Source organism: Mus musculus, chromosome 17 (genome assembly GCF_000001635.26).
Source record: "Mus musculus strain C57BL/6J chromosome 17, GRCm38.p6 C57BL/6J".
NCBI classification, from domain to species: Eukaryota; Metazoa; Chordata; class Mammalia; order Rodentia; family Muridae; genus Mus; species Mus musculus.
Window position 1 is genome coordinate 43,014,470 of NC_000083.6, and position 121,276 is coordinate 43,135,745.

Genomic DNA, 121,276 nt, shown 5'->3' on the forward strand with positions numbered 1-121,276 from the left:
TAGCTGTCTTCAGACACACCAGAAGAGGGCGTCAGATCTCATTATGGATGGTTGTGAGCCACCATGTGGTTGCTGGGATTTGAACTTAGGACCTTCGGATGAGCAGTCAGTGCTCTTACCTGCTGAGTGCTGAGTCATCTCACCAGCATTTTATATTCTAACTAGATTCAATAGACACTTTTGTTTTGTTTTGTTTTGTTTGTTTTTTGTTTGTGATGAAGAATACTAAGGGGTTTTTACTTAGTTAGCAGTAAGCAAGATGAACTGAATATATTGTATCAAGAGGCATCGAGATTGCATGGCTGTAACTCAGGTGGTGATGAAGGAGGATAACCATCCCCTGGAGGCTAACCTGAGCTACACAGCAAGACCCAACCCAAAAGCAGCCAGCCAACCAAACCAAACTCAAACCCAAAGGCCCGTGAAAAATTGAATTCTGATGATTAGTGCCCCATAAGGACCTTATGGAACATGAAAACAATAGGAAGAACAAAGAGAACGAGCAGGTCAGAACCACACTTACCCAAATTAAAGTCTCCCAGCTTGGAAGATCAAATCATACATTACCTCAAGTAACTCATATTTGTCTGCAAGGTGTCAGCTGACCCCTTTTCTTTAATATCTCACTTCCCACCCCCACCCCCTTTTAAACAGAAAGACCTTTGATTGTGGTGGCCAATAATTTGAAGTTTTGAAGAATTAATTGGCCCTATTATACATGAAGACATAGTAATCCCCCTTCACTTTTGGAAGCCTCGGAGAGAGTTTGAGAATTTCAAGTTGAAATATCACCCCCTTTCACAAAATTCTGTATTTAAGGATAGTATTTTTCAGAATTTAAAAAAATTTTTTACTGGAAACTTAATATTACAGCATTCCCCTTCAGGGTTTATGGTCAAGCTTTTTTAAATATATGTTTTATTTCTTTAACTGGCAGATGTTTGAAAGATGAGAGTAGGATTAATCCTCATATTAATTTTTAAATACATCTCATTCTTCCAAAGAATGCCGAGAAAAAGAACCAACTCTCCATGTAGTAACTGGCAAGGAAGGAAATAGGGCTCCTACCATGGCAACTCCCTGTCAGGGATGCTTAGTGTTGTTTCTGTCCAGGTTCCTCACTGCTGAGAACAAATAGCCAACAATACTGAGAGACGGGGAGGTTTCTTCTGGCTAACAGTTTCAGGGATACAGTTATTGCAGGAGAGGAGAGGAGAGGAGAGGAGAGGAGAGGAGAGGAGAGGAGAGGAGAGGAGAGGAGAGGAGAGGAGAGGAGAGGAGAGGAGGCAGCTGGTTAAACCGGGTCTGCAGTCAGGAAGCAGGGGAGCCACACATAAATGCCGAGACTACACTTGCTTTTTCCTTTTGCTCCACTGTGAGAACACAGCAGACCTCAAAACACAGCAGTTTGGGAACCAACACACACGTCTCTTTGTGTCTGGCAATTGATGTAAGCTCCATGGTTTTTGCTTTTTTTCTAGCTCCTTTAATTGATTGATTGATTGATTGATTGATTGATTGATTTCTGAGACTGGATTTTGCTCTGTAAGCCAGGCTTGTGTAGAACTCCAATTTTGGCTGGCCTGGAATTGGAGAAGTTCATATTCTCATTATACAGAGTGCTTAATGGCACCGTTATGCTCAGGTCATTCATTCATTCATTCATTCATTCATGCATGCATGCATGCATGCATGCATGAGATAGGAGTTTTCTGTGTAGCTCAGAATTTCCCTCCAACTTCAAATTCTCCTTCCTCAGCTTTCCTGGCAATGAAAATACAGGCCTGCGCCATTATGCGCAAGTTATATTGGCTGTTGTTAATATTTATGTTAGGAAAAGAAAATAGTCTCTGTTTTACATACAATCTACTTGGAATCATTTTTTTTTTTTAAAGTTAAGTCGGGGTGAGGGGTGTGTGCAGGTTAACAAGCAAACGCAATTCCTCCAGCTAACGCCAAGGGGCACCCTCTCCTTCCCCTCGGTTTCTGGAGCGCCTTGAGTTCTTTCCATCTGCACAAAGAGCCCGGCCTCCTCCCGGGTGACATCACAAAGGGTCGTTCTCCGCCCCTTCGGCGCCACCACGTGTGTCCCCGAGCTGAGTGGCCATCCGACTCAGTCCCTCGCCGGCCGGTCTAGGCAGCGGAGGAGGCGAGTGCTTGATAGTGGCTGGAAGCTTCGCTATGGGAAGTCGCTCTTTAGCACTGTCGCGGCTAGCCCTGCTCTCTGGTTCTCCGCAGCCGCTGTCGTTGGAGAGCACCGGGAGGCGCGGGTTGCGAGCGCGCCTGCTTCTCACCGCCCGGGCGCCAGCGCCCCTGGGCAGGTGCTGAGCGCCTTTCGGAGCCTCCCCTGCTGCCTCCCTCTTCCGCCTGGGTGCCTGGCTGCTGCAGTGCACATGGGCTGCTGGAGGTAGATGGGCTCACCGCCCGTGAGGCGGCGGTGGATGCGGCGCTGGGCAGAAACAGCCACCAATTCCAGCTGCCGTGGGGCCGAGCGCCCCGGGCGCCGCTGCGAGCCCCGAGCTCGGCCATGGGGACCCGGGCAAGCAGCATCACCGCCCTCGCCTCTTGCAGCCGCACCGCCGGCCAAGTCGGAGCCACGATGGTCGCCGGCTCTCTTCTCCTGGTGAGCGATAGGAGGGGACCCTAGGGTGGCGGCTACGTTCGAGCCTGTGTCCGGGAGCCGGGCGGGTCCTCGGGCCCGTAGTGCCGGAGGCGCGCGGTGGGACCAGACGGGTTGGAAGGGTTGGTTACAAGGCAATAGCCAGACCGAGGAGGACTCCTACTAGATCGTGTGTGTGTGTGTGTGTGTGTGTGTGTGTGTGTGTGTGTGTGTGGTGAGCTAAGGCTAGTGAGTGTTAAAGAATTATTTTTCTTGCAATCTGGCTGCTTGAAGGAGGCGCGAGAGGTGTCCGCCTCGAGGTCCTGCGCATTTTTGGGTTTTTGCCCCCGACTCGGCCTATCTCGCACCCCAACACCCAGCCTCACCCCAATATCATTCGCTGCCAGACCCTCGGCGCGGTGCGAGGCCCGAGTAGTCCTGTCAGTAGCCAGCTGCCGGTTGTGGCCGCTCCTTTGTCGCTACTGCAATGTCATGTCCGGATGCTACCGCAGTGGAGACAGCCGGATCGGTGCGCTCCGGACGCGAGCAACCGCTGCATGCTTCCGCGCGCGAAGCTTTCCGGAGTAGGGCGCAGGCCACCCCTTGCTTCAGCTTCCTTGCTTCTCTCCTCCCTCTTAGTTCAGATGGGTCCTGATTTCTGCAAGCCAAAAGAAGAAGAAGAAGAAGGAGCCCGGGTGGGTGGTGGGGGTGGGGTGGGAGGGGGAGGAGGAGAAGAAGGACCCAGAGACCCAGGCGCCTCTAAAGCACAGGCTTGGAGCCAACCGGCGCTGTGGCTCTCAGTCGAGGGGGAGGGGAAAGAGCTACATAAAGGACGATTAATTTTCCCCATCCTTTTCTTATTTCTCCCTTTCTGTGTTTAGACATGTCACCAAGCAAGATGATGCAGGCTCTCTCAGCACCCAAATCTGGGGCGTGCCCGGATTGCAATCCTCCATCACTTTATCTGATCAAAACCTGACATCATCCCTTATCCAAAACTTACCCCCAGCTGGCCCTTTATTTCCAATATTGGGGCCAAGTGGGGAATTAGGTGGAAGAAAATTTGAATTCAAACCCTTGAGATGCTATAAACCAATCATGTCTTTCATCCCTGCAGGGAGGATGAAGGTTGTTAGCTAAAAACTAAACAAAAACAAAAAAGAGCTTGTTTTCATGGTTGGGCTGTGTAAGGGAAGGCAGGCCTCTTGTCTCCTTCCTCTAAAGGGCTTACTGCCTGGCCAGCCAAGATCTACTGCTTCCATCCCAAGGCATGACAGTTGCTATGGCCTGGGAATTCATTCTACAGACATTCTGGTTCTCTCTGTCTCTCTCTGTCTCTCTCTCTGGCTGACTCTCTTTCTGTGTGTGTGTGTGTGTGTGTGTGTGTGTGTGTGTGTGTGTGTGTGTGTGTGTGTGTGTGTTTAGGGAGAGAGAGAGAGAGAGAGAGAGAGAGAGAGAGAGAGAGAGAGAGAGAGAGGGCTAAAGAAAGTTTGTTGTTCTTAGCATTTATGAGGTAAATCTCAGTGTCCCTTGAGAGACGCTTTTCTGTCTTTTTATAACAATGGCAAAGTCCAAGCCCTTTAAACAAGTGTGGATAGTAAATAATCAGAGAGTCTTTGGGACCGTGGACTTGAATTGACAGTCTTAGATTGAACGAGTTCAAGGAAGCACTGATCCTAATGACCTGAGTTAGGTCCCTTGCTGAGTTCCCTCCAAAGGTCTTAGACCTGCTTCCGTGATGAGCATATACTGCCGTGTGTCCCTGCTCCACACAGATACAATCCTTATACAATACTTATAGATCAGTCCACTCAAATCCAATCTAAAGTTAGTGCTCAATGTATAGTCGTAATCTGGAATTATTTTTTAACTTTTAGCCTGATATATAGGTCCTTGAAGGTCTCAGCATAGTAAAACCATATGCTTTAAGTAACCAAGAAAGGGCCTAGTTCTTTTTATTAAATGATCAAACTCAATGTACCCACAGATTGCACCCAGATTTGCAACTGATGACCTACAGTATAAGTTTGACAGTTTGATGAAGTTTATGAAAGGTATTTTAGAGACAATCTCAAGGTGACGATGCTACAGGGTTCCTTGATTTCCTGGTAACTATGGCAAAAGGGCTTTCTTTAAATTGATGGAGTAGGAGGAGGGTGAGCTGACCATCCTGGAGTGTGGGAATACTCCAGGAAACATCAGGAGCTATGCAATGACCTTCTCCATCCCCACTTTGGACGGTCCAGTCATCAGGACGGGCCCTGTTTCTGTATACAACAGTGATCTGGTGACTCTGTTCTCAGGAGAATTGGTCCCATTGGTAATCTTGGCCACATTAACAGCAGACACCAGGTAGGACAGCTCAAGTAAACATGGTGTGAGGTACCTAGAAGAATAATGGGGGATACAGGAAGGTTAATGCTATGTATATACAGGGTGGTTAGATAAAGAAATAATGATGGCTTCCAATTGCCCTTCTCTCATTTTTTTTTCATAGCAGTCTTTGTTGTTTTTTGTGGCTCTTTTTTTTTTCTATCAGCATGAAGAGCTTACTATAGGCTCTGATATGTATGCCTATCATATGAACTTGTCAAAAGAGCAGCGAGCTAATTTATACAGAATATGCCACTATCCCTGTCAAACGGGTGTCACCTCCATTCTACGGATGAGAAAATAGTCTCCAAGAATCTTACTGGTCTGTTGTAGTATGTGGTGACTCTGGGCTGGAACTCCTTGGCTCCTACTCTCTCTCACCCACGTACCACACTGCCCGTTTCACAACTTCAAGTTGTTTGGTGAGTGTAAGGACAGAGAAGGACTGCTGGCAGGTAGCTGAGACGGTGGCTTGATTAATTGGGGAATATAAGTGAGACGTTCACAAGGACCTTTGGAGTGAGTCAGTCTAGTTGCTGGCATTTCTATTGCTGATGTGTTGATGTGACCGTGTCATGTTTGGAAGTTACTCACAAACTGAAATGCAGCATACACGTTCCAGGCCAAAGTTCTGTAAATGAGACATTTAGATCTGTAGTGGTTTAGGGATTGTCCTAGAAGGACTTGCTTACTGCAATGCTGGATGCAGTCAGAGGTGCCTCTTGCCTTTAGGGAGCTTGGTTTGACTATACAGATAGACTGATTGCAAGGGATGGTCAAGGGAGGAAAGCAACTTCCTTGGTAAAGACTTTGGATTTGGAGCTTTGGAAACTGCTGTTATCCACGGACTGAGAATTCCTGCACTGAAGGCACAGGGAAGAAGGCATAGCAGAAGAAGGAGTGGAAAGATTCTAAAAGCCAGAGGAACAGAAGTTGCTGTGAGATCGTGTCACCTGGAAATGTCCGGGAAGCTTCACTCATGAAGTTTCAACAGCATGGCTGCGTAAGCGGGATCTGATCAGAGAACACCAGTGGACAGGCTAACACAGAAGGGGGAACTTCATAGGGCCTCAGCCCTAGACAAAAAATTAGAAATATGGGCTACTAAGGAATATATATGTGTGTGTACAATACGTGCATATATATACAAACATATGCACACACACATATATGTATGTGAATGTAACACATGTGCATATGTATTATGCACATGTGCACATATGTAATAGCAATTGAAAATAACGCCATGAATTTGAGTCGTGCAAGGCTGGTACATGAGAGGTTGGCTGTCGAGAGGAAAGGGAAGGAAGAAAAGATTTCCACACAAGAGGTTGTCCAGCTGTCTGGCCATCCCTTTTCTAGGCAGCTGGCATCTCACCATTTCTGGTCACCAAAAGAAAAAATACCTTATTTATTTATTTATTTATTTTTCTTTTGCCGGTGGGAAATGGTCAGACACATCATCAGACACATCATCAGACACATCATCTTGCTTAGAGGGTCCCAAGTGTTACTGTTGGCCACTGCTCCTGAGTTCTACCTTCTGACTTCCAACTATCACAGAAAATGGCTATCTGCCTGGGCAGGAGTGTACATGTGAGGTCATCTGGGGTGGGGTGGGGCACTCAAGTCCTAGCCTTGGTGACAAATCCAATTAGAATATGAAATCAGAGCTGGCGGGCATACAGAGGGCTCTCTCCCTTTGATATACTTTAACACAGCATCCTAGACTGTGGAAGCTGGGAGGGAAGCTAAGCTGTTACTGATCTAACACCCCACACAGCTTGGCTGAGGGAAAGAACAGCCTCCACTGCGGAAGTGACTATTTTTCATTTTACCAAATCTACATGGTGCAGAGGCGGGATCCTAAGCAGTGGAAGCCCAGTGATGAAGTGGGATTAGAACCTTGCGTGGCATGAAGCTCATTTCTGTGGCTTATAAAACAAGTGGCCGGTGTCAATGGATCAATGGGTGAGCATGCTAGACCCCGAGAGAGACACAGATGTGATGTTCACATCTTCAAAATATGTAGTCTGTCAGAGGAGGAAAACACTTCTATTTTGGAAAACTTTCCAATCTTGGAATGATATATGCTAGTTGATTTATGGGAAATTGTTAATGAGGAGGAACAAGTAATCCAGATCTTCTACTGGATTGAACAACTCCTGATTTTTAACCCATAAGTTATCCCCACAAAGTTTAGAGTAGGGTCAAGCTTTCTCATTTGGACTTACTGTATATCTCTGGCTATCAGATTTAGTCACAGACAGACAGACAGATAGACAGATAGACAGAGTCTCCAGGACAACTAAGCAATTAAGATGAATCTACAAGAAAAACCTCTGTAGTTACACGGGCACAGGTCCACTGACTACTTATACATCTGGACAATGTCTACCAATTAGATAAAGCAACCATAGTTTGCCTTCCCCAGTGGTCAGGGGTGGGTTTGGCTTCAGAGCTGGGTCTAGTGAGTAGCTGGTGTCTTCTCTTTGGAATTTGGGGACATCACATCTTGACTTTTGCACTTGACTCCATCTTGAGGAGAGGCAAAGCTTCTTGGGAGGCTTGGTAGAAAAGCTGCAAATTGGCTCTGTGCTAACTCAGCCAGCAGGCAAACTATAATTGGCTTACATAAAGTTCACGATTATTATTATTATTTTTTTTTCTTTTGGTGACGGGAAACGGTGAGATGCATCATCAGACTATTCAAGGGCCAGGACGAATTGAGCGACTTTTCCTTGCGTAAACAGCTCTGCCTATTTTCCAGAAAGCACTAATACTCTGTTGGCTTGCTTCCCCCCTGCACAGGCCTGGCAAATTGCGGTAATGCCAGGTCACCACCAGCAACTTCTTGGCAATCTCAGGTGCTTCTCTTCTGTGACTAGAAGGGCCCAGATTAACTGGTGGGTATCCGGTGGTCATTTGGAGTTGAGTCCATTTGGAGCACGAGATGCAGATATATTGGATGGACAGAATGACAACTGAAGCCATTAGTAGGAGCAGCTTGGCCCACTGAGTGTCAGCAGGAGGCTGGACTTGGTTGTTTCTGCATTAGAGGCCACTGAGTTGTGTTCTTTAGGAATAGAGGCGAGAGATGGTGGATAAACACTGGCTTTCTCCAGTGTTTATATTTGTCAAATACCTAAAAATCAACAGGATCTTAAATTGGCTTGAAGGCTGCCACCTGGTTGGACAGTGATTATTAACCTGGAGGGAGACTGGCAGATGATCAGAAATATGGGTGGGGCCTCTGCTTATGGAGAGAGGTTTTGATGACCGTGCTGTTGACAGAAGGCAGATGCGCAATCAACATTCATGAAGAGTGCTGAAGTCGGGGTCGTGTGTGTCCTGGTTGGAGGCAACATGTCTATAGTGTTAGGAAAGTTGTGCTCAGGGGGCTCTCAGGAAGGTGTGGGATGCAGCAGGACCTCGGTAAGCTGGCAGGATGCTGCCCCATGTCCTTTGATCTTCTCTTCAGAATGGTTGCAGACTATGCATGACTCGTCGCAGGTCTAAGACAAATAAAAAGAATTGGAGAGAAGCACATAGCCAAATCAGAACACGGCTAGTAGAGCTATGAGACAGGCCTATATCGTGTTCCATTCGCTCTCTGCAACCAGGATCACTGTAGTGGCTCTGTTGCTTGGCACCATTTGCAAAATCTGCTTGGAGGGAAGAGGAACACAGGCTTAATAGAGTTAGACAAGAACATGGAGCTTGTCCATGTGCCCTGGCCTCAAGAGAGCAGCTGTGAAATCAGCAGAGCTCCTGTGTTAGTGGCCTTTGGAGGAGGACTAAGCAAATGGCTGCTAACCCTTTATATTGGGATGTTATTTAATTTATATATTATAAAAATATTATGTAATATATTCATTCATATACTATAGAAATGGTTCTTATTACTGCATTGAATATCTTCTGTAAAGCACTACAGTGTACATTTTACAAGTCCCAGACATGACAGCTTTAGTCCCATTTTACAGAATCCAGAATAAGGTTTGATAGAGTTTTTGCTCAGATATCTGCCCATTATTACGTTCTGGAGAGAGGGATGAAATCTAGCTCAGCATAGTTTCAAACACTTAGCTCTCTCTGCCAAGAGAGAATGGAACAAGTGAACAGAATGGTTCACTTCAACTTCCCATACATACGTTTGTTTATTCTAAAGGGAATGGTTTTACCCAAGAGGTGAACATGCCCGTTTTATTCTCTGAGTTTCACAGTGGTACCTGAATGGTTTGCCAAAACTACTGGTACTTGTGAGCATGGTGTGTGGGAGCTGAAAGGGGAGGGCGTGGAGACATTGGGCGAACACTTTCCTATGGTGTGACTCTGACGAGCCATGGTGCCACGGTTGAGATGGAAAGACACCCCAGCAAATTGAAACTTTATAAATAGGGAACGGGCGTGTTGGCTCTCCTGCAGCCCTGGGTCACTTTGAAAAATATTTGCTTAATGAGTAACAGCGAGGTGTGGGCTCCACTCTGCTGTGTAGTTAGTTTCTGCTCCTTTAGTCTGAGCACCTGAGGACCTGCTAGGGTCTTTGCTGCTAGCCTGACTCTTTGTATAGGATAATAGCTGTACCAGCAATGACTAGCATCTGTCCACATTTCATTCCGGTTCTCATTCCATGGTTTGAGTGGTTCGTGCTAGGAATGTAGTGGATAGGTTGCCACAGTTACTGGAGCACCCTCATAAACAAGCCGTTAGAGAAAAAAGGAGAGAGCTTCATACATGCATAGGATACGTTTTGATCAAATCCACAGCCCTTCACTCTCTCTCTCCCCTTTCAACTTCTCCCAACAGCCCCCTCTCCCCATCACCTTTCCCTCCCAATTTCACGTGCTCTTTCTCTAAATCCACTAAGTCCGTGCACCTGTAGGTACGTGAGTGTAGGACTATCTACTGCCGCATGGATAGCCTGTCAGGAGCCCCATCCCCAAAGAAAATGGAGTCTTCCTCCCCGAACAGCCATCAATTCCTAACGGCTTCTCAGCTAGGGGTAAGAATTTATGACTCCATCTCCTGCCCACGCAGGCTTTTGACTGGCTTGGTTTTATACAGGTCTTGTGCATGCAGTCCCAACCATGCACACTTCATGTGTGCAGGGCCCTGGCATTTCTAGCAAATACTGTTTCACTCTAATCAAATGATCCTTTTGGATCTTACAAGTTTTCTCCTCTTCTTTGAGATCCCTGAGCCTTGTGGGGGAGGGGCTGAGATGCATCGGTCTCATTTTGCACCTAACACTCCAAGGTATTCTAGGTATTCTATTCTCTGTCCGTTGACCAGGCGTAGGTCTCTCTCTCTCTCTTTTTTTTTTTTTTTGATTCCCATCTTCTACACTGTTGGAAGGGGAGGGAGCTATGCTGATTAAATGAGCTTTGAGATCTGTTGAAATCCCAATTTGTAGCCTTAGCAGACAAAAGCTGGAAGGAAATGATGTATTAGTGCCAGAAAAGAGATTGGAGTTCTGGTCTCCCAAAAACCTTTATGACAAGACCACTGTCTGATTTCACTGCAGACATGGCTAGCTAGCTCTGCTCAGCAAGGACTCAGAGAGGCAGCGGGGTACGAACGAGACAAGGAAACTTGCAGGCAAAGATGACAGGTTTTCAGAACAGTCCAACTTGTATGTTTGTGCTTATTTTGGCCCCACTTTTCTTTCCATAATTATTTCCCTTTCTCCTACAGGGGTATATTTGTGTTTTTCATCAACTTACTAAAGCGTAAAGACTATCTACTAAGGAACAGGCATGGCTAGGGTGTGGGTCTATAGAAGTGACTACAGGTTATCTGTAGTCTCCCCTTGGAGTTCGCAGAAAACGTGATGTTTCATGGTAATCATCATAAAGCAGAAGGGAGTGGATTTCAGTGGAAGGGACCGGTATGTAGAATAGCCCCAGTGTAGGACAGAGTCTGTGTCTTCATCTCTGACCACTATGACTGGGAAGAGGCAGTGGGACTGTGTGTCGTGGGACCCTTGAAACTATGAAGATTCGTTCAGTGCAGGAGAAGCAGGGTAATAACATGGCTTGAAACATTCTTTTTTTTTAAACCTTATGTATCTCCAGATCTCACATCTCCAGAAAGTTCCTGGCAGTCTTGAGACACTAATATGGGTTCTGGGAACCAAATGCAGGCCTCTGGAAGAACAGCAAGTGCTTAACCACTGAGCATCACTCCCACCTGCCAACATTGAAAAAAGAAGTTTTAATTAATCCTTAGAGAATTCCATTTAGTGTATTTTGATTCCATTGCTCCTGAAGCTCCTCCCAGATCCTCCCCACCGCTTAACTTACCCAAGTTTCTCTCCCTCTCGCGCCTCCTTGCATTGAGTATAGTTTGTGTTGGCTAACTGCTTTTGGGTATCAGGCCACAATCAATAAGGAAAAAACAAAACAAAACAAACAAACAAACCTGTTTCTCATACTGAGGATGGAACCTAGGGTTTTCACATATTGAGCAAGTGCTCTACCACTGAGCTGTACTCAGCTCTCAGATCGCTCCAGAAGCCTGCTGGAGGATGGAAGCTGGAGGTCAGCTGCTTTCACAGGGTGGAGATCACAGTGCCGGGGATAGTGGCGGTGAAGATGAATTTTCTAGAATTTACTGGTGGTAAGATGGGAGGGGGTCAGGTGGTCTCAAAGGAGGCGGACTCCTAGGTGCCTAAATTGAAGTCTGTGATTGGAAGGATGGGCTGGGGGCGTGGCGGGTAGAATTAGAACCCTAAGCTTCTGCTGTGTAGTGAGTTAAGTTTGAAGTGTCGGCGATGAACATTGGCTTGGGCCTTGATTTTGCCATTTTGAAATAGCTGACTCTCTGCAGGTCCGAAGCGCACTGAGCCATCGCGACTGTCGCCAGGCATTTGGGCTGCCGTCCTTCCTCCGCAGCATCCAGCAGCACAGACATCTGTGTGTAGAGCAATGCTCTGTTCCCCCTTAAGGTTGCTTCCTCTGATTGCATTCCCCAAAGTGGCATTGCCAGGTCAGAGGAAACGAATGAGTGGTTTTTATGGCGTTCGCTGCAGATTGCCAGATTGTTTTTTAGGAAGACAATCAATTCAGCCACCAGCCACCTATAAATGTGCTTTCTAGTCCATGAATCTGCCGCGACGGGACTTTCTCATTTCAAATTACGTATCTTCTTTTTAATTCAGCGATGTAAGGACCTTTGGTGGTCTCTGTGACAGTTTAGTCATTTCTAGGGGCATAATAAACTTACTTGCATGATGCTTGACTTTTAATGACTCATGGTCCTTCTAGCGAGTAGAAGTTATGCTAATCTTATTTTTATCAATTCTACTTATCATTCTGGTTATAGGTTCTTACTAGCTGTAATGGCATTGCTTTATATTCTATTGACTTTTTACGATCATGTTTACGTATTTGCTTTGTTTGTGTGCACGTGGGCATCTCTGTGTCACAGTGCATGGAGGTCAGAGACAATTTATGGAGTCTGTGGGTCCTGGGGATAGAATTCTCTACCTGTCAGGCTTAGTGTTAAGCCCCATTGCCCACTGATCCATTGCACCAATACTGCACCACTACTGTACTCTACTATAATATCATGAAAAAAATAGGATTGTGTTATTAAACCTTTTCCTTTCTGGGTCTGAGAATATTCTTTTTGTTTTGTTTTTTGGATTTTTTTTTTTTTTTTTTTTTTTTTTTTTTTGCCCATTTTGTTAGGAATTCATCCTTTGACAGGTAGTTATAAAGAATCCTAATTGCTTTGAATTTTATAATGTTATTGGTTGACTTGTTGATATTTCTGGATATTGGTGTCGTATATGTGGTGGGAATCCCCTTGGTGTGTTCTGAAGGCTATATGTGCGTGTGTGTGTGTGTGTGTGTGTGTGTGTGTGTGTGTGTGTAATGGATTCTGTGGGTAAACACACAGGGGAGTGCTGGGCCCAGCTGATTCACCATTTCAGGCTGTTCTTCCGTGGAGTCACCTGGGACAGGTGATAGCTGATATATTAATTGTACCCGTTCAGGAGAAGATATACGGAGTATTTTCTGAACTCTAGACTAGGGCATCAGAGACTTTTTCTGTAAAGTGCTGGGCAGTACGGTTATCTTATGATATCTGTGGTAACTACTTAATTCCACCTTTGTGCAAGACATGTGCAGACAATGTCTCGAAGAGTGAGTCTGGCTGTGTTTCAATAACACTTTATTTGTGGATAATGAAATTTGAGTTTCACACAGTTTTCACTGGTGCTATATTGCTACTCATTCATTCCTCCTCATTTCCCAGCTGTCAGACTATAAAACTGTTGTAGGCCTGCCTATAGGCTATACAAAAATAGACGGCGATAGAGTCCAGCCTGCTTTTAGACCAGGGCATTAATATTGTGTGAGAGCAAATTGGGGCAACTCACTTTGGAAAACCCTTACTTAATCGTGTTCTGGGCATCTAAAGTGAGATTATTAATTGTAAATCCTTTCTATTTTATTATTATTTTTTGTTATAAGCCAAGGTTTATTTCATTTTAATTAATTAACTTACTTTGAGGTAGTGTCTCTGGTTGACTAGGCTGACCCAAGGCTAACCTTGAATTGCCTCCGTTTTAAGTGCTGGGATTATGGTGTGTGCTGGTCTCGGAACTCACCAGGCAGGCGCTCAAATAGCTGAGCCAGCCACATCCCCAGAATCCCAAGTGTTTGCTTGTTTGTTTTTAATATAGTGTGAAAAGTAGCCTTGCTTTCTCTTGTCTTTATCTTGACGTCTGCTTTAAAACAAAACTTCTACAGTGTGCTCTGTGTTCGGGGAAGTGAGTTTCAGGATTATAATTTTTTATTTTTTAACAGTATTATTATTATTATTGGTATTTTTGAGACAGAGTTGCTCTGTGTAGCCCTGGCTGTCCTGGAACTCACTTTGTAGACCAGGCTGGCCCTAAACTCAGAAATCCGCCTGCCTCTGCCTCCCAAGTGCTGGGATTAAAGGCGTGCGCCACCACGCCTGCATAATCTTTTATTAAATTAAATAAAAGAAATAACCAATTTTTGGTGTTTGAGGAAGAATATCCCTATGGAAATCAGCTTGAATAGGAAATCAGTGTCTAGCACAAGCTGGCCTTGGATTTTGTGATGTTCCCGTCTTTCCATCCTAAATTCTGTGGTCATAAGTATGGACCACCATGTAAATAGGCAAGTACCACTAGTACATAGGCATGCATCCAGATGGCAGTTCTTTTCTTATTTGCTTGTTCTGAGCCAGTTTGGGTGTGGATCCCTGCCTCACTTTGAATACACTATGTATATCCATCTGGCCTTGAACTCACTAAGTACACCAAGCTGGCTTTGAACTCACTGCATACCTCAAGCTGGCCCTGAACTTGGGATATTCCTCATGCCTTTGTTCCCAAAGTGCTGGGACTACAGTGGATGCCACTGTGATGGAGTTGGGTTACACCTTTAAACAAAAAAGTCTAGAGTTTGGAGGCTGGAAATGTAACCTGCCTAGCACACAGACAACCTTGGACTTAATTGTAGCATGACAAAACAAAACAAAACAAAACAAACAACAACAAAAACAAAACAAACAGCAACAACAAAAACAAAACAAAACAAACAGCAACAAAACAAAACAAAAAAGGAAACATTTCTCAAATTTATACTTAAAATAGAATTGAAATGTTTTAAAACATTGTCTATTCACAGGTAATAAACTTAAAGTCTAGTAAAATAATAAATTGGTGGGGTGATAATTTCCCAAACTGGTATTCCATCCAGCAATTACCATGTCAGACATGTTCTCCATACTCCTTCTGTGTAGCTAATTATCAAAACAACTTAGAATGGCCGTTGTTATTGCTGTGTCCATTTTACAAGCGAGGAGGTAGAGGCTTGGACGTTGGCTCCTTCCCAGGTTAGAAAGATAGAAAAAAAAAATGTAATTTTCTTCAGCTTAGGAACCAGATTCACCAGCTGACACTCACAGGGTGTCTTCAATTCACACCCGACCCTATTTGCTTCAAGATAGCTACCGGTTGGAAGGCTAGATTCCACAAGACGGACTCTAACGGACGTCAGGTATCAAGAGTAAAAGTCAGGTTATAACCTGTGCTTTCTGTTGTCTGACTGTAAGTCAGAGTTCCTATGGCTCTCAGGGGGTTCAGTTAACTTGTAAGCATGGCCTCACATATCTCAGGGAAACACTTTCTGAATATGGCTCTCTTCTACAGAAAGGAGACCCATGATAAAGCATGCAGAGGAAGGCATGCTTAGGGCAGCCATATAAGGAGCACCGTGGAGCTGTGGAGCTACTGTGTCTGTCTGCCTTGGACACCGTGAGCTCTCTGAACCTTGTCCTTTCAGAGTTTTATGGAGATGCTATTTCATAGGCACAATTTACTACGTCATTAGACACTGGTGACTAAACTTAACCTTCAACCCCTCTCCTCATCCCAGAGATTGAGGTAGAACTGAAAGTAGCAAGCTGAATATAAAAACCTTGTGTGTTCTGACCACTGGTCTCCATCTTGGTGGCACCCTCTCAGAGCCTCCGTCCCCTGTCATTTTATCACCACCCAGAAGACCCTAATCACGCTGGCTGTGAGCTTCCCTACTTTGTAGGATCCATGGGAAGAGACCACATCTATATTCCTTATTATCACAGGATCGCGGCCAGCAGATACCTGGGCGAGCAGGGCGTATGTGGTACATTCTAGGCTTAAATGGTTTTTCCTTATACTTTGAAGCCTCAGTTGCTGCACTGGCCTGGGTTGTATGCTCTTCCAGACATGCCCAGTCAGCATGAAGTTGCATCCTTCCATCATCTACTGTTTTCTATGACATACTATTTCACTTATTACTCACTGGGCATCCTATTGGCATCTCTCAGTAAGCAGAGAATAAAGAAATTACTACTGTGTTGGAGGGAGACGGGGCTGTGGTCCAGTGACTGATTGCTGTATGCACTTTCTCTTCTGCATTGCGGGTTCCAGAGAAAACAGCTCCTAGGTGAAATCTTCCCTGTTTTTTTCCTCTCCAGTGTCCCCTGAGCTTGCCTCCTTCTGTTCCTACAGTCAGCACATTCTGGCTCTGGCATTCTCTATAGTCACCAGCTTGAAAAACAGTCCCTGCTTCCTTTGCTTTGGCAATAGGAGACGGCTCTCCCTCCTTCCCATTCCTCTCATCCCTCCCATCCTCCTCTTCCTTCATCTCTCCCTCTCTTCCATCCTTCCTTTCTTCCTTCCTCTTTCCTTCTTTTCAGAGAAGGCAGTAGAAATGAAAGAGCCAACCAAGTTTATATAACATAACTGGAAATACCCTGTCTGTGATTTGTGGAACCTTTGTCCTTGAAACGTTTGTTTGTATGTATCCCACCTGCCCCACAACTTCAGATCTGGGGAATTATAGCCATCCAGTGTTTATATTACAAATTAAAAATGATGGCCCAGCTATCTGGTCAACAATTCTGAGGGCTGAGCAGCTCTGTCTTTGTCATCAGGTATCATATTTCATAGTCATCCTCATAGGCAAACCTGATTACCTTACAATCTCTACAGTAACTACACACACACACACACACACACACACACACACACACACACACATATATGTATATACACACACACATACATGTGTGTGTGTGTGTGTGTGTGTATGGAAAAATTCTATATCAAAGTCCAGAGCAATTTTCCTGCTTCTTACTAAGGAAAAGCAGGTCCACCTCTGTCTTAAGTTTGCTCGTTTTATAATGAAATGTTACTAGAACTTGAGAGGAAATGAAAGTAATGTCTGCCTGGTGCAGGGACGATGGCTCAGTGGGTAAGATGCTGGCTTACAAATGTGAAGAGATTTGAGTTTGAATCCTTAGCACTCATGTAAAAAGGCTGGATGTGGTCTTGTGAGCACCTGTAACCCCAGCATTATGGAGGCTGGAGACAAGGAGGCTTGCTGGAGCTTGCTGGCTGCCAGTCTTGTTAAAATGGCAAGCTCCAGGTTTGATGAGAGAGCCCTGTCTCAAGTCAACGAAGTGGAGAGCGATGGAGTAGGACACTCTACATCCTCCTCCGGCTTCCCCGTGGGCATGTGCACCTGTACACACACATGCATATACCACACACACACACACACACACACACACACACACACACACACACACACACGCTAACGTCAATGGCACAGATCTGTTGTAACCTTTAAGCTACCAAGGGATCTCTTGTTTATCTGAAGGATGAGGTAATGGAAGTGGAATTGCTGAACAATAAGTAGATGTCTACATTCTGACATGGATTCACACATCCGGGTGCTTCTTGTCTTCAGTCAGGCCCACCTGTGCTGTAAACTGCAAGTGACACATCATAGGTGTGCTATAGGCCACCAGGATGCACAGTGAGACTCTGGAAGCCTTCACAGTCAGTCACCTGCACCAAGTGCTGCTCTCCACTTGATCTCTGCTTCTCTCGTTTAAGCTTCTAATCATTCAATAAACACTTGTAGTGTTTTTGGTTGTTGTTGTTTTTAACCAAATACAGTTTGAGACAGCATGCTGATACTTGATGCATCTATCCACTGTTGTAGTTGACATTCCTTTTTTTTTTTGATTAGATGTTTTCTTTATTTAGATTTCAAATGCTATCCCTAAAGTTCCCTATACCCTCCCTCCGCCCTGTAGGTGACATTCTTAGATACATGGAATTTTCATAATAATCGCAGTTTAAACACAGAGAGAATCTAACCTTCTTATATTGCTTATAATCTTAAGCACAAAGTGTAATCTTCTCTTTTTTTCTTTCTTTTAAATGAGAGAAGAATATTTGAACTCTTTAGTATATTAGCTTTTTATTTTGAGTATCACGAAGAAGCTAATTCTTAGAAGCCAATTATAGTTCTGTTAAGAGAGAGTAATGGGGGGCTGGAGAGAAGGCTCAGAGGTTAAGAGCACAGGCTGGCCAGGCATGGTGGCGCACGCCTTTAATCCCAGGACTTGGGAGGCAGAGGCAGGTGGATCTCTGAGTTCGAGGCCAGCCTGGTCTACAGAGTGAGTTCCAGGACAGCCAGGGCTACACAGAGAAACCCTGTTCTGCATTATAGATTCCAGGGAAGACACACAGAGTATAAGTGTGTAAGTAAGAAAACGATGACAACCATATAGGGAAAAGAAGAAACCGAGGAGGGCTTTACAATTGGGGATGGGAGGCAGGGAGAGCACCCAGGAGGAAGTCTTGTCTCTCTGGATGATTTTGCTTTTTCTCAGACGTCAGGGGGAAGTGAGAGTTTGAAGCCGAGTGTGAAGGAACCAGATTGAGCGTGTGAGTTAGAGTGGGTGGAGAGAGAGAGAGAGAGAGAGAGAAAGAGAGAGAGAGAGAGAGAGAGAGAGAGCGAGCACTCTGCTCATAAAGAAACTTATGGGGGAGACCAGGAAGTTTCTATGAGCAGCTGGTCTCTGCAATGTTTGTATTTCTTTAGATGCCCATGCTGGGAGCTGGCAGATTTCACCTATAAAGGGCCAAGTGATAACAGTAAGCTAACTGAGGTTTCTGGGCAGAATGGTCTCTGTCATAGCTTTGTCGCTTTCCCACAGTAGCCTGAAAGCAGCCACGAGTGCTAGCTACATCAGTGTCTGGACTCTAGGAAGCTTGTTTATAAGACGAGCTGGTATGTTGGCATTCCTTTGCTGGCCCCTGGCTTGAAGGATGGTTTGCTTATTATTTTCCTAGTGTTCATTAGGTAGTTGAGCAAGTGAGGAAGTATAGTCTGTACAGTAGTCCCTGGCCTTGAGCTGCTTATAAGCATTAAGGAAAGATAAGTATATACACTTACGGTACTGCCAACCAACATTAAGAGACACTATGTAATTAGACGCTGGTACAATAGACAGAAACAGGAAGTGCGATGGGCTAGTTGCTCATCTGCTTGGCATCTGGGTGTTTAGAAAGAGATTTAAAGGCTACATAAGGATGGCAGGATTTGACAGAATCACAACACGCAGGAGGGTAGAATTGGTTGAATATTACTACTGAGTTCAACCTGCTCATTTCCTAAGTGAGCAACCCAGGATCCTGTTGACTTCCCAACAGGTTGGGTAAGAACATGCCTTCTCTTTTCAAAATCTTTGTCCAGTTCTTTTCCTGACTTTTTCTGCTTGATCCACCCAGGGATGTTTATGTACGTATGTTTGTGTATATGTTTTATATTGTTAGGGGTGAGAGAATGGGGTCGCTCCAGGTTATCGATTGCATTTAGGATGTCAAAAGACTGGGACCAGGGTGATCGTGTCTGCTACTTGGACTGATGTGGAGAGAAGAGAAGCTAGGTGAGGGGTATGGGAGGGAAGAAGCAGTTGTGCACAATAGAAAACTATACCCTGACCTATATACATGCAAGAAAGCAGTCAATGAAGTCTTGGTGGGAAGACCCTCTGAAGTAAGACATACCCATCCTGTTGGTTGCGTGCCTAGCCTTTAATGGCTAAGCCAGCTCTGTAGAATATGCTCATTCTGTTGAAGAACTCTGAATTGTTAGAGTGAGACAGTTTGTATGTTAAAACAGACAGGTCTTGGTGATGTAACAGAAGTTAGTAAAAGAGAAATCACAGAGCAACATGGTTGGCTTTTTTTCCCTTTGCATACACAAAACCAACTCAAACAAGAGAACGGGGAAGCTGAGAATCTGTAGTTCCAAATTGCTAGGACTATTACATAGATGTTTATTGAGGGGGGGTGGAAGTAAAATGCTAATATCAAGTTATTTAAAAATGCCAGGTTAGGTAGAGAAGGGGGTGACTCTGACTGTGAGATTGGGTTGTATCCAAAATGTGGCTCAGGATCAAAGAATTTTACAGTCAGAGGGGTCTTGGTTTAGTGTTAGGGACTCAAGAGTTAGTTAGATACCAGAAACACTCAGATTGATTAAAAAGGCAAGAAAAAAAAAACCTCACAGCCAAACAAAATAAGTTCCTCACCCTGTTGTATACTCACAACGATCTCAGAGATAAGACGAGGTACATGAAGAAAGTACTTTCAAAAATCATCTCAGACAGTATTATTTTTTCTTTTTCCATTTTCATGTGTGTGTGTGTGTGTTTGCGTGTGTCTGGGCTCTCATGTGTGGTTCCATGTGCACATGGAGCCCCAAGGTTGACATTGGGAGCCATTCTCAATTGCTCTTCCTTCCTATTTGGCGAGGCAGGTGCTTAAGCCAAACCCAGAGCTCAGTGATATGTGTCATCTCTCTAGCCTGTTTCTTCTAGGGATCCGCTGACACCTCTGTGATGGAATTACAGGTAGACTGATGTATCCACTTGATACACACTCTTCCCGGGCAATTTCAGTTTTATACTCAAAAGCCGGAAACTATGTTAGATCTCTCTGACCTGTCTTAGCCATGTCTATACACATGGTGGGGGTTGGGAGAGGAATCAAGGGTCTTAATTGGAAGGACCCAGCCTCGGTTTTCTTGACTCTCACTATCCATGACCTTGTCTCCCCTTTCCCATTTGTTTGTCTTCTCCTCTAGGGTTAGCTTTCACTATAATCTTTTTATATTGTGCAGGGGCCATCTTTAAATATTGTCTTCCATTTGGTCTATTTCTGCCCAGATCCATGGGGTTAGAGGGAAGAGCTAATGTGTGAGGTGCACATATGTGCATGTGTGGATGTGCGTGCGTGCGTGCGTATATGTGTGTGAACTATGTATGTATGTATGTATGTATGTAGAGGCATGTTCTCAGGTAGCTCAAGTGACTCTCAAACTTGACGTGTAGCCAAAGATAGCCTTGAACTCCTGATCCTCCTACCTCAGCTTCTCAAGTGTTGGGTTTACAAACTTGCGCCATCACAAGGGGATATTGTTTTGTTTTGGGACAAAGTTTCTTTATGTAGCTCAGACTGGTCTGGATCCTGTGATCCTCTTGTCTGAGTCTCCCTAGTACCGGCAAGTACTTCCACAACTTGGAAGGGGAAACTCTTGTTTAGATACAGTTTTTCCTTCTTCTTCTTTAAATAGCACAGTGGGATTAGCTATTGACTCTGGAATTGGGAGAGACTTTAGAGGACCCTGTAGTCTTGTTTGAGTAATAAGCTCTGCTCTCAACAGGCCTTCCCTCTGATTAGGCTTTGCAAAGCAGAGCTGCTCTGTTTGAGACAGAAGTGAGGGGGCTTGGAGCCTACCTCCCATTGCTCCTTGGCAAGAGGCAGCCCTGTGATTTTTGTCCAGTTCAGCGCTTGCTTCTTGTCCCACTGGTTTCTTCCTCCATCCACTTCGCTAAACACAGTTAATTCACACTCTCCTTTATTCTGTTTGCAGGAGATAGATGAGGTAATTTTATAGGTCAGCATTATAGTCCCTTAAAAACTGATAAAGGAGCCAGGCATGGTTGTGCAAACTAGCCCAGCTCCGTGGCTCATACCTGTAATCCCAGCAGCAACTGGAGAGTCTGAGTCAGGATTTCCACGAGGCCAGCCTGGGTTATAAAATAAGACTCTATCTCAAAACAAAATATCTTCAAAATAATTTTACCCCCACGAAATCAAGAATCCCAAATGGAGCAAGCATGGTATAGAGTGTAGGGAATGTGCAGTTGCTGGGTGGGGTTTGAACACAGCTAAGTGACCCCAACAAGTCAGACATCAGGAAAGAACCTACCATCCCTGTCTTAGAACAAAAGTCTGGACCCTTGTCTAGTCTGGTGGGTGTTGTCAGCAATGTGCACACTCAGGGTGGCTCCCTGGATCAGGAGCCCTGGGTGGGGAAGGCTGGGGTTGAGGCTCCATTTCCTAGAGCTTTGTGTATCTCCCCAGGGTGCACACTTTTGAGTCTACAGTGGGGGTGGGGCACTAATCTTGTACTCGGGCTCCATTGGACAGATGGTTTCCTCCACCCTGGGCATCTGCTGAACTCCGGATAGGGTGTCTGGGCTGGTTGTGCAAGTAGAGGGAGCAGGAAAAGGAAGGGCCAAGCCAAACGCTGAGAGAGGAGACTTACCACCAAGTAGCAGGATCTTCTCTTTCTCAATTTCCAATATGAAATTAAATTTCCCAACAAGAAAACCAACCACTATCCATCGCCAACCACCTCTGCCCCTACTTTCAGACTCAGAAGGAAGAAAACTAAGTATATCGTAAACTCTAAGGAGGAAACCTCAAGAACCGGTGAGAGGCGGGGAAGTACCCTGGCCCCACATAACTGTGGGGTTGGGAAAAGAATAGACTGGGGTCAAGTTTCGAGATGCTAAGAAGACAGACTCTTGATCACCTTGCAAGCAGTTTTTTTTCTTTTTCTTTTGCTTTGTTCTTTCAGTTACCGATGTAGCTGTAAATCTGTAAATCTAGAAGGAATTTGTTCGGTAGCTGGTAGCTTGGGGCAGCCATGATTTTCATACAAATTTCTCCATCTCACTGAGGATGGCAAAGACTATCAGGGCCTTCATTTTGACAGCCCCAGGGAAGCAGTCACTCTAGTCTTTTGCTCCCTGCTTCTCTTTCACAGCATCTCAGGACTTGGAACTTGGGATACCCCCAGGTGTGTGTGTGTGTGTGTGTGTGTGTGTGTGTGTGTGTGTGTGTGTGTGTGTGGTTTGTCCAGACAGGGTGTCTCCATGTAGCCCTGGCTATCTTAGAACTCAATTGGTAGACCAGACTAGCTCCAAACTCAGAGATCCGCCTGCTTCTGCCTCCCAAGTGCTGGGATTAAAGGCATATGCTACCACACCCAACGGGTCCTCCAAGTTTTTAATCTGGAAGTTGGTGAAACTCTGACCTGCTGGGTGAAGTTTTTATTTTAGAACATGAACACTGAGTTATTCTTGCTGGACCCAAGCTCAATGGGTAGATTTCTCAATGGATGCCTGCAGGGATTGTGTCTATCGGTTGTGGCCTTCAGAGACTGGACAAACTGCGTTTGAATCTAAAAGCACCAGCTCCATTGTTTAATGCACATAACAGGACTGTCAAAAGTATGGCTGTTTGTTAAAACAAAACAAAACAAAACAAAACAAAACAAAAGTTTATCATCAGGTATGCAGGTGCTATAGAAATGACAACTTTGGCACACACCTCCCTCTTTCTGATGTCAAGTTGGTGTGGTACCCGCCAGATCTTGAACAGTGGTGATGACCTGTTATTGCTGTTGCTGTTGCTGTTGCTCTGTTCGCCTCTGCTCCTCTATCTGACACCTCTCTTATTTCTTTCAGCTTGGATTCCTCAGCACCATCACAGCTCAACCAGAACAAAAGACTCTGAGTCTCCCTGGCACCTACCGCCATGTTGACCGTACCACTGGCCAGGTGCTAACCTGCGACAAGTGCCCAGCAGGAACGTACGTCTCCGAGCACTGTACCAACATGAGCCTGCGAGTCTGCAGCAGCTGCCCCGCGGGGACCTTTACCAGGCACGAGAACGGCATAGAGAGATGCCATGACTGTAGTCAGCCATGTCCATGGCCGATGATTGAGAGATTACCTTGTGCTGCCTTGACTGACCGAGAGTGCATCTGCCCACCTGGAATGTATCAGTCTAATGGTACCTGCGCTCCCCATACAGTGTGCCCCGTGGGCTGGGGTGTGCGGAAGAAAGGGACAGAGAATGAAGATGTGCGCTGTAAGCAGTGCGCTCGGGGTACCTTCTCTGACGTGCCTTCCAGTGTGATGAAGTGTAAAGCTCACACGGACTGTCTGGGTCAGAACCTGGAGGTGGTCAAGCCAGGGACCAAGGAGACAGACAACGTCTGTGGCATGCGCCTGTTCTTCTCCAGCACAAACCCACCTTCCTCTGGCACAGTTACCTTTTCTCACCCTGAGCATATGGAATCCCACGATGTCCCTTCCTCCACCTATGAGCCCCAAGGTAACTCAACCCCACGAATTGCTTGCTTGAGGAAGGCTTTGAGCCCAGTAGAGTGAGCTGCTAACCAAAGATGTTCTCTTCACTTTGCTAAATCTAAAAAATCATCCCTTGGAGGAGGGAACCTTCATTTTTTGTGTGGCTAATTAAATTTGGCTTCTTTGGACTTAATAGAAATATTGCAACTCAGAGGGTTTCTATTAGGAGACAACAGATATCTAGAAAGTAGGTTACATCAAACTGGCAAATAAAGAACTTCGAGAAATAAGGACAGTGTGTGACCTTATGTAAATCACTTAACCGACTCAGTGCTGGGCCTGAATGAGTGAGTTGAGTGATTTTAGTTGTTTAAGGTTCCTTTCAGATTAAAAAAAGTTATGTAAAATGGAGCTAATCGTGTGTAGATGGAGCCAGAAGAAGAGACAGCAAGGGAGAGCTTGTCATTATGTCTGGAAGGAAGGGAGGAATGTTGACTCCAAGGTAGGACAAAAAAAGAAAAGTTTAAATCTGAGTAAAGGTAGCCAGCCCTCGAATCTGGAAAAAAATGACAATTTTTTTTTTTTTTTTTTTTTATTCAGCTTGAGTTCATGGCCTTTATCCACGTCTGTCACATTCCCGTCAACACTCAGGCAGAAGTTCAAAATTTGCTAGATCCTCTTTCATTTCACTTAGTTCCCATGAGATATGGCCAACTTAAATTGTGTCTGCTAGCACACTGTCGTGTGTGACGATGTCTGGCCTTCACGTGCAGGGAACGATTTCTCATGCCCGCCATTTTGAAATGAAGAGACAGGTATGAGTAGCTCCAGTGGCTGACACAAGTCAGGCTCTGTCTCAGGTTCCATCCCTCACACTCTTTTTGTGAGGGCTTTGTGGAAATGTCACAGAAAGCAGTTCACAGAGCCAGCCCCAGCCCTGTGTGAGCTTGGAGATGGCTCCTGAGAGAGTCCAGCCTTACTCTATTGACTGACCTGTTGCACAGGGTTGGCGTGGAGTCCGAGCCCTTTCCTTTATCTTTGCCATGGGCTCTGTTTCATCACTGAGTCATGAAAGGTGAGGGAGGAAGAGAGCAAGCAAAGGAATTTAATTGAAATGAGTTCTCTGCACAAGCCAATCAATGAAGGGCTACTAGTGGCAGATAGACATTTGTCCACGTAGAACTTGAAAATCGAGGGGAAGCTGTTTAAGAGAGCTCAAATATTGGTTTCCCCAAAGATGCCCATGTTCTGGGCACAGAAACAGAGTTTAGCTATTCATATTTTTATCTTTTATATAAAGATGCTGTTAGGACCTTTATGAAAATGGGCAAAATAATATTTAATCTTAGCTCCAACAATCATCTCTTTCTTGATTATCCGCCCTCACTTGGAGGTGACAAGGGACAGGAGAGAATGTGTAGATGCCCAAATATGGAAAAGCTCTTCCCCCCTTCCTTACTCTTTTTTTTCTAGGCATGAACTCAACAGATTCCAACTCTACTGCCTCTGTTAGAACTAAGGTACCAAGTGGCATCGAGGAAGGGACAGTGCCTGACAATACGAGCTCAACCAGTGGGAAGGAAGGCACTAATAGGACCCTGCCAAACCCACCACAAGTTACCCACCAGCAAGCCCCCCACCACAGACACATTCTGAAGCTGCTGCCATCGTCCATGGAGGCCACGGGTGAGAAGTCCAGCACAGCCATCAAGGCCCCCAAGAGGGGTCACCCCAGACAGAACGCTCACAAGCATTTCGACATCAACGAGCACTTGCCTTGGATGATCGTCCTCTTCCTTCTGCTGGTCCTGGTGCTGATAGTGGTGTGCAGTATCCGAAAGAGCTCCAGGACTCTCAAAAAGGGGCCCCGGCAGGATCCCAGCGCCATAGTGGAAAAGGCGGGGCTGAAGAAGTCCCTGACTCCCACCCAGAACCGGGAGAAATGGATCTACTACCGCAACGGCCATGGTGAGTTTCTTCCGCTTCCTCTCTGCGTGCAGAGCGCGCGTCCTCATTCCTGGTCTCTCAAGGGGTGGGGAATCTGTAGCTTGTGGAGTCCCTTTTCCTCACCAAGGACTTTCCAGGATCTAGCAGGTTCTAGAACATGATTCTAATCATCTATTACAAATGGTGCAATTCAGATAGGATCACCTCTTTCCATTTCCCTCCGTTGCACCATTGAAACTGGAAAAGGTTGCTGAATCAGGGACCTACCTGCAAGTCACTGTGAGGGACTTCTATGTTTTAACTGTGTTCTTTAGCAAAGGCTGGAATTTAATCCAGCGAGGTTTCACTCAAACAAGAGACTAATTGTTCAGGACTCATGGCACCAGACTTCACATCTCTTACTACTGCAACTCTTTCTTCTTTCTGTTTTAAAAAACAAACAAACCCAAACAAATACTATTTGTGTATGTGCATGTGTGCATGCATGCATGCATGTTCGAACATGCTCTCATGTGGAGGTCAGAGGACAACTTTTGGGAGTCAGTTCTCTTTTCTAACTGTGCGCTCCAGAGATCAAACTCAGGCTTGTGTAGCAAAGAGCTTTTAGCACACGGAGCTATCTTGCCAGCCCACACTTCCCTTTTCTGTTGCAGGGCTGAGGAAAAAAGAAATGGGAGTTCAAGACTAAATTGCTATAAGTTAGCTGGGCTGCAAGGCTTAGATGTGAATCTTGCTTTTGGCTTTGTATCTTCACACACACACACACACACACACACACACACACACACACACACACACACACACCTCTCCCTCTTAAATGTTTAGAATCTCACCCAATCCAGGACACAGAAATATCTGTTAAGTGATGGATATACACCATAAGAGGTTCGTCTTCATCTGAGGCCGTGCCTCTCACTTAGTAGCCTCTGTGTGTTGATAGAGGCTGAAATATTTTGGTCTTTTCTCTTTTAAGGGCAAAAATAGCTTACAGTACTTATTTGTCTCTGTGCTCAGTCTGACATGAAGGCAGCAATTTTGTTCCCCGCTGTGGCTGTAACTTCCTTTCCTGAGTGAAGGCAGGCTCTGGAAATCCCATTCAAATGTTTCCTTTCCCATTTACAGATAAAGGTGTATGCTCACCTTCCGACAAACTGGTTTTGAAAGTGCGTATACTCTTTGGGACAGGAATTCTATTTTGGGACTCTATCACTGAGGTAGAAACAGATGTTTTTTTTAAAAGCAAGCACAGTGAACATAAACGCTCTTTTGTGGGGAGAGGAGACAAAATCTGACTCTGTAGCCAGGCGGGCCTTGAACTTGTGAGTCTTCATGTCAGCATCTTTAGTGTTGGGATTAGAGGTATGGGACGGCAAGCCTGGCTAACCTTATAGCTATTTAACTTAGCCTTGTAAATCATAAACATTGCAAACAAATAAAGTAGCAATTCTAGGGGAATAGCTGAGCAAATGCTGAACTGTGCATGTATAATGGGATATTTCCACCCAGTCCAAAGGGTCATTTATATCGCATAAAAGGAACGGACAGAGCTACATAGTTTGCCACAGTCTCGACTCTTTTAAACCTTCAGAGGTTGGAAGGAAAGATGCCAGCATGAAGAACAGTCCCAGTGTGGTAGGATTTTGTCCTTTTACCCCTCTTCTTGTTAGTACCCCACAAATGGTACACGTTTTGTATAATAAAACCATTACAGGAAGTTGCAGAGGAACGTTAAAACCCAACTTATTTTGCCTTCCTTAATGACTTGGGAGACTGCTCAGCTGGATGCTGGGGCAGCACTCTGCCTGGTTCAGACTCCCAGAACTATCCAATTTCTGATGTGACAGCCTCAAATTGTCTCCTGTGAGTGTGTTGTGCTGTCTTCATAGCTGTCCCGGGATGCCTATGGCTCTTGGGCTGCTGGTTGGCCATATCTTGTTGATAGCCTGTGTTGACCCTCTAGAATCCTCTGGAAATCTGGTGGCTAGAAAGCCTCACCATCAACCCTCTGCCTTTCTAATAAAAAAAATTTTAAAACCTTCCTATGGCAACATAATTCTAACTTAGAACTTGTGAGGAGAGGAGGGTAAACAATACCTGTATTCCTGTTGTCAGGTTGGTCTTATTCTTATTGCTGTGGTTGTTCTGAGATAGTTAGTGTCTTACGCAGCGCAGGCTGCCCTCAAATTCACCACGTAGCCAAAGCTGCCCTTGAATTCCTTATCCTCCTGCCTCCGACTCCCTAATGCTAGAATTACACACATGTGCCACCACTCCCGCCTTCAGATTTTACTCATTGTCATCTGTTCTTTGCTTCTGAAGCCATATAGTAATTTTACACAATAGAGATTGGATTACAGAATAATGTGTTATATTTAATGGCATGTATATATAATACATGCCATACTTATATACACATTTACTCAATAGACAAAATAAACTTCCCAAATTGTTTCATGGGCTTTTACCCTTTAATAAATTAATATATTTCCTAACAACAAAGATATTCTCTTTGTAAAATATTTTGTAGTTCCCAACCTCAGTAAACTGAAAGTTGGGACAATACTTTGTTGTATACATTGCTCCTTTTGTTGGCCTGGTGTCCAAGTTTGCTTCCAGTTGTTATGATAAGCAAAAGAAACCTGGAGGTAGGGGAAGAGTTTATCTGGCTTACACTTGCATGTCAGAGTTCATCATGGAGGGAAGTTAGGGCAGGAACTCAGATAGGATCTTGGAGGCAGGAACTGAAGCAGAGGCCCTGGAGGAGCATTGCTCACTGCCTTGCTCCCCGTGAATCCCCTGATTGATTTTTTTAAACAGTCCACCCAGAGGTAACACCATCCACAAAGGGCCGGGCCCTCCCATATCAATCAAGAAAGCGCCTCACAGACTTTCCTATGGGCCAATTCAATGGAGACATTTTTCTTAATTAAGGTTCTCTCTTGGTAACTGACTCTCTTGTGTCAGGTTGACAAAGAAACAACAACAACAACCCCACTAAAATACCCTCAAGAAACAAACAGCTAACATATCCAGTTAGGCCCTTGACAGAAAGAACATTTGTTTTTGTTTTTTGTTTTTTGTTTTTTGTTTTTTTCGAGACAGGGTTTCTCTGTATAGCCCTGGCTGTCCTGGAACTCACTTTGTAGACCAGGCTGGCCTTGAATTCAGAAATCTGCCTGCCTCTGCCTCCCAAGTGCTGGGATTAAAGGCGTGCGCCACCACTGCCCAGTGGTGTTTTTTTTTTTTTTTTAATTTGGTGTGTGTGTATTTATATGTAGGTGTGTAAATGTGTAGGCATGTGTATGTACATATGTGTACGTGAGTGTGGAGGCCAGATATTGGTATCACGTGTCTCTTGAGCTCTCTCTCCATTCTCTTTTCTGATCAGGGTCTCTCACGGAAGCCTCAGCGTGGTCTAGCTCTCCAGATTTCCTCTGAAATCCTCCATCATCACCACCTAAGACTGCAGGTGGTCCTTGCCCCACCCGGCTCTCATCTGGGTGGTGGGGATACACGCTCTCCTCCTCACGCTTGCATGGCCAGCACTGTCTCACTGAGCACTTTCTTCTCTGAGGATGGATAACTTTTCCCTTGAGGGTCAGATCTAGTCTAGGATCAAATTTCATATTCAGCTGCCCCCTGGAGTTACCTGTGCTCTGAGCCTACCTTGTTAGTAGAACATGTGACTTCTCCTTTTAAGATGATGTCAATGCAAAGTTGTCTGTGATGATGCTATTACTCACTAGTTGGCCAGTATAGTTTGTGATCAGATACATTTAGAAACATGCTTTTGGAGCGTGGGTTTAAAATTCTAAGAATACAGCAGGTTGTGATGATAAAGGCTGGCCCCGGAGCAGAAAGCACTAGAGAACAATGACCTTAAGGATTCTTTTAGAAATGTATTACGTGATTATTTGATTATTTACATAGTGTGTTGAGGTGCTTGCATGCCACGACGCATGGCTAAAGGCTAGAAGACAATTTACAGGGGTCAGTTCTTTTCTACCACTATGTGGACCCCAGGGATAGAACCCAGGTCTTAAGGCTTAATGCCAAGGGTCTTTGCCCTCTGAGCCACCTCATCAGTCCGACCTTCAACATTCTTACAGCTCTTTTTGCCTCATAAAATGTCGTGTGTCCTTACAACAACATTCTGGTTTATATAAAAGGGATGGAAGCGGACAAATCAAATCCAACCCACTCACACACTTCGGTCCCTTTCACGGGGTGTCTTTCAGTCATCTCTGTCGGGTGTAAGTAGCCCCTTCAGTAGTTCAGCCTTCCCGGGTTTCTGCGTTGGGATATTTCTGTTTGAGGTGTTTCTCTAAGGAAGGCCTTTCTCTTTCCAAATTGCTAGGTTCAAGGGTGCAAGCAGGTAAAATCCTATTACAAAGAGAGGGTCTGTTCCGTGAAAGCTGCAGCAGGTGCGCTGGGCTCTCTACGAACAATGCCTCGTTGATCTGACTGTATTGTGCTCGGGCCGCAGATTATCCCGCCTCACGAGATCCCTTCCTGGTTCTTGTCTATTCACACTGAATGGCTTATGAGAATGAGGACTGAATACCCAGGAGTCTTCTATCAAAGGTCCTGGAAGACCTCCTTTATTTACCACTTCCCACTGTAACAGGGACATGCCGGGCTCCTCTACAAAATTGCTATTATTGCATGACAGTTTCATATGTACACACAATGCACTGTTGGTTATGTTCTCCAGCCATTAGCTCTGGTATCGATCTTCCTTTCTCTCTGAATGCTACCCTCTATCCAACTAGCCTCCTATTTACTTCCCCATTAAAGAAAATGATGCCCTGTTCCATAGCATCCAATAGTGGTCCATAGACAGATCTTTAGGAACAGAGTGGGGGGTTCATGTCACTTCCTAGTCCTGTGATGTGACCTTGAAGGTCTCAGTGTTGAGCAGGTACGGATCTCATTGCTGCTGTGTGTCATGGCTGCAATGGTTGTGTTGTGTCTAAGTGACCTGCGGGATCTTTCTTGCCTTGTCAGACCTCAGCTCTCTTGTCTTCTTACCATAAAGCCCTCTTGGGCTTCTCTGTCTGCCATTGATGAACAGTTTCTAAAGTTGATGTTTCAAGCACTGTGGTTCTTTTCTCACGGAATCCTATGGTTAGACCCAGGAGTTGCACCTTCGGAGGTTACGTACTTTGGTACTCCATAGCTTCCTTCTTTTCCAAAGTCAGAAGAGGTTGGCATGGTCGGAAGAAGCAGAGGTTTCTTTCAATATACTCACTTTAGCACTGGGGATCGTAAGTAAATTCCTCTAGAATTTCTATCTATGAGCCCTATTTAAAGATTTTGTTATGAGGTTAAGCTGTCATAATGATGTGAGCCTATTGTTTGGGCTCTAATTGCCATCCTTTGTCGTCTTTGTGGAAATAGAGTTCTTTTTGTATTATAACCCCAAGGTAATGGGGTCAGTGTGGGTGGGTGTACAAAAGTTCCACTTGATTTAAAATGGAAATGAAAGGGCTGGAGAGATGGCTCAGTGGTTAGAAGCCCAAGCTGTTCTTCCAGAGACAGCCTTGGAACAGCCTATAGATAATGCAGCTCCAAGGGATGCTAACGTCTCTGGTCTCTGTGGGTGACTGCTCTCGAGTGCACATACATGTAATTTAAACAAATAAACATTTTCTAAAGGTGATCAGTGCAAAAGCCAGGCATAGAGGCAAGATCGCTTGAGAGGCTGAGGCAGGGGTGCTGCTACAAGTTCTAGGACAGCAAAATGAGTTGTAGGTTAGCCTCACTACACAGTGAATCAAAAAACAAACAAACAAACAAACAAATAGACAAATAAGGTGAAAGAAACAGAGGCTACACAGAAAATTCTTTTATTTGACCTTTTATTTTCACATTCACAAGCACACATACACACACACACACACAGACACAGACACACACACACTCTAAATGATAATGATAGTAAAACTTAGTCTCCCTACAACTGCACTGAGGAAGTATGGGAAGATTCCCCCCAAAAGTCACCTTGTTCGCTTCCTTATGTCTGCAGAAGGTCCAGCCCCATTGGCAGTGAGGTGCTGAGAATAGGAACCAATTGTGCGCTCTCACGGTTGTTTCTAACCGGTGCCATTGCTGTTTCTTTTCCTTCAATTATTTACCATCCCTCATGTCTTTTTTCCCCATTCCTTGCATTTGCAAAAGTGCCTGAAGCTGAGACCAGCGTCCACCATGTACTGATGGGGGTGGAAGTGTGGGAAAGAGCGGAGAGGAACACGACCCTGCCCGGCCCTGCTGTTACTGTGTTGGATTATGTTTCCTTTTGCTCTTAGGTTTTAGACTATGAGTTAAAATGAGACGTAGAAAAGGGAGTGAGAAAGGGGAACTGGATTTACCTAGTTTGGAGTGTGTGTAGCTTCTGGCTGGCCTAGTTGTTCAGGGGTCTGCCTTAGGCAGCTAGCATGCATTTGACAGTGTGTATCACGTGACCTGTGGAGACAGCATTTTCCTCAGCAAACATTGTGAGGTTTCTGGGGCTCTCTTAGGTGTGGACTGCTTTGCTTTGGTGGCCACAAGGGAGAGAGGTCATTTTCTGTACTTAAAAAGGGATTAATGTAGCCTGGGCTGGCGACATTACATTGCATAGCAGAGGATGGCTTTAAGCTTTTGACCACTCAGCGTTCACTTCCCGAGTCCCGGGAGGGCTGGAATCATAGGTATGTCTGACCTGGCTTATGGTGCGGTGGGCTGAACCCAGGGTTTTGTGTATGCAGACAAATACTCTGTCAAGTTTATGCCTGTAATATTCTATATAGCAATCTATTCTAAGATACTCTTTCTGAATTTCTAGTTTTTTCCATCTGTCACTGTAACTATCTTGCCTAATCTCCTCTCATAGCTTATAAATTCTTAGAGGAGAGGCATTAGGTTTTAACATGTGGCCGGCCCTACACTTGGCCCATGCCTTGGGGCTCAAATGGCCTATGCCTGAGTTATTTCCTGTGGTAGCTACACGCCTTGAGGTATTTAAGCTAAAGTTAACTAAAAAGCAAAATTCAGCTTCTCAGTTGCACCAATAATAACCTGAATGCCTAATAGACATACCTAGCTAATGCTTGCCTGAGCACATTGGGACAGACTGAACATTTCCATTGTCTAGCACATCCTGCAGGACAGCAGTGGTCTAGAACATCCAAGGACCGATCTCCTTATTCTTTCAAGGTTGCAAGGTTGCAATTTAAATCTATTGAACCATTGAGTTTGTCCCTGTTGGCTTACAATGATGTTGTGCTGGGAAATTAAACAAAGATTTTGTTTTCAAGATTTATTTTATTTTTTAATTATGTGAATCTGTGTGGGGTATAGGCACATTGTGGGCGCTGGGAGCAAACTTCGGATCTCTGCAAGAGCAGTATGCACTCTTAGTCACTGAGCCATCTCTCTAGCCCTTAAACCGAGGGCTCTTAGGGTAGGTGGGTTGTAGGTCAATTGTGTGTAGACTCTAGCAGAGATTACTTTTGAGCCGAAATCTCCATAACTGCAGGATGCGATTGTACAGTTTGTGTTGGAACCACTGGGCTCTGTTTTTGTAGTGTCAAAAGAACCCACAGTCAGTGTGTCAATTCTCGGAGGGGTCAGAGTCTAACAAAATTTGATCTGTAAGATCAGGTGGCACATGCTGGGCTGTGGTTGCCAGCATGTGACGTCTACCATAGGTTTGTCACTCTCAGGAGTTTTCTCTTTCACCTTCTGCTCACTGGAGCAGCTCAGGTAAGTGGATACTCTTGGAACCCTCCTTGAGCTTAACTGTGCTCAATTTTACCTTTAGGGGCACCTATTGCTTACGCTGCTACAGGGATGCATAACAAAGCTGAGTGACTGAGAGGTCTATACTGTGTAATCGCTGTCCTCATCATTTCAAATGATTTCCAAATCCCTCCATCTCCTCCCAATAATATCCTGGCTTTTACCCAGAGATTGCCATCTTACATGTGGGCCTACCTCACAAATGTCCTCTCACGGACCTCATACAGCTTGTCTCGTCGTCAGAGCAGAACTGTAGAGGAAGGAGGACACGGTGGTTTGGGTTCAAACCTCGACTTCCAATATACTTTGAAGGGGGAGTGAGTCTAAGGGAGATAGTGGAGAGATGCTTAGAGATTTGGAACTCCGACTCCACTCTGTGTGCCTGAAGGGAAAACCAGAGAGGGTTGATTGTCTCAAATCAGTATTCACTGAGGTACGGGTGGGCTGGAAGGCAAGGGAAAGCGCAGGGTTATACAGGCAAGAGCCATCTGTAAAGCAAGTGCTTAAAACGTAAGAGAGGGCTGAGCGGAGGCACGAACTCATTTCCTAAAGGTTTGCTTGCAGTCCTGAAGTGCAGCCACAGGCTGCAGAAATGACCTGTGGCTAGGACAGTTGATGCCTAGATCTGCCCACCTACTGCAAAAAGCCTGTGGGTGATCCTGGACCAGACATGTACTCTCTTTGGTAATGAGGCTTTTAAATAATATCAGGACACCTAAAGGCTTAGGTCCCAGAGGTCAAGGCTGAAGATAATTAATATGATGATGTGTTTTTTGCCTTAGCTGGGTGCACGTCATGTCACCCTGATATTTGATAGAAATGTAGGCCATGTGGGTCCTGCATATGCTGTAGTGTGAGAGTAGTGTGTGGCTACTCAGAGAAGGGAAGCCAGGCTTAATCCCAGCTTTAGGCTACAGAAGGATCTCATGTTCACCAAAACACCAAGGACAGCTGATGACAGAGTGACGGTAGAGTAGTAAATGCTTCTACTTGTGTGTGTCACATGAGGCTGGGCAAAGCTGAGACCATACAGGGGCTCCGAGCTTATGTGGGGTGTAGGGGATCCCTTGGTATTGAGAGAGATTCAACAACTATTCCAGAACTAATGTTTGGAGACAATCTTTTCAACGTGGCACAATAGTCCAACATGCATTGTGAATCGCAGCAATGGGGGAGCCATGACTAAGGCTCTCATTTATTTCTGAACTTGAACACTGAGAGACCTTGGTGTCATGGTGGAGCCCCAGTTACAACTCCTGAGCTTCTAGAAGCCAGCTGTGAAGAGCTCAGCAGCTCCTATGTATCTGTAAAAAACAAGGACTTGGGATGGACGTGTCTAAATGTCCCTCCAATCATTGCTTGGTATCTAGCAATAAAGTTTAGGCTAACCTGAAGCCTTTTTAAATTTTACATATTCTAACCATGGTCTATTAGTGTGAGTGTAAGTCTAGTAGTAAAAGGATTCTTAAGTTACATGTTTACCACAGGCCAGTGCCTCCATCGCAGCTATGAATTTAAGTTCTGTAGGATACTCTGAAGTGGTCTATGGGGGTGGAAGAAACGGTCACTCATATAGAGATAGAAAACTCAAGTTCCAGAATTGAGTTACTTCCCTTGCAGAAAGGCCATGACATAGCCTGGTGTTGCCCGTGGGGTAAGTGCCTTGAAGAAGGTGACTCTCCAGAGGCTCAGGCAAAGTTCTTGTCTGTTGGGGACATCTTTAGCCATGACAACCGTGGCTTTCTTCAGGGACAACTGAAGCAAGGGATGTTAGGCTAGTGGGAGATTCTATTCTCTGTCTTAGTTATTCCCTGCTCCCTCTCAGCTCTGCTTCTTGCTATAGTCCCTCTCATCTGGGAATCATTGTTAGCTGCCGGTGAGCTGTTTACCTGAGGAGAACCTGAGGAGCCAGCCAGCTGGAGTGGAATGACTTGTTTGGGTCATACAGGAAAGCAAGCATGCACAGGGGCATTGTTGGGGCTTATTCTCAGACAATAGGGGAAATATGGGAGAGGTTGGTAGCCAGCATCACATTTAAGGAATCCTAAGGTAAAGAAAACACTGGGTTTTTAAAAAAAAAGATTTTTTTTATTATTATACGTAAGTACATTGTAGCTGTCCTCAGATACACCAGAAGAGGGCGTTAGGTCTCATTATGAGAGGTTGTGAGCTACCATGTGGTTGCTGGGAATTGAACTCAGGACCTTTGGAAGAGCAGTCAGTGCTCTTACCTGCTGAGCCATCTCGCCAGCCTGAATTTTTCTTTCTTTCTTTCTTTCTTTCTTTCTTTCTTTCTTTCTTTCTTTCTTTCTTTCTTTCTTTCTTTCTTTCTTTCTTTCTTTCTTCCTTCCTTCCTTCCTTCCTTCCTTCCTTCCTTTCTTTCTTTCTTTCTTTCTTTCTTTCTCTCTTTCTTTCCTTCCTTCCTTCCTTCCTTCCTTCCTTCCTTCCTTCTTTCTTTCTCTCTCTCTCTCTCTCTCTCTTTCTTTTTTTTTTTGTAAAGGTTGTTTTCTAAATCGTTTTCAGTGCTGTTTTTTATTTATGTGTGCTTGATTATTGAGATTGAGGTTCAGTCTTAGCAGTCTAGGACTTACAGAGTCCTGGTCATGTGAGAAGAGTTTTTGTTTTGTTTTTTGGAAAACGTAGAGGTTGGACATCGATGAGACTGCAGCGGTGTGGATGGGGGAAGGGAGAGGGCAAGGAAGAGGGAAGGGAGAGAGGGAGAAAGAGGAGAACTCCTGCTGTCTAATGTTCATTCACATTATACAGATGGTAGAACTGAGCACAGGAAGTTATTTGCTCAAGCTGGGATGCTTTAGTAGGGGGGTGGTGACGGGAAGTTAAGGCCTGGCTCTTAACTTCTGACTTCTGGGATAGTACTTCTTATGTTATCCATGTTGCCTTGCCAGTCAAAGGATTGCATGATTTTGCCCACTGGGCTTTTGAAACATTGTGGTTTTGAAAGTTACTCACAGTTTGGGAGTAAGACAACAGAGAGGTCATTGGCTTTGGAGGACCCTGGAGGTCTTCAGTAGTGGCCAAGGAATAGATGAGAGTGAAAGAGATGGAGAGGTAGATGGCCTGTCCCAGACGAGGAACACCCTTTGACCTCTCCCAAGATTGCCCCAACGAGAAGGGTGATGGTCCATGAATACTAATTAGTAAGAGAGGGACCCGGTGTGTCTCTACTTTTGCTGACCACCCCAGCTAGATGATTCCAGGGTGTGGAAGACAAAAACCAATCGCTCTGAAATGGAGGTCTTGGTCGCGAAAGGTATAAACTTAAATTGTTAAAGACTTTTAACACACACAAAACTTTCTACCTTTGAAGAGCAAAGGAAGTTCAAGTCCCCTTTTCTTTCACCCCAACAGCCTGCACCTCGGAGAATGGGGAACTTTTGACTGCACCCAACTCAGGTTCCCTTGAAAATTCTCTTGTCTAAGGAAAATTTATCAGGTTTTCCTTCCTTCCTTCCTTCCTTCCTTCCTTCCTTCCTTCCTTCCTTCCTTCCTTCCTTCCTTCCTTCCTTCCTTCCTCCCTCTCTCCATCCCTCCCTTCCTCCCTCCCTAACCCTTTTTCCCTGCCTTCCTCTCTCCCCCTCTCTTTATATATACATATATGTGCATGACCATGTGTGTGTGTGTGCGCGTGTGTGTGCGTGTGTGTGCGTGTGTGTGTGTGTGTGTGTGTGTGAGAGGACAGTCTCTACTGTCTTGTGCGTGTGTGTGTGTGTGTGTGTGTGTGAGAGGACAGTCTCTACTGTCAGTGTTCATCTTCCATCTTGTTTGGATACAGGATCTCTTGTTCCTCGCTGTCTATGTCTGCCAAGCTGATCTGCCACCATCTAGAGATTCTCCTATCTCTGCCTCCCACGTCTCGATAGAGCACTAGGATTACAGATGCTCACAGCTGCATCTGGCTTCCAAGGATCCAAACTCACGTGCTCATGCTGTACAACAAGGGATTTACCCACCGAACTATCTTCCCAGCCCAGTCTAGAAAAACACTTTATTATTAAGGCTGGTTTGGGTGGAGAAAAAAAATCACAGTTCATTTATGTCAAATGCTTACCCTGAGCTGTGAAATATATCTGCAAGTTTCCATTTTAACTCTCAGGAAAACTTTATGGTGTAAATATTGTACCCTTTTTTGCCTATCAGGAACAGAGGCATAGGAAGATCCAGTATCCTGAGTTCATACCCAGTTGGTAGCAGGCCTGGAGAGGCGCTGAGGGACTCCAGCTGGTTATAAGTAACACTGCTTCTTGCTTCTGTCCTTTATGGAGAAGGAGGGTTGTGATGTGGACAGACCATTGGAAGGAAGCCAGACCATTGCAACTATACTATTACAAAAATTTCCCCTACCTGTCTGCCTTTTTATGGCCCTGTGTGGGGAATGGGCAGTTATAGGGGAGCCGTATTAACAATACTTATGTTAAAAGACAGATGCTAAAGGGATAGGTTAGTCAGTACAGTGTTTGCCTTGCAAGACTGAAGACCTGAGTTCGATTCCTAGAACCCATGTAAAAATGACACACACGTGTGTACATATATACACATATACAAAGACACATTCAAGACTGGTAAAGATGAGCTAGGGAACCCTTGGTCCCCAGGAAGCTGCATGGTGACAGAAGAGGGCCATGAGTCAAACTCACCGAGGATTAAACATCTGCGATATGCCCCTGAGCCTCCCAGTTTCTCATCTGTGTTGTGGGCATGGTTCCTCTCTCATGGGCTTCCTCTTATGGGCTGAATGAGATCATATGTAATACTGATAGATCTACTAGCTTGACTCCCTGTTGCTGATGAAGATAACGCCATAGCTGCACCGAGGCGTTCATTCATGGAGGGCTGAGCTTGGGACAGAGACCCAATGTTTTAAACCCAGTTAGAAATTTTTATGGGTAAAATTAAATGAGTCATGTGTGGCAAGAGAGATGACTACAAGGGAAAAAATATTTACCCAAGGAACTTTGGCTATAAAATGCCACAGAGTCTAACTGTCCATTGTAAAAGGAGCTGGAAAAGAAGGGTGAGTATCGCCTGACTAGTCAGAGTCTAATCCTTTAGAGGCTGGAGGCTAAGACCTTTCCTCTGGTTGCCTGTACTGGCAGTGAGGGAAACTCTTCCTAGGGCACTGGTATAGTCTAGGGATGTGGGAGAAGGGGCCACTGGAGGCACAGGCAGACATGATACCTGGTCTTGTAGGAGGTGTAGAAGAGGCAGCTCTAACTTGGCTCTAATGGGGCCAGAATGTTGCGAGACCTGTATCATGAACGTTCAAATAACTTTAATATCTCTTTCTTTCTTAAACTCTCATTCATTCTTCACGATGCAAAAGTTGAATCGGGATCTGGAGGTATGTTGGCTCATGCCTGTAATTATGCCTAGAAGGTGAGGCAGGAGAATCACTGTGAGTTTGAAGCCAGCTTTGGCTATATAGTAAATTCCATTCCAACCTCTGGCTACAGAGTGAGATCCCGTCTCAGAAAACAAAGAGCCCCAACTTACCACCAAATCCCTCCCATATACAGTTGAAACGAAAGAGTAAAGTTAAAGTAGACACTGGCTGGCTTGGTGGCCCGCCTCTTATCGGCATGGTGCTTATGACCCAATGCTATGCAACACTGGCTTGGGGCAGCAGCAGCTGTGTAGAAGGGGGGACTCAGTTTACGTAGTGTTCGTATTTAAAAGGTTTAGACCCTGCTGCTGAACCGAGCTGTGGTTTCAGTCTTGAAATTTTGGAGAGAACATTTGTCATTTCTTCCATTCTGTCTCCAACTAACTCACTGTCAAAGTAAATGAAACATAACGTCATCCCACCTTACCTGGCGCGCAAGGACAAATGGCTTCTCTTGGCCTCATTCGATGGCTTCAAGGTTTCCTTTGGTCCCAAGTGTTATTTGTCAGGACTGGTCTGTGAGGTGAGTAGTGTGAAGGAAGCACCCCCTTCTTTCTTCCTCCTTCTAGGGGGAGCAGTAGATCTACCCCAATTGTCGACTTGGTTTACGAGGTAGTGCCGTTCTGGGTGTGGGACTGTCTGTGTTTCACGCGTACATGTTTCTCAGAGGTTTTGCAGTGCTGGTAGGTAGATGACAGATGTGTGTGCCCTGGGTATATCAGAAAAAAATAGTGAACCCAGGACTCAGGAGCTCTTTAAGGAAACATTCCATCACCCATGTCAGTAAACCTACTATGTGCAGTAAACCTACTATGTGCAGTGCTCAGAAGCGAAGGGACGATCAAGGGTTAGGGATTGGCAACGGAATTAATGTTTCTTCATTCCAATTTTGTTTAGAGTGAGGTAATGGGATGTTCGTCATGAGGGATCCAAAGATGATGTCAGGATGCAGACTCGAAGATGTTGTCTACTAAAATAGATTTCCCTTTTCATTTTATTATGTGTGTGTGTGTGTTTCGTGCACATGTGGAGGTCCAAGGATAACTCCTGGAGATTCCTTTTGTCCCCCCACTGCCTGGGGTCTCGAGGGGTCAGACTAGGTTCTCAGGTTTGATGATAGACACTGTTACCCACAAAGCTCTCTCTCCCTGGCCCCTAAAAATAAGCTCTTTAAAGCTCCTGAACAGGGTTTATTAGCTACCTTTCTTCTTGCCGTGACTGAATCTCTGTCAGAAGCAACCTGAGGAAAGAGGTTTGATTTGGCTCGTAGTAGGAGCAACAGACTCATAGTAGGAACTATTTGGAAAAGTGTTTGTGGTGTCAGAGTTGGCAGTGTCCTCCTGGTCCAGCTCATTTGCCTGTGTGGCTCAATGCTGTCTCAACACCAGTCAGCTTGAACACTCCTCACCTTCCCTTGCCGAGAAAACTCCGTGACCCAGAATCCCAGTCGGTCACCCTGTCAGTCAGTCCAGACTTCCTATGGGAAGTAGACTTGAAGTGTAAACACCAGGAGGCCTGGCTGAAAGGCGAGTGGCTTATTCCATTTTAGAGGTTAGAGGCTGCTGTGTACTGCCCCCCTCCAGGCCAGGACTGCCATCACGACAGGGTGGGAATGGTTGGTCTCCATCCCAGACCCCCACCTCACAGCCCGCATTTGCTCTCAGGAATGTCATTCCCCTGCAGACAGTACCTTCCCGTTTGAAAACTCTAAGGTCCATTCGCCCTTACTCCATCACCCACCCTGTCTCCTCCAGGGCTTGTCCATGTTATGCAAGCACTCTACCTCTGAGCTATAATCTGTGTAACCCCAGCCTCTTCTGTGCATTTTACCTGTTAGGCGATTAGATTTTAGTGTATGTGTGTATGTGTGTTCTCGCGTGCAGTTGGGCACCTCTATATAAACACATGAGCACTCCTGCACAGTGTATTTGTGAGCGTGTGGAGACCAGAAGACTACATCAGATTTTATTCCTCAAGTATCGTCCACTTTGCCCCCACCCCTCCCAGTTTTTTGTTTATTTGGTTTTGTTTGTTTGTTTGTTTGTTTGTTTGTTTGAGACAGGCTTCCTCTATATAGCCCTGGTTGTGCTGGAACCCTCTCTGTAGACCAGGCTGGCCTTGAACTCAGAGATCTGCCAGCCTCTGCCTCACAAATGCTGAGACTAAAGGCGTGCACCACCATGCTTGGCTTCCGTCTTGTTTTGTTTTGTTTTTTGAGATAGGGTAACTTCCCATTGGTCTGGAGATGGCCAGCATGCTAGGCCAGCTGGTGCATGAGTTCCGGGGATATGCATCTCTCCATTCGCCCAGTCCTGGGATCACAAGAGCACTGTTTGTTACCACGCCTGGATGTTTCCCCCATGCATTCTAGGGATTAAGAGCAGATCCTCATTGTTTACAATGTAAGAACTTTAGCAGCCCATCAGAGGACTTTGAAGTACACAGAACTGCTGGAGGAGCAAGGCTCTTCCAGCTATAGCCTTGAACGTTCATAAACAAGTGCACAGTAGCCAAGTGACCAGAGGCATCCAGTCGGGCATCCAGCCTTGAATTCTGCCTCTAGGTCTTAGGGGAAAGGAATTTACTATTATAAATATATTTTCAGGCCTTTACCCAACTGTCTTCCAATGTAAGTTCTTTGAGACAGTGAAAAACAAGTTAGCATTTTCCCTACAAAGGGCCTGAATACAAGTAGAAGAAATAATATCCTTAATGTGTGTCCTTAAATCAGCCTGGTCAGACATGACATAAACAACTTTTACAAAGGAGAAAGGCTTTCTGAAATTGTGCTGAAGGGTCTTCATAAATCATTGGTTTGTTAATACTGCAGCCAATGTATAGAATTCAATGTATTTGGTTGGTGGATTACATCAGAGTTGCAGTTGGCTAAAAGCAATACCTGATGATGTCATAGCTGGCTGCATATGATCAAATCTGAGACACTACCAATTGGGAGACCTACCAGTATTGTTAGATAGCTGTAAGGGAGAAAACAAACCCATGACAGGTGTACCTGAGCCATGGGAAGGCATAGGTTTTGATACGCATTTGCACAGTCAGAGTGATGATAAAACAAGGTAGGATTTTAGCCATACTTTTGCTTTGTGCAGTCTAAGCACACAATCCTGGTGTGGTTCTAAGTCTTTATGTGCTTGGCCTCCAGCAGCATTTAGCACTCGTGTCCTGTTTCCTTGATACACCTTTTCCCTTCTATAGACTCCTATTCTCCTCCTGTATTGCTGACTGTTTCCTCTTGCTCTCCTTGGCTGGTTCCTCCTTCCTCTCTCGGACTTGTACATAGTGGATCACTTTTTATATGTGTGCGCTTTCCCTACCTCAGAGATCCAAGGTGACTCTAGTTTGTGTCAAGTTGACAAAGGGTAACCAGTACACTCAGAGTATTGTGTCTGTCCTGGGGCTACAGCCAGCCTTTGTCTCTCCTGACTCACGACTTCTGCTGTTCATCCCTCTCTTTCAAGGAAGGCTTTCACATAGGTTCTTATTGGAAGCAATCGTTTTAGATGTTTATGTCTCCAAAGACAAAAGAGCCTCAACCCTTCTTCCAATGGGGAAAAGTCAGAGTTCGGGTGTTAATAACGACAGAATCCGGAGCTTAGCATGTTCTGTAGAATACCATTTGTCATGATAACCGTTTAGTGCGTCATGCCTCTAGTCTTAGGTTTTCTTGTTGTGGACTGGGAATGTCTCACCACACTTGGAAGAACCCAGTGAATGCTGCCATGACCTCCCACGTGTGGTAGGGATGGGACAGTAGCACTTTCTCCTCCACTTACCATATAGGTGATTTTAGATGTGACTTACCCCAGTAGTTGTGGGATTCGTGCAGCATGAGCAGCAGAAATCCACTGCCTGCCCGCCACTCAGTGCTGAATACTGAATGGTCCATAGTCCATTCTCCCAGAGACCCTTGTCAATGCAGATCTGGGACAGGTAGAGGAAAGTGCATTACAGTATTGCCAAGGTGTCGAAATAGGCATTTACCACTTGATACCATGTAAGTCTTCTTACCTTTCCTACCCGAGGAGCGGAAGATACTAACATTATTAAGGTTGTTCTTTGCCAATGGCAAATGGTAGAGTTTAAAACCTTATCTCATGACTTTCATTTTATCATTTTTCTATTAAGTTGACCCTTTGTTTTCAGGGCTTCTTCCCCTGACATCCAACACCACCTACGTTCCTTGGCAGTTCCTGGAAGATGCAGCCTCTGGCTCATATGATTTGATAGCCTCAACAGTTTCTTTAAAATTGTTGATCATTAGAGCCAGGCATAGTGGTTTATGCTTTTTAAGTCTAGCGCCTGAGAAGCAGAGGCAGGGGGATAGCTGATGGTTTGAGCTATCTCAGTCTAGACAGTCTAGACAGGAAGCTCCAGGCCAGTCAGGGCAACAAGACTCTTTGAGGTGGAAGAATGTCAATCAATCTCCAGAATTCCAGCATCCAGCAACATTGGAAAAAGCAATGCTGGGTTCACTATTTCTGTGCCAGCCCGCTAGTGGACTGAGGACTTGATAATTTTCAATGTAAGTGCAAGGAGAGTGAACCTTCCATAAAGTTGAACGAAGCAGATCAGTCAACAGATAGAGACTGTATCTGTGTTTTAGGATTCGGAACTTTACTTGGACAGAGGCCAAGAAATGATCTGTTTCCTATGCTGTTGTTTCATATATAAACTGATGACTGAGTGGGATTGTTCACTGTCTTCACTAAAATACCTGTCAATAGGTGTATGCTCTCTCTGTGTGGCTAGTTATCAACTCTCTAAATAACTGTAGTCCATGACCGTATCGACCTCACTATCTTTCTGTAGATCAAATTGTATTAGAACCCTACAACAAATTGTAGCTGTCCCAAGAGCCGTTTTCTTACTATGATAGTGTTTAGGAATCATGCGACAAAGACTGACACGCTCTCAAAGTCTCAGACACTTTTGCTGGTACAGAGTTTGTTGAGTTTGGCATGGTTAGGGTTTAATTTTGAAGAAAAGAAATAGACTGTCTAGCCTCAGAGCAAACTGTCCTAACGTCAGTGTGGCAAGAACGAATAGTCCAGGAAGAAGCATTCACACCATGGCCAGCCTGGAACGGGCTCATATCAACACCGGATGGCCGTGTTCAGTGATAAGGAGAGTTACAGGGGCTGATTACATTACTCTCTTCTGTCACACTCCCGATTAACGACAACAGAAGCCGAGTGGCCTTGTAGTGGTCCCAATCTCTTTACATGAGATTACCAATAATATGAAAGGCTGTCAATACATGACTCTAAGGTTTACATGCATCTCTATGTCATAAACACACTGGTCTTTCCATATTGTTTGAGGTAGGGTTTCTATTGCCGTGATAAAGCTCCATGGCCAAAAGCAAGTTGGCAAGGAAAGGGTTAGTTGGGCTTGTGACTGTCAGGCCATGCTCTGTCAGTGAGAGAAATAAGGGAAGTTACCTCACAGAGGGCAGAAACAGGGAGGCAGGAAGTGAAGCAGAGCCCCAGAGGAGTGTTGCTTATGGGCTTGCCTCTCTTGTTCAACCTGCTTTCTTATAGCACCCAGGACCACTTGCCCAGGGGTACTGGAGCCCACAGTGAGTTGGGCTTTTCCTACATCAATCATTAATCAAGAAAATGCCCCACGGGTTTGCCCACAGGTCAGTCTGATGGAGGCATCTTCTTAGTCAAAGCCCCCTGTTTCCAAAAGACTCTAGTTTGTGTCAAAATGACATAAAACTAGCCAGCACAGATATTAATATTCAGATATATGTTTGTGTTACACTGGTCTCTCAGTATCCACAAATACATATATGTCAGCTGAATCTTTCAGTATCCAGACCTGTATATGACACAGATATTAGTCTTTTAACATTCATAGGAGACTGGTCTTAGAGTTATTAATATCATAATATGTTCTGAGGTCTTTTGGTGTCCATGGGAGACTGTTCTGAGGGCCCGTTTAAGTGTGCCAAAGTCTGAAGCTACTGAAGTCCTTTATGTAAGATGGCATAGTACTTGTATATAATCTATACACACACTCCTGGATATCTTAAATCCTCCCCGGATTACTAATAATACATCACGTAATTTGAATACTTTGTAAATAGTTTTTCTGCTGTATCATTCAGAGTAGTCATCGTCAAAGATGCCTGCACACATCCAGCACAAATGCAGAGTTCAAGAAAACATGCTGGAGATGGGGGTGGTCGTACATGTACATCCTTCCTGGAGCTAGACATGGCAATCATGAATTTAAGGTGACTTCAGTTCATTTTTAAAGATGATTTTGGTTTTGAAATTATGTATGTGTGTTTGCCTGTATGGCGTCCACGTGCCAGTGCAGTTGATTGAAGAGGTCAGAGGAATGGAGCCCCTGGGGCAGTAGCTATAGGCCTTTGTGAGCTACCTGCTGTGGTGCTGAGAACCAAACCTCTGTTCTCTGCAAGAGCTGTGCACTCTTAGAATGCCTGATACATTTCTCCACCTCCTCAGAATCAGTCTCACGGGGAGTTGGAAGCCAGCTTGGGCCACATGAGGTCCTTTCTCAAGAAACAAAACAAAACAGCAAAGAAACCAAAAGAGTTAAGCAAGGCCCTATCTATCTATCTATCTATCTATCTATCTATCTATCTATCTATCTATCTATCTATCTATCTATATCTGTCTGTCTGTCCATCTAATTTTTTTTTTTGATCTAGAGTTGTTTAAACTCACAGATACAGAACTCACTTATATGAAGTGTGACTAATGTGTTTGATGTTTGTGTTGTGAATACATTTAGAAAGGAATAAGAAGATAAATAAAAAGCAACGAGGAAAGAGGAATCTGAATAAGTGTCTCTGAAGCCTTTCTGAGCACATTGCTCATTCTTCCCGATTTGGCTTATTACTCTAACGTTGTGCCAATCTCTATAGTTGTATGGCTTCTCCCTCATCCCTTTTCTCTGCCCGTATCTCTCTGTGTGTGATGTGCTGACAAGTACACGGGGCAGGGTCTCTTGGGTGAACCCGTCGATTCAGCTAGTCTGGCTGCCATCTTGCTCCAAGGATCCCCTCTCTTCCACACTCTAAGGGCTGAAATTACAGGAGGCCCACCAAGCCCAGTCCCCCAACAGAAAAACTGCCCAAAGTCTGACTGTTTTCGGTGTTCATGATATCGATCCACTTTTTGTTAATAAATTCCTCTGCCTTCATATTTCAGAAAGTGTGATGCTCACAGATTAGCCTGACAGAGTGGCTGCTCCTCAGACAGCTACGAAATATTCTATAAGTCTCTCTCTTTTCCCTGGTGGTGATGGAGAGGGCGGGACCAGGGACTAGTTCTGATTGGTTTTCTCCCTTGGGTTCGGTGACAATACTTTGAAAGACTACTGTCTCCTGGGAGAGCCACTGTCTATTGTATCTTTAAATTATCAAATCCAGAATGGGAGCCGACAGTGGCCGAGGGCGCTGCTGGCACAGGCATTTGTGGAGCCGACTCTGCATTTTACAATGGAAACGTCTCATGGGGGAAGAGGGCAAGGCGGAAACCCAACTCTTAGAGGTTTTAAATTTAGTTTGAAGTTCATTTGAGTTCAAGAAAGGTGTCATTGTCCCCGTACTTCTGTTTTTCTTCTCATTTCTTCCTATTTCCTTTCTCTTTATTTTTGTGACCAAAAAAAAAAAAAAAAAAATCCAGAGCGTTGGGTGAGGGATTTGTTCTTAAGGCTTTTAGAGTCTGTAATTACTCTGTAAAGTATTTGCATGCATTGAGCCTCAAGTTTCTATGTTCAGCATATACGAAGCATTTAAAATCACATAGCTATTTTTTTGTTTGTTTGTTTTTCGAGACAGGGTTTCACTGTGTCACAGCCCTGGCTGTCCTGGAACTCACTCTGCTTGAACCCAGAGATCCACCTGCCTCTGCCTTCTGAGTGCTGGGATTAAAGGCGTGTGCCACCACCGCCCGGCTCATGTAGCTAATTTTTAAGACTAATTACCTTCATAGGAAGTGTTGACTGCCAGGGATGACAGTGAGCCTCTCCATTGTAAGTTGAGGAAATGCACGTGACAATTAGTGGTTTGCCCAAAGCCACACTGTCCTGGGCTTCATGCAGATGGAAACAATGGTCCTACTTAGAAGCAGAAGCACCCGTGTTTTCATGTAAGACACCATGGGCCTTAGCCAAATTGACCTAAATTAAGAATCAGGGACTAACAAGCCTTTCGGTGTTTGGAAGAGCCTACCACATTAAACCACATTGACCACAAAGAGCTGGCTTGTTTCTTCAAGTTACCTGCAGAAGTTTTAAATAGACTTTGGGTTTGTCTTCTTCTTCTTCTTCTTCTTCTTCTTCTTCTTCTTCTTCTTCTTCTTCTTCTTCCTCTTCCTCTTCCTCTTCCTCTTCCTCTTCCTCTTCCTCTTCCTCTTCCCCTTCCCCTTCCCCTTCCCCTTCCCCTTCCCCTTCCCCTTCCCCTTCCCCTTCCCCTTCCCCTTCCCCTTCCCCTTCCCCTTCCCCTTCCCCTTCCCCTTCCCCTTCCCCTTCCCCCTCTCCCTCTCCCTCTCCCTCTCCCTCTCCCTCTCCCTCTCCCTCTCCCTCTCCCTCTCCCTCTCCCTCTCCCTCTCCCTTTCCCTCTCCCTCTCCCTCTCCCTCTGCCTCTCTCTCTCTCTCTCTCTCTCTCTTGAAGGAAACTCATTTGCTTGAGATCAAAAGCTGTACATCTGGCTAAAAATTGCTAGGAAAACTGAAAAGCCAGCTGTCTGAGACTCACCATGAGGAGAACAGCAGTGTCTCGATTAGCAGTTCTCTCTCTCTCTCTCTCTCTCCTCTCTCCCCCCCCCCTCTCTCTCTCACACACACACACAGTAGCATTCTAGTTTTGTGGACAAGAAAGGAGCCTCCTATTAGAATCCTATTAGAATCTTTGGTTTTAGAAAGAGTTTTTAGGGGTTGACCTGGCCTGTATGTATACATGATCTCCCAACACATCTAGCCCTACAGAACTGAGTGGCAAGGAAAGAATTTATGGTGAGTTCCAAGTCCACTGCTTTCAGAGAGATTTCTGTATTATTGTTCTTCGCTAGCATTTGCTAGCTCATGTCACAAATATTTTCATCAAAAACTGAAAGTTTTTAAAAGTGTCTTTTATTATTATTATTATTATTACTTTATTTTCTTCTTCCATAAACCTCACTTGGAAACTTGACCTCATCTGAAAAGAAATAAGTAATAAAGAGCTCTTTTTAAGCAAGCCATTACTACCACTAACAGTTCTGGTGTAGAAAATCACTCACACTCCTATTGACACAAAACACGGCATATAAATCCAAGCTCAAGCAGCTTACGATTGTAGAGAGAAGCAGCCGGAGACACCAGACACCCCTTGCCTGACAGAGGCTTCCGCCAGGTGCTTATCTAAGACTGTGGACCTGGGGCTTTAATTCTACCCTAGATCCATCGGATTTAGGGACTAACACACGTGTTCACGGAGATGACAGGTCACTGATCGCTTGATGACCATCGAATAACCTCCACTTTGACCTCAGGTGCATTCGGTGCAGAGAAATGTGATGAAGTCTCTTTAGAATCCAGTTCATTCTGACCAGAAGTCTCCATCTCTCTGCCCACTGTGCTCGCCCGGGGCACCCTACCTTCTCGATAACCACACAGTGGCTAGCTGTCCTAGTTAACAGGTTAAGATAATCATTTCACTTAGCAGTGCTCTTGGGCTGCTGAGCCATGAAGTGCTCCCTTTAAGTGAAAAGGTAGACTTCTCAACTTAAAGCTAACTCCTATAACTGAGGATGTGTTCACACCCCCACACCGCAGCTGCTACCTTCTGTGTATTGAGGTTTCAAGTACGATTGATTGTGCCCTGTTAAGTTAGATGTTCTTAAGGAGTGATTATCTTGGGCCGAAATAGTTGGGTATATGGTCTGTTGACACAGTAAAAATGAACCCTCTCTTCAATTGTGAAGGAAAAAGGAATGCATGTTGGTTTTGTCGGTACCTCAAACTAGAAGGTATGGATGACAATGTGTGATAGGTGCCAGTTAAGATTGGAGAGGCATCAGATTACAAGGTTAGGCATTCTCTATGTTTTTAAGCATCTATGGAGAGTCCCGGATTGCATCCTATGGATGAGGGGGACTAGTGGATATTAAATCTTGGGGCAGGGTAAAGAATTCTTATAGAATTACCAGCATTGATTCTTGACTCAAAAGCATTTTCCTGTCATGGAAGGCAGCATGTAGTCACACATTTAACGGTGTTTGCTTCTATGGGAGTTCTTACGTCTAACCTGGTAACTGGGCTTGTGTCCCAACCACACCTACTTTAGTGGTGGTAGCCTAACTTTTCTGATTTTTTTCCCCCTCTTCTAAGTGTGCAGTTGGAATATTAATGTCTTTTGGAGATGTTCCGTGAGCTAAATGCCTTAACTTGAAACCTGGAAGATAATAACTGCTATTAGTATGATGCTGTCATTGGGGCCATTGTCTGCATCGTAACTTACAAGTCAACATAGAGGGCTGAATAACAGGGCAGAAAACTGCTCATTGAGCATGGAGTCATTTGAGAAGACAGGGTCTCACCATGTATCTTAGGCTGCCTTCAAACTGATCCCTCTGTCTTTACACACCTAGTTCAGGGACTACAGACTATCTACTATGTCCCACTATGGTAGATGTTTATGTTTAAAAAGTTATTTTATGTTTAACTCCCTGTCTCTGTGTGTCTGTCTGTCACTGTGTGTATGGGGGGAGGGGGGATGTGTACATGCGTGCAGTGCCCTCAAAGAATAGAAGAAAATATAAGATTCTTGGATCTAGAGTTACAGGTATTTTTGAGCCCCTGGACGTGGGTGCAGGAACTCCAGTCCTCGGTAAGAGAAGTCTGAACTCTTAACGGCTGAACCAATTCTCTAGCCTTCCTAGTTACATGATCTTAAACACCACCACCATTGGACTGGAACAGTTGGGTGTGTGGTCAGTTGACATAGAAGACACTGGTCTTAGAATCTGCATACTACTTAGCCAAGACTGTGTCAAGTACACTCAAGTCTTCATTTGTGGTTTCTGGTTTTCCGAATTTCACGAAGTCAACACTTTGTGTATGTGTGTGGGGTTCTGATTTACTTTATCACAATTGTATTTAGTAGTAGCAAAGACTGATTTGTTTGCTTTGATCGGTTTGCTTTCAAAAGCAGTTCTTGGGGGACAATTTGTCTCACGACAAAGATCAACCGATCTTTTCCTGTGTATTCAGGAAGCTAACCTATTGTCAAAAGACTCGTTTTATTTGTTTGTTTATTCTCTCTCTCTCTCTCCCTCTCCCCCCCCTCTCTCTCTGTGTGTGTGTGTGTGTGTGTGTGTGTGTGTGTGTGTGTGTGTGTGTGTGTTGCTGGGAATCTAATCCAGCATCTCATGCATGTTAGGCCAGTGTTCTGTCAGTGATTCACATCTTTCCTCCATAAAATAGAGTTTATAATGCTGTCGCGCTATCTCCATGATGGGCTGTGTATATGCCAATTACTTATGGAAGATGACTCATTTATCTGACTCAGCATCACAGAAAGGCTTCCTTATAGAACATGCTTGCATACACTTTTACTGTCTTTTATCTCTGGCACAGGTATTGACATCTTGAAGCTTGTAGCAGCCCAGGTGGGAAGCCAGTGGAAGGACATCTATCAGTTTCTTTGCAACGCCAGCGAGAGGGAGGTGGCGGCCTTCTCCAATGGATACACTGCAGATCATGAACGGGCCTACGCGGCTCTGCAGCACTGGACCATCCGTGGCCCTGAGGCCAGCCTTGCCCAGCTCATTAGCGCCTTGCGCCAGCACCGACGCAATGATGTTGTGGAGAAGATTCGTGGGCTGATGGAAGACACCACGCAGGTAATGTCAGCCCTCCATGGTTGTGTTTGTCCTAGAACTTCACACTTCAGCAGGGATGCTTGCAAGGAAAAACAGCTGATATCCAGTGTTTGTGTAAGCATGGGCATGTGTGGGCACGAAAGGGCGTGTGTGTGTGTGTGTGTGTGTGTGTTTGTGTGTGTGTCTGTGTGCATGTGCCTACACTAAAAGCACAGCTCTAGTCTTTAGGGAAGAGGTCTTCAGTGGCTGTGTTTTACAGTCATTGTGGGACTTCTGACGTTGTTTTATGCTTGGAACCCCGTTGCACACCTGTTAAACAGAACCCCCAAGGGAGGGAGGGTGAACCATCTGTTTTCTAAGCTTCCTAGGCGATTCCAGGATGTGGGGTTGCGAATCCCTGTCTTTGGGAGTATGTTCTAGAATCAGGCTATGCATCCAGAACCATTCTTTGTTAAAACTAGTTTCAAACCTCATTTTGCATTGCACATTTTGAACAAAATCAAATCGGGAACCTTTCCTCTTCCAGAAGGTGTTTGCACACTCGGGCGAGTTATCTGGCTTAGTTAGGGAGGCCCTCCTTGCTTGGTCTTACCTGAGAATTAAGGTGGTACCAACAGCAATTGGTATGAGGACTGACCCACCTTGGTTATTCAACCACCTTCATCAGATGGGGAACCGAGTACATTCCAGGGGTGTACATTATTGGTGTCAGTGAGCACTATTTTTGGAGCCAAATAACCCTGGATCTGAATCCAGGCTCTAACACATGTTAGAGAAATGATCAAAGATAGGTTACATCTAGTTTTTCTGACACTCATCACATTTGCAAGCCTTCTTTGTAGGCTCTCTTAGTTAGGGTCTTACTGCTATGGACAGACACCATAACGAATGCAAGTCTTATAAAGGACAACATTTATTTGGGGCTGGCTTACAGGTTCAGAGGTTCAATCCATTATTACCAAGGCAGGAGCATGGCAGCATCCAGGCAGGCAGGGTGCAGGCAGAGCTGAGAGTTCTATTTCTTCATCTGAAGGCTGCTCGCAGAATATTCATTTCCAGGCAGCTGAGATGAGGGTCTTAAAGCCCATGTCCACAGTGACACACCTACTCCAACAAGGCCACACCTCCAAATAGTGCTACTCCCTAGGCCAGCATATACAAACCATCACACAAGCATTAATAACAACAGTATGAACATGCAGTCTCCGGCGCCTGAGTTACTGATCTTACTCTAGCATGGTGATTCCCATCATCATGTAACTCATTCCACTCAGCCGTTCTTTATTGGACAGCCCCTCCCCCCCCCAAAAAAACCCATGAATTAAGTAGAAAATTTGTTTTTGGATCATGTGTCAAATAGACTTTGATTAAAGTTTTTCGATGTGTTCTGCCAGTGAGACTTGATAAAACCCACTTGAGGTTAAAGGCCATTCTGCACGTGTTATGTGTTCTGAGGTCCATATCCACTATTTGTAAAAGCTGGGTGGAGAGTAGTTCACTACTTCAGCTCAATTCATGACCATTCTGCACCAAATTCTGTATAGCAAGGGACTCAGGGTTTTGTATCCTTTATCTGTAATATCTCTTCATTAGTAGGGTGATCATAGGTCAAGTGAGTTGTATTTTAGTGGTGATGTTAGGGTGAAACTGTGTAGGTGTTGTCTGACTTTGAAAGTGACCTTCAAAGTTCTTAGTCTTTTTTTTTTCTTTTAAATCTCTTTGAAATGTGAAACGTTGGGGAAAATTACTAATAAGTCAGTTATAAACATTAAATCGCACATACTGATGTGTTGTAATTTTTAAAGAAAGAGTTCTTTTTTTTCTTTTTTTTTATTACATATTTTCTTCAATTACATTTCCAATGCTATCCCAAAAAGTCCCCCCCCCCCACTCCCCTACCCACCCATTCCCATTTTTTGGCCCTGGCATTCCCCTGTACTGGGGCATATAACGTTTGCCTGACCAATGGGCCTCTCTTTCCAGTGATGGCCGACTAGGTCATCTTTTGATACATATGCAGCTAGAGTCAAGAGCTCTGGGGTACTGGTTAGTTCATAACGTTGTTCCTCCGATAGGGTTGCAGATCTCTTTAGCTCCTTGGATACTTTCTCTAGATCCTCCATTGGGGGCCCTGTGATCCATCCAATAGTTGACTGTGAGCATCCACTTCTGTGTTTGCTAGGCCCCGGCCTAGTCTCACAAGGGACAGCTATATCACCATCCTTGCAACAAAGGCTTGCTAGTGTATGCAGTGGTGTCATAATGTGTGTCTTAGGATTTTACTGCAGTGAACAGACATCATGACCAAGGCAACTCTTATAAAGATAACATTTAATTGGGGCTGGCTTACAGGTTCAGTCCATTATCATCAAGTCAGGAACATGGCAGCATCCAGGTAGGCATGGTGTAGGAGGAGCTGAGAGTTCTACATCTTCATCTGAAGGCTTCTGGCAGAATACTGACTTCCAGGCTGCTAGGACAAGGGTATTAAAGTCCACACCCGCAGTGGAACACCGACTCCAACAAGGCTACACTTCCTACTAGTGCCATTCCCTGGGCCAAGCATATACAAACCATCACAATGTGTATTTTGTCTGCGTGTATGTGTGTGCACCATGTACATGCCTGTTGCCGTCAGAGGCCAGATGACAGTGTAGGGTCCCCTGGAACTAGAGTTACAAATGGTTGTGAGCCTCTGTGTGGGTGCTGAGGGTCAAACCCAGGTCCTTTGCGAGAGCAGTCAGTGTTTTTAACCACTAATCCACCCCTGTGGCTTTGTGCTGTGAATTTCTAAGAGTTAATTTTTGAGGACCACTATATCCAGCTACAGCTAGGCTTTTAAATAGTTGGGGTTGGAAAAGCAAGAGGAATACTTATCCTCTATCTAAATAAGATACTTGCAGTTAAAATAGAGGGAGCGCAGAGAAAGTTTATTAGGCTTTCATGGTTGTTGGCTTTAGTGGGAAGGACTGGTCAACAGCAGGTTGAAGATGGATTCAGCTGTTTGGGGATGAACTGCCTGCTCTCCTTGACAAGGAGGAAGATAATGCAAATTAGGCCACATTAGAACTTGCTTATCCCGAATTTGTGATGGTCCCAAAAGGATAAGAGGTTACTGTGGCCAGGCATGGTGGTGCATGCCTTTGATCCATCCCAACACTGAGTCAGGTGAATCTCTGTGAGTTTTGGGCCAGTCAGGTCTACAGAATGAAGTCCAGGACAGCCAGAGCTACATAGTGAGACCCTCTTTCAAAAACAAAACAAAACAAAGCAAAGCAAAACAAAACAAAATACAAAAACCCCAAAATAAGGAAAATAAAATAAGTAAAGACATGACTAGTATGCAATGGAACAATTAATAACCTAAGAGGCATAAGAAATTTATAAGAGTGAATTAAAGCACAAAGTACCTCTTCCAGTATGCTAAAATCTTATGCACACTTCTTTTTCTCATTTCTTCAGAACAAAAAAATGAAAATAAGAAAATCCATGCACCTCTTCCTTCCTTCCCCCTCCCCTCCCCTCCCCTTCCCTCCTCTTTCTTCTTTCTTTCTTTCTTTCTTTCTTTCTTTCTTTCTTTCTTTCTTTCTTTCTTTCTTTCTTTCTTTCTTTCTTTCTTCCTTCCCCCTCCCCTCCCCTTCCCTCCTCTTTCTTCTTTCTTTCTTTCTTTCTTTCTTTCTTTCTTTCTTTCTTTCTTTCTTTCTTTCTTTCTTCTTCCTGTATTTTGAGAGATCATACTCTGCAAGCATCCTGTAGCTCCCAGCTTGTTTTTTCTGTAGTCTGGGTATTATGACGCATGCTGAGAGGGCAATACTAAACTCCTTATCACATGTTTTAGTAATGTGCATCATTGTATTGCAACATTCTGGGTCCCATTCTTACTCTAATTCTAGGAGCCAACAAGCCTGATTCCTGGCTGCCAGTTCATAACAACTGCACAGTATGGAACAATCCGCCATCCATAGCTTCTCACTGAGATTTGTTGAGTCAAGCTGGAGACTCAGAAAGCAGGGGGCATAATTAAGACTCACTCTTCACATTTTCGGGTGGAATTGCTTTTCCTGTGTTTTGTGGCACTCCTGAGGACTTGGGACTTTGCCCCAGGAGTTAATGGACTCTTAATGTGTAAAAATGACTCAGTTTTAATGGCTAATGTTTCTTCCCTCCCGTGAGGCTGAGAACACCTACATTATCCTGCTATTCAAAAGGGTTGGCATTCGTGTGGCTTTTAGTTACTGTTCGCCAGACCAGCTGGTCCTGTATTAACCATGGTGTTCATTGTTAAGGCCTCCTGAGGCTGGGTCTTTCTTCATCCGAGGGACTTTCTTCTTCCAAGGTCAATGTCTAAAGCTGAACACAGATCCTTCAGAATCGTGAAGGATTCTTCCAAGCATGTGCATTTAGGAGAAGTAGCTCCACAGTGGGGTGATAGTTGGAAGTGAATGGGATTTTTGACAGATCTACTCAAATTCTTTTAAAAAGTGTGTGTGTGTGTGTGTGTGTGTGTGTGTGTGTGTGTGTGTGTGTGTGTGTGTATGTCCTCACCCAAGAAACCAAAATTACAGAAAGTTGTAAGATGCCCAATGTCGGTGCTGTCAACTGAACTCCAGTCCTTTAAAAGGTCAGCAAGTTCACCTTCCCCCTAGTACCTCTCCCACAAACAAAGCTATTTCACAAACAAACAAAAGGGTAATACACACACACACACACACACACACACACACACACACACACACACCATATTTTTAATGAATACCACGAGGACTACAGCATCCATACTTAAGCTACAAAGTATGTTATAAATGTGTCCTTTTCACCCGGTGCCAGAGAACGTGAATCCTATCTCTCCTCCTCTTCTGTTTTGCTTTCATTGTCAAGATTTTATGGGGCTGGGGATGTAGCTCAGTGGGTAGAGTGGTCGAATAGCATTCGGGAAGCCCTGGGTTCCATCTCTAGCCCTGCATACACCAGACAAAGTGGTACATGCTTTGTAATCACAGAACTCCAGAGATCGATCATCCTCAGTTATAGGAAGAGTTTTTGAGACCAGCCTGGGATAGTCTGTCTAACTACCTGGGCCATTCTCCTTTGTTTAAACCACACTGTTCAGGTTGGGGTCACACAGTACCGAATAAATAAGCAATAATAACTAATAAACACAAAATATTATTTTACTCTAGTTTTGAGGGATAGCTAGGAACTAGAAGGTTGGCTTCCCAGTTACTTTCTTTTGGTATCTTTCTTCAATGCTCGGGTTTCTGTTCCTCCTCCTGGAACAGCAAGTCGATGGAGTGGATTTTTATCTTGAAATCTCCATTTTGTAAGCATTTATGAGCACAGTATGATACCAAGCACTCTGGGTCCTGCAGATGTGTAAGGCACAGTGAACGACGTCAAGGGGAGCTTGCAGTTGAGTTATGAAAGCAACCCCACACAGACCTGTGTGATCCAAGCAACTGAGTCCAGGAGGTTGGAGGACTAACGTACTGGCTGTTCTTGAAAGCAGCCATTAAGACTCCAGTAGGAAAAGGAGAGTGGAGATTGACAAGCTGCCAGACTCCTCAGGGTATACTCAGCTTGAGGACCCTGGGTAAACGACCGTGCTTCTCTGCCTCAGTTTCCTCGCAACTGAACATGATGCCTGTGGTTGGTTGCTTCGGGGATGGATGTGGCATAGCCACCAGAAAGCAATTCATTTATGTTTATTTCTCTTTTGGATGTAATGACTCCCTGGCTTATTCCTAACCAACTCCAACTCACACACACATAATGGACCTTTTAAATCCTGAAGGCTGGGGTCACATAGTTTTGGATGGGGAGGCCTACCAGGTTTCCAGGCCTCTGGAAGTGGATGGTCTGTCAAGGCAGAGAGTTGCCTGGGTTCAGTGCCCAAGAACTAGAAAATCCAGCTAACTGTAAATATTTACTCCTTCCTGCCTGAGCGAGTGCTGGCTGGAATGTTCTCCTTTGCAAGAAAACAAAGGTGTGTGTGAAGATAGTGGTTTCTCCCAGCTCCTGGCTCTCAAGAGAAGTGAAGCTGGCTAGCTGAATTTCTAGGTTTTCTTTTTAACTTACTTTTTTCTCCTTTTCCCTACTTTGACTTTTAACTCTTTGTGAACGCAGCTGGGCTTAGTGAGTGCAATATTTATTTTCTGTTCTTTTTATGTACAACCCCTTTCCCTTTGGTAGGGTAAGAAGATGGCCTTGAATTCCCATGCAAATTGGACAGGCTTCTCGAAAGCCAGCATTCATTCTATTTGCACCGCACCTAGTAAATGGTTATTGGAACTGACCAAGGCATTACCGTGTGTCCTGCTCTGGGATACACAAAACAAGGTGTGAGAGCTATGGCTAGTGGCAAGGTTCTGGAACAATCTGACAACCTGGTTTAAGTCCAACACCTTTTATTTTATTCTGATTTAAAAAAAAAATCAGGTCTCACCATGTTACTCTGGCTGCCCTAGATTTTAGAAGGTAGAAGCAGGCAGATCTCTGCATTTGAGGCCAGCCTGGTCTACATATCAAATTCCAGGACAGTCAGGGCTATAGAGAGAGTCTATTTTAAAACAAGTTTTTGGGGTATTTGTTTTGTTTGTTTATTTTTATTTTTTTAATACTAAGGGGTTGGAGAGATGTCTTAGCAATTAATAGCCCTGCTGCTTTTGTAGAAAATCCAGGTTCAGTTCACAGCACCCCATGTAGGCTTACTTTATCTAACTCATGTTTTCAAGGTGTCTGATGCCCTCTTTTGGCATCTTTGTGCACAAGGCGTACATGCATACATACATACATACATACATAAACATACATACATACATGAAGGTAAATGTTCATAGCCATGAAATAAAACGAAGTAGGTATAACAGAAAGTTAAGTGTAATCGAACATCCCCGTGATCCTTTGGGGATTAATGCAGGAGGGCTGCAAATTTGAGGGTAGCCTGGGCTAACACAGCAAGATTCTGTAGAAAGAAGAAAAAAAGGAAGGGGGAACGGAGAAGACATGAAGAGGGAGAGAAAGAGGGGAGAAAGAGAGAGAGAGAAGCAGTAGACTTTTCATTGACTTCAGATGCTTGCCGTGAGTGGTGTGGGTGCAGGGCAGTTGAGCATGGCTGCCTTACGCTCACACTCTTGGCCCAGTGAGATAAGGTAGGTGAGGCTCCACTGCCATGGAACAGCCTTGGAACACAGCAGATTTCGTTGTTCTTTACTTGAATGCTTCCTTGCCTTTAGGGGATTTTCAGCCTTTGTAGAACCAATGCGGAGACCCACTCCTCTCAGGCTGGCAGTGGTTGGCCACACTTCTGTTGTCTCTCTTCCCCTTTCCTCCAACCTCCTTCCACGCCTCCCCCTCAGTCTCATACAGTGGCCTTTGTGTTCCATACTGAGGTCGTGGATGCTCTGGCTGCTGAGGTAGCACAGTTACTGGCTTTATTTATTTTTTTATTTTTTCGCCGCCAAGCTTCATGATACAGCAGCTGTCCGTATCTATGGTCTGACTGGGACTAGCAGTTTTCAGAACTGTTGTGAAAGCGAGTTGGGATAAATACCAGCTGTACATTTCAGTTGGCTTTTTGGTGATTCAAGTGAGGTTTGTTTTTAGGTCCTTGTTGTTGTTAATTTTCTAGAAAACAGACCCTCTGGCCTAAGGGATTTGAGACCTTTAGGCAAGTACTCGTGGACCTGGCCCCTGCTCTTTGCTGTGTCACTCACTACAGCATAGAGGGTCATTTAAGGACGTGTTACTTGATCTCGGCATGACTGTGGGCCCTGGGGAACTTTCAGGGTAGTAAGAGGACAGTTGCTGAGGGATTGATGACATCTTCAGGCTCTGGTGTGTTTCGTGTTGCTGGTTATGTGGCGCAAAGGAGACATATGTGTGAATAGGCTGAAGATGTTTGCTGGCATTTCAGGCTGATTCACTGATTACTGTATCCCTAAGTCTCAGCTGAAGATGGTAGCACTCTTGTACTACTAGCACAAGATGCTGAAACAGGAGGATGGCCAAGAGTTTGAGGCCAGCCTGGGCTACAAAGTTCAGCCAGGGTACACAGTCAGAATCTGTCAAACAAACAAACAAATAAACAAAACAAGAACCAAAGATGCTTTGTAAAGATTCTTAGTTATTTGCAGTGGCCTTGTGATGTAGTAACTGCTTGCCTGGTACTGGGTGAAGAAGAAGAAAAGTGGTCCCTGCCTCTCAAAGCATCCCTCTCCAGGATGAAGGATTGATTGATAATTAATCACAGACATGAGCAGATGTTCCGTTAGAAATGTGTGTGAGCGCTTACAGCATCAGGGGGTTTTCTTCATCTAGACATGCCCAGGACACTAAAGCTGTTGCATGCTTGTGTGTTTTAAAGGACAAGATCATGGTCAGAACGGCTCAGAACGGCTCTTCGGTTTTCTTCTCTGTTTGCAGTAGGCAGCCACACCTGCCCATTTGCAGTAGGGCCTCTCAACCCTGCACCTTTGCAAACATCGAGTGTTTTCTTACATCCTGTTCTACTTGGCTCAGTAGTAAAGTTTACACTTTACAGAAACTTTGGACTGGTCTGTAGTAAGAAAGACACAGGGGTGAGGTTCTAATGTCCCCTCCACATCAAATGCAGGGCTTTAGACTTCCAATAACAGATCATGGGAGTGAGAAATTTGGGCTTTCCTCTGGTCAGAGTTGAATTTTGTTTTCTCCACTCCATGTGTGAATTCGGACAAGCCCCGTTTTGTCCCCACGTCTCAGTTTCTTTCAGACAGCTTTGTAAAGCTCTTCTGAACTAAAAGGGTGTATGGACTCAGTCCTGCACTTCATGTGGATCTTAGTGACATGGCTCTTTGTGGCTCCTGTTTTCTTTTAGGCCAGTGGTTCTCAACCTGAGAGTCACACCCACTTTGGGGGCTTTGAATGACCCCTTCATAAGGGTCGCCTAAGACCATCTGCTAATCAGATATTTATATTATGATTCATAACAGTAGCAAAATTATAGTTATGAAGTAGTAACAAATATAATTTTATGGGTGTGGGTCACCACAATATAAGGAAATATATTATTACTTTATTACATGGTATATTAAATATTAATCTATTATTATAATAGCAATAATATAAAAATGTTATATGCAATATAAATGTTATTAATTATTATAATACTGATATAATGTAATACATTAAATATTAAATATAAAGATTAAATTTTCAATATAATTAAAGGGTCACAGCATTAGGAAGGCTGAGAACCACTGTTTTAGTGTAGTGAACTAACAACTGTGATGCAAGGGCGAGTAGACCAGTGTCTGCGGAGAATCCATCGACCTCATTTAGAGCTTTTTTTTTTTTTTTTTTTTTTTTTTAAGACAGGGTTTCTTTGTGTAGCCCTGGCTGTCCTGGAATTAGCCCTGCAAATGAAGCTAGCCTCAAACTCACAGAGATTCACCAGCCTCCCAACTGCTAGGATGAGAGGCATGCACTACCACCTGGCTCAGAAATCGACTTGATACACTATATGCCTCACACACTGGTGAGACACACCACACACACACACACACAGACAAGCGTGCACACACACACTTTATAACTGCTATGGCTATTTTATTGTTATCACTGTTGCAAAGGGCAGGATAGTTTTACACAGGCACTTTATTTAGTAAACATGAATCCCATGTTCCTTTATGTGTTGAGCCCTATAACTGGCATGGCCTAGAAAGTAGCAAAGGACAAACCAGGGGGTTCAGGTATGTGGAACAAATTTTTAAAAATATATTCTGTGAAACTGCTATGAAGAGATTGAAGTGGACAATTCCTTTTTCTTAACTCCCCTAGACACACTGACTCAGTATTCCACATGGGCTAAGCCTACTATTGACGGCATTTTTCATCTTTTTAATGCATGCTCTTACCAGCTTCCTCCAAAAGCAAGAAAAGCAGAATCCATGTTATGGATGGGGGGGTGGGGGTTGGGGGGGGATACTTGTTTTCTCCATCAATTACCAGAACTGGAAAACACATGTTATTCTATTGTTTCGAAGCCCAAACACACATGGGGATAATCTGACAGTTTCCGCTTGGCCGGGTTTCTCCGTCCTGTGTTTCTAGACTGTACCCTGGTCTGTCATGACCTCATGTCACAAACCGGTCACTACTAGCTCATGAGGAAATCACGACCTGTCTGCAGGTATTGTGCAGCTGTTTTAATTTCAACATTTTCCTTGAACGACAGACCAACATTGCTTTTGATTTTCCTATTAAAACTTGTCACCAGGGAAACAGCCACTTAGCTCCAGTCGGAGTCATGAAGGGTGGACTCGCCTATCATTAACGTAAATCATTGCCAAAACATGGGGCAGGTGTGTGATTTTGTATATTTATAATTCCACTTTTGGCAGGGTACTCTTGAAAAAGGCAAAGACTATGGGAGATGCACACAAGTCTTTCTAAAGTCTAATCCTGGGTCACTTGACATAAACTTCAGTGAGATCTGCCACACACACACACACACACACACACACACACCCATGAGAGGCTATACATAGTCTTTTGAAATGTGTACAGTGTATGATGTTCTAACCTAAGCAGATAAACACAGCTGGGGGAGACTGTCTACAGCACAGGAGTAATTTCCTCAAAGAAAATAATTTGTAGAAAGTAAGAAAAAGAGTCAGTTGGTACTGGACAGGAAATTGAGGACTTGTAACATAGGCAGATCTTTAGCCTCAGACTGTCAGACAGGAAAGGGCACAGCTTCGTGCCTTCTTCTGCTTTCAGAAATGTTTCCCTTCTACACCCTTACATATATCCAGAGAGATGCAAACTGTATACTCTGGCAGGCATACTCGCTGCCTATGGTATTTGCTATCCCAAGAGTAGAAGCCACAGGGATGCCAGAGCAGGTAAGTGTCTCCACACTTATCAGAGGACTTATCGAGAATGAGCGGCGTGGGTGGAGACTGTTTGTCCCTGCCTAGTGGTACTGTGTACACAGAGACGTGAGGAACAGTGCACGGGAAATTGCTCACACACTGGATAACCTCTGTGGGATCAGAACCTGAGGGGCTGAAACCTTGAAGTCTGAGAGGGGGACCATTAGGGTGGAAGCCAGGTGTGTTGAGGTTATAACAGCACCAATTCGTTGAATTTATTCAGCAATACTAATTTAATCAAATCTGTCAGGCTCAAAAAACCTAATTGAGGGCCTCTGAGGTGCCTCAGTGGGTAAAGACACCTGATGTCAAATCTGTGTTCTATCCCTACACGGAGGAAGAAGAGATCCACCTTCACCTAACTGACCTCTGACCTCCACCCCCCCCCCCACACACACACACACACGCACACACACACTAGGTGTGATATGTTTTAAACAATAAAATATAAGGAGAAATCTTTAAAAAAATTTTTCCTTGAGCCAAACATGGTACCTTTAATCCCAGCACTCAGGAAGCAGAGGCAGGCAGAGCTCTGTGAATTCAGGACCAGCCCGGTATATGTGTGTGTGTGTGTGTGTGTGTGTGTGTGTGTGTGTGTGTGTGTGGTTTAGCACAGCAAGGGTTGTGTTAGAGAGGTGCTGCTGTCTCAAGAAACAAAGCAAAGCAAAACAAAAACTTACTAACAAAGACTAACTTGAGTCTTTTTACATCAAGGCATTATTTATTGTGAAATTGCTTTCCATTCTTCGGGTCCTCGGGCAAAAATTTTTAAAAGTTTATGCAACGTGTTTTCCTGGTTAAAACTGTCTAGGCTGCACTAAGGGGAATCCCGGTTTCTAAACAGCATGATCTCCCAGGATCCTGACTGAGCTTGGCTACAATCTTCTAAGATGTGAGTGGGTTCCCATTCGCAACCAAGAAAGCCCGCTTACTCTCTTCCTCACTCCCTTTTATTTATTTATTTATTTATTTATTTATTTATTTATTTATTTATTTATTTATTTATGAGAAAGCTCACCCCATGAGTCAGCTCCCGGATGCAAAGGCAGTACTACTGCTGTCAGCAGCCTGGACAGCTTGCAGACAGCCGCCCCAGCAGCTGGGCGGGGCACTCCCGCCCGCCCTCCGGAGCCAGCTGGTTCTTACCAGCTTTGGCTGCTTTTGAAGCACGTCTTGTGGCTTCCCGCAGCTTTTCCATCTGAGCTCCGGGGAAAGGAAGAGTTCTTTTGCTTGAGACAAAGATTGACGGTTCACACTTGGACATAGCTAATCTTTGGGCTCCCGTTTTTTTGAAACTAATTCTCAGGAATGAATGGTCAGAACTCATGGATGCCGCAGAGAGGCAACATCACAGTAACTACCTTGATTTGGAATTAGGGGTTTTAAGATGCGATCTATCATGGCTAATTAATCTGTGGTTAACTTACGCAGAGTCTTCAGAAAGACTTCAGTTGTAGTAAAATCCTATCTGGTTGTCTGGGCCTCAACTAATCAGGGTGGGAGGAAGTCACTCTTCAGATAATTTCCCAGTGGCTTCAGGCATGGGCTAGCCAGGTTAGCATTGAGTTTCTCTCTGTGATGGAGAAGTTCACGCTGGGCTTTGCCTTGGCTCCCAGATTCTCTGTTCACTCATCTATGTTTCTTCTGCGGCTTGGCCAGGGAGTTCCCAGGGAGGTCCGTCTTGGCTTCTGTTCCTCCTCCTACTTCCATCCCATGACCTTCAGTGACCCTAGGGAGAGTTAGACAGTAGAGGACCTGTGCTGTCTGCCTGCTAATTGGTGATTTAGACTGGAAGTGTTGTGAGCACAGTTCCTTCCTTATGCAATAAACACACCTCTTTGCATGTCACCTGAGGTCTGGGCCAGGTTGGTGGAGAGGAAAGAAGAAAAGAAACAGCTTGTTAAGAATTCATTTTATTTCAACATACTTGCCTTATCTCTGTATATGTGGCTATTTCCAATACAATAACGCATGTCTGTGACTCCAAATATGGAATAACTGACCAGTATTTCCTGAAAGGTTTGGGAATCAACATCGTGACATTTCCATCTATGTACTTATTATTTGGAAAAACAAATCCTGGGGGTGGGGTAGGGGTAGAAGTGGGGGTGATAGCTGTGAAGGTGGCTCATGCTCTCCTCTAACCCCAGCACTCAGCAGGCAAAGGCAAAGGATCTCTGAGTTCGAGGTCAGCCTGGTCTACAGAGCGAGTTTCAGGACAGCCAGCCAGGGCTAAACAGAGAAACCCTGTTTCGAAAAACAAAATTGTTCGGTAAATTTGATTTATTTTAGGTAGGACTCCTTGTTCTGAGTTGGGTACAACAAGAATTCACACTTCAGAAGGATAATTTCAAAGTTAGTGTCAGGGCTGGAGAGATGGTGCCGTGGTGCAGGGAGCTTATTGCTTTAGCAGACAACCTGAATCTGAGTCCTGTTACCAACATCCGGCAGCTTACAACTGCCTGTAACTTCAGCTTCAAGGGATCTGATATTCCTCTGAACACACACACACACACACACACACACACACACACACACACACCGCAAATAAGTAATATAAATATTTTTTAAAATTATTGTCTCCTCTCATTTAAGATTTAAAGGAACCCTACTTTCCTTTTAATGAAGGCAGTGTGGGTTTTTTTGTTGTTGTTATTTCTTTTGTTTTTTGGTTTTTTTTTTTTTTGAGATTAAGATATTTCACCATTATATTTACCCCCTTCTTTTCCTTCCTCCAAACTTTCCCATATACCCTTTCTTCCCCTCTTTCAAATACATCATCTTTTTTATTATATTGTGATATTGTTAAGGGATCATTGTATCGGGCATTCTTCAGTCTGTGAACTTGGGAATGAAATAGATTCAGATAAAAATTTTATGATCTGACTTATCTGAAATCCTGCGAGCACATAGACTTAAATTCCTTTTTAAAATTAAAAAAAAAATTGAAAATGCATGTTTTGTCTGCACTTGAGTATGTGTATTGCAAGAAGCATGCCTGGTTCCTGTGGAGGTCAGGATAAAGTATGGAATCGCCAGAAACTGGAGTAGCAGAGGGTTGGATGCCACTGTGTGGGTGCTGGAGTTGCACTCAGGTCCTCTGCACGAGCAGCAAGGGCTCTTCACCCGCTGAGCCATCTCTCCAGCCCCAGATTTCACTTCTTTATTACTTTATCATCTGAATTTTTGCTCTCTAACATAAGGACAAGTAGATTCGATAGAGTCAGGTATTACAAAATACTGACCTGGCAAGAAAGATAAGGCTCAAGCTGAAATTCCTCCACGGACCTGCAGATGGTCTGAAATGTAATTTCATATTCATTATTTGCGCTGGGAAGGTGAGGGAAACAAGCTTGAGATACTATCACAACCCCCACCCGCTTGTCATTTATACTCCCTTGTGGCTGGAGTTTCCTTGAGATAAACCTTTAGTGCGAATTCTATTTGCTTGCTCCTCCTTAACTGGTCCATCACTGGTCTGCTGGATTCTGCACTACTTTCAAATAGAAAACACATTTTCGGTCTCAGCGGAAGTGTGTAGTGTTTACAGACTCCCTCACCCACCCTTCCATCCTAGAGCATCTGCATAGCTGGAGCGTAAAGTTCTGAGTTCCGTGCCCGGGCAGTCCCTGCCGAGCAACCCTTCCACTGCCCAGAGGCCAGGGCCCTTCATGTACTGTTGGTGACGAGTTTATGGGGTTCAGCCTCTCTAAGCGCTGTGGGTTCTCATTCCTCAGCAATGGGCTGCAGACAGCTTGGATGGAGCCATCTTGGCATTCTGTGACTGCCAGCTTTTCCTCTTTCTTCTCCATCTCCTACTCTTTCTCAAAGATGTGGTCTTTCAGTTCCGCCTCTTCTTAAGCTTGCCCTTGAAGTACTGACCCTCCTGCCTCTACCTGGTGGGTATGTGCCACCATGCCTAGTTTTATGTGGTGCTGAGTATCGAACTCAGGGGCTTGGTGCATGCTAGACAAGTATATGACCAACTGAGCTGCATCCCGAGCCCTGGGGAATGGGGTCTAGGTGGGAAGCTATCCAACTCATGGACTAGCAATTAGTTTCATCTGGGATTAGCAAAGGACACTCTTGAAACCATTGGTAAAATGACACTTTTTTTTTCCCATGAACAAGCTGAGAACTTCCCTTCCTTCATGGTGTTAAATGAGATATAGAAGGGCCCTTACGTGGAAAGGGTGGCTTTTGTGTATGAGCCTCCTTAGAGGTCATGAGGCGTCCGTGGCCATGTCCTAGGGAAGAGAGCATGGTGATATCCGTGTGGGGATGTCAGGGGCTAAGGGGTTAAGTTGAACCATTTTAAGAGGCTGGCAAGGAGCATCCAGGCTGCATAATTAATACTCCATTTCAGCGGATCACTGGCGAATCAAAGCCGTTAATTCGTTTGGTGAATACAGATTGTGCAACCACAGGGAGATCGTAATTGGGAGGTAACTGACAATAACTCTGATAAACCTTAGATGAATGAACTTAGATGAATAATTTGGGGTAACTTGGCAAAGAGAGATGAAGAGATTTGTGTGTGTGTGTAGCGGGGAGGTAGTTAAAAGAATGCAATGGTAACAATAAAACAAGCAGTATGGAACAGAAGCAGTTTAGAGGTGACCGAACCTATGCTTTTTAGTTCAGAAATAAACATGGGAGCTGACCAGCCAAGGGAAGCGGTTTTTCTAAGAGCGCACAGCTGGTAAATGAGACTTGTGATTTTTTTTCTGAGACTTTGGAGACACTTTAATTTTTATCTAATTTCTTGAGCATTTAAGTGTGGAGAACAGGAAATGCACCCTGAGGAAGTACCTAGGGAGGTTAGGACCAGGGCAACGGATACTCAGGGCTGCTGCCAGGTTGCAAAGCAGACAAGTGAGAACCTTGCTTGATTTCAACACCACCCTTGTTGCAGGATGGTCACGCCTCACCATCCTCAGAAGCCAAGAAGCACTGCACTGTCTCAGTTTGCCTTCTCTGGGAAGGCCTGCCATGATTTCCCAGAGTCATAATAGCAGTGACGGTTTGCAGTTGAGTTGAGGACACAGAGTGGTGGGCCCTTCAGCTTGGAACTGGGAGGGTTGACAAGGACTCAGTAGAAATGGGATGAGAAGATGGCTGCCATGTTCCAGTGTAGCTTAGATGCACTGTCACAGCCCCTAGAGATACTCAGGCCCCAGACTCTGCCGTGTTTATCCAGTCCATTTAGATGACCCTTGGTCTTCCATGTTCCTGATATTCCGAAAGGAAATCAAAACAACCATGGGACTAGAGGGCTGACTCAGCTGTAAGTACGGGTGGCTGTTTATCTACCCTCCCTGCCACTTTGGATTAATAAGCACCCGGAAGTACTAAGTGTACCTGTTTAGAGACTAATCAGGGAGAGCCCTAAGGACTCTTTGGGCCAAAGAAAATAGCATGTTCTGGAAGTGCACTCAATAGACCTGTTATGGTTGGGCTGCCTACGGAGAGCCTTTCTCCCTTTGCCCCATCCCTCCTCTTACTGTTTGTTTCTTTCGCTCTCCCTTCTTTCTCTCATTGGTTTCTGCTTTTCTCCTCTCGCAGCTTTCAAGCAAAAAAAAAAAAAAAAAAAAAAAAAAAAAGCCACAGTTTTCTAGTCTTTCTGGAGGTGCAACAAACATCTGGAGGATTCATGTCCTTTTTGGACAAATTTTCCCAGAGTCCTTTCTTCTGGGAGGTCTTAGAATTCTTCTCTCTTCTGTAAGCTGGCGTTGTTTGAGCAGTCTGGATCCATGAATACCTGACAAAAGTACAGAGGGTCTGAGCTGCAGAGACATGATGCCAGCAGTCTTGTTCTCTAGCCCAATATAAATACAAGTCACCACAGCTACAAGAGCTTCACATTAGCAGAAGGGAAATATACTTATCAGTGGGGGTGCTTTTAAAAATAACACGCTTTGTTTTTCTATTAGAAAATTAATATGCCCCCACAGAGAATTTAGACAGCCCAAAGATGCTTAGTGGATAAATTAAGTTACTCTATTTTGTGTTTTTTTTGTTTTTTGTTTTCTTTTTTTTTTTTTTACCAAGTTTGTGCATTTTTTTAAGGAAGATGAGACTCTCTGTTGAGGAAATCTGGCTTTCTTTTTCTAGTATCTTCTCTGGTTGGGAATGTGGTTCAGTTGGCAAAGTGGTTGTCTAAGACGCACAGAGCCATGTGTTTGATAGCCCGTCACTTTGTAATACGGAACGTAGACTCAAGAGGATCAGGAGGTTCAGGTCATCCTTGGCTGCAGAGTGAGCTAGAAGCCAGCGTGGGATATAAGTTTGTTTGTGTCTTCCAACCAACCAACCAACCAACCAACCAACCAACCACCAGACACAAGTATCTTCTCTTTTAAATAATATTGTCATCTTAATATTGATGTTCTTTATTGCTATAAACTCAAAATGCCAAATCACGAACTTTGATAATTAATAGAGCCATTATTTTATTCCATAGAGCCCGATGATCCAGTTTACTGTTAGAGATATCCCAGGAGACACAATACCTGATACAGGGTTGCAAAGTAGCTCTGAGAGCTGTTGAAAATATTAGGTAAAAAGGAGAAAAGACATTTCTATGAGCTTATGGGGAAAATGCAAATAACTTTCAGATAGATTCAGCATGCAGCCAGGCACCCAAAGCCAGAGAGTAGATTTTTAGAAGGATGCCTGCCATGCAGACTCTGCTGTTAGCCATACTAACTAGGTAATTCCACTGCTGAGGCACTCTCTGGGACACCTTCTAGTCACCTGGCTTGAACGACAGGGACATCAACTCAGGACCTTGTGCAATTATGCTGGAGATCTGGTACTTACTTCCCGACTTCTAGCAAAGTTACTGGGAAAATAAAGATGGAAAGTTTTAAATGAGCACAGGAAATAGGTGGGTGGGACTTCTATGTTGGCATGAATTTGTGGGTGGGAAGTTCTTTTTTTTTTTTTTTTTTTTTTCCTCCCAAGAACAGTGTGCTATATTGATGGACCATGTCAACCAGTGTAATGTTCCTGAGAACCAGAATGCAGACAAGTGCTCTTTGTCAGTTGAGGGCACAAAGGAGGATGTTGGCATGAATGAGTGACTGCATGCATTTTCAGGGCATTTAATTCAATATGCCCTATGCCAGAGCCTGTTGAATTAAAACTCAAAGCATATGCGTAACTCTTATCTGGGGATCAGAAGGTCCCCTCTGGGGATGCATGTTAACCAGTTCTGGAACCTACTCTGGATTCACAGCCAGCTGTGGGCGGTGGTTTACGGGAATGTCCAGCTAGAATGTCAGCCGTGTGCAGGAACTGGTGGCCTCTGCAGGTCCCCAATCACTTGCAAAAAATGTCCCAGTCATTAAGAGTTGCAAAAGAAGCAGGCATGTCGGCTTCATGTCTTACATGACTTTGTAATGTGATCATTTAAAATCCGAGTCAATGTTTTGTCTGGAGAGGTTGACAGCCTCTCTCTCGACGGGCTTTCGAGAATAATGGGTATTCATTCTCAAGGTGGTCGTCGATAGCTTCAGGAGAGTGTATGTGATCTTCTCAGATGTGTGACTGGCCATCTTGCATCCTGACAAGAAACAATATAAGATATCCAGTCCAGTAATGGCATCAGGACCCGGAGGCAGCTGGTCACACCACCTCTCTAGCAAGGAAACAGAGAAATGGATGTCAGAATTCGGCTTCTTTTAAAAAGTATTTATTCTGTTTTAATTTATGTCTCTGTGTGAATACATACATATAGCACATGTATGAGGGTGTCTGTGAGGACCAGAGGAGGGCACTGGATCCTCTGGGGCTGGGGTTTTATGGCATTAGTGTATATCAGGGACTGACCTGTGGTCTTCAAGGGTAGCAAGTGTTCTTAACTGCTGAGCCATCTCACTAGCCCCATGGTTTCCTTTTTCTTTGGCCTGGTATTCCAACCAGCAGTGGAAGAGCTCTTACATTTCTAGTGAGTCTTTCCACCTTTACAAGCGCTCCCAGAGGATTGACTGCGAGGTGATGGTAGAGCTTGTCAACTTGACAATTAGTATTAACCACGATGCCTGGGAAGCCAGTGATGCGAGGTCAGTGGGCCAGAGGATGACAAAGTGCCCGGTGTAATTGTGGAGCATTTCTTAAAAGAAAGGGTGGAGTGGAGAGACCAAATAGACTTGATGTGAACTCTGGCTTTCTCCCTCCCTTTCCCCCTTTCTCTTTCTTTTTCTCTTTCTCATCTTTCTTTCAAAGGAGAACAGGATCACGCTCACACCAAGCAGCCTGAAAACCACGAGACTAGCCCTAAACTCACAGGTGCCACTCTGCCTCCATGTTGGCCTTCCATGTTGCTAGGCTTGAACCACCAGGTCTTGCCTGGAGATCTGTCTTAGCTGTTGGCAGGGCCACTCCCAAAGCAGGGGTCCAGGATTGCATAATAAAAGCCACACTAGAATTCTTGCATCCAATGCTCTCTGCTTCTTGACTTTGGGTACCTTGTGACCAACTCCCAGAAGGACGGACTGTGTGCCTTGATCTGTGAGCTGAACAGGGATAAGTCCTTTCTCCATTAAGTCTCTCATGTTGGAGTATTTTATCACACCCACAAGGAAAATAACTAAATAAGTGCATACATGTGCTCCTTTAGTTTTTGCTTACAATTTTCTAAAGAGGTGTCTTGTTGGGTGGCTTAAGTTGGCACCAAATTTGCCATTTACAGAGTAGCTGGGATTACAGGTATACGTCGCCTTATAGTCTCCTAATTATTAATATTACAGTATCTGTTCTCATGTGTGTTTTGTGTATGTGTGGGTGTGGGGTTGTGGATGGTGTGGTTTTGCTGTTGTTGTTTTGGTTTTGGGGGGGGGAGATAAAAATCTTGTTAGCCCAGGCTATCTTCAAACCCCAAATCACACCTGGCTTCACACGAACTCTGAAAGGGTTCAAGCATTTGTTGGAGCAGGATGTGATGGTTCACATCCTTATCTTCCCAGCACTCAGGAGGTACAGGCAGGTGGAGTTCTGTGAGTTCAAAGCTCGCTTGAGCTTCATAGTAAGACATTGTATATGTGTTTAATAATATTACAGCAAATAAGAAATACACACAAGTGGAAGAATCAAAAAAAACTTTAAACAGAACAAAAATGGTAAAGGAGGAGGGTTTAGCTTCATTTTGTTTCTACGTAATTTCGATTATATTTCATAAATTTATTTTTTTTTTTCTTTCCGCAGTTGGAAACAGACAAACTGGCTCTCCCCATGAGCCCCAGTCCGCTTAGCCCGAGCCCCATGCCCAGTCCTAACGTGAAACTTGAGAATTCCACTCTCCTGACAGTGGAGCCCTCACCGCTGGACAAGAACAAGTGCTTCTTCGTGGACGAGTCAGAGCCCCTTCTGCGATGCGACTCCACATCCAGTGGCTCTTCAGCACTGAGCAGAAACGGCTCCTTTATTACCAAAGGTACCCATCTCTGTGAGGCCTGGGGCCATCTCCCTGACCACTCCCACAGCCCAGTTGTAGCTGAGCTGTTTAGGGAGACCTCCAAGATGAAAGTGTCCTCAAGGGAGCCACATCACTAATTAACATGGACACACCTAGAAAGTCTTTACAACTGTGCCCTATCCAGAACCAGCTTTGATACAGGCCCATTAGCGTCTATCCTTGGCATACTATCCAATGTGTGCTTCAGGAGACATCTGACAAAAGACAGTGTAGCTGATCTGGAGAATTATTTCCCACACTTGCTGAGTCTAAGGCTGAAGAGTGAAACCCATCTGGAGAGTCAGAAGTAGTTTTAGTGTTTAGAATTGATCCTAAAATTCACTCTAAACTAGATTGCACACATTTTCAGCATAGTAGGGGAGGGGGCTAGGGCTCAGTTGGTAAGGTGCCTGCCTAGCAGGCATGAAGCCCAGCAGACACAAAAACAGAGTGTGGTGGCTCTCAGTTGGTATTTTAGCATTTGAGAAAATAAGCAATCAAAGTCAGCTGGGTGTGGTGGGAGACTCCTTTGATCCCAGCACTTAAGAAAGAGAGTCAGGCAGATCTCTGTGAATTTGAGGCCAGACTGGGGCTACGTGAGATTGCCTCAAAAACAAACAAACAAACAAACAAACAAAACAAAACAAAAACAAAAACTCAGTTGTCCTCAGCTACATACTGAGTTTGAGGATAGCCTGAGAGACATAAACTGTTAAAAAATAAATTTAAGTAATTATAAGTCGATAAATAACCTGTTAGCTTTGTTTTGAGACAGGGTCTTACAGTCTAAGCTAGCCTGGGAATTATGTACACCAGGTTGGCCTGGAATTTGCTATCATCCTCCTGCCTCTGCCTCCCTGAATGCTGGGATTCTAAATGGGCCACCTCACACAGCCTCGATAGCAAGGTAGTGAATTTGATTACACACAGTACCGATGACAAGGTTTTGCCAGACGTTTCCTGGTTTTTAGGCAACTCTTAATTACATCTCAGTGAAGAGTATTATAGATTTATTCTGTATTTCATTTTTAAGATACTTCCTGTTTCATAGACGTTACATATTTAGAGTAATTCATTTTACATATTTCTATTGCATTTTTTTTTTCTAAGACAGGGTTTCTCTGTATAGCCCTGGCTGTTCTGGAACTCACTTTGTAGACCAGGCTGGCCTCAAACTCAGAAATCTGCCTGCCTCTGCCTCCCAAGTACTGGGATTAAAGGCGTGCACCACCATGCCCGTCCTATTGCAATTTCTTAATTTTACTTTATTATAAGTTATAATATATTATAATATTTAATGTGTATTTCTATTTTAATTTATGTTATAACACTTTTATTTTATTTTATTTTATTTTATTTTATTTTATTTTAAAGGAAATATCTGGTGATTTTAATAGATGTCTCTCTTCTGCACTATAGAGTGTGAGCCAAGGACACCATTTTCTCATTTCCAGGGCCTTTAGTCTTTCATTGCTTTGCTTTTGAAACATGGCATTGCCAGGGCTGGACACACACGCAGTGGTTAAGAGCTCTTGCTGCTAACACAGAGGACCTGGGTTCAGTTCCCAGCAACCACAAGACAGCTCGCAAACCTCCTGAAATGCCAGAGGATTTGGCATCCTCTTCTGATCTCCCTGGATACTGCCTGCGTATATGATGCACATAAACTCACTCATGCACAAACACATACACACATAAATGAACGCACCTACATTCATGTGCACACACACATACATAATATGCACATCATTTTAAAATAAGATTAAAATCGAATGAATCTAGTTCTAGTAGTTTCTTGTTTCATTTCAATTAAGCAGATCTGTTTTTTTTTCCCGTTGTTTCTTTTGTTTTGTTGTTGTTGTTGTTGTTTTATGTGCTAGAATCTCTTGTAGCCTAGGTTGGAAGATGATCTTGAACCCTTGATCTTCCTGCCTCTACCCCTAAGTTCGGGGATTGCAGAATTGGGACACACATCCCTGCAAATACTCTTTTCTGGTCTTACATGCCATGCAAATAAAGAAGCTTGTGTTATTTAAAATGCCCCAGGTCACTTATTCACGCCGGGGAAACCTACTAGGTTCAGAATGCCAGCAGCCCCTCATCTGCTCCTCCAATCCCTCTCATCGCTCTCTCCTTCTCCTCCCCCGCCCCCTGCAGAAAAGAAGGACACAGTGTTGCGGCAGGTCCGCCTGGACCCCTGTGACTTGCAGCCCATCTTTGATGACATGCTGCATATCCTGAACCCCGAGGAGCTGCGGGTGATTGAAGAGATTCCCCAGGCTGAGGACAAACTGGACCGCCTCTTCGAGATCATTGGGGTCAAGAGCCAAGAAGCCAGCCAGACCCTCTTGGACTCTGTGTACAGTCATCTTCCTGACCTATTGTAGAACACAGGGGCACTGCATTCTGGGAATCAACCTACTGGCGGGGTGATTTCATTTCGTTTCTGACTTTTGTGTTTTGGTGTGTATGTATGTGTTTAACAGAGTGTATGGCCGGTGAGTTTGGGTTCTTTCTTTCTTTCTTTCTTTCTTTCTTTCTTTCTTTCTTTCTTTCTTTCTTTCTTTCTTTCTTTCTTCCTTCCTGAAAGTGAATGTATAAAGCCTTTACAATGTATAACTGTTGGAAAATGCCCACCACTAAATTTTTTTTTAAGTTCCACATATTCTCCATTTTTGCCTTCTTATATATATCTTCAACACTATTCTGTGCACTTTAAAAACTTAACATAAACGCAGTGTGACTTCTCCCATATGCTGGGTCCCGAGACTCTCAACTTCTTAAAAACCTAATGGCATCTTGTGACTCCTAGAAGTAGACATAAGTCTTTCAACCTTCACACCTACTCTTTCTGTTTTAATTATTATTGCTATTTGTCTTATTGTTTGTGCTTTACAAGCGTTCTTGAGGACGGAGGGAATCTACGACCCTGTTGATGACTGTAACTCTATTCGACTTTGAGTTGTCTTCTTCATGTCTTGTTATATAGTTCATATTCATGGCTGAAACTTGACCATACTCCCTAGCGCTGATTGTATGGTTTTCGTCTGGACACCGTACACTGCCTGATAACTTGTGCACCTCTTAACGCTACTATGCTCTGGGCTGGAGAATGAAATCTTTAAGTCACCAGGACTTGCTGTTTCAGTGGCTTGACACCTGGGCCACCAAAGAACTCGATCTTCATCTTTTAGGGACACCTCTGCTGCACCTTGGAAAGCCAACCTTAAGTGCCAGTGGCACTTTATGCCCAGCTTTGCTTTGAAAGATATCTTTCTTGTTTTTTTTATCCTTCTCTTTCTCTCTTTTTTTTAAAAATACACATAGTCAATAGGTCCAGTCTGCCCTCAAGGCCTTGCTGGGTTTTCTTCATCATCCAATCACTTTCATTAAAAATGGCTGCAGCTGTAAGAACTCTTGTCTGATAAATTTTCAACTATGCTCTCATTTATCTACCTGCCCTCTGATGCTCAGTCGTCAGACTCTAATGCAAAGGTGGACGTCGGCTGCCTTTGCGTGGGCGGGCTTAGTGGTGAGGAACTGATATCAGAAAAAAAATGCCTTCAAGTATACTAATTTATTAATAAATATTAGGTGTTTGTTACTTGTGTGGTTTTGGTATATTTACTACTGAACTTTCGCCTTTCCCTCTGCTCAGGTTCTAGCCCTGTTCATCTCTTGGGGAAGGATGTGTGTTCTGAAACCCTTCTCCTGTCCAATCTGTAAATCATGAATATTATTAGCAAAAGTCCCTTTTGGAGAGGTACTTGGAGGTTCACTGCACAGGGCTCTGATAAGCACTGCCAAGCCTTTCCTAGTCTTTCGGAGTTAAACCTTAGGTAACTTGATACCTGTAGGACGATCTGCACACATTCACAGGCTTCTAGCCAAAACCTCACTGTCCCTGACGAACTCCAGAGGGCTTGGTCAGCAGTGAGGCGGATGTGGTCCTGTGTTGGTGGGATATCTCAAGCTCACTGCAGGTTTTCCTAAGCTTGGACCCCACCTCTGCGGAATTCCAATGATCAAACGCTAGCAACTTTAACATCCTCTTTTTGTGAGAACCTGGAAGCTGATACTGTGTATACTGTGACCCCCCACGTCAACAACTGGGACTGTCTTCCGGTTTCACTCATCTCTGTGTGGCAGCTTTCAAGATGAACATCCTTGTTTCCCTTCCCTCTTGTTGGTGCATGCCTTTAGTCCATTGGAAGAGAGAGGCAGGAGGATCTTTGATTTTGAAGCTAGCCTGGGAGTTTCAGGACAGCCTGGCTACGCTAACTAAAAAAAAAAAAAAAAAAAAAAAAAAAGATCACACATGCGCACACACGAACACACACATACAGAGCAACAAGAACAAACAAGAATGGGTCAGTTATGATGGGGGAGGAAACAGGTTTTGTCAGGTTCTCACTGTGTCAGAAGATTTAGAACTGAGACATACAATCCATTCATTAATTACTAGTATGTTAAGTTTATAGTTTATTAGTAATTTGGGAATTTTTTATTAATAACCCAAATTTGTGGTTTTATATTTTACAACATATAAAGTTTAATTACTTTATTGGATCTTTAAATTTGTCTTAACGGGTTCCTATTATTATGCCCATTTTACAGATGAAATTGGGCTTGTAAAGCTAAGTATATGAGATGGTTTCTTATCACTAGAACAGAGTCCCTGAAAAGGAAGAAAAGAAATTCTTTAAGGGAGGAAACGTTGATCTTAACTCATGGTTTCCAAGGCTTTAAGTCCATGGTTGGCTGGCTCTGTTGCCTTTGGTTGATGGTAAAGCAGAAACCTGGTAAGAAAACACGACGGTGGAAGGTTGCTTACCTCCTTTCGGCCAGCAAGCAGAGAGACACAGGAAGAGTCTTGGGACAGGATAACTCTTCAGTGGCACAGGTCCAGTGACCTTCTACTAGCTAGAACCCCCTCCCTACCTTATAGTCTATTCAGCTATGAACACATCCATGGTCGAATATACCACTAGCTGAAGCCCAAACCTCCAATAGATGAGCCTTTGTGGGGGACACTTAATATCCGAAGCATAAAACCAAGGAATGTGTTTAAGCCCTCACTGAGAAGGTTAGCAAGGCTAGGTTTGAATCCGTGTTGTGTATGTTTTGGGAAGAAGGGTAGAGCGAGTGGCTGTAATCTAAGACTGTTCATTCTCTTTATAAGATCACTGACCAGAAACCTGTTGCCACCTGAAACAGTGGGCAGAAACATGGCAGTGAAATCTGTCTGGGTCATGAGTAAAGTTCAAATGCAAGTTAAGTAAGTGGTACAAACGTAGGCATGAGAACTAAACATTAGCATTATATGGTGATCCCATGATGCATAGCTTTCCCAGAAGGCAATGCACCATCAGCTACTTTCTTAAAGTACCCAGAGTCAAGTGTGATGGATGGCACACACCTGGAACCCAGCACTCACTTGCAGGCTGGAAGACCAAGGCCTTAGGGTCAGCCTGGGGAGAGGGCTCAGTCAGTAAACCATTTGCCACACAAGCCTGAGAACCTTTGGATACCTGGCACAGCAAAGTACAGGGCTCTGTGGTGCACACCTACAGTCTCCGTGTTGGGCAGACAGAGACAGGAAGATCCCTGGGGCTTGCTGGCTGGCCAGTCTAGCTGAACTGGCAAGCACCAGGCTCAGGCAAGTCACTCCATCTCAAAAAAATAAGGTGTAAAATGGTGGAAGAAGGCATCCAATGTCCAACTGCAGCCTCTGCATATGTATGCACAAGGTCATACACACACAAACACAGAGGAGGAGGAGGACGAGGAGGAAGAGAAGGAAGAGGAGGGATTCAACGTTAGCCTGGGCTACATAGTAAGACCCTGTCTCAAAACAGCCATATAGCTATTGGAGTTATAGTTCATTGACATTTGATCAACAACACTGCAGAAACTGGGTGTGACATTGCATATCTCCCAATTCTTTCACTCCAGAGGTGAAGGCAGGAAAGATAAAAAGTTCAAAATCATCTTTGGGTGTATAGCAAGTTGGAGACCAGCCTGGGACACATTAGATGCTGTAAAAAAAAACAAACCAAACAACTGAAATAAAACAAAAATTCAGCATAAAATACTAAAATATGTGACTTTCTGATTAAAGCTAATGATAGCACCATTTGTACCATAGAAAGGTCTTCTCTGGCTTGCGCTTCTTCCTCTGAGGAGTATAGACAGCTGAAAAGGAAGGCTGCTAGTGTGAGGGCAGAGGAGACAAGAGAGCAACCAGAAGAATAAGAAACAGAAGCAACTGTTGGGAGATCCAAGCCATGTTATGCAGGCAGGCAGGAGAAGGAGTCTGTTCACCAATTTGAAGGACTAAGAAGGAGTTTGTGACCCCTGGGAAAAGACTACAGACTCGATCCAATTATAATGAAAAGATTTGTTGATTAGCTGCTAGCTGGATGAGTAATCTCTGAGCCAACTTCGAGATTACTTCGCAGAAGGGTTACGGGGAAGGACTTTAAAAGGAGAATATCACACAAAGACCTTCAATATCTAGGCAAGCAAGTAACAACTGTTCTATTTTGACAAATTAAGTGATTGAGGCGACTCAAAACAATCTTGGGTTATCTGTGCAACAAGTTACAGAGGCAAAAAAAAAAAGTTAGTCATAACAAGTGTTATGTATGGGGAGGAAGGTGTGACTGAGTCAGGGTTATTGGAAATTTATCTTCCGGGGAATGGAGTTAGAGACTAGTGGGTATGGAAATGAATGCCTAGCATAAAACGGAGCTTCTTTCATTTTCTTCAGAGAGTAATATAGTTCCTGTGGGCTGTTTTAGGCTGAACTCAATTAGATAGGGCTGCTTTTCAAGGAGAAACTGCTTCAAGGAGAGGAAGGAGCTGGGCGAGCATCTGTGGTTCTCCAACTTTCATGTAAATAAGTCACCCGGGAGTGAGCAGCTTGTTCTCTTTAAAAAAGGCTGATTCCCACAATCTGATTGGAGAGGTTTGTGGTGAAATTCAAAAATGAAGCCCTTGCAGGTTTTTGGACCACACTTAGAAAACTATCTTTAGAGAATTTCCGTTCCTGCCAATGGGGACAAGAACAGCTAAGAGGAGCTGGTTAGACTCGCACCTTCAGAGGCCTCCTGTCTACCCTTTTAATGTGCAAATGAGATACCTGAAGGTCCTGCTCACAGGCAGACTCTCCAGGCCTCTTCTGGGAAAGGGCAGCTGGCATCCTGTGTTGCTGCCAAGCTCTTGGGTAATACAGGCACTGCTGGGTTTTTCTTTTTCCCCGTGAAACTGGGTAGTCTGGGATGACTTTACCTTTCAGGAAAGGGGCAGAACAAACACAGGAGTCGATCACTCATTTCACAGGAGGGAAGGAAACACACTTTGATGAGCTGAAGAAACACCCAGAACCAAGCAAATCTGGTCAAAACTTACAACTGGTTGGGGCTGGGCTTGGTAAAAGTGCCTGCAGCAGAAGCACGGGGACAGGAGTTCGGATCCTCAGCATCCATGTTAGAAAATAAGGTAGGTGCAGTGCTGCATGCCCCATGCATGCTCCCAGTGCTGGGGAGGCAGGGACAGCAGAATCCCAGGGGTTTGTTGGCTTGCTAGCTCCAGGGTCCATGAGAGTCTGTGCCTAAATGATAATAAGGTAGAAAGGTGATCAAGAAAGACATAGAACTTTGGGCACACAAAGCCTACCCCTCCTCCAGCAGGATTGTATAACAGCAGCAGAAAGAAAGGAGACTTACAGAAAGAAAGGAGACTCCTCGAAGCCCAACTATTTGGCATTTGTGCAGAGAGCTCTAGGGATGTAGCTTTCAAGGGTGGACTTCTTCACGAGCAGTTGTATTTGGGTTACTCATACTTCTGTAAGTAACTGCAAGAAATTCATCTGGACGCAAGAAGCATCATTTCTTTGTTCCGTTGGCAGTGCCCTATCTGAGGCAAATAGACATTTGCTGTGTCTCTCCAGGAAAAGTCACACAATACACAGTGAGGCTGCCTGGCAGAGGAATCCTGTTTATCTTGTGGTCAACCAGAATAAAAGAGACAAGAAAGGCCAGAGTCTCAGTATACCCTAGAAGAATATTTCCCCAGGTAATCAACTTCCCTCCATTAGGCTGCACCTCTTAAAGTGTCTGCTACTTCTAAATAGTAAACTGGTCACAAAGATTAGACACATGTCCTTTGGGACTCACTTCTGAACTGTACCCCTGGGCTATGAATTGGTCACTTTCCTGCTGTTATGACAAAATATCACCACTCAAGACAATCTAAGGAAAAAGAATTTGAGCTTCCACTTTTGGTGAGAGAGTCCATAAAGACAGGGAAGAGATGGCAGCTGGAACAGGAAGCTAAGCCTCAATCAAGAAGCTGAGAAAGTGAGCTGGGAGTAGTGAGGCTATATAACATTTCAAAGTGATCTGCCTCCTCCAGCAAGGTTGTACCTCCTCATCAAACAGTACTACCTACTTGGTCCCATCTTGGTTGCTTTTCTACTGCTGTGAAGATCATGACCAAGGCAGCTTATAAAAAAGGAAGCATTTAATTGATCAATTTATAAACACTTTATAGGGGACTGGAAAGGTGGCTTAGTGGTTAAGAGTACTGGCTGTTCCTCTTCTAGAGGTTCTGAGTTCAATTCCCAGCACCCCATGGCAGCTCACAACCATGTATAATGGGATCTGATAACTTCTTTTGGCCTGAAGGCATTCATGAAGACAGAGCCCTCATATACATTAAATAAATTTTATGAACAGCTTATAAAAACGTTATAAAACATAATTTCAGAGTTACCCTATGACTACTATGGCAGGAAGCATGGTGGTGGCAGGCAGGCATAGCCATGGAGCAGTAGCTGAGTGCTTACATCATGCCTGAAAGATGTTGACAGAGTGAGACAGGGCTTTTAAAAACAAAAACCACGTTCCCTGTTATGCACCTCCTACAACAGGGCCACACCTCCTAATCCTTCCCCAAACAGTTCCACCAATTAGAGATCAAGAATTCAAACATGCAAATCATGCTCATTCAAACCACCACAGAGCCTACAAGGCTCTCATTCAAAGCACCACAAGACAGCAAGACCTATATGAATCAGACCTGAGGTGATGGCTGTAGCTTCCTGAGAAAGGGTTTGGGGAATCTTTCCAAGGAGCCAGCTTTGCTCTGTCCCTTACAAGTAGCTGTCTCCCCAGCTCTCTAGGATCTTCCTAGAGATTAGATTAGGATTTCTCCCAAACAAACACAAAAAAAGTCCAAATGGAGAGGGTTCAAACTCAACATTTAAAAAAAGTGAGTCACAGTAATTATGTTGGGGCTCAAATATCTATTTCTTAGGATAGAAATCTCTCATATTTAAGGTCTTTGGGAGGAGAAACATGAAAAATTTCTGGAGTTGTCATGCATACACACATACACATACACACTATATATATATATGTGTGTGTGTGTATACACATATATACACACACATATATGTATATACACACATATGTCTATATGTATATATACATACATATATACACACACATATATGTATATACACACATATGTCTATATGTATATATACATACATATATACACACACATATATGTATATACACACATATCTATATGTATATATACATATATACACATATAATATTTAAATATGTTTTATATATTTATATATTATACATAAATATGCTTAAGTATTATCTATTTAAATATATATTTAATATTTAAAACATATATTATACCACACGCAGTCCTCTAACCCTCCATTGGAGATGTGCCTGTTCCGTGTTAGTTAGCATTCTCCTACTCAGTCACCCTCTGCTTCATCCACTGCATAATGTCAAATGGGAGATCTCACAGAGAAAGAACATGGGACAGCAAGTTCATTTTCAAGATCACATGACAGTTATTTCCATAAGTATAGACACGTGGATTTCACATCTCGTTTCGTCCATTTGTTTGAATGCAGCATACCTGTAGGACGGTGAAAGGCAGCCTGGTTCCTGGTTGAGCTAAGGCTAGAAACCCTACTGACCCTAAAGGGATGCTTGGAGTTTGCCTGGTTCTTAGGTACCAGGCTTCATGCACGAGGCCACAGCCCTCCATAGATTTGTGGCCGTCAGTAACGTAAGGGCAACACCGCAAGCCAAAGCCCCCCCCCCCACCTGCCACACACACACAGGTAGAGGACGTGACCCATGGTCACCTAGCCTCAAGACACATCTCTATTTTAATGAGGTACCTAAAGGCCTGGAGGACTTAGCCAATAAACTCTCCTTCCCAGATGTTCCTTCCTGCAAAAAAGGTATTTAACTTCAGGCCCTCCCTGAGAAGTGGGGTACGGTTTTACTCAGCCACCTTTCACCATTACAATAAATGCCTTAAAATCATGGATTGCTACTTTTCACCGGGATCTGCTATGGAGAAGACCTTCTTTGCCTACAGAGCTACCATCTAATTTCTTGTAGAAGACCTCTCTGCTCTCCCAGCCATGGCTGCCACCAAGCTCAAGCTTGCTGCCACAGACAGCCAGAGCTCCTCTTTTTTCCCCCTCAGCCCTGGGCTAGATTCAGCCCGCTGGCCCCCACTCTGTTCTCAGGTCTTTTGTGGCTCTCAGTATGCCTGGGTGTCCAAGAGCCCGAGAACCAGACAGCTAGGGCCTCCTTGTAGGCCGGGGGACCCCCAAGCCAGTTCTGGCTGTCCTGGGATCTCAGACTGTGCTTTCCCATTCTGGAAGGGTTATTCCATGGCTCCCCATAGACCAACACCAGCCCGGTGACAGTGTGGGGTAAGCTCTGTCAAAACTCCAGCGTTCTGTCTCCCCAAGTAGCTGTGCTCTGTGGTGGGCACCCCTACACACACCCATCCACAGAAACACAGATGAGTTCTTCCACTTAGTCTGAGACATCTGAACAGCTACTAGGTTCTGGGCTAGGGGCTAGACGTGGGGAGAATTTGATGGAGCGTTGAAACTGCTGATGAGGAAAGAGAAGCTCTCTGTTCACGGCTCTGTCCTGGACATCCAGAGCAAAGTATAGAAATGTACTTATGCTATAGGCTGAATAACTGAGTGAATGCAAGCTCCTGACTGCAAGAAGTTCCCAACATAGCAAGAGACACGAAGAGAGACATTCTTATAACAATGGTAAGTGATGAGAAATATGGAAACAGTAATTAATTATATCCAAGCATAATGGTTACATTCCATAGAAGCATTTGAAGACCCAGACACCAAATACAACTCAAAGAAAAGTGATATAAAATTTTCTAGTGTAAGCCTAGTAATTTCAATGATAAGTTGCATCAAAAGTCAGGAACTGATCAATGCGATTCTATCCTCTTCAGAGCTTTGACCACGATAAGAAATAGCTTGATGCCAGCTTAACATTAGACTCTAAAGCAGTGACCTTCCTAGTGCTGTGACCCTTTAAAACAGTTCCTCGTGTTAGGCTGACCCCCAGCCATAAAATTACTTCGCTGCTAATTCATAACTGTAGTTTTGCTACTGTTATAAATCATAAGGTAAATATTGATATGCAACCCTCCAGAGGGGTCGTGACCCCCACGGGTTGAGAACCAGTGCTCTAAAGTGAACTGCAGGTGTGCTGTGGGCTCTACCACATAAACAAGGATGCCATAGCTTTTCTACTGTTGTTGTTCCCCGTTTCCAGGCTTATCATTAACCATCATCAGGAGATACGAGGCCCAGGCATGTGACAGCTTAGCAGAAGACAGGCCAAGTGCAACCTTGTGTGGAGCTCATTCTCTGAGCAAATGTTCAAAGGCTCTGGGGGTGCTCATTGCTCAGTCTCACTTTGAAGCCTGTACTATAGGAACAGGCATTATTTCCACTCTGTTGATAAGGAATCTGAGACATGCATTGTGATGGCCCCAGTATTATACAGCTAGCAAAGGGTGGAGGGAGCCAGGAAGGACATTTGTAGAGCTGAGTGACTCAAGGTCATAAAATGGCAAGTGGCAAGTGGCAAGTGAGGTGACTTGACTCATACCTGCCTGGAACCTTTTGTCTTGACTCAACCAAACTCCTCCTTATTGATTTTTTAAAAAAGGTATCTTTTTAAAAAATGTATGTGCATGTTGCACTGGCTGGTTCTGTGTGGCTTGAGTTATCATAGAGAAAGATGCCTCCCTTGAAGAAATGCCTCCATGAGATCCAGCTGTAAGGCATTTTCTCAATTAGTGATTAAGGGTGGGAGGGCCCACTGTGGGTGGTGCCATCCCTGGGCTGGTAGTCCTGGATTCTATTAGAAAGAAAGGCAGGGGAGCAAGCCAGTAAGCAGCACCCTTCCATGGCATCAGCTCCTGCTTCCTGACCTGCTTGAGTTCCAGTCCTGACTTCTTTTGCTGATGAACAGTAATGTGGACATGGAAGCTGAATAAACCCTTTCCTCCCCAACTTGCTTGTTGGTCCTGATGTTTGTGCAGGAATAGAAACCCTGACTAAGACAAACGTGTCTGTACCCGCATGTGTTTATGCTTACCATGTGCTTGCAGGAGCCCATAGAGAACAGAAGAGAGCTTCTCAAGCGATCCTCGGAAACTATGAGCTGTCTGTGGGTGCTGAAAACTGAACCCCCATCTTCCATAAGAGCAATAAGCATTCTTAACTACCAGACAATGCCTCCAGCCCTTTCTTTTTTTTTTTTATTACGTATTTTCCTCAATTACATTTCCAATGCTATCCCAAAAGTCCCCCATTCCCCTACCCACCCATTTCCACTTTTTGGCCCTGGCGTTCCCCTGTACTGGGGCATATAAAGTTTGCGTGTCCAATGGGCCTCTCTTTCCAGTGATGGCCGACTAGGACATCTTTTGATACATATGCAGCTAGAGTCAAGAACTCCGGGGTACTGGTTAGTCCATAATGTTGTTGCACCTACAGGGTTGCAGATCTCTTTAGCTCCTTGGATACTTTCTCTAGCTCCTCCATTGGGGGCCCTGTGATCCATCCAATAGCTGACTGTGAGCATCCACTTATGTGTTTGCTAGGCCCCGGCATAGTCTCACAAGAGACAGCTATAACAGGGTCCTTTCCGCAAACGCTTGCTAGTGTATGCAATGGTGTCATCGTTTGGAGGCTAATTATGGGATGGATCCCTGGATATGGCAGTCTCTAGATGGCCGATCCTTTTGTCTTAGCTCCAAACTTTGTCTCTGTAACTCCTTCCATGGGTGATTGTTTCCAATTCTAAGAAGGGACAAAGTGTCCACACTTTGGTCTTTGTTCTTCTTCAGTTTCATGTGTTTTGCAAATTGTATCTTATATCTCAGGTATACTAAGTTTCTGGGCTAATATCCACTTATCAGTGAGTACATATCATTTGAGTTCTTTTGTGATTGTGTTACCTCACTCAGGATGATGCCCTCCAGGTCCAACCATTTGCCTAGGAATTTCATAAATTCATTCCTTTTAATAGCTGAGTAGTACTCCATTGTGTAAATGTACCACATTTTTTGTATCCATTCCTCTGTTGAGGGACATCTGGGTTCTTTCCAGCCTCCAGCCCTTTCTTAATCACTGGACTATCTCTCCAATCCTTCCTTATTGACATATGTTTAAAATGTAAAGTATTTTTGTTATGTGTGTATGCAAATGAATGTGCTACAAAAAGGATGTGGACAACATTGAAGAATTGGTTCTTTACCCACCCAAGGATCAATCCCAGGCTGTCATTGACTGGGCTTGCTGGCCACTTAGTAAAAAAAAATATTACATTTGGTAGGAAGGCTGGCTATCCTCGGTCTAATGAACTTCCTGACCCAACCATCCCAGTGATATATTATAGACATACATCACCATGTCTGACATTGATAGTTGGATTATTTTTTTTAATTTTGAAATAAGTTATAACACATTAAGTTTAACAATACTATAACGTTCACATTTTCTTTTCCACCAGTTTCCCCCAAGTAAGTTAGCCTTAGACATAATCAAAACCAGGAGATTGACATTATTATATTACCAAGCAAAGACGGATGCTAGGTGGTTCACGCTGGTTTCTTGCACACACTTTTCTGATGTATTTTAAACATCAGATGTACTGATTCCTGTACCCACCACTACCATCTGGAAATAGCACTACGAAATGTCCCTAAGGACACTCTTGTTCACAATTGTACCTTCCCTTTCACCACCAGACATGGCAACTCTTCCACACAGTTGTCACTTACAGAGTCTTACATCAATGAAATCTGGGGTGAATGTGCCATCCAAAGAAACACAGGAACCAGAGTTGGGTTCCAGGAACCCATGAGAAAAAGCTTGGGTAGTAGCATACACTGGTAGTTCCAGCCCTGGGAAGACAGAAACGGTGAACCACTGAGATTTGTAGCAAGCCAACGCTACCTTTTCTCACATTTAGCCCTACTTGGTGAGCCCAGGCCAATGAGAGAATCTGTCTCAAGAAGCAAGGTGCGCGACATGTGAGGAAGAATACTCAAGGTCTCCTCTGGTCTCCACATACACACATGTACATACTTATGTACACCCACACATAAATTTGCTCCTCCCTTTGGACACATGTCCAGGAGTGTTTAGAAACTGGATCACATACCATGTAACCTCCAGAGACTGGCTTTTTTCTCATTGATGTGAATGTAGCATAGTTTAGGCATCCTCACGCTGAAGGGCTTTTGGATCATTTTTAATTGAAGCTATTTACAAATAACACTGCAATGACCACTTAAGAACAGTATCGACATGGATTTTTATTTCTTTGACAAATATCCAGGAGCAGGATCGCTGGGAGTATTAGTTACTTTTATAACACACCGCAACAAAATCAGCTTTTGGGAGGGTTTATATGGGGCTTATAAAGGAATGAGTCCAGCACCATCATGGTGGGGAAGCATGTCTGGAGGCAGGAATGGTGGCTAAACAGCAGCTGAGAGCTCATGTCTTGAACAATAAACAAGAAGCAGAGAGGCTAAATTTGAAATGGCACAAATCTTGAGGTCTTAAAGCCCATCCCTAGTGATGTATTCCTCCAGCAAGGTCACACCTACTAAGCCTCCCCATACACCCATCAGTTAGGGACCAAGTATTTAACTGCCCAGACCATGGGGGATATCTCATTCAAACCACTACACTGGATAAAGGTAAGCTTAATTTAAATGAGAAATGCCCCCGACAGGCTCAGGCATTGCACACTTGGTCTCCAATTGTGGGCACTATTTGGGGAGGTTTGGGAGGTATGGTCGGTCCTGCCATAGGAAGTATGTCACTGGGGGAGGGCTTCGAGAATATATAACCCCGCTCCACTTACCATTTGCTCCCTCTCTACTGCTTGTTTGTGGTTGGAGATGCAGTCAGTCTCTTGGTTCCCTGCTCCTGCCACCATGCCTGTCCCTTGCAGACGGACTCTTCTCCTTCCAGACCCAAAAGCTAAAAATAAACTCTTAATTCCATAAGTTGTTCTTGTCATGATATTTTGTCACAACAACAGGACAATTACACCCCTCTCTCCCCAAGGTTATATAAATAGTAAGGACCTCTGTGGAGACAGGATTATTTCCAGTCTGTTGTGTTGTCTGCAAATCATGTAGAGAGCTCTTGGGATACACCCTTCATGAGTCATCACCTATACTCAGGGTTTTTGAGTAATGCAGTATTGTACTTGTATTGTCCAGTGTTCCTGTCAGTAAGTTCTCACCCATAATTCTGTAAGTAATCCAGATAAACACATTGGCTTTTGAATGGACACTTTGGTAGGATAGTTTCTTTAGTCTGTCATTGGTGCTTTATCTGGGCTGAGTAGATGTTTGCATGAAGTCTACACTCTTTGTTTTTTGTTTGTTTGTTTGTTTGTTTCAAGACAAGGTTTCTATGTATAGCCCTGGCTGTTCTGGAACTCACTTTATAGACCAGGCTGGCCTCGAACTCAGAAATCCACTTGCCTCTGCCTCCCGAGTGTTGGGATTAAAGGTGTACGAACACCACGCCTGGCTGAAGTCTACACTCTTATAAAAAAAATAGTCCTGTTCTCACTTCATTTCTGTTGCTGTGATAAAACACCTTGGCCAAACAGAACTTGGGGAAGGGAAGGGGTTCATTATGGCTTACAGTTCCAGGTTCTGGACAGTCGATGAGAAGGCAAGCTTAGTCACCTCACACGCATAGTAAAGGACAGAGAAAAATGAATGGATGCCTGCTGCCTGCTGCCTGCTTGCTGACTGCCTGCTTCTGTTTATCCCCTGCCATAAAATAGTTGAGAACCTTCTGCATAGAGAATGTTGCTGCCCACACTGGGCTGGGTCCTCCTACATCAATCAACAATCAAGACAGTCTCCCACAGACATACTCACAGGATCTAGGCAATTTCTCAACCGAGACTCTCTTCTCAGGTGATTCTGGGTTGTGACAAGTTGACAGTTAAGGCTAACCATCACAGTGTATATTAGAACTTATTTGTTCTAATAAACTTAGTAATTCCCATGGGTCATTAGCTCTACCTGGTAGGAACTATCTTTGTACACTTTGTTAATACAAATTGACTACTTGTTTTAATACCTCATATAAAATGACAGCTGTGGCATTTGTCTTTCTATGATAGAGTTATTTCACTTAGCATGTCTTTAAAGTTTATCTGTGTTCTCATGTATTACAGAAATATTCATAATGTTAAGGCTGAATAATTTTCATGTGCATGTGTACAGACACATGCACATACTTTCTTTGCTCATTTGTTATGAGGGATCATACAGGTTGTTTCCTTAAGTTGGCTACTGTGAATAGAGCTACCATGAAGATGGGGTGAAAATATCTGTTTGTGATATTTAGAATGGCTCTTTTGGGTAAAATTCTTTTGAATACTAGATCATGTAAGAGTCCAATTTTTAATTTTGAAAAAATATTTATTTTTATTTTGTGTGTATGGGTGCTTTGCTAGCATGCATGTATACCACACGTGTACAGTACCTACCTGCAGAGGTCAGAAGAGGGTGTTAGATCCCCTAGAACTGGTGTTACAGGCTGTTACGAGCTGCTTTATGGTGCTGGCAACCAAACGTAGGTCCTCTAGAAGTTCAGACAGTGCTCTTAGCCACTGAGCCATCATCTTCTGGATGTATTTTTGAGAACCTACTATACTCTTCTGACATGGCATATCATTTTACATTCTGTCAGTTGTTCAAAAAGCTTGGAGTTTCCCCATATACTCATTAATACTGGTTTATCACCATCATCATCATCATCAACAACAACAACAACAACAACTTTATTTTATAATGGTAATTGTGACAGATGTAAAGCAATATTTCATGTTGGTTTTGATTTGCATCTTTCAGATGTCAGTGACTATATCCTCGTGGGTCACTCATATGACTTCACTGTAGAAATACTTTAATTATTTAACCCCCTATTCCTCCCCTCTCCACTTTTTATAGTAATGAGGGTTGAACCCAGGGCCTCATACATGCCAGGCAAGAACATTACCCCTGAGTTGTATCAGTCAGCCCTACTCAATTTTTCAGCCTCTTTTAACATCAAGATAGTAAATGTGTTGCTGTTTGGAAAGTTTGGGGATTTTATTACATCTTGGGAGTTCCTTATATACTTTGATAATTAACCCCTTAGTGGCTGGATGGTTTGTAATATTTTTATCCTTTTTCCTGAGTTGTCTCTTTTTTCTGTTAATGTTTTCTTTCCTTATGTGATGCTATATTGGTCTGAATGAGAAGTGTTCCCTGCAGGCCTGAGCATTTGAATGCTTGGTTCCTGTCTTAGTCAGGGTTTCTATTCCTGCACAAACACCAAGAAGCAAGTTGGGGAGGAAAGGGTTTATTCAGCTTACACTTCCACACTGCTGTTCACCAAAGGAAGTCAGGACTGGAATTCAAGCAGGTCAGGAAGCAGGAGCTTATGCAGAGGCCATGGAGGCATGTTACTTACTGGCTTGCTTCTCCTGGCTTGCTCAGCCTGCTCTCTTATAGAACCCAAGACTACCAGCCCAGAGATGGTTCCACCCACAAGGGGCTTTTCCGCCTTGATCACTAATTGAGAAAATGCCCCACAGCTGGATCTCATGGAGGCACTTCCCCGATTGAAGCTCCTTTCTCTGTGATAACTCCAGCCTGTGTCAAGTTGACACACAAAACCAGCCAGTACAGTTCCCAGTTGGTGGTGTTTTGGGGGGAGGTTTGGATACCACAAGCTTGTTGGAGAAAATGTATCACTGGGAGTAAACTCTGAGAACAGATAGTTTCCCACATGTCTAGTTCATACCTGCTGCTTTGTGCCTGTGGTCCGAGACATGGCTCTCAGATCTCTGCTCCTTTCACCATGCCCGATTGCTGCCGTACCTCACACCATCATGGACACTTATCCCTCTGGAAATCATGAGGCAAATAAAATCTTCTTCCTATAAATCGCCTTGTACTCGGTATTTTATCACAGCAATAGAAACGGAACTATGTAGATGGGGTCCCTGTTGTCTACTTTTGCGTCTGTTGCCTGTGCATTTGGTGATGTATCTATGAAATCGTAGCCAAGAATAAAGGCAAAGCTCTTTCCCCATCTGTTTTCTTCTGAAGTTTTATCATCTGGGGCATATCTTTAAGTCTCTAATTCATTTAGAGTTTGCTTCTGGGCATAACTCTTTTTCTCAATATGGCAGTGTTGGGGACTGAACCCACAGTCTTGTGCATCCCTGGTGAGTACTACTTCATTTAATGTTTAGAGAAGCCCCGACTATTCCCTAACCTGACTCTCCTTCTCAGTCAAGTTTTTATTGATGGACGCAGCTCCAGTTTGTATCAGAGAATGAAGGTTAGCACAGTATCTGTTTTCATGGAACTTCTGGTAAAATATACATCCATAGGCCAATATACATGAAAAACAACTACACCCCTGACTGCCTTCACCAACCTATTGCTGGTATTTTATTTGTGATAGTTGGAGGTAGGGTGTGTGCCTGCCACTGCATATGCGTAGAGGCCAAAGGACAGCTTTGTGAGTAGTTCTCTCTTACCTTTCTTAGCTTCTAGGAAGTGAGCTAAGGTCTGAGGGCTTGTGTACAAGTATTTTATTTGCTGACGCACCTCACCACCCTTCATTACCAACATTTCAATGTTCCCCAGCTGTATATTAAAGGGCCCAAGAAGTCTATAATGCAGTAACCTGCTTAACATCACTGACACAGAACTTATTAAATTTGCATGACAATGTAAAACATACGGATTAGTATATAATTTAATTTAAAGAAATCTTAATTTGCTTGCTTTTATAAATGCAATTTGTTAAATTGCCTCATGGAACAGCTATTTTCTTCAGAGGCAAATAAAAGAGACACTAATATTGGTAATCCTGCTTCACCCAGGAAGAGCACTGGTCCTAGTCAGGAGTCCAGCACCGCCGTCACTGTTGGGTATGTCTTTACATTTAAGTCAAGTTCAGAGTTCAGAGTAAGAGACTATCCCAGATGCTAGGGTGGCTTTGAGGGTTCTGAGAACCCAAAGGTCACGTGAAAGATATGGTTACTATTGTCAGGCTGATTCTAATCAGAAATCAGAGTCTGGAGATGGAGCAGATACCATTGAGAAGCAGTTAGGAGGTGGTAATGTGGCACTGACAACCCAGCCAAGGCTCAGGTAGCGGTGGACATGCGCATTTGCTTTCTCTTGTGTTTATCGGGCAACAAGCCTGGGTGAACTGGAAAGCGGATGCGGTCTGAAGGTCTGCATGAAACCACAGATGTCGATCCGTGGGGGGCAGACTCCGGGGGCATGTGTCTCAGGGGTATAGCACTTGGAGGTGGCAAGGACTAATTTCAAGGTCTCACACTTTAAAAGCCTAAAGTCCAAGCATAGGTGGGAGCCCAGCCTAGACTCAGAGCGCAGACGCGGACAGAGAGCATGCTAGGAGCCTCTGTTGGACAGTCAAACATGACCGAGTAAGACCGAAACTCCATAGAGACAGACTGAGGGAAGGGAGAGGTTAAAGACAGGGAACCTGGGCTCTAAGATCTCCCTGTAACAGCTCTCCCTTTGTAAGATTGGATCGAATCCCTAGGGTAAGGGGCACAGCTGAGCTTCCAGGTGAGACAAGAGTAGGGAGAAGAACCATCAGGTAAGACAATATAGTTAGAGCCCCAAACCAATGAACCAACTAACCAACCAACCAACCAAACAAACAAATAACCCAAAGACCAAAAAAAAACCCCTAAAAATCAAAACCCAAACCAAAAAACCTCAAAACACAAAACAAAACAAAAAGACCCATGAGCCACAGGAGGAACACAGTTCTGTGAACCCTGGGCTCAAACAAGGGTATGGATAGAAATTAAATGTTATATGGATGGAAGGGGACCTGGAGAAATCCCAGTGTTTTCTCTTGGATGAAGACTCTTGATCCCTGAAACTAAGTCTCACAAGCCCAGATGAAGTTGTGAGTTTAAATCTTGTCAAGTGTGAAACTAGAGCCAACAGTCAAATGCCTCCCTCCACCAGCTAAACCAGTCCATTTTAACCTGTGGATTAAATTGTGGTTTAATTTTAGGCCAGAAAAAAATTTTTACTTGCCATAAATTTAAGTGCTTTAGATACCCATGACATAAAGACTGGAGCATTATGTAAAAGGGAGGCACATTAGAGGTCATTTAATGACTTGTGCCACTTCAGAGCTTTCTATCACATAGTCCACAGCAATTCAAAGTCATGACCCCTAGAACTAAAAACATTACCCATCAGCCTTTGAACTCTGAAACCGGCCAAGTGTAATAAGCCCAGAGCAAAGTACAGACTTTCCAGTGACTGAGCACAGGCAGTGACTAGACCAGATCGGCCATAGTGAGACCACACACTGGCCCTACTCAGCGGGCATTCACTCAGCCTAGATTCCATTTTGGTTGCTGCTCACCTAGTCTCAAAAAGTCTCAGCTAAGTGATGTGACAGCCCTTTGTGCTAGGACATGATCTGTTCTAAATATCTTTCCACAGGTGTGCTGCAAATCACCGTCAACCTGATAAGAACAATCCCTACAATAAAGTGAGTTATTTATACCAACATCCTCCCATGTTGTTGAACCAATGAAGCAAATGTGGAAGAATAATGTTTGGCTCCTTTCTGTTTTGAAAACATTTTCTGGGAAAGCAGGTGTTTGCAGACTAAATAGATATGCATGCCATGGGTGATAGATAGTCTTAGATGTCAGGTCAGTTCTTCATCGGGGACAGATCTTTGGAGGACACTGTAATATTGGTCATGACAGAATAGATTCTGATAGAAGTTGGTGTCTAAAATGAAAATGGCTTGGAGACCACAGGTGATCGGGGAGTTCCTCATGGCTGTTACTTATAGGAAGAATTCTTCCCTCCTATAAGCCCTGCTCCATCCAGCTCCCAAAGATCAACCAGTATTAAGACTGACGTTGTTTAAAGCACCACTATCTGTCCCTGTATCTACTCCAACGCATTGAGCCAGCTATATAGCACTTTTTTTCCGTTCCCCAATAACCCTAAATTTCTTCTACTTCTTGTTGGAGATGTTTCCTTTGCCCCAGATGTCTTTCATCCATCCACTAAGTACTTCCATCCCTTCCTGTACTAGCTAATTCTTTCCTCCCCTCCAAGACTCATCACACCACCGTGCCCTCCAGGATGGCTTCTCTCAGTCCTCACTCATGGACTGAGAGGTGCTCCCACCTCACTTGCCTGGTAGGTGCTCCCACCTCACCTCTGCATGCCAGGAGCTAAGAAAAGGAAGTTAGAACATTACTAGAGATTCGCTTGGAAGGAAGGCAGGAACTGAGATGGAAAGATGGGGGGGGGGGGAATGATAAACCATATGGAGCCACATGAAACCTGGGGTTGTGTGCAGTAAGGGGTGAAAAGGGATCTGGCTAACTGGGTGTTCTCAACGCAAGGAAAGTTCATAAGACAAACCCAAATGAGACCATTAATACTGCCAGGTACAGGGCAATGTCTACAACAACGACGATACAGAATAACCCGTGGCCTGGAGAGGTGGCTGGGTACATAGAGTGTTTGCTAAGCAAACAGGAGGACTGGAAACCAGAACTTTAGGATCATATACATTCCAGATGAGCCTGGCAGCCCACCAATAATACCAATACTAATTAGGCAGAGGCAAGGGGAGCTCCAGGGCAAGGTGGCTTGCTGAACTAGCAAAATCAGCGTGCTCCAGATTCAGCTGGAAACCCTGTTTCAGTGAATAAGATGGAGGCAATAAGACATCCAGTGCCAATCTCTCTTTCCCACATCCACATTTGCTTGGTCACACAGGAGTATCCACATCCATCCACATGCATGCATACACAGCCCCACACGCATACACATGTGGGAGAAAAGGAAAAAGGAAAGAATAAAGTAGGTAGACATGACGTCGAGAAGCAATTTAAGCAGGGTGGATGTGTTTTCTGTCCATCCCTTGTGTGTTTGTTTCTCTTTCCTAAGCTCCACTGTTCATTAGGGGAAAGTTCAACTCACATAAACTTTTCATGTCTTCTTCAGATATCCTCACCTTGAGATGATGTAGTGAGTAGGGTCTTGTGCACAAATCCCTCAGGGTTTGGAGTGGGGTATGGGTGTCAAAGGGCACAGGTGAAACAAACCTGGCTGTGCACTGATTCTTGTAGGGTCTAGGGTTTTATGGGGTGCTTCTACTTTTGGGGGGACTTGACAATTATTCACAACAAAACTACAAAACAGCGCATCAGGAACTATGGGTTCTTCTCAAGTGGAGGGCATTACATATTAACTGAATGCGTACACATGCCTTTAAGATGGGATATGCATATGCACTGTCTAAGATACCCCGAGAAGGCACTGGGTATTTCAGATGCTGAACACAGATTTTCCTAAGCTCTTGCCTTCAGGCCAAATTCTGCTTTTCCTGGACTATGGCACTGTGCAGAGAAAAATTATTTGAGGGCAAGGTGGTGAGAAGTCTTAAAGGCCCCATAGCCGAGGATGGGGTAGGGCTGTCTCTTCTCCTGTGATCACTGAAGGCCTCTTATATTCAACAGACACCAAATCTGAGAGGTCCTACCATGGCCAAGGCCATATCCCCTTTCTTATGTTCAGAGATGGAAAAGGAGGATAATCAAAGTGCTTAACTCACAGGGTCATTAGTACCATGAATGTGTTAAGGTTTAGTCCAGTGAGTTGTTAGCATCGGGCATCTGTGCTTTACTATCAGAGTTAGTGTTTGCGTTGGAGTTAGTGTTATGGGTCAATAGTTACCAGTTAGTCAGACACACACTATGATGGATAGGTTGTTTATAGACAGAGAGAAGACATGGTTTTCTGAATATAAGACGGGGAAGGAGTACCAGGGCTAGGAATGAGCAGAGAAACTATTTGAGGATGCAGCTGTGTATAATTTAGGCAGGGTGTGTAGGGGAGGGGAGAGATGTGAACCAGGAAGCAAGGCAGGGCTGGATGGATGATGGTGGGCCTGGCATGGGGCAGCAAAGTTGAGACTTGAAGCAGGAGGCCCCGAGGAGCCAGGGAGTGACCTGGTCCAGGGAGGGGCGAGATGAAAACATACTTCAGGAGGATTAGGCTGGCATGAGATATAAAGTGTCTCGGTTTTGGGCAGGTTCAGACCAAGGGTCGAGAAGTCCCTACAGAGCTGGAAATTTCTAGACTTCCTCCAGCCTCAGGCTCCAAGCTACATTTTTGCCAGGCTGAGTGGGAATCCTGGAGTTTTCCATGGGACCCAACAATTCATCTTTGTGTCTTCTGTTACCCTCAGCTTTGTTTTTGTGTTGCGTAACATTTCCAGGTCTCAATATCCCAAGCAAGCTGGAGTTTTCAGAGGTTAAACTCTAGAACCTACCCAGCCTGGGTGGCATCTCTGGAAGCAAAAAGAGACACCCCCCTTTTGACCAGAGATCCTTGTAGACAAATGGCCTTAGCTGACCCTGGCTGTTCTTTGGTTCATATAACAATACTCCTCTCCTCTCTCTAGTCCTTCTCCCAACCTGTTTAGACACAAGACTTACATAAACCTTCTCCACTCCCCTCTGCTTCTTCAGGTGGAACCTTGAAGAAAAAAAAAGTTGTTACTAGGCCAAGGAGCAAGGTTTGGAAAGACACGATGTGCTGCCAAATCCAGGAAAGCAAGTTAATGAGAAGGTGAGACTCTGTCCACCCACTTTCTTTCATTGGCGGAATTTTTAGGTAACAAACATAGCTCCAGGCAGGTGTCTGTGCCCCACTCCCATGCTGAGCAGGAGCTGGACCCGAGCTGCAGGTCCCACTCAGCCATTCAGTGGCTTCATCTCTGCACCATCTCCAGACCCCTATGTCCAATTGCACAGCAGTGATCCAGGTCCTTCCCTCTCGAAGTCCTTTTGAGCTCTAGCTTTCCAGGATGCCCTTCTACGGGTCAGTGTGTTGGTCTGGATGAGTCCTGGGTCTGACCAGAACTACTCTGAAAGGGAAGATAAAGAAAGAGCCTTAGAAGAACTAGCTGTCCTAACAACAGGAGACCCCGTACTCACATACTAATGTGCACTCATGAGCTCATGTGGAAGTATACATATAAGCAACACTGGTGAGCACATGCACACACACACACACACACACACACACACACACACACACACACACACAGCATGCATGCATGCACGTAAAATAAAGCTTATAAAACAAAACAAAACAACACCAAGAAGCAAGCAAGCAAGCAAGACCTAGGGTTTTTATACATCTGTTGTGGGATTGTTGTTGTTGGTCTTATTGTGTTTTGCATTTTTGGTTTGAGACAGGTTCTCACTATGGAACCCTGGCTGACCTGGGGACTGCCTGCCTATGCCTCCCAGAGTGCTGGGATCAAAGGTGTGTGCCACCCATGCCCAGCTGCTGTGGATTTTATAGGTCGTTGATGGCTGGGTTTTGGTTATGAGTTTAACACTGCTGTTGAATGCAGAGAGCCTTTTAAATCGAGCATCAATGAGGGGTTGTTTTGTTACTGAGGGGCTGGACATGGGTTTGCTTAGGACTGAGATTTGCTTTCTGTTGCCTCCCTTGTTCTGAGCGCAATTGCTTAGCTAGATGTCGATGGCCTTTCACCATGGGTTTCCTGTGAGCGTTACAAGCTGAGATTGGCAGGTGCATTGAGGAGGTGGGCAAGGGGAGGGGCGACAGCACAATGCTGTTTCCCTATTGGTGCTAAGTGCTGTTCCTGTTTAATAAGTGCAGTTTTGAACTGGAAGAGAGGAGGTGTGAAAACACCACACGAGTCCCCTAAAATAGCCTCTTAACAACCAAATCAGGAGTAGAATCTGGTCTCCGTTCAGGAAACAGGGTGCTTGGATGTCCACTCCCCTGGGGCTCCTTAGCCCGTCTTTCCCCTTAGGTTCAAAGGTTCTTCATAACCTTTGGGTCCATTGACTTTACTTCTGATAATATCAATGACCTGGGGACATCCACCTTACATATGAAGGACCCCTGTCGGCATGAGTAGTTGTCTATTAACTGTCACCATGTAGTCAGCTTCTCTGGCAGAGATGATTACAATCTAAGTCTAGAATGCTGGGACCCTTTAATACAGTTTCTCATATTGTGGTGACCCCTAATCTTTTTTTTTTTTTTCCGAGACAGGGTTTCTCTGTATAGCCCTGGCTGTCCTGGAACTCACTTTGTAGACCAGGCTGGCCTCGAACTCAGAAATCTGCCTGCCTCTGCCTCTTTGTTGTTACTTCATACCTGTAATTGTGCTACTGTTATGAATCATAATGTAAATATGTGTGTTTTTGATAGTCTTAGCCCCTATGAAAGGGTTCCTTGAACCCCCCAAAGGGGTCGTGCCCCACAGGTTGAGAACCAGTTCTCTAAAGAGCCATTTATGACCCCCTCTTTGGCTATCAGGCTTCTAAAAGAATTTCCCTAGGAATCTCCACATGGGAGAAGAAATAGCCAAAACCCCAGGGACATCCAGAGGAAGACCTAATGTTTTGTGAAGAATTTTGCAACTTATTAGATGACTTCATAGAGAGTTGGCGCTGAGACGGCCGTGGGCAGAGGCCACACCTTGTCTGAACTATTCAACTATGCATATCTTTTCTTTTTTTATGTACCCTCACGTATGGAATTTGAAATCAAACTTGGATGTAGTGGTCACTGTATTTCCTTTGTCCCTCTTTCCATTGTGGCCACTTTGAATAAATCTCCATTTTAATTTGGCTCTTTTATTTGGCTTGTTCAGGATAGGTGGCCAAACCTGGCTAGTTGGGGGCTCAGGTTGAAACCCTAATCTGGTAATAGTAACATATGTCCTGAGTCTGGACCTGTACAGCCATGCTCAGTAATGAAGAACAAGCAGCATATTGGATCTCTCCTAAGGGGTGAATTTCACCCCTGCTAAATAAGCAATAATTGATCAAACAAGGACTGGCTGCATGCTTTTTATGCTCCTCAGTATTCGGGGGCAGCCTCCTCTTTTTCACTACTCCAAATTCTCATTCTGACTTGAGCTTAGAGTTGTGTTTACTCCAGACTCACGCGGTTTCCCTTGATTATTATTGTGTGCCTCTCCCTCTGAAGCTGAAGAAATAGCTGATCCTTACGTGCTTGTGGAGTAAGCAAAGAAGTCACATGACTGGATCAGTACAAAAATGTATTCCGCTTTGCTGTAGTCCAGTGAATTTGAAGCCATGGATATTTTCCCTTTTAAATGTACAGTTCATGTTTAGAGAAAGGAACGCAACGATGTATCAATTGCTTGTATACTTACTGTCAAAGTAGCAGAAGTTAACATTTAGGCTCAGTACTTTTGAATTTCCTTCTTTCTTGAAGAAATGGAGCATTACATTCATTTCCATCTCTACTGAGAAAACCAGGGCTGAGTGGCCAGCCATGTGCTTGCTGTCTAAAATGCACTGATGGGGACTGGAGAGATGGCTCCATGGTAAAGTGTTTGTTCTGCAAGTATGAGATCTTCTGTCTAGACATCCAGAACAACATCTAAAAATATCTAGATGTGATGGTGCCTTCCTGTAACCCCAGCAGGGGTAGGAAGGGAACAAGTGGATCCTTGGGGCTGTCTGATCAGCCATTTCAAAGAATCAGTGAGATCCATCATGAATGAGAGAACCTGCCTCAGGAAGTAAAGGGAGAGGCTGGAGCAATAGCTCATGGTTAAAAGCACTGGCTGGTTCCAGCTCTAGCAGCAATCTACACGGTGGTTCACAAGCCTCTGTAACCCTAGACCTAGGATGTAATGTGCCCTTCCAGTCTCCAAGGATACTGCATGCATGCATGGTGCACAGACACACATGCAAGCAAATACCCAGGCACAAATTAATAATAATGATGATGATGATGATGATGTAGATAGATAGATGATAGATGATAGATATGTGATAAATAGATAATATAGATGACAGAGATAAATAGATAATAGGTGATAGATAGATACCTAGATGGATAGATAGAGATAATATAGTTAGATAGATATAGCTAGATATAGTATAGATAGATAAATAGATAGAGATAGATAAATAGATAGAGATAGATAAATAGATATAGTATTGTTCAATAGAGATAGATAATAGATAGATAGATAGATAGATAGATAGATAGATAGAATAGTATAGTATAGTATAGTATAGTATAGTATAGTATAGTATAGTATAGTATAGCTAGCTAGCTAGATATGAGTGTGGTAGCACATCTGGGAGGCAGAAAAGGTCTGCAAGTTTGAAGGCAGCCTGGATTACAAAGCAAATTCCAAGGCTACATAGTGAGACATTATCTTTTAAAAGTACATATATAAAGTAAAGCAGAAGCAGAAATAAGGAAGGCACTGCCCGTTGGCTTTTGTCCACATACACGTACACACTCTTACTCACATGTGCACACATATAACCAGGGCCATACAGAATACACACACACAAAGTCTAAGAATCTAGGGCCAACGAGATGTCTCACTGGGTAAGGGCACTTGCTGCTGAGCTTGATGACCTGAGGTTAAGCCTTGAGACCAGCTCTCACAGATTTTCCTCTCATCTCTACGTGCATGCAAGTGTGTGTGCGCGCACGCAGGAGTGTGCATGAGACCAGTAGAGGGGTCTTTTTGTCCATTGTCATCACTGTCTTCAAATCAGCCATATCAGGCACTTGGAACTTGTCCCTTTCATATACTTCCTTAGAAATCCCTCCGTTCAATGTCACTTTTCTCATTTGGACTGGTTAAACAATTCCCTGGACTGTTCTCTAGAAAGACAGATGTGTGAATAATTAACTCAACCTCATTAATCAGTTGCTACCCCGGTTTCTAAGCTTCAAAGCTGAGTTACTTGCCCTTAGAGCATAGAATTGGTTTATAAATGGTGTATGCATTCATGTATGCTAAAGGAAATTATACGTTTTATAGAACTGAGAATATGTAAAGTATATAAAATGTACTGTGAAAAAAATTAAGAAGATAGAGACGACTTTTTAAGCAAATTCAAAGAGCTTAAAGTCTTATTGTAGATAGTGTTTTAAATTTTTTTCACTTATAATTATTGTGTTTGTGTGTGACTGTGTGTGTGTGCATGTGTGTATCTGTTCATGTGCATGTTCCACAGTGTGCATATGGAGGTCAGAGGGCAAACTTTCAGAGTTCACGTTCCACTGTGTACTCAGAGGCTCAAATTCAGGTAGTCAGGCGTGCACAGCAAGCATCTTTCTACACCGAGGGATCTTGCAAGCCCAAGTGACATCATATCGATACTCTTAAAAGTCATTGCCTTCAAGGGCAAAGGTGATGTCATAAAAAAGCTCGTGCTTAAGTCAGCTTAAGTCAGAGAGCAGCCTGCAGAGTTCTGTGCTGCTGACACCGTGCTCATTGCACTAAGCCTGGAACTATGGGAAGCTCACAGATAACCAATACACAGACAGTTCCCTGAAGACTGTAGTCAAGGAGACGGGTGCACACAGCTAAACAGACCACAAGCCAGCGAAGCAGATGCTGTGACAGTCACTTAAAGGACATGCTGTGGGTGAGACTAGGGAGCTGGGAGTAGGTGCCAATACAGCAAAATTCCTTGTGCTTACCAAATGGTCCATCCTCACTGTCAGATGGCAGGGGCATGCAGGACACAGTGGTGGTCTTTGACTTGGTTATGAAGGATGAAAAGACTTCAACAGGAAGACAAATTGGGGATGAAGATGTAGGCAGTGGAGGGAAAGGAGAAGCAGTCTAACTGGGGCTGAAGAGATAACCAGAGGACACAGTGTTGGATATTTTCACTGAGATTAATCAACAGTTCAGTCTTTGGTCCATCAGCCCCTCCTCCACACACACATCCCCCACTCGTTTTTTTGAGGTATGGTTCACGTGTTCCAGGCTAGCCTCAAACTCACCAAGTGGTTAGCTGAAGATGACCTTGAACTTTAGACTCTCCTGCCTGTACTTCCCCAGGGCTGGGATGACAAGTGTGCACTGCCCTGCCTCAGGTGTGCACTGCCACGCCTGGCTTGTGCTGTTACTAGAGATGGAACCCAAGGCTTCTGGTGTTCTGGGCAAGCACAGCCTGGCTCACATCCCCAGCCCTGGTCCACTCTTGTCTCTTTCCACAGTGATCTATCTAGTCTTGGTCCCAGCACCTTGCTCAGAGGGAGTGGTCACCGATGACCTCTCCGCTGTTTACCTGGATGGACCCTCCTTAGTCCCTCATTCCTTGGCCTCTTGCTGATGTCACTTGTCACGTCAACCTTGATGTCGATGGCCACACTGACATTTGGGTCCCTTGTGGTCTTCATCTGTAACATCCTGTCCACCGCTGTATTCTCTTTGTTTTGTTTTGTTTTGTTTTGTATTTTCGAGACAGGGTTTCTCTGTGTAGCCCTGCCTGTCCTGGAACTCACTCTGTAGACCAGGCTGGCCTCGAACTCAGAAATCCGCCTGCCTCTGCCTCCCAAGTGCTGGGATTAAAGACGTGCGCCACCACTCACGGCAATATTCTCTTTTATCTATGTTCAGATGCCTTTTCTCTGTCAGTTCTTCCTCATCTTACATCTTTATGAGCATGTCTCCTGCAGTCTTAAGGACATGCCCTCTCCTACACCATGCCTGAATTGTTCATATCTAACTTTCAGGTCTCATCTTAATTATTACTCACCTTAGGAACAGTTTCCCCAAACTTTGCATCTGTCCAGTAATGAGCCTAGAGATAAAACTTTATCAGAGATAAATGCCTGAGTACCCAGCTGTCTTCCTAGATTAGCCCATGCCATTCTTTAGTTTCTTTTTTTGCATAACCCGATTATAAATGTAAAAGTCATGTTTACCATAATATTCCCAGCACTTAACACAGGCTAATCAATATCAAGTTCTTAATAAATATTCAATGAGTAAATATGTTATTCAGGCAACATCAAGAATGCTGGGTTGAATAAGTAGGGTTATATAGGAAGAAACAAGAGAAGAAATAGGCTGGATGAAGAACTTTAGCTTTCCACTTCAAACATTTAAGGCTATTCTACAGATAAAACTGCTATTTAAAGTTGTGGTCCAGTCTTCCTCTAGTAACATGCTTTGTTAGCTGGTGTAGTGTAACCAATTAGCCAGTTTAGTCAAGGGTTAGCAGGGTAGACTACACCACAACTGTAAGAGCAGCAAGACAGAAGGACTGAACAGGGATGGTGCCCAAGAGAATGCTGGGAGTTGATAGCGAGGCAAGGCCCCATTCGGCATCCTTTTCTGCCCTGTTATCATTCACTAGGAGAAAAGAGTGCCTAAGGAAAGCCAGACTTAGAAGGAAGAGAGGCAGAGAGCTCATTTCCTGATGCAGAATCAGCCGGCAGGATATTAGTCTATAGCTCAGGGGCTCCCTGAGCAGGAGCTGTGGATTTGAGAGATATTTGGGAAGAACTATTAGATGAAGATGTGAGGGTTGTCAAGGAAAGCAGACAAAGGGAAGCGAGTCAAGAGCTAGGCATGTGTATGAACTCAAATAGCAACAACAACAACAACAGCAACAAATGCCATGTATACATGGAAGAGCTCGTGGCCGAAATGACAAAGGAAACAAATGTTTTAAACTAAATTAAAGAAATGATCACGTTTAGATATTGTGCTTAAAATCTTCAGGAGGTGAAAGGTGATCTGGAAGCTGACACCGAGCAGGGGCAAAAAGAGAGCATGTCACAGTTAGGTTTAGTGGGTAGAAGGTAACATGGGGATGATCAGAGAACCACTGAAGTGGGGGAGGGGTGGTGATATCTTTGTTCTTCAGACACAGAAGAGCAGAAACAAGGACTCAGGCATGCGTCGTGACAGGGTTAGAGGCTTGGTTAGGTAGAAAGTTAGGTTTCCATGTGTCCGGGGAGCGGGGAGGAGAAGAATGTGTTCAGGGCAAAGATCCAATGTATAAACTTTTATGGCCAACAGAATGAGGGCTCTCAGCTACAGAGGAAACACTTAATCCGCCTGTAAATTTCAGTCCGTCATACTAACCTGACATGGCAGCTGGCGTCATCGGGACATGAGCAATGGTTCCAAGCAGAGTTGATTGTGCTTCCTCACTCTAATTATTAACCAGTCACTGTGTTAGCTCATTCACGTTGAGAAGCCTCCCGCCTCACTACCCATCTGTATGGAGACTTCTTTTCTACGAAAGAAGTATGCTCATTCCAAATAACATCAAGTGTCCAAATCATTAGTTTTTACTCTTTGTTTTCATATGCTATGGGTTAAGTGCAGAGCTATTAAAATACAAAAAAAAAAAAAAAAAAAATCTGGAATGAGCCCTGACAACTGACTTGATTCCAATCTTATCTGCCATTTTCTGGCTACATCATTGGGAGACTTACTTAACCTCTCTTAGGTCAAACTACATTATTGGATGTTTCAGCCCATTCTAATTTTTTTTCTTTTCTCAGCCTTTTCAATGTGTATTTACTACTTGAACGTTTTTCATTTAAAAAACAAACAAAAAAAATTGAAAAAACTCCCAGAACATCTGCTATGTGTCAGCTACTGAAGGAACACAATGTTTAAGACCTAGGTTCCTCTCATGAGTCCTAAGCTTGCTTTAGTAGGCAGTGACAGAAGGACAAACTGGTCCATCCATCTAGATAAACTTCGGAAAGTGACCGTGTCCATGGGAAGTCCTCCTTAGACACTGTGACCCTTGAGTTCAGCCTCAGAGAATGGATCCAAGTTAATTGTAGGTGTGGAAGGTTGTGTTTTGACACAGGGGACAGGCAAGTGACAAGAAGGCACTGAGTTCAAGGGCACAGTATATTCTAAGTGTCAGTTGCCAGTGGCTGAACATAGAGGAGGGAAAGAGGTTAGAGAAGCCAAGTTCAAAGCTCAGACTATGCATACAGTATAAGGTTAAGGCACTGATCCTATAGCTATGTTACCTATGAATGAGTGGTCGTTCTTGGGCAAGGGACATAACTCAATAGGTTTTTCGCTTTTCCAGCTGTAAAGTGGAATTGAAAATGGTATGGCATAGCGACCTCACATAGAAGTATTCAAAACAATGTCTAGGGCACGGTTATGGTTATGGAAGCCTCTTGAAGGGCTCCAGCAAGTAGAGATTTGAGTTGCAGGCAGAGGCAAGCGAAGAGTGGATTGGAGAGCCGTGGAAACGGGAGTGGAAAGATGTTAGAAAAAAAATACAGCCTGCACTCAGGAGAGGGTATGGAGATACAGGTGAAGCAGACGGCTGGTGTCAGTCTTGACAGCCCATCAGGTGAAGATAGGATGAGCGGTAACTAATACCCAGAGTTCTACTTCGAACACATAGTTTTCTGTTTGTACCCTAACTACATGCACGCGCGCGCACGCATGCGCGCACGCGCACACACACACACACACACACACACACACACAGATACATACACAGACAGACAGACACACATAAACAGACACACACACACACACACACACAGAGAGAGAGAGAGAGAGAGAGAGAGAGAGAAATGACTATATCATAGGCTTTGGGGCAGGGACAGGTGGGCCTAGGTACAGAGTCCTAACTTTTATCTTGCTTTCTCTCTTTCTTTCTTTCTTTCTTTCTTCCTTTCTTTCTCTCTCTCTCTCTCTCTCTCTCCCTTCCTTCCTTCCTTCCTTCCTCCTTCCTCCCTTCCTTTCTTCTTTCTTTCTTTCTTCTTTTTCTTTTTTCTTTTTTCTTTTTTTTTCTTTTCTTTTTGTTTTTTCGTTTTTTTGGTTTTTTTGAGACAGGGTTTCTCTGTGTAGCCCTGGCTGTCCTGGAACTCACTCTGTAGACCAGGCTGGCCTTAAACTCAGAAATCCGCCTGCCTCTGCCTCCCAAGTGTTGGGATTAAAGACGTGCGCCACCACTGCCTGGTCTACTTTTATTGATTTTTTGATATTTTCCTTCCCTCACAAAGAAGTTGACAAACAGCCTGGCAGAGCTGTGAGAACTGAATGGAGACTGAGTAGGAACCGTGCCCTGGATGGTGCTTGGCTCTCATACCTCAGATCCTCAGGGAAATGGGCTGGACTGGGGCCTAGAGCACTGAATCCCCTGGAAGGCCCCTGTTGACAAAATCTCTCCCCAAACCCGACAAAAGCATCACAAACTGTGTTCTTCCCAGCACCTACAGGAGCTACACCTTAGAACACGGATGTTTCCCAGGTGTTCTTTTACTGTCCTATTTCTAGGAACCCGGGACTCGCACTTGTTTGAACTCTAGGGCGTTTAAGAAGTCACTGATAAGGCAGAGCCAGATGGAGGTGGGATGAGCAAGAACTGCTACTCTGAAGAGAGGGACAGGTGCACAGAAGACTAATGGCTCAGTAGACAGAAAACCCACCTCTATCTACAGATAAGCCAGGTGACAACATTAGCCTCCTCGGCAGCTGTCCCCTCTTCTGCTGAGACCTATCGATTGACATCCTAAATGTCACTGTGAAATGTTCAAGGGATACTCCCCACTTAGCGTAGCTGCTGAGCCAGGGAAGGCAACTGAATGTCTTATTTGAATGGGTTGCCTGGTGCTCTCCAGAAAGGTTCCAGGCTGGGACGGAACCTTCCCAAGTGAAGAAACTCACTTCACAAGCCTCCAGTCCCCGCCCTGCAACAAGCCTGTTTGTTAACTTGAACTTGCGGTGACACACACCGAGTTCATTTCCAGTTTGCGCTCCAGGGCAAGTCCTTGACTACACAAAGAGTGAGACAGTTGGGGAATTTGTGGACTGTCCAGTTAATCAGATAAAACCCGAGAGAGTCAGAAAGGCGACTTCTTGGAAGATGTCAAAGTTTTACTGAAAACAGCGGAAGTGTTCGCAGCTAATTGGTGCTTTCCTTCCACACACCCCGCACTCCCTACCGCCCCCTCCCTCCCCGCCTCCCATCCCTGTCCAGTCCCCACCCCCTGAAGTTTGTCTTTGGTAAACCCCAGCTACTTCTCTCACTTGTCTCTGAGGCACAATGGGAGTCTTCATCTGAATTCTAGGGAAGAAAAGATATGACTCCTTCTAGCACGAGTGAGCTGGATTGTAACAGGGAACGAATTGATTGATTTTTCCCCCCCTTCATCTCAATGAACACACTATGTAGCCAAACCAAGGCTGATCAACAACACTCAATAAAAAAGGAGATTCAAACTGAGGCCCAGCTGAGCCCTACTAGACCTCCACAATGCACGCTGTCATCTGCTTCTTACATGTCATCACATTTAATTATATTAATCTTCGCCATAAGTAATGGAGGGGATTATTATGAGCCTTGGTCTAGCAACTGGGTTCAAGGTCACTTAGCTAATATGTAACTCTAAATGTTACAAGTTTCTAAGCCAAGGATATGTCCTTTTCTCAGGCCGATGCTGTCCTGCTGGCCTTCTAAAATGTTAGTTCTCTGCCTCTTGTTCTGTGCCTACCTCAGTGCCCCACCCCCACTCCTGCTCCCCCCCCCCCCATTATTCTGATCACATTTACATTCCCGGTCTCCCATTCTCCTGATCCTGTGTGCTTACATCAGCTAGAAATTATATGCAGGACTTTTAAAGAGTTTTTTTCATAGTATTGCCTTTTTGCATATATATATAGTGTTCTTTGTTTGTTTGTTTGTTTGTTTGTTTTCAAAACAGGGTTTCTCTGTATAATAGCTTTGACTGTCCTGGAACTTACTACAGACCAGTCTGGCCTTGAACTCACAGACATCCTCCTGCCTCTGCCTGACCTGTCAAGTCCTGGGATTAAAGCTTGCACCACCACACCCAGCTGCTTTTATAGTTTTTTTTTTTTTTAAGTTGTGTGGTGTGCATGTTGTTGTGTTTTATAAAATAGCTGTGGTATAATGTTTGGGGATGGGGAACATTTCAGCAGGCCTCTGCCAAGGCATACCCCTTGAGGAATCAGTCATACCACAGGCTTAGTATAAAAGGGATAGGGGACCTGGAAAAGGGGCAGAGGCAGAGAAGGTGGGGGACAGAGGAGGACAGAAAGAGAGAGAGGCCAGCTGGGAACATGTTGGGGAGAGATAGAGAGAGGGAGGAAGGGAAGGAGAAAAGAGAAGAGAGAGAGGGGGAGGGAGAGGGAGGAGGAGATGAAGAGGAAGGGAGGGAGGAGAGAGAGAGAGAGAGAGAGAGAGAGAGAGAGAGAGAGAGAGAGAGAGAGAGGGAGGGAGGGCAAGCAGTCCTTTTTATACACCAGGTTGGCTCACACTTGGCAAGCCTCAAGCTGTTGCTAGGAAGCTGTTGGATGGAGCCTAAAGGAACTGCCAATAGTGTGTGTACAGATGAGTTTGTGTGTGCGAGTCTATGTGTAAGCATGCAGAGGCCAAAGATATCGTTCTATATGACAGGGCCTCTCACTGAGCTTGAAGCTAGTCATTTTCCCCAGGCTGGCTGGCCAGCAAGCTTTTGGAATCTGCCTGTCTCTGTCCTCCAAAGATGTGGTTACAGGGATACATGGTAGTGCCTGGCAATGCCTGGCTTTTTATGAGGATTTGAAGTCAGGTCCCCCTGCTTGCATAGTAAATGCTCTTACCCACTGAGCCATCACCTCAGACTCATCTTATTAATTGTTTCAGTGTCGCTGTATCGTGGACACAAACATATGCATGTATATAATAGGGGGAGAGCAGATTATTCTGGCATTTCGAGATCCTAGCCCAGTGCAGGTGGGTGGCAGTATTAGCAAAATCACTCTGATCTGATATCTGTTTATTCATGTATTCTTATCTAAGTGTTGGAAGAAGAAATGGCACGAGAAAGCACAGTAACTTAGTTCACAGTCACAAAGCTTGGCAACTCCTAGCTGGGTGGTGACACGGGCTGTACCCCTATCATTCAGGAGGCTCAAGCAGAAGGCTCCCGAGATGGGAGCTAGCCTGGGCGTTGGAGTAAATCCCAGGGTAACTTTGGCTTGTGTAGTGAGTTCTTGTTTTGAGAGACTCACGTCTGGGGAGCCAGAGCAGTAGCTCAGTGGTTAAATGTACTTTCTGTGAAATCATAAAGATGGGAGTTCAAATCCCAGAACCTGTGTACTGACATACTGGGGAAAACCTATAAGGCCAGCTCTGGAGGGAGGTGGAGGCAGGAGGATTGCTGGAGTTAGTTGGTGTCTTAGTCAGGGTTTCTATTCCTGCACAAACATCATGACCAAGAAGCAAGTTAGGGAGGAAAGGGTTTATTCGGCTTACACTTCCATACTGCTGTTCATCACCAAGGAAGTCAGGACTGGAACTCAAGCAGGTCAGGAAGCAGGAGCTGATGCAGAGGCCATGGAGGAATGTTCTTTACTGGCTTGCCTCACCTGGCTTGCTCAGCCTGCTTTCTTATAGAACCAAGACTACCAGCCCTGAGATGGTCCCACCCACAAGGGGCCTTTCCCCCTTGATCACTAATTGAGAAAATGCCTTACAGTTGGATCTCATGGAGGCATTTCCTCAACTGAAGCTCCTTTCTCTGTGATAACTCCAGCTGTGTCAAGTTGACACAAAACTAGCCAGTACAGTTGGCTTCCAGCGCAGACAGGAAAATTTGAATCTTGATTCAGAATGAGATCCGTCCTCAAATGAAAAGCCAGAAAGTAACAGAGGAGGACACTCAATGCCCTCAGTGGGCACGCGCACAGGTTTGTGTATGTGCACAGAAGATGGTATACTATTACCATACTTGTTTGTTTGTTTGTTTGTTTGTTTGTTTGAGACATGGCTTCTCTGTATAGCTCTGGGTATGCTGGACCAGGCTGACCTCAAACTTACAGAGATCTGCCTGCCTCTGCTTCCAGAGTGTTGGGGTTAAAGGAGTATGCCACCACCCCCTGTGGACACAGATGTATTCACAAATTTTCAAATTGCATCTGTTTGTTTGGCTAGTGCACCTGGCACAGAGCGTCCTCCACATGGCATGGATGAAGACTTATTCCAATTGGTTATTGATCAAACTAATTCATGAAAAAGACAGCTGTCTTTCACCTGCCCAGACAAGGAGCAAAAATTCATCCTTATCTTATGGATTGTGCACCTTGCACAATCCATACAAATATTTTTTATAGGAATAAAGATTTGGTTGTAAGATTCATATATTACAGAATGAAACAGGGAGATACAGCTCTGACAAGATTCATCCTTGGGGATGCTGAGATGACCCGCTGTCCCAGCTCGCTGCCACATCCTGCCTCACCTGATGCTGTTTCCAGAGACCTGCTTCCAGAGCAGCGTCAGGGGTGGCTGCTGATTCCCATGACATCAGTTCATCCAGCCTTTCAGACAGATCCACCAAGACTTCAGTTAAGCCCTGAACATTCTAAGCATACAGGGACTGGATAACAAATGCGAAAACTAGCTTTCTTAACTCTAACCAAGTTTTCTTATTTCCCTACACCTCCCACCCCCTTGAAAAAAATTCATCACCCCAATTCAGCAGGAAGTAGTTATGGAGAGTTGTCATCTTGATTCCTTGGGTTTAGGTGTCTGGCTATGGTTATTTTAACATTATTATAGATATTTTAATTATTTAATTATTATTAAATTATAGATATTTTAACATATTAAGGGATACTTTGGAAATGATCATAATTTTAGACAGGGAGGAAACTAGAGAGGTTAGACTTGGAGATTCTGTCTTTTTTTTTTTCTTTCCTTTGCTCTAGCCTTACTTTCTTAGGTAAAAGGAAGGGAGCTGAAATGAAAATGGGGACTAGAGTAATATAGGAAATTAGAGATGTGAGATGGATTATTCAATTTACTCTTAAACAAAACATTTTATAGTTATAATCTTTCATTGGTAGAAATCTTTACATTTTGATGCAGAACTAAAGTTATATTTTCTTACATTGGTACAGAATTTATATATCGATACAGGTTTAAGGTTTTCACTGGTATAAATCTTTGTATATTGATATAAAATTTAAAATTAATTCTGTTACTCTTAGACAGGCATTGTGCCTATACAACTCATTTATACAATACAAGGCTTAGACCCAGTCCTTCTAATAGGTACTGTCACAAATGGTTTAAGATGATTAAGTGATGCAAGTTAATGGTCAGATAGTAAACTCATGCTCATATTAGATTCTGATTTAATTACAATAAAGTGTTTTCAAGATTATCACGTAGGAAATAACTAAGAGTAATCAATGTTTAACAATTCAATTATATTACATATAGATAGATGGTCTTCAAAAACATCAGAGGTCCACAAAATATGGCATTTAAAATCATTTCACTATTAATAGGTCTTTTGACTAGGAGACATGTCTGCTCCTAACAGTACCCCCATCTCACTGCAAAGAAGGTACTGAGTATCAATACCTCCCAATTGGAGTTGCTTTGATTGCGATGAGCTAGCTGCTGGTAAGAAATAGCCTAATTTAATTCTACAGACAATTACTGTCCAGAAAGGACAAATGGATGCAGGACAGTTGACTGCTAAGCTCTGCCAAAACAGAGTAAGCTAGTCCTTTATATTTCCTGCTTCATTTATGGTCTATCAGATCGTTCTGGACCAGAAGTCTGAAGACAGGTGCTCCAACATTATAAGGAATATTGAGGACTGTCCAGGCAGTCAGTTGTTCCTACAAATTGTATTAAGTTTTAGAAGCTATGTCTTTGTGCTTTCTACATATTCTGATAATTTTAAATTCCTTCTCAGATCTCTGATGGAATTGAAAAATAGTTATAGTCTCATAATTGAACTTAAGTTATTTAGCACTAAAGAAGATGTTCTAGATTTGAAAGGATGGTTTTCTGAGGGTATTGCAAGTTAAAATCAAGCATAATTGAGGTACAGATTTGTAAATTCTGTAAGTTAAGATAGATAATAGAGTACTTTATCTAAATTGTCAGATATGATGTACTGGATGTTCTAAGTGTATATCATACCTTACAATTTACATACTTGTTATAACTGTGTTCAATGTATATTTGGGAGAAAAGAGTTTTTAATTGGACAAAAGGGGGGAAATGTAGCTGTCTAATGCTAATTATGTTTCCTCATAACTATTTGCATGAGAGGGTCTGCACATAGCTTCTGGGAACCTTCCCACAGTTAATTCTGATTGGTAAATAAAGTTCCCAGCAGCCAATCTCTGGGGAGAAGAAAAAGAGGTGGGTGGGGCTTAGGTTTCCCAGGTGTGGGACCTCTGGGAAGAGAGAAGGAAGAGAGACTCAATGCCTGAAAGGTAGTATAGGACAAAGAGGCAGAGCCACCCTGTAAAGGGGCCAGGAGAGAGTGGCCCAGATGGCTGCTCAATTGGGCCAGGAGAGGCCAAGATGGAACATAGAAATTGGTAAGTAGTAACTTGGAATTATTGGCGGGAGGTAGAGTCTAGCAGTATGGAGGCTAGGCAGATGCCCAGCTATTGTGCTGCTTAAGTCATATTAAAATATAAAGGCTGTGTGTGAGTTTTTCATTAGAGATCATAAACCATTGAGGTAGGAAGTAATGCTGTGCTGGGATTTATTAAAACATTAATACTACACTTGTGGCAATCACAGGACAGACAACTTGTAGGAATGGATTTTCTCCTTCCACCATGTGGGTCTAGGGAATTGAATTTAGGTAGTTTACAGCCTTGGTGGCAAGCATGTTCAAGCCAGCCCCAATTTAATGATTTTAATTAAAGTTGTTGTCCTCTGAGGCACAAAAAAACCCCAAAGGGTTCAACACAATCAGGATTCCTGCTGGCCTCTCATCTACAGCTTGGGCCAGAAGCCTTGCTCTGTTTTGCATTTGGAATATTTTATCTCAGTCTCTGTAAGTCAGGCCCAGGGATGGGTATAGTCAGTACACATGAATTTGGTCTGCATAACTGGAAATGTGATTATAGCTTCTCAGCTGTTCCAAAGGAGAAGCACCATCATATCCCATTCTGCCTTTGTGTGAAAAACTCCTCAAAAATACATATTAGTTTGTATCTCATATATATGTATACATATACACATGTATGTATGTATATATGCATGTATGTATGTATATATGCATGTATGTATGTATATATGCATGTATATATGTATATATGATGTATATATAATGTATATATGATGTATATATATCACAGACACATATAATTTAGGTCACTTTTTGTCCCTATGTTTTATTTCTTTCAAAACCTACTGCTGCGCCTTACACAGTGTTTTGAGACCATCTTCTTTCTTATCTTTTTTTTCTCACATAATATATCCTAATTACAATCTCCACTCCTTCTAGTCCTGCTAGTTCCTCCCCTCCTATCCAGAGCCACCTTTCTGTCTCTAATTAGAAAACAAGCTTCTATTATATAGATTATAATAAGACAAAACAACACCTAACACAACTGAATAGGACAAACAAAAAGGCAGAAAGAAAAGAGAAGTCACAAGAAATAGATCCACCTGTTCACACACTGAGGAATTCCATATAAACTCTAAGCTGGAAACCATAATATAATGTGCGAAGGACCTTTAGGGTAAAGAGAGAGAATAAAACTGCATAAATAAAATAAAGTAAAAATAATAATAAAGGAAAATCCCTGACACAGCACAGTAAGACAGGGAAGCTCCAAAGACTCTGTTGAGTTCATTCTCTGCTGACCATCTAGTTCTGGACATGTAACCTACCCTTAAGAGTCGTTTGTTTCCACAGCAAGACTGTCTTAGAGGAAACTAAATTTTCATTTGGAAATGGTTATCAACTGGAATTGCTTCTGGGTTAGGCCTAGGGGCTTGTGTCTACATCTTCTCTCAGCTCTAGGGTCCAATCTTGTCCAGACCTGTGCAGGTCCATGCATGCTGCCTCAGTCTCTGAGTTCATATGTGTATCTATCGGCCCTTGTTTTCTTGGTGTGCCCCATCCCTTCTTGCTCTTGTATTTTGCCTCCTTTTCCCTGAGCCCCAAAGGAAGGGATCTGATGGAGATAGCCCATTTAGGGCAGAGTGCTTTAAGGTCTCTCATTTCTTACAAATATCTGTCTGTGAGTCTCTGTGTTCCCATCTGCTAAGGGAGGAAGCTTCTCTGATGATGGCTGACAAGACGCCAATCAATGAGCATGTCATCAGGGGTCATTTTATCGTTACATTTTTGTTTGCTTAAAAATAGTAATATTTGGTTCTACCCTAGGTTCCTGAACTAGCTTGTCTCAGGTTCTTGGTTACCCAAGCAGTGTCAGGTTTCATCTAATGGAGAGGACCTTAAATCAAATCAGATATTAGTTGGTTACTACCATAAGATTTGTGACACCATTGCCCTAGTGTATTTTGCAGGCAGGGCATCATTGTAGATCAAAGAGTTTGTGGCTGGGTTGGGGTTTACCTCTCTCCTTTGGTAGTGTGCCTTCCCATACCAAGAACTCTGGTAGATAAAGGTGAAGGCTCTATGTAGGCACCAGCTCAATTTCTCCACGTTCAATGGGTTGTGTAGGTGTTGTCTTCAGCAATTTTTAGGGTCACTTATATATACTATCATATCATCTGCAAATAAACACACTTTTTCTTCTTTGTTTCCAATTTGTATCCCATTGATTTTCTTTAGATGTCTTATTGCTCTAGCTAGAACTTCAAGTGCTATATTGAAAAGGTATGGAGAGAGTAGACAACCTTGTTTTGTTACTGCTTTTTAGTGGAATTGCTTTGGGTTTCTTTCCATTTAAGTTGATGTGGTCTTGCTGTAAGCTACCTTTATTATGTTGATTTATCCCTAATTATTCCAGGACTTTTATTATGAAGGAGTGTTGGGTTTTAACAAATGCCTTTTCTGCTTCTAATGAGATGACATGTGGTTTTGTCTTTCAGTCTGTTAATACGATGGATTACATTTACTGATTTTCATATCCCTGCATCTCTGAGATGGTGCCTACTTGATCACAGTGTATTATCTTTTTGATGTGCTCTTGGATTCATTTGCAAGTATTTTATTGACAATTTTTGCATCTATGTTCTGTTTGAATTTGGTCTGTAGTTTTCTTTCCTTGTTGAGTCTTTATGTGGTTTGAGTATCAGGGTCACTGTGACCTCATAAAACAAATTGGGCAGTGTCCCTTCTATTTCTACTTTGTAGAATAATTTGAGGAATATTGGCATTAACTCTTCTTTGAAAGTCTGGTAGAATTCTTCACTAAAACCATCTGGCCCTGGGATATTTTTTTTTTTTTTTTTTTTTTTTTTGGTTAGGAGACTTTTAATGACTGCTTCTATTTCACTAGGGGCTATAGGTCTCTTTAAATTACTTAGCTGGTCTTGATTCAACTATCATAAGTGGTATGTATAGAGAAATCTATGTGAGCTGAAGAGATGGCTCAGCAGTTAAGAGTTTGCTGTTCCTCTGTAAGACCTGAATTTGGTTCTTAGAACCCAGATTGGGTAACTGATAGCTGTCTGCAACTGCAGTTCCAAGAGATATAATACTCTCTCTTCTAGACACTGGACATGGCACACACACACACACACAAAGTTGAATGCAAATTAAATGGTAGATAACGGTATGTGCACTTCAGAGTTTGTGGTAAGTGACAGTTGATTTACTTGATGCAACACAGAGTCGTCTGGAAAGCAAATCTTGTGCAAGGATCGCCTAGGTTAGGCTGGCTATGGGCAAGGCTGTGGGGAATTGTATTAGTTGGTTACTTGTGGTAAGACCTATCCTGATTATGGGTGGCACCACCTCATAGTCTCAGTCCTGGGCTGACTGAAAAGGAGTAAGCTGAGCCCTGGCATGTAAGTATTAATTCTTGGCTCTCTGCTCTTGACTATGGATATGATCTGACTATCTGTGTTAAGTTCCTGCTGTCCCCACTGCCCAGGAGTGATGGCCCTAGCCTGCAACTGTGAGCCACAGAAATCCCTTTTCTCTTAAGTTGCTTTTATTTCGGGGTTGGGTGGTGGGCGGTGAGACCGAGGTTTTGTTTTTGTTTTTGTTTTTGTTTTTGTTTTGTGTGTGTGTGTGTGTGTGTGTGTGTGTGTGTGTGTGTGTGTGTGTGTGTCCGTGTGTGTGTCCTGGCTTTCCTAGAACTCATTCTGTAGACCAGGCTGACCTCAAATTCAGAGATGGGTTCCTTTGAGGCAAGCAACTTCTGAAGGCTAGGAAGGCTCAAGCACATTGGCTCCTGGGTCCACAGTGCTCAGCATCTGTATTTCATGAACAGTTCCTGGGTCCTCTGCCAGGGCTGTAAGAAGCACGGTGTCTGCTTAATACAACTGCAGCCAAAGAAGACAGAGGTGTTGGTGCAAAAACACAGCTCTCACATCAAAGCAGGTAATAGTTTATTCTGAAGCCAAATATGAGTCCCAATGGCCTAGTAATACAGATTTAAGTTACCCAGCATTCTGTGTCCAATGTGCTAAGATTTGGTAAAGTTTTTATGGAAGCAGAAGAAGTTTATTACAAATCCGGGTACTTTTCAAACACATTGGTGGAGGCATCGGGTAGGTGGATCACAGCAAAGCAGGAACAACTTTACTTGAGGCTCAGATGCTGACAGTGTTTCACAGCCCATTGGTTGGCCGGAAACTAAGAGTTCGCACATTCTACGGAATTTACCTAATGGCACATGGAAGGGCAATAAATGGCTGTTTAGGATCCTAAAGATGCCCCAAGATAATTTGGCTCTAGACTTGCAACATTCTAACCCCTCTACATCATTGACATTCTAATCAGTTCCGTCAGCCTTTCCAGGGCTGGGGGGTAGGGGAGGAAGGCAAGGCTATTTGAGGAATAGCTTCACTACTTGAACACCACACATTCAGGGCTGCAAAGGACACACAAGGCTCTGGTCTGTGGTTACTAGACCTCTCATCAATTCATGAGGTTGTAGCTATTTCGAACTCTGGACCATCTTGTAGAGGAATGTGAATGAGGCTGAATTTCCGACATGCCTTTGGACAGATGTTCGTGATGCTAACTCTAGTTTTTGTAAGATAGTTATTCTCTTCTGTGAAGTGATGAAGAATTTGACACAGTTTTAAAGAATCTCCGTCTCTCTGACTCCGTCTCTGTCTCAATCTCTCTCTCTCTCTCTTCAAATTAGAGGTTTGGTAATTTAGGCACAGGGCTGCTATATGACTCTTTGATAGCCTCACAGGCATGTGTACTTAGTGTGATGCTCAGCACTTTGAAGGAAGGAAGGAGGGAGGAAGGGAGGGAGGGAGGAGAGAGAAAGGTGAAAGGAGGGATGAAGGAGGGAGGAAAGAGGAAAGGAGGAAGCAAGGAACTCAGTTATAGGCCAAAGAGTTTTCAGGTTTATAGACACATAGATGGTTGCAGCTGTAGCCTGGCAGTCTACATAAAGGACACATAAAGACATTCTCTTGGCCACAGGTTGCTAAGGCTGGGTAGGAAGTCTGTAGAAGGAAGCCAGAAGTCAGTAAGTCACAGATTAAACATTGAGCAAAGGACCACATCATTAGTCACTCAATGCTAGTGTTTATTTGTCTTTCTCTTTTGTTTGTATAAATGGAAGTACTCTCTAGGGTTTCTGTTTAATTAAAAATCTTATTAAATATAAGCAATGAAACTGGCTTAACCAGGAAACTGAACATTAAACCCGTTCACAAAACGTATGATCTGACTAGGAGAAAGAGAAATGTGCTACCCACACCAATCCTGGTTGGACATGTGCCTAAGCCGAGGTCACTACTAGATTCAGTCAGTACCCAGAGAAGGTAGCAAACAGCCTTTGCCATATAACTGAATGAAGGGCCAGCCTCATATCTGGGTTTCTAACTGCAGAACACATACATGGGTGTGTATCCCAGGTCAGGTTGTGGGTGGCAAGGCCTTGCTGCTGTATAGGGGTCAGGGCTCTTCTTGCATATCTGTGTTTATAACAAGAGTTGCTTCTGGGTGGCACAGACTAGGGGAGACAGCTCCTCCTTCTAGTATCTTTGTCAAGGGAACACACTATAACCTTCCATGGTGGTTAGCTTAACTATTTCCTGTGGGTGTGTCCCTTATTAAAACTATATCCTAAATATGGTCCTCTCTTAGGAGGCATCCCATTTCCTAGTCAGTCATCATACATGATATACAAAGAGAGGTATCAGGGCCTGGGCTCCATGGCTGTCTAGATGTTTCTCATCTGTTGTGGGGGATGGTGCAGCATGCCCTGAGCTGCCTGAGTCACTGCAGGAATGAGGAAGACTCACAGGGAGGAGGGACCAATTTCCTTCTTCAGTAGAGTCAGAGAGCTGCATAGGTGAGATCTGAGCTGTGCAAGGAGTGGGCAGGGCTTAGATGTAGAAAATTTTTAATCCTGACCTGGGGCTTCTACCCTGCCTTTGACTCTTTAGTTCCCAGATAGAAGACACACACAGCCTTTATAATTACAATAAACCTTCAACAGCACAAGAGCTGGGTGGATACTTACCCTCTACGTTATTAGAATCTACTTTCCTATTGATAACTCTGAATTATTACTTACTACTTAACTATGTTTCATCTGGGCTGCTCTTAACTCCAATTGGCCAGCCCTCAGGGCCATGTTTTTATGATTCCCAAACCATGGCACCTTCTCCTTTGTCTTCTGTACCTTCTAGTTCTCCTTGGTTCTCCTCTGACCCATGAGGTCACCCCAAACCTCTAATCCCTCCAGTAATTGGCTGTAGAGAATTTTATTTAACCAGTAGCTTTAAATCAAGGGACAAGGTTTGCAGAACACAAGCTTGTAAACAGGAGAAGTCTTTTGTAGGCCAAGACCTTTGGCTATAGAATTTAGCATTACAATGCATAGCATCAGACCAAACCTCAACACTTAGAAACTCAGCAAGGGACAATGTGGGCAAAGACGTGGAGTGAGAGCCCCCTCAGGGACCCCATGGTCACCTGTTCCCCATTAACCACAGGTCTTTGGGATTCTGCAAACCCCCAGCAACCCCCAGCAGCTGCTGGAAGCACCATCCCATACTCCATGAGTGTGTATCCAAGCTTTGCAATTCTGAAGTCCTATGAGACAATGTGAGTAGTGTGTCATTGTCAGGATTCATGTATATTGTAGACACAAGATTTAATGAAATCTTTCTATTGTCAAAAGTGTTTCTAAAATGTTTGGAATTACATTAGAGCAGAAAGAGCTCCAATTTATGTTTTGCTAGGTACCTTCCCAACTTAGTAGCTTTATTTATTTATTTATTTATTTATTTATTATTTTTGATCATGTGCAGGCTCCCAAAGTGCATGTGGAAGATCAAAGGACAGATTTGTGGAGTCATTTCTCATATTCTACCTTATGTGGGCTCCAGAGCTCATACTTAAGTTGTTAGGAATGTGAGGAAAGTGCTCTACCCATTGATCTATCCTGCTGACCCTTTAGCCATTTTAAATAGCAACCATTTCTGACAGCATTTGGCATCTGAAGATCAAGAATTCAGGGGCTCCTTAGCTGTGTGGGTCTGGCCCCAGGCTCTCAAAAGGCAGTGAGCACATCTTGGCCAAGGTTATGTCACTTGCTGTTGAAAGATCAAATTCTTTGGGTTCAGACTCCATCTTAGACAAACTTGACTTAAGTAAATTAACAGGTCGGTACCTAGCTCCAGTTTCCAGATTACCCAAAACAAAACCTGAGCTTAGCTCCAGTTTCCAGGCTACCCCTAACAAGATCTGGATCTCCAGTTTATTCTCCTCTAACAAATCCACTGTCTAGCACCAATTTCCAGGTTAATCCCCAGCAAATCCCAACACCTCCAGGTTACAAGGCCGCCCCTGCCTAACAACCACCAATTAGGAGGAAAGCCAACGTTTGGCTCCCAGCACCAGCCAATTACACCAAAGGTCACAGTAGCACCCCAATTAGATGCTTGCTAGGCTTGAAACACTCACCCTTCACTTGTGATTTCCTATAAAACCTTGTCCCAGTGAGTGATCAAGGAATTTTTCCATGGAACCGTCCTGTGGGTCAGCAGTGAATCAAGACCCACGCTCGAGCTTGTGAATAAAGTCCCTGGTGTGATAGCATCGGATCCGGCTCCTTGGTGGTCTTTTGGAGTTCATGAACATTTCAGCATGATACTGTTTAACTGGCATGGGCATTCTTCTTGTGGTGGGCATCTGTTCTTCAAATGGCGCATCTCTGTGTGAGTGAGTGTCTCTATGGCATGGTGGTTGGTCGCCACTGAAATGACTTTTGTAGAAGAGCAAACAGATAAAAGGTTCTTTTGTGCCGTAGTCTCTGTCAAACCATCACTTCTGCTGTATTTTATCGGCCACCCTGAGCATCCTTGATTTGATGCAGAAGAGGATTATGCAAGCAAATAAATACCAGAGGATGTGTACCACTGGGAAACAAGGCAAGGTCACCTCTGAATTCATATTCTGGGAAGATTAGAGCTTTCAGAACAGGAGCTGGGCACATGCCTGTAAGCTCCACACTCAGAAGGCCGAGCAGATGGTTCACACCAGTCTCAGTTACACAAGTCAGTTAAGGTCAACCTGGGCTACTTGACACCCTGTCCCTACAACAACCAAATATACACGCATGCCAGAGATGATATAGTGAACTAGACACCCTAAAAAAATTTCACCTTTAACGTATTGAAAAATACTGAGTAGAACATTTTAAAGATTTATTTTGGTTTTTAAATGTTATGTCTGTGTATATGTGTCTGAGTGTATATCGCATGAGTGTATATCGCATGTGTCTGAGTGTATATCGCATGCATGAAATACCCACAGAGGACAGACAATGTCGCCAGAACTCTAAAACTGGCGTTACAGACACCTGTGATCCACCACGTGGGTGCTGGGAGCCCAATCCTGATCCTCTGCAGGAGCAACACAAGCTCTTAGTCACTGAGCCATCTCTCTAGCCCTAAGAGTCAACAAATAAACACACACACACACACACACACACACACACACACACACTTAAATCTTTAAAAGCTGCCCCATTATACTATCAGGAGAATAACAGGTAAAACCAACACAGGAGGAGGTGTGGATTGAGAGACTCGCGGAGTTGCAGGCTCTCCTTCTCCTGCTCTAGTTCCCAGTAGCTTACTATTCATTTAACAATGTTTATGGCCGTTTGCTAGGCCTATTCCTCATCTAACTCCTAACTTACTTAACCTGTTTAAACTATTCTATGTCTGCCACATGGCTGGTTACTTCTCAGTATCATATATCTAATTTCCTCAGAGTGCAGGTGGTGAACCTCCCAGAGTTTCAGTCTGTCTACTGGAACTCCCAGTTTCTACTTCCTGCCTTTGGCAAAAAACACCATGCGGCATATTTGGTTTTACCCCTTGACCTAGAAAACCTCAAGTGTTTATTTCCTGGCCCTTTATTTTCTAAAATGCCAATAAGATAGGCCACCAGATCTTTAATGACAGGTGATGCTTCGACACAGTACCTGAGAGATTATCTCTACAGACATAAGTGCTTAAGCTGGGGGCTCCTCTAGGCACATCCCTCAACCACCAAGTGACAGGGAAGCTTGGTGAGTTTCTTTCACATGGCAACAAACAAGGCACCTCAGCTAGCAAGCAGGAAAGCAGGAGATAACATGTGACGGATGTAGGCGTCAGAGCAAAGACCCTTCCAGAAACTGCCTCAAATCTCAATGGATATTTCTCAGTGATAGTTCACATCAGGCTTTTTTTTTTTTTATGAGTACTATTTTTCTTGGTTTATTCAATAGGCTGCTTCAATTTACCTTAATGTCCACTTATACTTATATATAAGCTTCTTTTATACAAGCTCAGTGGACTCACTGAGAAAGCACAACTAGGAATGCAAATCAGACAGCAATATTAATACAGAGTTCACCTTCTCCTTTCAATGGAATAAATAATGCGTGCATTTGTCTCTTTCTAAATATTTAGGCACCAAAAGTTTTCATGGGACTCTTTCTTTTTTATTTTATTTACTTATTAGGTATTTTCTTCATTTACATTTCAAATGCTATCCCCAAAGTCCCCCATACCCTCCCCCCTCCCACTCCCCTATCTACCCACTCCCACTTCTTGGCCCTGGCGTTCCCCTATATTGGGGCATATAAAGTTTGCAAGACCAAGGGGCCTCTCTTCCCAATGATGGCCGACTAGGCCATCTTCTGCTACAAATGCAGCTAGAGACACGAGCTCTGGGGGTACTGGTTAGTTCATATTGTTGTTCTACACATCAGGCATTTCTTAATTCTCTTTCCACATGCAAGGAGATAAAACCTTTCCTACTTCTACAGTAGCTCTGATGGTCAGGGAAAGTCAGGAATTATAAGCAGAGTCTGGGTTTATATGGGCTTGCAGCCACGCTCACCCAGCATGAGTTACAGAAACCTGGCTGATAGTCTGTTTGGAAATGTGACCCAGCATGAGAAGTGTTCTCTGTCTAGAAACAAACGGGAGTCCTGTTGAAGCACATGATGTCTTTGGTTTTGCCCCTTCGTTTAGAAAGCCTAAAAAGATTATTATCTGGCCCTTTATTTATTTTTAAATAAATGTCAATGTTAGTTGCAGAAATACCTGCATAGAAGCCCCCAGTTAGCCTAGAGTTGAAATACAGGAAAGATGCATTTATCAAACTACCCTGTGCAGCAGAACAAACTGAATTAGAGACCGGGGCAGGAGGAAGCTTGGTTAGACACAGTCTTAGGCTTGGTTAAAAAAAGGGGGGGGGGGCGTTATGCATTATGTACAGTTAACTGGGTACCTGAAATAGACCAGACTTGCTTCTGAGCACTGAGGGCTTAATGGTTAACTATAAGGAGCCTAGGGAGGAAGATTGGTTCGAGAACATAGTTACTCCTCAATTGTGAATGGAGTTCTGCAAACAGAGAACATTAAGAGGAACAGAAAAGGAGAATTCTTTTGGAATAATAGCTCTCTG

The 121,276-nt window shown here is 44.0% G+C and overlaps 1 protein-coding gene and 1 long non-coding RNA gene across 3 annotated transcripts; one reads left to right on the forward strand and one right to left on the reverse strand.

The window, feature by feature from the left end:
* The first annotated feature begins 2,085 nt into the window (after positions 1–2,085).
* Tnfrsf21 (tumor necrosis factor receptor superfamily, member 21) lies at positions 2,086–74,719 on the forward strand. Its single transcript, NM_178589.3, has 6 exons — positions 2,086–2,623; positions 23,126–23,777; positions 25,226–25,720; positions 50,499–50,764; positions 70,867–71,095; positions 73,274–74,719. The coding sequence occupies exons 1-6, from the start codon at positions 2,528–2,530 to the stop codon at positions 73,501–73,503; spliced, it is 1,968 nt and encodes a 655-aa protein (NP_848704.1). The 5' UTR covers positions 2,086–2,527; the 3' UTR covers positions 73,504–74,719.
* A 20,493-nt stretch (positions 74,720–95,212) lies between these two features.
* Positions 95,213–102,600, reverse strand: Gm34627. Of its 2 annotated transcripts, XR_385583.2 has the most exons (4): positions 102,522–102,560; positions 101,185–101,229; positions 100,118–100,272; positions 95,213–95,510 (listed from the first exon to the last, which is right to left on the reverse strand). It is a non-coding gene; the product is annotated as a predicted gene, 34627 (long non-coding RNA). The 2 variants fall into 2 exon arrangements; XR_385582.4 differs by lacking the exon at positions 101,185–101,229 and having other exon boundaries at positions 102,522–102,600.
* Between the last annotated feature and the right edge of the window lie 18,676 nt (positions 102,601–121,276).

Excerpts from the sequence above, each read along its gene's own strand:
- Tnfrsf21 (NM_178589.3), top strand. The coding sequence starts at position 2,528 with ATGGGGACCCGGGCAAGCAGCATCACCGCCCTCGCCTCTTGCAGCCGC. Across the intron at positions 23,778-25,225 it reads CTCCACCTATGAGCCCCAAG|GCATGAACTCAACAGATTCC; the intron begins GTAACTCAACCC and ends TTTTTTTTCTAG. Across the intron at positions 50,765-70,866 it reads TGATGGAAGACACCACGCAG|TTGGAAACAGACAAACTGGC; the intron begins GTAATGTCAGCC and ends TTCTTTCCGCAG.